Genomic DNA, 144,179 nt, shown 5'->3' with positions numbered 1-144,179 from the left:
CACCCTACTTGAACCCCACTCAGGTCCCTCTGGTCCCCCACACCATTTTGTATTCTAGTACAGTGAAGGGTGTCAATGAAAGGACTGAGATAAGGAAGAGGGAGACTCACGTAAACCGGATGCAAAATATCACTGTGATGAGGAAGATGGTGCAAGGAGAAGGCCCACTGCAGATCCAACATACATGGTACAGTTACCCAACGGGAACCTTGATCATAAAAAGGGAAGAAGAACTTATGGTCTTGTCAAGCGCCAGCCCTAGAGAAGCAGTAAACGAGATGCTAGCACGAAAGTAAAAGACCCTAAGGCTGGAAGCTGCGATGTGGAGGGTCAGAAGTATCTAGGAGGTCCTGCCACGACAGACCTGGCTGGAGGCAGAGAAGTGGGATACCAAACCGGCAAAAGCAGAAGGAGATTGCAGACGCACACAGCCAAAGGTGCACAGGAGGGTCTGGAGCTGCAGAGCCGCGGGACTAAGAACGCTGGGCACAGCAGCAAGGATGAAGGTCCACTCTAGATGCAGAAGGGACCAGAGACTGTGCCGAGACTCCGCAAGGATAGGGAAAGTGCCATGCCAGTTTGCAGATGAAAACATGAAATCAACCCGAAGAGCACAAAGGGGTAAAAAAAAGATATATGGTAACTTGGTGAAACAGATAAATCCATACCAAGGGCTACACAGAAATAACAGCAAAGGTACATATTCTGATACGAGGGATAGTACCTGGCAGGAGAGTATACCAGGTCAGTCTGGCAGGAGAGTATACCAGGTCAGTCCAAATGGAAAATAAGTAAAGTGGGAATAGAAATCCCGTTAAAGCAGAGGAACAGGGTTGGGGACCCAGATGGAAATGGGCAAGGCCCATCAGTGGAATGGGTAAAGGTCAGAGACCCATGTCAGTGCAAGAGAACTAAAAGCTGCGAACATCATGTTTAACAGGCGAGTAAACCAGACTTGATACACCATTTGGAAAGGCTACTATACGGCCTGGCATGTTAGTGAGCCAGGACTAACAAACAACAGAAAATTATTATTTTGTGTCACTGCTGGAAAGAGGATCCTGCCAGAAGATTATGAGGAACATTTGTTCATGGGAGAAAAGGAACAGGAGCCCAAGAAGAGGTTCCCTACTGGAGATAGAGCTGTGATTCCGTTGTATTCATTTGAACCTTGAGAATTGCACTATAGACATTCTTTGCAGAGGGACTGCACTTTTGGTAGTCAGCATCCAGAGTGAGAAAGAATGGCACCACCTTGTCAGCACCCTTACAAATTACAGCACACATTCTTTGTCCTCAACACAGACACACAGGAAAGCAGTCCTGGAGGGAAATCCAGATGCCGCAAAATGGTAATATAAAACATACACATTTGGCGGTCCTATTTGCAGTAGAACTTGCCTTATTCCTATGCACTTAATGACCAATTATGAATGAACTTTATATGTGAATGATTTTAAGAAATGTGCTTGCTACTGTAGATGTTGGAGGTTCGCCGTGCTTTCCAATGTCTGAGAGCAATGCAAAATGAGAGCGGGCAGGCACTACAATAACTCCAGGGCTTGCACAGCTTCTGCAAGTACAAGAAGTCCTGGTAATTGCATTTTTCCAGCTATTACTATCTTTATTTAGATTAGTGGTCTCCAAACCTGTTTATGCCAAGCCCCCCCTTGAAATTTTATTTAAGTCTGGCCCCATTGATCAGTGAGGTTGCTAGATAAGAAGAGGGCAGATTGCTACAGATCACCTCTACCAATTGTTCCAGGTTGGTAGATGTGAGCCTATAGCATGCCAGTAGCATGCCAGGTGATCAATTTACCACACACTCATGCATACCTTTCAACATTTTGAGTCTCCAATGAGAATTAAATGGGGATGGTATCATGAATTTAATATCAGGCATTTGTTTGTTTTATGGTATTCTTATTGGACCAACTATACTATCAAAAGGAGGTGCAGCTGAGCTGTTTTATTGTTTGGGTCATGAGGCTTGGGAAGAAGCCTGCTCCAGCAGATTTGCTTTCAGAGGTGTGGATGGTCAGCGCCCATTTCCCAAGCAGGAGGCATCAAAATGTTGTGGACTAAAAATGGGATTTACACTGTAGTGCAGGAACCAACTCTCTCACATTCTTGAGTCTATTCCTTACTGTTGCCATGTTGTTTTTTACCCCTTCAGTCTTGCCCTTCCTCCTTACCCAGCCCACAATGTCATTCTATCTCTGTGGTTCTCTTTTCCACCTTCACTGCTCCTGTTCTATCTCCTATCCTTTCCAGCCCTGACTGTCACTTCACCATTTCTTCTGTCCCCCTCACCCAATGTTGCACTCTTCCTTTTCATCCTGTACTTTATCTCTCCTTGTCACACACTTTCATCTCTCCACATCCTCCAGTTCTCTTTTCACTTGCCCCCACCAGCTGATTTTGCATTTCAACACTATTATATAATCATTTCTATTACTCTCCCTGTTGGATATTGTGTCCTTCACACCCATTCTTTCTCTCCCCTCTTCAGTTCTGCCTCTTTGTTTATATCCTGTTTCTGGAATGTTCTGTCTCATTCCAATTTGCAATACATCCTCACGCTTTCCCTTTAACCCTCCTTGCAGTGCTCTCTCTGTCCTGTCCCCCTCTCATTCCGTCCCCCCATTCAAGCTGTCTCTCTCCCAATTCACTTATGCTCTATCACTCCCTCCTATTCATTCTCTTGTTCTAATTGTATCCTTATGCCATCACATTTTAGCAATCCTTCTGTTTCTATCTTAAACAACCTTTCCCAAATCTGGTGTCTCTTGTTCTGTATGTGACTCTTGGTCAGTCGCACCCTCTTGTTCAGTTCTAGTCTGCCCCCCTCATTGTCTCCGATTTCTCTCCTTCGTATTCACTGCCTTGCTCTTATCCCGTCCTATTCTGTCTCTCTTCCTGTTTTGCCTCCCTCTTATTCTGTCATCTGCCCTTCAGTTTCTCCCCCAACCTAGTCTGTACTATTACTGTCCATTTCGTCTCCTCTCATCTGTCCCTGGTATTACTCCCAACTCTCTCCCTCCTATTCTTTTATTATGTCTCGTCCTCGTATGCTGTCCTAGGCAGTACTTCACATAGTCTCCTTCCCTCCTAGTCATAGTATTTCTATACCTACTCTTCCTTCCCTCCTATATTGTATTTCACCTTTTTCAATTGTATTATTTTTCTGAAGGATTATGCTAAATTAGAAACCCTAGACAGTTATGGATAGCAATAGCTATGGAAAGAAATGGGGACCTGGTCTGCAAAAAAATAAAATAAGTTCTAAGTTCACTAAAATGACATGGTCTCTTGGAACTCCAGGAATGAGACTTTGGCAGCAGTGGTGTTTACCAATTTCTCATATATAAAATTAGACTGCATACACAATTGCTATTTGAGCATTGCAGATGACCTTTTGGGCATATATGGGCAAAGTTGTTGTACAAACCTGGGGCCTGTGTCACCCAAAGCCTTGTGGATCACACCCTGTTTTAAGGACGACTACAGAATAGTTTAATCAAGCTTGTAAGTCAGCAGTTAAATAGATGTGTGTTGACTTAAACTTGTGGTCACTATTTAAATGTTTATTTCTTTGGCACTTGAATTTGGGAATCCAGTGTGATGAATCCTGCAGGGTCCTCACATAGACACTACTTATAGTCTGCTCCCAGGTGGCTAGGGGGAGGCAGATTCTTCCCGATCCTGACCCTGGAGGTGGCATCAGCTGGGAGGAGCAACTGAGAGGAGAAGGGCCCAGGGGAACAGGAGGACTCTGTTGGGTAAGAGGCTCACAAGACAAACCACAATTTCCAGAAACGCTACATTCTTATCCAATTCCATATTGTGGGATCAGCACAAAAAAGTGTGTACGAATTTCTTTAAGCAAATAGTATGTCTTCGGAATTCATTTCAAACTATTTAGGGACGTGCAACCCCTTAAATCAGTGGGCAGAGAGTTCCACAGTTTAGGTATGGTACTAACAATAGTGCAACAATTCACAACTATCAGTTAAGTGCACAGCACTGTCAACAGGTAATCATTATTGGGGCAGAGCCATCTGCGCAAAGGAAGCTAGGAAATGCTGCTAGACAGATAGCTTGGGTTGCTGCCAAACAACACTTATGTGTGATTGTCAGCGCTCACAAAGAAAGGCAAGCTTTGAAGGGTAGCCAATGTAATCCTCCTATAGCATTGGAAATGTGTTCCCTACTTCCGATTCCTTCAATTATTCACACTGCACTGTTTTGGATCACCTGGATCGTCCCGATTTCTTCCTTGCTGATTTCAAGAAGAAGAGTACTACAATAGTCTAACTTGGCCACGATAATGGCTCTAGCCTCCTAGATGCCGCTCTTTTTTGTCTCAGGAGTTTCAGATGATAAGTAGCAGCATTAACAGTATGAGTAATCTGCACCTTCATAGTGAGCTCTCAGACAAAAACCATACCAAGTGTCTTGACTTTGTTTTGAATCACTATGGAGCATCCAACTACAGAAAAACTATTGTATTGAGGGCTGAGTTTTGCCAGTCTATTACATGTGCTCACCAGCATCAGCTCCATTTTGGTGTCATTCAGGGCCATCCCATTCATCACTAACCGCTGCTGTATGAGGGCGTATACCTCATTGAAAACCATATTGTCCCTCTCATAATCACCTGAAATTGGGATGAGGCACTGCGTATTGTCTGCATAGTTGGTGTCGAATATACCTTTCTCATCCAGCAACTCAAATAAGTTAATGGTGAATATATTGTACAGTGTGGGAGGGAGGCACAGCCCCTGAGGAATGCCATAAGGAAGTTGAAACACATCTGCAGCTGCAGTGCCACCGAATACCCTAGCGGATCTGTCTGAGAGAAATTCTTTATCCAGTTTGCAGCTGATGATGAAAAGTAAGCAGAATGCCTTTATCTTTTCACTAGGATCTCATGGTCCACTCGAACTCTACCGACCGATCCAAGAAAATCAGTAGCATAATCCTGCCTTGGTCAATTGCTTGTAATCAATGCTGTGTCAGTGTCATAGTTATGTCTGAATCCTGATTGACGCTCCCCAGAATGTTATTGTTTGTTAAGTGTTCTTCTATCTGTAGATATGCTGCCCGTATAAGGATTTTTAACAAAAAAGGTACGTTTGTAATTGGCCAGTAATTGGTTATGACATTCGGGTACAGCAAAGCCTTTTTTAAGAGCGGGGAGAGCCATGATGGCTTTATTATATTGGGTACCGGACCCTCCATTAAAGGAACTATTAATGAATTTAGTGATAAATGGTATTAATGCCGTTGCGCAAGGTTTCAGCACAACCAAGGGGCCATCATGTCTGTTACCTCGAATTCCCTCATTGGCCTGATGGCAACCACTTTGTCACAATGAGGTGCCTCAGCACCCTTCACAGGCACCTTCATCACACATTCAATACCCTCAGCGGGATCGTCAATTACCACCTTACACTTTGATTGTTGTACTCTCCCTGATCCGCTCTACCTTGACTACCGGCACATCTTGAATTGCTATGCACCATGATCTATCTCTATTAAGATTATTGTCTATGGGAACAGGATTTGCAAGCTCCTTCAAGATTTAAAAGATTTCACCTAAATCTGATCTAGCATTTTGAAGACATACATCATAGGCTTTTTCTTTGCCTCAACAATGTTGTGCTTATTAGGTCTTGCTGCTATGGCATACATCTGCCTATTCTGAGGTGTCTGAGATTTTTCCCAGCTATTATGGGCCTTTTGTTTTGCTTTCGTAAGACTATGCAATTCTGCAGTATACCAGAAATTCCTTTTTTTCACATGCAATGTACGAGATTTTAATGCCACAGTTCAGTCTACTGCAATTGATAAGGAACTCTGATATAGAGTAGCCAGCTTTTCTGCTGTATCATGGTTATGCCAGTCTTGAGTCGCGTGATTAATAAAAGGCAGCATTCTGTCTGCCGTAAGCAAATGTATGTTACGTGAAACTACTGTGACCTTGCCATATTTCATATCTCAATTGCTGGGATCCTTGAACTGCAAAGTGGATAACAAAATTATCCGACCAGAGGCCGGGGATCACACTGACGTTCTTAAGATTCACATTGCAACTGGTTACCCAGTGTATGGCATTGCCGTTTTCATGAGTAGGTTCATGTACGTGCTGACTGAAGCAAGACTGTCCCAGGTAGATTCCACTGACAAGACAGTAGTATCAGCATCATCTCCAAGCCATAGGTTGAAGTCTCCACACACTATGCGTTTCACATTTCCATTCTGTAATGATAATGACATTGCAAGGAGCGGATCATGGAATTCAGCCATAGGTACTGGTGGTCTGTAAATGAGAATCAGAGTAAAAGTTGTGTTAGGGTCAGTTAGGATTGCTATGTGAATAATATCACTACTTGTGTCCCTTCTACCCCTACCTCACAAATCTTGAGGGATTTCCTACAGAGTGTTCTCACTCTGATCTGCCCACAAAAAGCCATACTATATATGTATGGCAAGAGACAGTGCTGGACCAGCAGCCCTATGCAGCCATGTCTCTATAGTGGTACAAATATCCAGATTATGTGTCACAATATAATCTGCAATTTCTGTGGGGTGTTTAACAAGTGATTGTGTATTTAATAAAACATTTTTAAAAGATAAATTATCAACCTTCCCCTCACCCAATATATCCTCTATTTCAGCTGCCTGTACTTTTGGATCTGAGGCTAGGATGCAGTTCAGACACAAATGTGGAATATCACATTGTGCCAATATATTGGCCCTCATTACGACCCTGGCGGAAAGCGACTGACCGGAGCGCCACAGCGTAAATAGCGTTTCCGCCATTGCACGAAGGAGCAAAGTGCGGCCCATTCCGACCCATCGGGCACGAGCACCACGGCATGGCGGAAGTGCAAAGTCCGCGATGGCGGAAATGACCCCAAAACGGGCCACACCGCCGCCGTACGGCGCCCCAGGTGCAATACCGCCACCCCTCTTAGCGGTCACCGCAGTGTGCGCCTACCGGAAAGTACGGTGGCCGGAAATATACGGGAACGGGAAACATCCCGGCGTACACCTATAAATACACTAAAACCACACAACCACTAAAATCACTACCCTGAAACACACCCCAACCCGTCAACCACCCTAGCGAAACCAAGAATAATGGGAAAAGCAGCAAAGAAAGCGTGCGACCGCAAGCGGCAGGTCCACTTCTCCCGTGAGGAACTCACCGTGCTAACAGAGACCCTCCAGGAGAATGCTGCCGTCGTCTTCTGCACGCAAATGACCAGGACGGCACTTGCAAACAAGAAGGCCATATGGGCTCTGGTGGCACAGCGGGTAAGTGCGGTGGGGACCGCACCCCGCACCCCACAGCAATGCCGCAAGCGATGGGACGACCTGCGGATACGCGTCCGCAGCATACTCTCTGCCAACCGCAACATTGCCACAGCCACCGTGGGAGGTCCTGAATCACCCATCAAGTTGACCCCCTGGGAAGAAATCTGTGCCTCCACCATCGGAATGGAGAGCATAGAGGGAGTCGGAGGGATGGAGAAAGGAGTGCAGACATCCGAAGATACAGGTAGGTGGGCCAGGAAAAACAATGCCAAATCCACACAGTCCATCCATGTGAAGTACCATGCGTCCACATAGTGCAACAGAAACACATGTCCAGGAGAACGTCCACACACATCGGCCTGATAGCGCACGTTAAAACCCACAATAAATACATAAATAATTAAAAACCCCTAATACACGCACTACACGTGCAGCAGGCACACCCTAACTGCAGGCTGCCAAACAACTGCACCCTCACTCCACACACAAATCAAAGCACCTCCAAGGGCCCGGCCCAAATCACCCTCAGGTACCACCCCAATGCATGTGACACAATGCAATTCCAATTCCCACAGACCCACCAATAACCCTCGCCCTCCTCTACTCCACCACAGGGTCCGATCCAAACGACGAGCTACAGGACACCCCTACCAGCACACCTGCAAAGAGGGCCAAGACCAACGGCCAGAGACCCTCCACCTCAGCTGCACGCATCAAGACACGGCAGCAGCACAAATCAGGTGGCAGCACAGAGGAGGGAACATCAACAGGCACCCCAGCAGCCAGCATGCCCACAACACCACCACCACAGGTCCCCCCAATGGATGCCACAGAAGGCACTGCCTCCGGTGGCAGCAGCACCATAGGTGACACCCCATTGATGGCAGCATGCTCTGACACAGAAAACGGGGATGCCGAAGTCAGATCCATCCATGACCTGTCCCAATCCCCCTGTCTGTCCCATCCCGTACAACATGAGGATACCACGCAGGGGCACCCACAAGACGACGACTGGCCATCCCCCACAAGCCCTGTGGCAATGCAACATGAGGACAACAGCCCCTCTGTGACACCCCCGCAAATGGCCTTGGCCCAGCAGAGGCAACAGTCCCTCGACCAGTTGATCGAACAACAGCAGCAACTGGCCACGCTCCTCAAGGACCATGCTGATGAATGTGGGGGCACGAAGGCAGACATAGAAACATCAACTGAGACACTTAGGGCACAAATCGAGAGTAGCACCGAGAGCCTGAGAGTCCAAATGGAGAGAAGCACCGAGAGCCTCAGGGGGGAACTGCATGCGACGGCCAAGGACGTATGTGCCGAACTTGCCGCAGTGCGCCGTGTGCTCACTGAGCTCTCGCAAACCCTTAGGGACATGCATGGACGTGAGCAGGCAGACACATCATCCGTTGCAAGCTCCGTCCAGGGCAGCCCCCAACGTAGATCTGGAAGGAACCTGCGCTCCACAGGCAGGGGTGCCCCTGATACCCGCAGAGGGGGCTTGCAATAGCGACAGCCCACTGACAATGAGCATCTTTGGACACTGGTGTTCGGGGGGGAGGTAGGGGGGTGGAGGGGGTGTGTTGGGCTCACTTGGGTGGCGGGTCGATAGGGTGTTCAACATGACATCACATATGCCATAAAAAGTGCACGATCAACCAATGAGATGTGTGGACATTGATCTTTGTGTACTAGGCCATCATAGGCGTACAGTCCATATTGTGCATGTCCCAGACACACGCAGTGCCACGAGTCCCGTGTCCATGTATCAGCCACCAGGCGTGAGTGCTAGAAGCATACATCAATGAGATGCTGACGAATGTCACGGGCCTCCGGTGCCTCGCAGACTCCATGAGGTGCTGCCACATCCCCACCCTCATCATGACCATCATCAGGTGCTTGCAGTTCTGCGTCAGGGGGCATGGGCACATTTCTACGTACGCACATGTTGTGGAGCATGACACATGCCATCACCATCTTTGCAACCTTCTTATGGCGGTACAGGAGTGCCCCGCCAGACCTGCTGAGGCAGCGGAAACGGCCCTTCAGTAGGCCGAATGCCTGTTCTATGACTACACGGGTACGTGAGTGGGCATGGTTGTAGTCCTCCTCATGCTGGTCCCGTGGGTTCCGGACTGGTGTGAGGAGCCATCTCTTCAGTGGATATCCAGCATCACCTGTATGTGGACGAGAAACGTATGATGTGGAATGCCATTGATACGTACGCACACCCCCCCCCCTTCCTGCCAGGTCATTGCCAATTCACATACCCCACATCATCATGCATGTAATGAGACTCACCGAGTAGCCAGGATCTGTTCCCTGCGTGTCGCTCCATGTAGCGTGGTATTGTAGAGTTCCTCAAGACCATAGAATCATGGGTTGATCCAGGGAATCGGGCACAACAATGTGTAATGATCCTGTTGGAGTCACACACCATTTGTACATTCAGGGAATGAAATTGTTTTCGGTTGCGGTACTGGGCCTCCATGGCATGTGGGACGACCAATTCCACATGGGTGCAGTCGATGGCACCAATGAAACCCGGTATGCCGCCAAGTGCATGGAATCCCACTTTCGTGTTTGTAATTTCCTGCTCCGAGCGTGGTAGGGAGATGTAGTCGTCTGCGTGCTGCAGGAGGGCATCGAGCACTTGCAATAGTGTCCATGAGAACAGTGGCTGAGAAATGCCATGCAACTGTCCGACTGTGTGCTGGTAGGTGCCTGTGGCCAGGAAGTGGAGTACAGACACCACCTTCAGTAGGGGTGGGATGGCGGTTGGGCTATCTATCATGCTGACAAGGTCAGCCTGTGTCATGTCCACAATGGCGGCTATGGTGTCCCGGTCCAAACGGTAGAGGGTGTGGATCTGCTCATCAGTGAGGTTGAACGGATGTGCTCGGAGGCGTGGGATTGCGGGCTGCCTGCGTGGTGGTAGTGGCTATGCTGGTGGGCCTTGCTGGCCCTGCCTTGCCCTCCTCCTCCTCCTGCGTCTCCTCCGTGCGGCCGGTTGTAGTTGGTGTTCGTCTTCCTCTTGGAGTTGGAGCACTTGCAGTGCTATCAGGTCCCCCAGGGCCAACATCGCGAGTCCTGCCGGTAGCATTTCGGTGTGGTTGTGGGAGGAGACTGGCTGTGCAATTCATGTGTTTTCAGGCTGTATGGCCTCCACCTGTGGTGATTCATTCCACCTGTGCAAACTGCTCTCCCCTTTGGCCGAGCACGTCACGCGCACAACGCTGCAATTCGGGGAATGGTATCTTGCTATTGCTATCATGTATTTGTACCCGATGGGCGTGTTGGATTGGTTGTTATGTTCATTCGGCTATGGTCCCATTGTTTCCCATTCTATCTGTGCAGTCGCGAACAGACTTGTGAAGGGTCAGTGGAACGTAGTACTCGAGTAACGGTGGGCCCTCATGCATCACTGTACCGAGTTGCAACGACGGGCGGGGCGTCCCATTCGTGGGTGAAGGCAGTTGCCATTTTCACACACAGCCGCACTCGATGGAATAATTAGTGATTTCAAACGGCCACAGATGCCTTTTCGACGTGATGTTGCAAATGAGGAATTCGAAGGGCGGCGCTTTCGGTTATCAGCTGGCGGCGAGGAGATGCCCACAGGTCTGACTGCAAATATAACGTTCTATTGTTCAATGTCCTTGAGACAGGGCCCATGGCGAGGGAGCAATGATTGATATGAATAGTTTGGGATGCGCATTAGCTACGTGGGCGATGAGGCCGGCCGTTCCCAAATACATGTTACTTCACAACACTGGAATTACGGGCTGGGGCACTGTGGATTTTGCAGGCTGCATAACGCACAGACTCAATGGATGTTTCTAATGTCATGTGAGTAAATATTCAGGCGTTTTGATCCCGGGATGAGGGAATGATGAATGGATGCATGGGCAGGTGATTTGATACAGAGTTTGCCATGTACAGGGCTTCTTGGGATCTATCCGCCTCCCCTACGCTATGTGATGCAGGCCTGCCATAGTGGGACCATCGTCTATCTGGCCTTGTTGAGCCCTCCCTGTCTCAAGGCGCCCTCAGACACTTGTGTCCATGCACGTTGACATTCCCATCTGATGGATTCTGTTTTGACAGACGCATGCACAGGTACACTCGTTTGTGATGGTGTTTGCACCTCGATATAGATGGTTATGAGTCGCAAGTGGTTTTGGGGTGGTGATGATCCTTTTGAGTGGGCTAGCATGCATATGGCTGTGGATTTCGTGTGATCATTGAAGTGAGTTGTTCGAATGTAGTTCTGATGGCCATTCTGTTCTTTTTCTTTTCTTTTGGTTGACAGGTATCTCCTCCCCTTTTGCCACTGCCATCTGTATGCCACTCCTGCAGATGGATTTTACTCCCGACACCTGCTGCTTCGTGTTAATCGGTGGAGCAGCATTACGATCTTATGGGACGATCGCCAATGGCCCACATGCCCTTACGCAGTACTGGTGTCTTGGAGCAACATTTCGGCCTTTCAGCTGGACTAGTGCCTCCCCATTGGGACAGCCCTGCGGTTCTGTGCGCTTCCATGTTGCCTTTTCGTACGTGAATGTGGCTCTGTGTACCATGGGGGTACAGGGCGACACACAAGTAGTGGCTGGTCATTTCTTGCGGATGCAGCCCACAATGGTGGTTAGTGTTTTGGAGTTCATGGCCTGATGGCTGTATGGGCTTGGTGTCTTTGATGTGCATAAATTGCTATTCTGATTTGGCCCGTGTAGCGTTTTTCTTTGCAAGTGATGTGGCATATGCCTATTTGGGGGGCGATGTATTGTGAGGAGATCTGCATTGGGTTCCAGCTTCGGGGTTTAGTTGCGTGGTACTGTACTGGGCGCGTTTGCCTACTAAGCCCGTGGGGTCAGGTATGGGGGCTGCCTATATGACAGTTTGAATGTTGTCATGCTCAGGGGCGGGGGATTGGGTTTTGTGTAACAGATGCCGGTCAGCCAGGTGGACTGGTGGAATGATGTGATTTTCGGAATGTTGCTGGGCACAGGTGCCTGTGTTTGCGTGCGTTTCTTGGTGGGGGACTGTGGTCATGTCCATTGGGATGGCTTCTGTATTGGTGCCATCTGTGACCTGCAGCTCCCATTGGCCCCTCTTGTGTTGCTTTTGTTCGTTGGCATGCATGGGTGCTTTGTACATTTCAATGGTTGCATTGTGACTTCATTGCACCTACCGGGAGTTGTACTTTGTGGGCAGGGAGCGGTGTACAGGCACTCAGTGGGGCCGTTTACGGTTGATTCGCGATGTCGTACTTCTCGCCATGGCGGAATGGTACATTCCGCCATGCCTGATGGCGTTAGGTACATGTCCGCTAGGGTCGGAATTGGCGTACCGTTGCACCATGGTGGTGTTTGCGGTTTGGCATGGCGCGCGCGCGCGTGCTTGGTGCAGTTAGCGTTGGCGTTCACTACGGTGTCGCAAATGGCTTCGTACTTTGCGGTGACGGGTCATAGTCGCACCGAGCGCTATTCGATGGCGGTATTGCATTTCCGCCATCGTTTTTCGATTTCCGCCAGGGTCGTAATGAGGGCCATTGACTTTTAGTGAACTTTCAGGAAGCGTATATAAAATAGGAGTATTGATATTCTCTGATTAAGCAGCATGTAAAGGGAATAGGCTGATAGATGACCAATAATTTAGTCCAGATTGCACTACGGCTGAAAATGTAAGTATGTAATCAATGCTTAAGGTTTCAATATGAACTTGTTGAGTCTCTGAATTTCCTCACTCCACACCAATTGTCGCAAAGTCTGTCTACTAGCCCCTGTCCCATGTTTTGTCATAGGAGGGCTAGTTTGGGGATGCTTGTGGTCTTGTGCAGAAGCGATGTGACATAGCAGTTTGAGCTGGACTGCTCTTTTTGGGGTGGAACCAAACCTGGTTTGCATATGGTCTTTCCCCTTCTGCAATGGCTTTGCAGGTGAAGAACGGTGGTCTCGAGGATTGCCCAGAGCAATGCCAGTGGTTAAGATTCAGTCTAAACCTTCTAGCCATCACCTCTTTGTTTTTGCTTTGTCACCCTGAGTGGGACGGGTATGCCCAGACGTGGGTCCCGTGCCTGCTGGGCCTAGAGACCCAAGCTACTCCTCACTGATGAGGCCCAACAAGGCCGAAACATGTTTGGGGATGCTTGTGGTCTCATGCAGAAGGGATGTGACCTAGAAGTTTGGACAGGACTGCCCCTTTTGGGGTGGAACCAAGCCTGATTTGCATATGGTCTTTCCCCTTCTGTAATGGCTTGGCAGGCCAAGAACGATAGTCTGGAGGGTTGCCCAGAGCAATGCCAGTGGTTAAGATTCAGTCTAAACCTTCCAGCCATCACCCCTTTCTTTTTGATAGGAAGGACAGTGCCCCGGTGGAAGGCATTCAGGCATGTTGTCCTTCCTGGCTCTAAACCATCATTGAATTTATCGGTACCCTCCGTAATGTTATGTTGTTGATACTGGCTTCCTTATGCTCCATTCTTATGAGAATTGCAGGGGGAAGTGAGAGAGCAACATGCAAGGGAAAGGTAGGGGGAAGTGCGATCAGGGCAGCATGGCTCTGAATAATTGCAGCCAGGGCAGCACAGCTCTGGGTAAGTGCAAGGAGGCAGGGGGGCTGTAGAGGGTACAGTTACACCCCCTAAGTGTGCAGTAGGCCAAGAGGCAGTGCAGGGAAGACCGGACGAGGTCCTTGGGAAACATACAAGAATCTCTAGCATTCAGTGCAACATTAAGAGGCTGGGTGAACACCACAATGATTGCCTGCCATTTTCTAAGCCCCAATACTAATACTGGCTTCCTTATGCTCCATCACCACTAGCTGCTGCTATGATAGGCATGGTAGCTGGCCTTTCCTCCCCCATGTGGTCTGTTGGCCATGAGCAATAGCTGTTCTCCAAATATGCCTTAGAGGCATCCGGTAGAGCAGGCTGGTCACCACCATCATGAAGGGGATTGGTGGGAGCAGAGAGCAGAACTGAGTCTCACTCAATTGCTGGTGCATCCCACCCCCAGGAGGTCCCTGCAGAGGATATTTCCTGGATAAAACCATACTTCCTGTTGACACTGGAAATGAAGAGGTCCAACTGAGGAGTTTCCCCAGAATAATTCCTTTTAAACTTCATACAAAATCTCTTCCTTGTTGTTCTCTGGCTCTGGTTTTGGGCTCTACAGACCAAGGTGTCAAACAGCTGCCCATTTGCAGAGGCAAGGACCGTACACTACCTTGCTTTGTCCATCAGAAACAGCACACATTTGGTGTGAGGAGAGGAAGGAAAATAGGGTTTGCCTGACCACCCTCAATTACAGGAAGTTGATTGTTTCCAAGACGCCGGGGACCACAGTCCACTCTGTCAGATCTTGCAGGTGAGCAACTCTCCCTTCAAGTAATCATTTGTGACTTAGTTGCGGCCAGGGTTGCAGAGCAACGACCCTTTGGTGGGTTGTCTCAGAACACCATATGAGGTCTTGAGACCCAAAATAGTTATGACCTGTTAATCTGCAATTGTGATCACAGAGTCGCAAGCAACACTACCTCATGCACAACTTAGCCACCAGCACTACCAAAATTCAGGAGGACACGAGGCCCAGTAAACTCAGGGAGACAGGCTTGAACCTCTTCTAGGCATTGGATAACATGAACGATCTGAAGAACGTTTGCAACTCTGTCCTCAGGTGAGAAGACCCTGCCCAGGTGAATATCAAGGACTGCACCAACCAATCTGAGACTGGGATGTCAAAAACCCTTTTGAAGTTCAGGGAATGCCCAATCTGCTACACGTTGCATGTGTGCTACATGTGTGCTGATGCCTGGGTCCGGGGAGTGGGTCAGGATTAGCCACTCATCCAGGTAGGGAACTACATGGATGCCTTCCCTCAAACACAGACAACAGTTTAGTGAAAACCCTGGGTGCTGAAGAAAGTCTGAACAGCTGGACTATGAATTGATATAAGAAGACCCCACTTCAAATCTTGGGTACTTGATGTGCTTGAGATGTTTTGGCAAATGAAAGTGGGTTTCCTAAAGATCCAAGGGAAACTAACCAGTCTTGCAGATCAAGAGCCTGAAGGATCTGGGCTAGGGTGATATTCTTTAACTTGTTTTTGCACAGATAGGTACAAATTCAACAGCCTCAGATGTGGGGTTGTACTTAGACCCCATCCATCTTTGGAACCAGAAAGTATAGAGCATACCAGCTTCTGCATCATTTGGAATGGGGCCCCAGTTGTATGGCACCCTTCCCCAGCAACTGATTACCCTCCAATAATAGGGTCCAAGGAATACTAGGGTTGGCTGGAGGGCAGTTTGGTAGGGTCCAGAGGGCATTATGATATGATACATCATGTATAATATGCCTGTACACAAGTGTTTTAGGCTCCTTCCATTGTGGAGGAGGGGGGAATAATCCCGATTCATGGCCTGCAAGGCCCAAGCGTTGGATATGGGAAAATGCCAATCCTTGCTGCACAGATCCCCCCACCCCCACTTAAGTACAGGGAACTAAGTCCCCGCTCAGCAGAGCTTTGCACCTGGGGCTGCAGAGGGGATGCCACCTCTGGGCTCCACAATCTCTAGCCTGGCCGGGTGGAAGGCATAGCTACTTTTCCCAAAGGTGCCTGCCCCTGCCATGGTGGCCATAGTTCAAGAGGAGGTGAAACCTTCTTCCTTTAGCTGTGGTCGGTTATGGCTGTTGCACTGCTAAACCCAATGACTATTGGATGACAAACATTTGTATGGAGACATTTACTTTTGACCAAAGAGTTTGTGCCCATCAAGAGGCATGTCCGGAAGCATCTTCTAGATATATGGCATGAACCCAGAGTTCCTCGTCCAGGAATGCCATCTGGCCACTGTACCCATGGCCATCGCATGAGCCACACAATTTGCTGTATTCAAGTCATGTTAAGAGTTTATATTGACACCTTCCTTATGAGTGTTCATCTCTGTTCATCTCCCTCAAGGAGATTCTCTGTTGCCTGTGAGGTAAATTTGACCAGCCCACAAGACGCATTTGCTATTGGTAGGGCCAGGCTACCAGAGGCAAACCAAACCTCTTGCTTTCCCAGTCAGGGTTGGGGGGGAGGGTGGTGGGTGGAGGTGAAAAACTAGTTTTTTAGGTTGGCTGTTGCAGCATGTACCACTAAGCTCTTGGATGCCCGGGAGTAAGGTAAGCTGGCTAAAAGGGTGCCGGACAATGCTTTCTGGCCAAGTATGTCAATTTCAGTGACTGAGGCTGATTTCTCACAGGCTTCTGAGAGGGAGTGCAGCCACCTGGTTGAAAGCAAAAAGGTCTCCCTTGGAGGACCCCGATCCAATATATCAGTGATCTCAAAATGAACTTTTTGTCTGGTGGTGGCTGACTAACCCAGTATCACCACTACCTTTGTAATCATTTTTGGAAGGTGATGTGGGGCTTTCCTTGGGTCAGTGTTGGCAGGATCTCAATATTTGGAGAAATCTAGGCCCTTCGCCTTCTATAGGTTACAGGCCAGCACAATCCAATCTACCCCTGCATAACAATTCTCTGGGAAAACCAGGATGTCAATTGGTTCCGACCTAAACTAGATCAGATCTTCCTCCTTATTTAAGACTTCAATTATCTTTGACATAATGGTACATGATATGATAAGATATTTATAATGCACCTGCACATAAGTGTTCCTAGGTGCCACAAGACCATGAAGGGGAGTGAGAGGGGCGAAAATACAAAGGATCCTACTAGGCATTGTGACATTGGGATTGTGCAAGTGCGACGAGAATTGCAGGGGGAAGTGAGAGAGCAACATGCAAGGGAAAGGTAGGGGGAAGTGCGATCAGGGCAGCATGGCTCTGAATAAGTGCAGCCAGGGCAGCACAGCTCTGGGTAAGTGCAAGGAGGCAGGGGGGCTGTAGAGGGTACAGTTACACCCCCTAAGTGCGCAGTAGGCCAAGAGGCAGTGCAGGGAAGACCGGACGAGGTCCTTGGGAAACATACAATAATCTCTAGCAGTCAGTGCAACATTAAGAAGCTGGGTGAACACCACAATGATTGCCTGCCATTTTCTAAGCCCCAAGAAAAGGAGTGCCTTTGTAGGCCCTGCGCTTGAGAAGGCATGTGATCTGCTGCACCAGTTGTAGGATGGCAAATCACAGGCTCTGCGGGGCTATTGATTATTTTATTTTTTATACATTTTGTTCTCATGATGTGTCAGTGTGTACATGTCATCCCGTACAATGAATTGCCACTTTGCGCATCCACCCCTCTGCACTTGAATTCCCTTAACCCATCCGATCTCACTCCTCCCAATATCCCTCCATCCTCCCATTGCCTATCCTCTGCTCACTCTCCCTCTATCTTTTACCACTGTCACTCCCACTTATTCCCCATCCCTCAAATGAGTAATTTTGCTCCTTCCATCTCACTCCCTCAGTTTCCCTCCCTCTCATCCCCCTTTCTCTCTCCCCACCCATTACTCATCGATCCCTCCATCATTCTTTCTTCCTTCCTTGCTCGCTCCTTCCCAGAACTGTTAACCACACACATTCTCCCCGCCCCTCCTCCCACCCCATCTCCCCAAAATTCAAGCACAGTCCCTGCCTCTTTCACTCCACATCTTTACCTACCTGCCTCCCTATCCTTCCCTCCAGATTTCCCTCTCTTCCATCACTCTCTGACAGTCTCATAGGCAGCTAAACCCTCTGTTTGCACACATCATTCCACAGCAAGTGCATTCAAACGCCAAGCTCTATCATTGGACTTTGAAGCAGTAACCTACGTTTTAAAATGTCCAATGATATGTGACCTGGTAGAGGGTGTGGGCTGACTCACTTCTTAATAGAAAGAGACAGCGAGAAGCAAAGTCATGGGGGAGAGGAGTGGGATTAAGATGATAGAGGACAAGAAAAAGGGAAGGTGTACAGGAGAGATGGATGGAAAAAAGGATTCAGAAAGAGAGTCAGTCAGGGAAGAAAGATTGGAAATAAAGTGAAATGCCAAAATTTAAAGCAAGAACACGTAAATAAATCAATGCGCAAAGTGAGAAATGACAAAAGTAGAACAAGCCCAGCTTGTCCAACTGCTTTGGGCTGTGCCTCCAATCAAGGCTGAGGTGAGGATGGGTGGCCTTCCCACTTTGAAGTGAGCAGCACTTGCTAATTTTGCAAAATGCATGCTAGCACTTCAACTCGAGCCCAGCAGGATAGGAGCCAGAAGCTCTGCCATGTCCAATGAGCGTGTAGACTGTAACAGCTTGCTTATCTTTTGACATTGCCTTCACTCAATCCAGATTTTGTGTTATTTTCGTTTTTGGCTGTGGCAGATTTAAGGCAAGGGCAAGATTGATAGAGGGCCATGGATAGGTGAAGCTTAGGGTGGGAAGAGTTAATGGCTATCACGAGTGTGACATTGCGGGCACATTTCCCATGTATGTAACCTGGAGAGACCATGCTAGGTCCCATTGTGAGAGTGAAGCTGGCTCAGTGTGCAGTTCCATTGAAATATAAAAGCCAGTACAAAACAGTGGCTTCAACATGAGGCCTAGCGAATGAGCATTAATTGGCCTCCCTCCATTTTGTACAATGTACAGGCATTCAGCCGGAAGAGCAACTTAGAACTGGAATATTGTTAACTGCGTCAAATGGATTCCAAAAGACATGGGGAAATTCAGATGCTGGCTTCGTGTAAATGCCCATTTTGACAGATTCAAAACTATAACAGTGCACATGGCAAGAATAAATACATTTGAAATACTGTGCATTGAGAAGCTAAAGGGGAGGAATGTTGCCTTACATTTGAAAAGTAAAGTCGAATGACGAATTGCCTTCACGAGGAATAAAGAGACTTCATTTCAGCACCTAAAATGACAACATTTATAAGGAAAGGCCTATTTCGTTTTTGCATAAACAAACACTGGTTTCTTATGTAACTGTGGCATATTTTGTCAAGAATACCAAGAGTGAACTTATTTCTGTTTATACAGTGTATAAAGAAAGATTATAATGTGAACAACAGGACCTGGTGCGGTATTGAATGTTACAGGTACACTGTGGGTAAATGCAACGTGAGAGTGCACGAGCGAGTGCTGGGAATCCCTCTTGCTTCATGCCAACTGTTTTTTCTTCCCGAACAAACACATATTGTCAAGCAGCTTTATACGCTGTACGTATCCCTCTGCTGGACATAAGCTTGTAGGAAAACATGTATATCACGTATTGACTGTCACTTTGTTGTTTATCTCTTAATACTAAGCAAATAATAACCCTTTCTTCTATAGCGGCTTTCAAAGCCACGCCTACCTACTCTTGACATCATAAATTGGAGACGCAATGCGCATGCGTAACGTGGGAATGTACAGGCGAGTGCTGTTTGGCTGTTCAGCTGTACAGATGATCAGCCAATCTGGCTCACTGCCACTCCCATGTACTTTCCCCGATACAACTACTCCTGTTTCGTATTCTACTCCACACTTCATTCATCTAGGCGAAGTCGCCTCACTATCGAAAAACAAGCGCTGTGGCAGGATGCTGCATTATACTTTAAAAACTGCAATGCCAATAACCGCAGCTGGAATAACTGAAAACATAAAACCTCTGCCAACTCAAAGAACCACAGCGGCAATGGCACCCCCTTTATACAAAGACTGCACAAAACCGAAAAATGTACTAAAAAGTGCAAAATCAATAACCATTGATATAAGAACCTTTTGCCAACCGAAACTACTATGTGTGACCCCCTCTCGGTATACCAAGGAATTTGCAAAGACTTCACCAAATTGACAATAATTAAAATCATTAAATTGTACTAATCAAGCCTCCATTTCTATTACTGATGTAAAACTCCTTGCCCAGCCATCTCAGCTTGGTGCTGCCACAAATGAAGCCCCCAATGCACCAAAACGCATTTGTGGCCCCACCGCATGAATCTCACTTTATCTGTAAAGTACAAATAAACAATAATGCAAGTGCTAATTATCCCGCCCTATATTCAGAAATAGTACAAAAAAATGTGATGTTAAACTTACGTACACAAGAAAGGCAAGAACATATACTAACACCCAACTCTAATGAAAAGTTTTAAATACAAGATGATATGCACTCAAATGAAGATTTGCTGTGCCCAAACAAATTCCCTGAACGGATTCCCTGAAACTCAGCTAGACCAAATTGGTCTAGGCGTAACCCATTTATCAAATTCGCCAACACTGCACCCGAACTCTCCAAATGTCTCCTCAGTTTCTTCAAATACTTCCGGGGAGTCCTTTTCCAAATCAACAGCAAGACCATCCTTTGGCTTCAATCAACACCATCCAATATCCTTGGACATGACTATACAAGCTATGAGCAATGGACTGCATATATTAACGGAAGTGTATGAAATCAGGGATAACAAAATAACAGCCAATGAAAGCACACTTTGGTTATTGAATGATAAAATAGACTGGATCGCAACTCAATGAATTACACTAACCACTATTAATACCAACATGTCGATGATGAATAATTTGGAGACCATGGATGTTATAAATCATTAAATTTTCGAGGAAATTAACATTGATCAAATCAATCAAGACATGCTGAGTCCAACCTCTAACAGTAATCTGGTTTACATCAACACATTTGACGATGCTGACCCCCCCCCCAACAATCAACATTGATTCTTCTCTATCCCAGAAGCAAGACTTTCAAGTATTTAAAACAACTAAATGAAATGGGAAGAAACATAAAGGAACCCCTATAAAGAATTTTTAAAAAATCAAAAATGAAATAAGAGGAAAAAAACAAAAAGGAGTAAAGCAAAAAGGTTCATAGAGGCTCTAACAACTCACTGCCCCCTAAACAATATGCTAATCAAATTAGCCCAAAACGAAAAGTAGACAAGCCAGAACTGAATCTTGATGTATCAGACAAAATGAACACCACAATAATTCAAGAAGAAAGCCCAATGAAAGAAATTACTAACAGGGCGTGGAAGAGGCAGAACTCATAAACCTATCAACTTATTCAAATGCGTCTCCAACTATAAACATCCAAGAAACCAATGCTATGGAACCATTGGATGAAATGATATCCGTCTCCATGCACTCAGAACTCTCTGAAAAAATCAAGAACAATTTTGAAACAATGGAACATAACAGAGCCACACTCTAGAACCACCCACAATCTGAAATAAGAAGATCCAATCCTATTATTACTAGTCAATCAAATCGTCAACCAAGTGGAAGATTCCAAAAAGACAGAACTCAAGTTCACCCCTCAAACTGGGACTTACAGGAGCACAAAAGAAGGCACAAGAAAAATGAACCTACTGTAAATAGGGACTTGACAATACCACCAGGAGCTTTGAAAAGCAAATCAGATAAAGATGAACCTCAGATTTCCATCCATCAAGACGACAATAACTATAAAAATGGAAAACAGAAAAAGGCATGATCCTTATCCGAACAGAAGGACTTTTCTAACTATGCACGCATATATACCTAATCTAAGGCAAATTGATTTGAATGATATTCAATGTGTATGAATGGAAAGATTCAGAAACATGGACACGCCACATTTAATGATACAGTCACAACTGGTCAAGCAAGCAATATGGGCTGAAAAACAAGCTTTTACCCTTTTAGGTTTGCCCTTAATGAAAAGCACAAACTCAACGACCCCAAGAAGAAAATACGATTGATCAATAACAAACATCAAAGAGGAAACTATAAATCATCATCAAAGAAACAGCTATAGCTCTACTAAAAACTCAGAAGCATTAATTATATATTGCAAAGGCTCAACAGGAAAAAATACAAGATCTGTATATTATGATAAACCAAACTCTCCGCCCACGAAAACTTCCTGGACTTTGCTTAATGAAGCAATAAAGAAAACCGCTCACATTCCAAAGGATTAATGCCAGAGAGGAAACCCGTGAAACTCAATAAACATCTCTACATGGAACACCAGAGGATTTATACATTTAATAAATCCTTTGACTAACTCTCATATCAACTTCTATGACAAAATCATTTTACAAGAAACATGGATACTAAATCAACCTGTTTGGCCAAATTACAACCTCATAACTGTCCCTGCAATCAGACACTCCAGAGGTCATCCTAGTGCAGGTCTCTTAATTGGAATCAAAATTGAGCGAAATGCTAGTCTAACATCTTGGGCAACACCAAATCGGTGCATCGAGCTTGTTCAACTAATACTACCTGATGCCCTAGATCCAAGAACTTCCCATATTGCTATTTGAATATTTATTGGAACTCTGCACTAATCGACACTGACCAATTTTTTGACCACATTATTAATATGGTAGATCTGATTGTGAGCGATCCAATAGCCAACATAGTTTTACTTGTAAGCAACCTTAATCTTGCATGCTTCAAGAAAGAAAATATACAATTACAATCCAAAGCAAAGAGATGGCTTGAATCAATGCAAGAAAAAAATGTAACCATCCTAAATGGGACATTCGCAACAGACTGCCCACCCAAATCTACATGGAAATTTCATTTACAGCAATTATCGATTACGCTTTCCTATCAATTGCAGCAACAGCTCTAGTGAATGAATTCAAGGTTATTCAATCTGAAAACAGCGACCACAATATTCTAACAATAAATTGGTCTTAAATGTCAACAACTAAGGCACAGCACTACACTCCAGTATGTGAATTGTCTGAGCGACAGAATAAAATCATGTGGTCAAAATCAAAAATAAATAAGTTACTAGACAGCTTATCCAACACATACAACTCAGGAACAATCAATGAGGATTATACAAGCACACTCAAGCTTTTACGTTCATCATCAAAAGAAATTATCAATCTACACGTTCAATCTTTCGGCATAAGTATCGATTCAACCCAACAATTAAAAAAGCTAAGTGCAAAATGAAATCAGGTTTGTAAAACATTAATTTATCATCAAGTGAAGATAAACAGACAAAGACAGCAAATATCCGAACAATATATAGACATTTTGTAAAAAAATAAAATTCATTGACTTTCAAAAATTCGAACAAACTAATGATATCATCATTAGCAACAAAAAACAGCTCAATCTGGAAATTACGGAATGAAAGGGCAAATACTGGCACACCAACTCTACTTTCAAACATAATTTCAGAACACACCTGGGTAAAACACTTTACCACCTTATTTAATGATTCTCAACTGCAACAATGTGAAATACCTCTAGATGCTAGGCCGATGATGGACCTCAATTTTGTTATCTTGATATTTTAATCCAGCTAAATTAATTAAGCATTTTGCGAGCTCTGGGCTCAGATGGGCTATCAAATGTAATCCTGAAACAAAATCCCAAAGAATGGCAGGAGTCCAGTATGAAATATTCAATCAAGTACGGAAAGCAGGGAAACTTCCAACTTCATGGAACCACTAAATATTAATTCCCATCTTTGAAAAGGGCAATCAGAGTATTCCTCCCAACTATCGACCGATTGCATTACTTGACACACCTCGGAAAATATTCTCAAGATTGCTATTGAAAGACCTGTAAAGTTGGATATCCATGACCAAACAACGTGATCCACATCAGTCTGGTTTTGTATCAGAACTATGAACATCAACTAACCTATTAATAATCACTGCGCTGCTAAAAAACAAGCATGGTCCTCCAAACAACCCCTATTGATCACATTCATAGACTTTCAACAAGCCTTTGGTTCAATATCCAGAGACATTTTGTGGGAGAAGTGTATGCAAGCAGGTTGTCCAACATATATTCTTCAAGCATTACGCCAATTCTACACAAACACCCCCATTCAGGTTCAGTTAACCCAAGGCAGCCTGTTAACAAAAAAAGCATCCCGACAACCAAAGGCTTGAAACAAGGTTGTGTTCTCGCGGCTAGCCTTTTCAATTTCTACATCAACGAAATAAACAAACATATACATGCGGTAAGAGCTTTCCTACCCAAACTTGGGACCCATTGTATATCACATCTTTTGTATGCAGATCTAATACTAATGGATATGACCCCAACTGTCCGACAAAAAAGGCAGCTTGAAGCATTAAGAATTTTTGCCCAAGAAAACGGACTATCTATTAACATAAACATTAACATCAAACGTCCTGAGAAGAATCCCGAAACGCCAACAAAAAAATCATCATCATTTGCCTGGGCAACTGGGAATCAAAAGATCAATATAATCAACAAGTACACATATCTGAGTATGAATGTCAACAACAACAAAGGAGACCTCCCATACAAATCATCTATTAAAGTTAAGGTACAACATCTAACCCTGCAAGCAAAACTAATTCAAAAGAAATACAGGGCATACTCCTCTCTTCCAATAATCAAATATTACAAATAAAAAGTGATTCCAACTCTAACTTATGGCACACATAGCAAATCACCAGATAATCACCCAGATTGGAACCAAATACAAGGAATATTTGGGCAATCATTACTACCAATACCATCAAGCTTCCCTATTCAGATATGAAAGGAATAGTGATTTGGAGTGTGATCATTCTGTTCTCCAAATGCTCTAACAAAGATCATAACCCAAACACAATGATATCAACTTTGGCTAAAATACTGAGCCCGAATCTACCATCTCCCCTATCTTCGTGAGAACAATTTTGCGGGAAAATATGCCAAAAGCTGGTATTGATACAATTCTAGTTAACACAAACCCAAACTGGGCAAAAAAAAATGCTGGCTAGCAGACTGGAATACAAATCAAGAACAATATGCCAAATACAAGATATTTAAAGATGGCCACTTCATGTTAAAAAATGCTGGTCAAATTCCCACTTATTTGTGTACATTTCCATGCCAAGAATATCTTGCATATGTTAGGTGCCTTCAATTTCACTTATGGCCTACAAATGCAGTGATATTTTCAAGATCTAAAGACAAAAAAAGTAACACATGTCATTTTTGTCAGCAGGTGAATAAACCAGAAACATTGGAACACCTTATTTTAGACTTTCAAAAACTATCCTCTCTAAGGAAAAAATATATTTTAAAAATGTTGGTGGACTTTTGAGTTTTAGCTCCACACTATTTATGGGTTATGATTGTTGGTGCAGAAAATATATCTATATTAAGAACTTGACAAGACATACTGAGTGATTCAAAAAGAAATGTCATGTCTTGTACCTAGGTTATATCGAACACTGATCAGGTCTTCTGATATGATAATATACTGGTATACTGATATACTGCTGCTACATTTAATTTTTACTGTAATGTATTTTTAAGTTCCATGTGTTTCTTATCTTTTTCTCTTTTTTCTCTCTCTATCCTCTAATACCCTAAAGAACATAAGCTTGTTTGAAAGTAAACATTCATTGTATGTCAACTAAACAACATTTTAAAAAAAGAAAGTAAATACAATATGCTAGCATTTCAGAATTGGGAACTGCAACTTACTTTGACCCCAAGACATTTGGGGCTGGGCCCACCAAAGAAACAGGTCTGGTTGTCAATTTAAATGCTAAGATATACGCTAAGATATACAACAAAGTAGATTGACATTATGGGAAATACAGATAACATGACCAACAGAAATGACCTTTCGAGTAAGGTTTCATATAATATGTGTATTAGCTCTGAACAAAGACTGTCAGAACCCATTTTAGTCCTGGGCAGTTGAACTTGTAGAGTAGCCAATGAGTTCTTCTTACCAATGTACCCCTCTATGTGACTTATAATGCTCAGAGGGATCTATTAATGAGAAGATAGGACACCACACGAACACTGTAGGCAGTAATGAAAGAGAACACCACCAGGATTGGCAGATAACACAAAGCTAATGCAGCTAATCACGTAGTCCAAGAGAGCCAACCTGTATTGAAAGTTCTCAGGAGATCTGGGAAATGAAGGTATACTTTCAGGCCTTAGGTCTTTCCCAAGCAGATGGTAATTCTGTAATACACGTACAAGAATGCTTAGACTAGAATATACAGAAAGGAAACACGTGGTACTAAACACTAGGCAACCAGGCTTACCGTGTTTCTGTTACTGAAGAAACTTGGCGAGTCGCAGTCCAAACTATCTCCAGGAGTCGTTGAAGATATGATGATGGAAAAAGAACAAAAACTGCCCCGACGGCACAAGTACGTCTAGGTCTAAGGTGGCACAAAGTCTCTAGTCCCAGATGGGCCACCTGAACCCGATGGCATGAGGACGCTTAATGACCACTGGGATGCACACTGCAGTACAGTCTCTAGTCCGTGCACAATACAGTGAGGGCAAGGAAGGGAAGGATTCCCAACGTGAAGGGCACTCCAGTAGAAAAACAGATTTGGCAACAATCGGGCAAGTATTCTGAGCAAGACATGAGGCAAATGCAGTCCAAAATAGCAGTGATCGTCGAAGAGCAAAAGCAGTCCGTAGTTCAAAGCGAGAGTTGTCAACGTAGTATCAAGCAATGAGTAAGGAGCAAGGCAAGGAAAGTCCAGGGACAAAACAAGGGTTTGGCAAGGAAAGGCACAATGATTCGATAAGAAAGAAAAACAAAACTACTGCACTCAATAAGAAGCACCGAAGTAGCAAACGAATGAGGGCTAAGTACCCACAGTCACATGAATGCGCCATACTCTCCAGCCTAGACGCACCGTGTGATGCCAAGCATGCAACAGATGCCACCGTTTCCAAAGCAACCACCACAGTTCCAGTAGCTGTGATCTGCCTGTACCGATATTCCAGTACTGACCATGTGTAAACCACGGTGAGTGCATCAGGGCGCTGTGGCGGATGTTCTTAGAATGAAGGTGCTTATGTTCTTTGCAGATATTCCTGATGTGCAGACTCCCCGATTCCTGACAGCATCCTCCCCAAAGAACCCGTGACTCTACAGGATGACCAGAAATGTTTCAGAAGACCCGGAGCGTGGAGATGCTCTGTAGGCTCCCACGTTCGGTCCTCAGGACCATAACCTTTCCAGTCTATGAGATACAAATGTACCCCCCTGCGAATCTTGATGTTGAGAATCTGATTCACCTCATATTCGTGTGAACCCCGCACAGTGATTGGACGTGGATGTAACAATAGCCGCGTGGAAGGATGAAAAGGCTTCCCTAAAGACACGTGGAAAACCAGATGAATCTTCCAGCGGACAGGGAGGACCAACCGTACGACCACTGGATTGATCAGTTTAGTGATCAGATATCGACCAGTGAATTGAGGCAGTAGGGTTTTACAGCCAGGTATACGAAGGTTCTGTGACGATAACCATTCCTTCATCCCAACTTGATAACAAGGAGCGGGGGAACGGCAAGTGTCCACCACCAACTTGGAACTGGTTTGTGCAGCAATCAAATGCTGTCTATTCCTATAGCACACCTTTGTTAAGTCCTCAACGTAAGCAGAGGCCGCAGGACTTCTCTGAGAAACCACAGGATGCAAAGGAAGTGTGCGAGGATGATGACCATAGAGGGCAAAGAATTTGAAGAACCCGTGCACGTATTGAGGGAGTTGTTGGTGGCAAACTCTGCCATAACCAAAACAGTTAGCCAGGAGTCTTGGTAGTGAAGAATGAGACAACATAGGTATTGCTCCAGTGTCACATTCAGATGTTCCGTTTGACCGTCTGGGGATGATAAGCACTAGAGTATCTCTCATCGATACCAAGAGAATGGGTAAGGGCTCTCCAAAAATGAGAGGCAAATTGGGTTCTCCCATCTGAGATGATGATATTGGGCAGGCAGAAACAAATCTGCCAGAATGGGAGCGGTTGAAAGAACCCAACATGGTATAACAATGCCATTTTTGTAAAATAATCAATCACAACTCAAATGGTATCATAACCACAAACAACAGGTAGATCAACAATGAAATCCATTGATATCATGGTCCATGGATGATCGGGAACGGGTAGCGGTTGCAGAAGACCCGCAGGTTTGGCGTGAGAAATCTTACTCTGTGCACAAACAGCACATGAGGCTATGTATTCCAGGATGTCCTTCTTTATAGAAGGACACCAACACCAACATCTTAAAAAGTCTAACATTTTCCTTTGACCTAGATGTGATGCAAACTTGGAATTAGGGCACCACTGCAAAGCTTTCTGGCATGCAGTAGTATCTGGCAAGTAAACCCGGCCCTGTACATAGGGTAAAGCCTGGACTACGTCCATGTTGTATTCTGTGAGTTCTGGAGGTTTCAACTGAACCACTTCCTGGATTGCGGACTTCAATCAAGGTTGCTACACACACCCACAGTCCACCTAGTGAGGGAGAAGGAGAGGCCCATCCACTGCCCGCTGTGTGGGGGGAACCATGGATACAAGATAAAGCATCCGCTTTCGAGTGCAAGGATCCAGGACGGTAAGTAATAACAAAGTTGAACATAGAAAAGAACACATGCTAACGGGCATGACGAGCCGTAGTGCACTTGACGGATTGCAGAGGTAACAAATTGCGATGGTCCATGTACACTTGTACAGGCATTCCGTTCCCAGAAAGTGGTGTCCCCATACTAGAAATGAGTCCTGTACTGCTAGCAATTCCCCTTCTGTGATGGTATAGTTTCTTTCATACAGTGTTAACTTACGGGAGTGGAAAGCTATGGGATGCAATTCACCAGAATCACTACATGACTGTGACAACACTGCCCCTATGGCAGCATGAGAGGCATCTCCTCGACAACAAACGGTGAGTTAGGGTCCGGATGTTGCAGGACCAGTGCGGTTGTAAACGCCTTTATAAGGATGTTGAAGGCCTATTGGGCTGTCTTACTCCATGAGAAAACCATCTTGTTGTTTGTTAGAGCAGTGAGGGGTGCTACAATCTCTGATAAGGACCTAATAAACCACCTGTAAAAATTGGCAAATTGCAGGAACGATTGTAGCACCTTCAGAGTTCTTGGAACTGGCCACTCCAATACTGCCCTCACCTTGGAGGAACTCATACGAACCCCCTGTTAGTGATGTCATACCCTAAGAACTCTGCACTTGTGTGAAGAAAGATGCATTTCTCGAGTTTAGCATAAAAATGGTTCTGACAAAGACATTGTAACACTGATGAGACATGTTGTACACGAGATTATTGAGATGGGGATGAAATCAAAATGTTGTCAAGATAAACAACAAAGTACTGGTCGAGCATGTCCCGGAAAACATCATTAATGAAATGCTGGAAAGTAGCGGGAGCATTACAAAGCCCAAATGGCATGACAATATTCATACAGGCCGTAACAGGTTTTAAATGCTGTCTTCCACTCATCACCCTGACGTATTCTGACAAGATGGTATCCTCCCAGAAGATCCAACTTGGTGAATTCCACAGAAGAACCCAACTGCTCTAGAAGCACAAAAATCAAAGGAATAGGGTACTGGGTACTGATTCCCTATTGTAACCACATTTAGGGCACGGTAATCGATGCAAGGCCTGAGGTCTCCTTCTTTCTTAGGCACAAAGAACAAACAGGATGCTTCTTGGGAATGAGAGGGATGAATGAAGCCAATGCTCAAGACCTAATCAATGTACTCCATCAAGATAGCATCCTCCTTCACAGATAAGGAGTAGACATGGCCCGAAGGTATCTTTGCCCTGGGTACAGAATTGCTAGGGCAGATGTAGGGCCTGTGTGGTGGCATTACATCTGCGTCCCTAAAAGCCTCATACTCCTTGGGTACGGGTGTGGCTGTAATCGTTCCTATAGTGGGGCGACATCAAGCAGTGAGCGACAAGTGCTGCTTTGTGTGTGGTCTGGCCACAAACAAGTAGATTCACAATAGTCTGAAAAGAAAGCCTCCTTCCCTGATTTCCAATCGATAACGTGATCTACAGAGTTAGCCAGGGTAACCCTAGAATTAGTCTAAATTGTGGTGCTGCTATCACATCAAAACATATAGTTTCTGTATGACCGGTGTCAGTTGTCATGTTCAGATCTACAGTGCGTTCAGTCACCAGTTCAGAGAGCAGGATGGTACTGTCAACAGCGTTGACAAGCTCGGAATGAGCCTTGGTAACGATAGGAATGCCCATATCTCGGGCATGTTGGGTGTCGACGTAGTTACCGGTGGCTCCCGCATCCAAAACTGCTCCTACTGTCCAAGAGGACCCAGAGGGGAGTGCAAACGTAGTGGTGACCGTAAATGGGGCAGAGCCAACAGAGTCCGTGGGTCTAAAGCTCGGCAAGTGGACTCCCTCTATTGCCAGGTTTTGGCGTTTACCATTTTCTTGGGTTTCTTTGGACAAGACCACAACAGATGTTCTGAGCAACCACAATAGAAACACAAGTTGTTCCTTTTCCGATGTTCCCGTTCGTCAGAGGACAATGGACCCCGTACTGCCCCTATTTGCATGAGCTCACCGTTCCCAGAAGCAGAACAGGGCGAGGTCAGCGATACAGGGACCTGGGCTCTTCATTCTCCCTTCCTCTCAACCTTCCTAGCATCTATCTGTAAGAAGAGGAAAGGAACGGCTGTGGAGACCACAGAGACAGTGGCTAGCATGTCTTTTAAGGACTCTGAAAGCCCCTTATAGAATAGGGAGGCTTTCTTATCATCCGGCCAACCAGTTGCAGCCACCAACTGGTTGACTTTAGCCAAGTATGATAGAAGCGTAGAGTCACCCTTTTGCAAACCTAAGAGCTCCAAATCCATTGCTTGGGTCTTGTAGCATGTGTCAAAGACCTGACTCATGGCATCAATAAATGCATCACAATCATAGAGCATGTGACTGCCTCCTTGAAACAGCGGGTTTGCACAAGCCGTGGCTGTGCCTCCTAAATGGGAAAGCATGAAGGCGGCTTTTGTCGTGGAATCGGGAAAGGAATTTGGGTGACACAAAAAATGCAGTCTGCTGTGATTCAAAAAGGTCTGAAACACCTTGGATCCCCGGGGAACCTCTCTGGTGGGGCTAGTGGGAACTGGACAGTCATGTATAGCGGACCTGGTTCCTGCCTACGTAGCTGAACACCAGAACCAGAGGCCAGAGCAGGTGGTGGTACTACCTCTCCGTCAGGGGGAATAACTGCCTGTAGCTCCTCAATGCGACGCTGTGTAGCATCATGTGCAGCTGCCATATCAGTACGCAAGTCTGCAACCAACTGCATTCTCGTTGGTGTCCATAATGGCTTCCGATTATGTCAGATCCTGTCTTATTCCTGGGCAGTTGAACTCCTAGAGTAGCCGACGAGTTCTTCTTACCAACTTACCCCTCTGTGTGACTTATAACACACAGAGCGATCTATTAATGAGAAGAGAAGACACCACACAAACACCATAGGCTGTAATGAAAGAGAACACAATCAGGATTGGCAGATAACACAAGGCTAATGCAGCTAATCACGTAGTCAAAGAGAGCTAACCTACATGGTATGTTCTCAAGAGATCTGGGAAGTGGAGGTATACTTTCAAGCCTTAGGTCTTTCCCAAGCGTATGGTAATTCTGTAATATACGTACAAGAATTCTAAGACTATAATAGACAGAAAGGAAACACGTGGTACTAAACACTAGGCAACCGGGATTACTGTGTGACTGTTACTGAAGAAACTTGGCGAATCACAGTCCAAACTCTCTCCGGAGGTCGTTGAAGAAATTATGAAGGAACAGGAACAGAAATTGGCCCAACGGCATGAGGACGCCTAGGTCTAAGATGGCGCATAGTCTTTAGTCCCAGATGGGCCACCGGAACCCGAAGGCATGCGGATGCCTAATGACCGCGGGAATGCACACTGCAGTACAGTCTCTAGTCCGTGCATGGGACAGCGAGGGCAAGGAAGGTAAGGATTCACAACGTGAAGGGCACTCCAGAAGAAATACAGGTTCGGCAACAATCAGGCAAGTGTTCTGAGCAAGACGTGATGTGATGGCAGTCCAAAATAGCTGTCCGGGTCTTGGGAGATCCAGGCAGTGATAGCCGTAGAGCAAAAGCAGTCTGTAGTTCAAAGCCGGAATCGTCAACGTAGTATCAAGCTATGAGTAAGGAGCAAGGCAAGGACAGTCCAGGGACAGAACAAGGGTTTGACAATGAAAGGCACAATGATTTGATAAGCAAGAAAATCAAAGCTACTGCACTCAATCAGAAGCACCTAAGTAGCAAACAAAAGTGGGCTAAGTACTCGTAGTCACGTGAACGTGCCATACTCTCTGCCCTAGATGCACTGTGTGACGCCAAGCGTGCAAGGGATGCCACTGTTTCCAAGGCAACCTCCATCGTTCCAATACCCGTGATCTGCCTGGAAACCGCGGTGTTGAGTTCATCAGGGCGTCACGTCAGACGTTCTTAGAATGAGGGTAGGTGATTATGTTCTTTGCAGATATTCTTGATGTGCAGACACCCTGATTCTTTACAAAGACCCTTTGAAGCTCAGGGGGAAAGGGGAGGATAAACTTTGGCTCGAGCAAATGGCTGGTCACATGCTTATGGGGAAATGGAAACTTGGAGGAGAAATGAAACTACCTCTCATAGCATCCAGTGCCATTGATTAAAAATGTAACACATTTAAAGAGCATTGTGTGTCTTATCGAGCCCACCCATGTTCATGTTAAAGGGAATAAAAAGCCAGTTGGGACCATTTTGTAAAGTACATAACTTAAGTTATGATCAAAAGTATGATTCTGGCATTTGCATAAATCTGAGGAATTGGAAATATAGATAGATTAATAGACCGTGAAATGAATGTTGGAAGTATGTAGTGTCAGAGTTGTAACTATTTCAGTGCAGCAGCAAACTGTAAAAAAAGGTGGTTGCGCCCAGGAATGGCATGCTGATATAAAATTCTTATTTTCTGACTCACCATAAGATGTAAAATCCAAAAATATATAGTTGTATGTAGTTATCAGAAAGATTAGTGCAGTTGCCATTTCAGTTGCCATTTCATTAGATTTTCAGAGCCAAAAAAGAGTAAATTCCACATGTCATTTAGAGGTGACAAATCTTTTTCCTCCCTCAGCCTACATCATACATATATCCAAACGGCTGGTCCTATCATCATCCAGTGGGCATCTTGGTGGGAGGAGAAAGGGAGAGTGCTAGCTAATCCTTACCGTGGGAACTATGACAAAGTTGGAGTGTCATCAGCCCTATAAGAAGGCATGTTTGCATCAGAACAGGGCCTTTCACTTTAATCCGCCTGCTGACGTACTCTTGCGAGGAGCAAATAGCATAGAGACCTCAATCCTTGCATTGGAGACAGTGACAGGGAAATCTAGAAGCTAGTTGGGAGAAGAGGCGTCTGAAAGATTCTGGGTGCAGGAGAAAACCCTTGAGTGAAAGCACTTGACCAGATTTGCCCTGTCATCAGAGTAGCCCTGCTGTTTTCCCTGACCAAATCCTGCCATGTAAGTAGACCAGTCTAAAAGCCATCCATTGTGTGGGGAGCTACCTGACTTATCCCTTTCCATTAGTGGGTATGGGAGGTGAAACTAGATAGGCCCTTAGCACATTGTATTAAATCCAATTCAAATTAATTCCACTAGATAAAATCATCCTCTCTATTTAAATTGCATTGTGTTGGAAACAGCCCACCTTAGTCATTTCCATTCAATTGTGGGGAGGGGGAAGCTGTGTAGATCCTTAGCGGATTGAAATTAAGTTAAATCAATTAATGCCGATATAAAAAAATCACAGGATGGGTTTTGTTAGAATTTAAACCTAACAAAGTCCATGCCCAGTGTGTTAGAGCTGGTATAGACCATAAATACTTGGGTGACTGTCCTTCTAAAACCCCTGACTCCTGTCCCGAAAGAAGGTGTCCATAATTCCATAATAAGTAATCCTAAACGCTATATTTCAAGTGACTGTATAGGGTACAAAACAAAGCTCTACATTTATTCCTCGTGATTCTAAAGTCAGAATTACAAAGCCTTACATCTCATTTGTATGTCTGTTGCAAAACAAAATTTCCCATGAATTCCAAACCAGAATTACCAAGCATTGCTTCTCATTTGAATGTGTGTTGAAAAACAATTTCCCTTTGAGTTCCTTTTCCCAAACTTGCCTTTTAAATAAAATCTGAAAAACCATTTCCCCATTTGAGCTCCTTTTCCAACTGTGCATTTCAAATGAAAGCCTAAAAAATGAAATTTCCCATTGATTCCCTTGCCTCCCAAACCAGAATCCCAAAGCACTGCCTGTCCTTTGAATGTGTGTTGCACCACAATTTTTCCATTGTATTGTGTACTGCATGTTTCAAAATGTTCCCTGTGTAGTTTTAATAACAGAAGTAATTTGGAGTTGTGATATTGGGTGTTGCCACAGCATTGGTGTCTGATATTGGCTGCTAATCTTCTTTGTCAAACCTTAGTCCAATGGTGACACAGGGTATTTATTGGGGTGGGTGCAAGACGGATTGGAGGCCCCACCAAAGTGAATCTGAAATTGTGCTTTGGTTGTGCGCCACCTTGCTGGGGGGGGTGACCACCTAACAAACTGCAACAATAATACATATGACATCCCATTTCAAATGGTGTGCTTACTAAACATGATAAAAGGATGAGATCTAAGTGGGAGGCCCCATGTAGCCCTGGTTGTTTGACTTGGAGGTGAGAAAGGGGTATCAGGTAATATTATGCCCCTCAATAATATCGCCATATATATATGCTCATTGGGAATGGCCAAAGGCAATATTATTAGTGGGGATCATTTTTGGGGTAAATTGTAGCTGCAGGTGTTGCATTGGTGTCCATGTCTCCCTTTACAATAATATGGATAATATGAGGTTCAATGGGTTAGTATTACCGCAAAAATATGGCAAACTTCTTGTATGGAGATATTTTTGCGGGGATATTAACACATGGAACTGAGAAAGGCAGAGCAGCGTGGGGAGGAATTACACTTGTGCCCTCGTTGTTCAAGGAGAATGGGGGCAAGTGCCCCCATGTACTCAGCGCATATGTCTCCAGGAGCCTGAAGTAACAAGTTCTCAGCTGACCACTCGTCCACGAGCCCTGGACACAAACCTTCTGTGCTGCCCAAGTCTTTGCTCAGAAAAGACGTCCTTTGCAAATATATGAGAGGTAAGTGATACTTACCAATACTTATCTGGATGCCGTGGAGCAGCAAACAAAGAGGCTAAAAGCAGTTCTGGAAATGGAAATTCTTAACCATGGAATCCCACCAGCAGGGGTTGGGTAGTTGGTCAACGTGAGACATTTTTTCTATGGCCTCATATATAAACATTCACATTTTAGATCAATTATCACCACCTCAAAAATAATCCAGGAGATGAGTATTTGCCATGATGCTGTAAGTAAAGCATAAAAGGTGCACACCTTTTAAACATAAAAGCTTGCTTTAATATTTTCTGCAGATTGCAATCCTGTCAAAGCGTTCACATATACCCTGACCAGATGTGCAAGTAGTCCAGTGGATAAGACTCTCGATCTTCATACTGAAGACCTTTATCCTGAAGACCTGTGTTCGCATCCCAGCTTCGGCAACAGCATCAGATTAAAACTCTAAAGGGCAGGACAGTGTCTTCCTGGATCTGAGGAGACACATTTTTCTAGATCTGGGATTCGGACAATCCAGCCCAATGACCACCAGTGGCTAACAGTAATGCTAAAGGAGCACTTTGCTTAGCACTATGGATCGAGGTGGGAGGACAGGTGAGAGCAGGAGATAATCTGGTGCATTGAGGGAAGCAGTCATTTTCTATAACCTGTTTTTTTCTTGCTGCTATGTACAAAACAAGAAAAGAGAAGTGCACTATAGAGCCTGCGTGTCATGCCCAAGAACCAATGTCACCCCAGCCCAGGCAAATAAGCTTGGCCCACAAACCATCCTCACAAATCTACAAGTGATCTTCTCCAGCATCTCAATTTGGCCATATCTTGATGCAAAATCAAAAAAACAATGCCAGCAAAAAAACGATGAGAGAAACCAAAGCACAGCAGGTAAGCCTGTTCAAGCTCTTCTCAATCATGCATGCGAAAGACCGGGCCTCTCTGAACAAAGAAAATGTATGTGCGAGATATATCGGGACTAGTTTTATCAAAATCTCCGAAGGGCCAATCAGCATACCTTGACTCCATCAATTCATGTTCCGAAGCAACATGTACCTAACTAAATGAAAAAGACACCAGGGTTTAAATAGTAATAAGCAGCCCCCTTTCATACCAGCACTACTATGGGATTTCGAATGAATCAATAATACACCATGTTCCAAATAGCACGCCAAAACGCCAAAGTACTTCATTTGGAAGAGCCTAGAATAGGTGATATTTCCGCGCCCACCTCTTCCAGTGCTCTCATTTCTACATCACAAGACTCCCGCAAAAGCGCGGCCTGGTCTATCTCTACAAGTAAAGCACGTACTGACCCAAACCCCTTACTCTTTGTTATCTCTAAACATACCAGCCCATCGTTGCACCCATTCCGACACAAACACAGAAAACTCGAAGGCGCACCCATGCACGCCTCGCAGCAGGTGTAGTGCATATTTTGCGATCTGGTAGGTGTGGCGGGGCGGGGGGCAAGCTACGATTGGCTGAGATCATGTGATGGGCGTGGTCCGGAAGATGGACTCCCTAAGCGTGCCCTGAAGGCACAGAAAGCTGCTACCTTCGGCTCGGGTTAACGATACTGCTGCCGGGTGTTGCTAAGCCTGCTCTGGAGGTCGCTGCCATGGCCTCTGCCTTCCGTTTGCTGAGCTGGGCGCTGCTCGCCACTGCACTCTCAGGTGAGTGCAGCAAGAGATGTAGTGGCCACGCCGCTCCAGGGAAAGTAAAGCTGCGCGAGTGCCTGGATACGCGCCCCTTCTCACTAGCCGTGGGTGTTACGAGGCTGAACTGAAATGTAGTTCATTACGCCTGCTAACTTTAGGATTGCTTAGCGCTGTGCGCTGAAGCTTAAGCGTCCCTCCGTCTGTACGAGACGCCCTAGTGCGTGTTCGGGTGGGACTGCCAAGTGACTTGTAGTGCACATCACATGGACGTGTCTATTTAGGGATCCAGCGAGGCAGCCAATTCATTTAGGCAAGCGTCTGCTTTGCATTTGTGGTATTTTGGCTGCGTTGGCTGTACTCAAACCCTCTGGTGCCTGGTAGTTTTTTTTTATCGGTGGATGTTGAGTGTCCTTCTTGACTGCAGTCTCGTCAAAACCGAATGCGTTTGCAAGAATCCTGAACATATTTTGTTTCTCCTAAGCTATTGTATTAGAATAGAGTACAGACAGGGAGCAGTGGCAGATGAGGAAAGACACAAAGCTTGTACGTGTGATTTGCCCACACAGTGACTGCCTACGGCCAAGCTAATCCTTCAAATGTTGTGAGAGGCACAGACTTCAGAGACGGCGGGGAGGAGCGGCATACTTTTGTGTGGGAGCATCTCACTTTTTAATGTATTCTAGTGAGACTTAATGCATTCCAATGAAACAATTTGATTGCAGCTTCAATGTTACAAGCAGTTACTCTGAAAGCACCCACTTTTGCTGTGAACACGAGTGGTCTCCTGTTCTCTCTAGACCCTACTAATCACTCTACTGTCATGCAAGCACTAGCCCACATCACAATTTCAATTGCCTAATAATGTATACCTATGAAGGCAGGTGCTAACTGTGAAATGCTTTGTTAGTATGGCAGGGCCTTTGTTAACAGTAAAACTCAGGTGCGATATTACATCTGTGTTCTGTCCACGGCCGTGTTGTAGATTATGTTGAGTCAACATAGCCCAAAGTTTCGGGATGGGAGGGGGGTTTAAGGGGTGAGTTGAAGCCCAGTCAGCTCCACATTCCTACCAAGTTTCAACCCCTCCTAGTCCAAAACACCATCTCGTGGGAACTAGCTCACTTTATTTAAGCCATACCATCAAACTCTGCACTGCAAGTGCCCAGCGATGTCATTTCACCAAAATGCAAGGGTTAACGGAAGTGACATCACACAGCCACGAGGTTTCCACCATTCCAAGATGGCCACCTGCTGAATCCGTCTACCTTCAGCACTGTTTACCCAGTGCTACTCCCATTGTGCCTGCGGATTGGCTGCTGCCTTGTTATTGTCAGCCAATCCGAACTGGGTGGCGAGAGCCGGCCCTCTCCACAAAGGCTCGACCCACAAAGGCTCCCTGTCCACAGCCTTCCTCGCCGTTCACCCAAAATCTCTGCCCGTTTTTCTGCCCACTGCATTGACCACCTCAAGTTCTACGTGCCTGAGGCAACTGATCAGCCTTGAGGCAACTGATCTGCCTTTAAAACCGTAAGAATTTCTCACACTTTTTTGAAATGCCTGCACATTGCATTGCTGCTTATTTCTACAAGAGCCACCTTCATCCCTAATTGCTACTTTTTGCGCCTGTCTCTCCCACAGATCTACTTACCGTGTTTGGCTGTTCCATGTACGACCGTGCTTAACGATCCATTTGTACGCCATTGCTCAGTCCTTAATGTGAGAGCGGCATCACCGTCTCTTAAACTGCTGATCTGCACAACATTGCCTCTCGCTACGGATTGTAATCATCCTATCCCGCGAAGCAAACGTCTTGTCCTCACACGGACTAGTCGCACTTGCTCACTGCTTTCACTGTTAGCCATTTGCTTGTAAATCCTTGTTTACTCCTGTAGCTAATTTACTGTTTGTTTTAACCTACCCTGACTTAAGTCGTGTACACGGCATGCCGATAATGCTCCACGCCTTGCCATATTGCTGATTTATGTTCCACGTGTGTATAAGCCTACTGCATTGCTGATTCTGCTTGCATGCAGCCCTTTCATGAGCCCTGCCGTATTGTTGACTTTAGTCGTATGCAGCCACTCCACGAGTGTCCAAGCTTACTGCATTGTTTCTGCTGAACCCCCTTCATGTGTGCTTATGCCCTGACGCATTGCTGTTTTTGCTTCCCCAGGCTGCCCTTAGATGGAATTAATACCTAGCCTCATCATCTGCCACTTCTGGGTGCCCAATCTACTTGATGCTGTTACCCCATCCTATACCTTTTTGACCCCAGTCAGCATACTTATTGCTGTGCTTGCTCAGAGTCCTACTCTCACCTGCCTCCAACGTGGACTCCACTTTTTAGTTCAACTGCTGGCATTGTTTGTACTACATCTACGCTGCGCTAATACTACAACCACAGTCTCTCTTCTGACACATCCTGCACTCCCATCTCTCATCTGCACAGTACTAGCATCGCCTTGTGCCTCACACAGCAGCCTCACATCATACGGCCTAACACCCACTTCTATGGCTCCAACATTTTGCCACTAAGCCTACACCTAACCAACCCTGCACGGTATCTGAGAAACTCCAGACTCCCTCATACCTCCCACCACCCCTCCATCACTAACCGACCAACCAAATCATCACTCGCTAAGCCTGCAGCCCATGACCAACAACCCACAACTATACCCACTGCTATCATTCCCACGCCGGACACCCCCTCTGCCCCAAGTACTACTACTTGCATCAAGGCTGCCCTGGTCAACACCAGATCGCTTACAGCCCATGCCCTTGATATGGCTGATTTCATTATAACTCACGACCTAGACTTTATAGCCATTACTGAAACTTGGCTTCACACTGCTTCAGGACCCCTTCTATCATTAGCCATCCCCTGAAGGTTCTACCATCATCAGAAGGGATCGCAATACCGATCAATCCAAAGGAGGTGGCGTGGCTATCAACCACAAAACCTCAATTAATCTCCGCTGCTCCCTGCCAAATCACTTCAGCTGAACAACTTACAGCCAAACTAGCTATCTCCCCTAACCAGACTGTAGCACTACACATTATATACAGACCTCCTGGCCCACTTTCCACCTTCGCCGAAGACCTTTCTCTTGTCCTCACCGACAATACCAAGTCCAAGTCCCAAATTATAGTTCTAGATGACTTCAACCTAGGTTACCTTGACTCAACGATGCCCCAGCCCTCGAAATCAATCTATTATCTAATCTAGATTTCACTCAACGTGTTACTTTCCCTACTCATTCTAAGGGCAGGGCCCTAGATTGGTTAGCTGACCTAAACTGCGACACCACCATCCACTCTAGCCAACCTTGCACGTGGACCGACCATCACCTTCAGCATTCCAACTAAAATCATCCCCACCAACATTGCGCCAGCTACTACCACAAGAAATTAGCGTAATATAACGTGCGCTAAACTACTTCCACTCATCCTTCCCGTCCTCAATGGTCTCTCCCTCTCTTGCTCTTATCCCACTGTCTTGGTAGACATTTACAGTCAGACCATGCTAAAAGCGCTTGATCTCACCGCACCATCCAAGCTATGGAAACCTAAACCTCGGGCCCACCTCAATTCCTGGTTCACCCCTCAGCTGAGAGCCCTTCGCAAGGAAAAAAGGATCCTCAAAACACGCTGGAAGAGTCACCCCACGGAAGCTAACAAAGCAAGTGTTGATCTAGTAACTCTAAATTACAAAGAAGCTATACTCTCTGCCAAAAAAAAGTCCTATAATAAATGTATTGAACTAGCCCAATCCAACACCAAGGAGCTTTTCAAAATCCTTAAGGAACTAGAATCTCCCACCAGACACCTGTCCCAAAGACAGTATCTGGGTTGCCAACATTCAAAAGGCCCTCCTGGGTAACATTGCTACACTCCAAACTAAAATTAATGAGAAAAAAAAACAGCCTGCACTCTAATCGTTCATATAACATTACCAAGGATAACCCCAAAACTAACACTGAATCTTTGCAACCATTTTGCTTTTCACCTTTCTCCGTCTTGGAAGTTGAACACATCATCAACACTCTCAAACCTTCCAACTGTCAGGGGGACCTTTGCCCTGCAACTATCATTAAGGAGGCCTCACATAACTTAGCCCCCTTCATCACTACACTTTTAAACTCATCACTACCCTTATAAACTCCTCATTCAGTTCTGGGATCGTCCCTAACAACCTCAAGGATGCTTGGGTCATTCCACTCCAAAAAAAAAAAAAAACACCTTGGACGCCAACATATCCACGAACTACCGGCCGATCACCACTGTCCCTTTTCTTATTAAAATCCTTGATCGTGCAGCACACCTCCAGATCCAAGAGTACTTGGAAACTAACAATCTCTTAGGACTAAGGCAATTTGGTTTCCGACCACGCTATGGCACTGAAACCGCCCTTCTGGACCTCAAAACCTAGGTTGAGGACTTAAAGGACAACTGCAAACTTGCCCTATTACTCCTTCTATATCTCTCTGCGGCTTTTGATTTAGTAAACCACCAAATCCTATGTCGTCATCTGAAAACTGCTGCCCACTTCTCGGACAAAGCTACTGCTTGGATCACCTCATTCCTTGACAATATATCTGAGGGTCTTCTCTCCCACTGCCAACGCTGCACCCTCTCCTTTCACTTGTGTAGTCCCCCAAGGATCAGGTGTTTCCCCAACACTCTACAATGTTTTCACAAAACCCCTCTTTGACATCTTGGATTTATTGGGCGTCGCATATATTAACTATGCTGACGATGCCCAAATACTCATTCCCATCACAGGAGACCACACAACTGACTCCCTAGCCATCAATGTCATTCAGGTCTGGATGGCTCGGCACGAATTGTGCTTAAACGACAAAAAGACCGAGCTTCTCATCCTTGGCTCACACCAAAGACTAAGTAAACTTGACCCAGCCTTTAAATCCTTCACTATTGATGGCAACACTATTAAAGTTGCTAATGACACTAAAACACTTGGCATCTACATTGACTCCACACTCTCTCTATCTAGACAAACTAATGCAGTATCCTCTGCAGCAGCTTACACATGTAAGCTCATCACATCATGCCGCCCATTCCTCTCACCAGCCAACTGCACCACACTTGCCAGGACTTTGGGCCTCTCCAAAATTGATTACTGTAATGCCCTTTATCTGGGTACCAACCAATGCAATCTAAAAAAACGTCAATTCATCCACAATAATGCAATTCGAGTGGCCCTCAACCTCCCTAGGAACCTGCAAATCTCAGATTCGAGACGGAAACTCCATTGGCTTTCAGTCTCCCAAAAAGCTTTTCTTAAAGCATTGGCACTTACACACAAAAGCCTTGCTAACCAAGCCCCTAGCTAGTTAGCCAGCAGATTTTCTCGACACACCACCTCCAGACCACTCAGAAGTGCCCAAACTAACTGCCTAGATATTCCACGTTTCAACCTCCAAAGATCCGGTGGACGTAGCTTCCCAGTCCTAACAGCCAAGCTATGGAACTCGCTACCTAACCCCCTGAGAGCTGAACCCTCCTTCCCACTCTTCAAATGCAAAGCCAAAGCCTGGCTGTCCACCCACGAACTACCTTGACCGTACTTTAGAGTCAGTAGCTACAGCATTTACTACCCACTGCTTTAAACCTGCCTAATCCACACTTGGTATATTCACTGCATTACTTGTATATATCTGTATATTTAAGTCATATGTTTATATATTTGTTGTGTGTATATATAATGCCTTTGCCATTGTTTTTATTATGCCTGTAACCAGTGATGCGCCCGGTTGCCCTTGGGCCTGGTGCGCTTTAAATAAAATAAATGCTAAATACTAACCCTTGACCCCATTTGTCATTTGATCCCACCCCAAAGTGTTATCGCCGGAATCGATGGAACATGACCTTTCACCCCTTGACAAAAGTGGAAGTGGCATAACGTAGCATTGTAGACTACGAATAAATATGGTTTCGATATCAATATAATGTGATGTGCATTTCATACAAGAATGGATCGCCTTATGTATTGTTAATATCAGTGTCTATAGGCCCATATTAACAAATAACTGTGAATGCAAGCAGACGTCCATGACCAAATGATGTGTTTTTATATAGCACTTAAGCCTAAGCGCTTTATTTAGAAAAGATATACGCCCAATATCACCCAACCTGTGTTGGTACTCATTTATCGACCTCAGAAGGATGAAAGGCAGAGTTGAGGTGTTTAAGAACAGACTAAATCAGTGACTCGGCCACTGAAATAAACCTTTAATGAGTCTAGCAATTATTGTATAGAGTTCCAGAAAGACACATTATTTGGTATTCTATTCTTTCTTATGTAGGGTCTGTGCTGAAAGAGTTAGGCTTGTTGCACTCTGTTAGGAAAGATTTCATATTCAAATGTAATTTTCCCTCCATGTGTCAACCCCCAAACTTTTTGCTGCTGTTCTACACCCTGAACTAACCTTTGCCAGAACTAACCTTTGCCAGAGAAGCGCAGCCCTCTGCCGCACTCCTGTGGGCTTTCACTCACTTCTTATTGGGAAACTGACATGCCCTTAAGACAGTCAGTACTGGGAGACTTTGTTTCCCTTTAGTCCTTTCCTCATGTTGCAGCTTTTGTGCAACATGTAACGAGTGCAATGTAAATTACTTTACCGCACCCTTGGGTCTCCAGTCATTCCAAAGGCCCTAGAAACTATTGCTGGACTTTTTTATGAACTGTGCAGATATGTCACGACAAGACTGGTGGCAGCTATCGTTACTTATGTTTTGAACCCTTTCTTGCCATGTTATCCACGCTTACCGCATTTGGCATGTATAGGTGGCCTGGCTCCAAAATGGCCATTCACGAAAAATGGAGGGCCAAAAGGGTGAGTTTACAGGGAAATGCCCTTACTCTATGAACATAATACCACAAAAAGGTAGGGCAATAGCCAACTGTGATTCTAATTTAGTTAAGACCAAACAGTGTCTGGTTTCCAACACAGGCAAACCACCTGTTTTTTGGATAAAACTACTATGGTTGAGGGCTATATTTATTTTTAGATAAACAGGCGACTGCTGTGGATTTAGCCACTAGCCGAAAAACCAGGCTGTGAGAGAGGACAGAAAGGGATAGAGTTGAATTTCTAAATATCCCTTCCTCCTACCCAAATCTGTCCCTATGTATCGCCTACAGGAGACGGGATAAGAAGGTAAACTATTGGCTTCTAGTTGTCAATTACATTCAGCCTGGTTTAAATCATGCTACTCAACCACTCTCTTCCACTATGTGTCTGTGTTGGAAGAGATAAATAGCCAGACTAACACTCAGTGGTATAGTGGTTGGGTGTATACACATCTACTGGGTTATATTAAACTTTAATGACCCAGGGATTGTGTAACAACCACACACCGAAGTTTAAAAAGAGACACAAATGATAAAAACTCAAAAGTTATGTTACAAACTAACATAAAGACGTTACACACTCCACTATGCGTTTCCCTAGGTGTTATTCTTACTGCATCTAGTGGGATGAGGTAAAAAATTGCTTGTATATAGAAAATTGCATTTGTATCTATAAACTGTAGCAATTACTGTCTACTGGTTTCAGCGACAGCATGTGTGATGTGGCCGCTTTCTTCAGGACAGTCTTTTGGTGTTCAACAAAGAGGTAGGTCTGATTTGTACATACCAGAAGTTGAATTTCAAAAAAGGAAGGCGGGAGAATTACTTTACCACCTCCTTAGTGTGTCTTTGAGGCTGGGACAGATGGGTGACCCGGTGTAATGAAAACAAAATATACACACGTCACTGTTTGGTTATTAACTGCCATTAATGGCTTGCGAATGAACTTATTAGTACTATTCAAACTCTGGGTGCATAACAAAAGGTCTAGTTGGTTCTTGCCATTTATCATAGTCCTCAATCATTTCTCTAATCCATATAATCAAGGACTATCTTCGAAACCACCCCTATTTTGCATATTTCCGCCTGCTGGTATTAATTTGTAGTATATGTGTCAGGGCACTCTGGTCCTAGGCGCAGGAGCGACGCAGTACCAACCACCCCCACTATGGTCGTGGAGCCTGCAAGTCGAAGCTTACGCAGGCTACTCGGACCAGAGCAGGGAAGGAGGGTTAGGGTCTCGTTGATTGGATAGGTTGGGGGATTTTAGGGAAACCGGATTGAGGTTTGGGTAGAGGTTGTGGATAGGACGGGGAATGGAAGGGTTGATTGTTGCACTCTTTGGATTATACTTGGTACCAAGTAGTTTTTGCACACCACCTCCACATAATCAGACTTAGGCCCCCTCACAGCTCAATAACGTACAAGTCTAAACCATGCACCTAACTCTGTCCACAACTAATTAGCATTTCTTGGCATGCAAAACTTAGCTCTGGGTTTCAGTGTCCTGTCCGTGATGAAGCCGTCAAGTCTTGTGGCAGGTCCGTAGCGTTCAGTGCTGGTCCAAGAAGCTAAAAGAAATAACACAAGTTAGGGTGTTGCCTCTGCATTCCCATAACCTTCTCATTCATTCCTCACACGCACAAACACACAACATTCTAATTGCCACCCGGGCTCAAATCGCGGGCTTTTAGAGTGTGCCAAAGTTTGCCACTCTTTGGGGCTTTTCCACTTGTTCCAGATGTGGAATGAATGCCAATGTTCCTTCCCACAGGGGGGTCTTCCTTCAGACCGCCTCGGTAACTTTTGCCCATGTGTTTTCGCCTCCCGTGTGCCGAGTTTTCCCTGGTTCCAGGAGGCGGGAACACACGGTGCGGTTCGATTCCCCACTACGAATGCTAGCGCGGGTAGAGACGCGCCTAGGACACGCCCACTTATCTTTGCTGTAGGCGCAGGGGCTAGGAGTTTTGCGGGCTAAAGCCCCCTGCGCTTCTCCCCCGATCCCTCTGATTCCCCAAGATGGGTTAAAGACTTATCTTGCAGGAGCGAGGGGCCGAACTGCTTTTCCGGCGGGGCGGGGCCCCTCGCGACTGATTCTGGAGGAGCTGGGCCTTGCACGTCCTCTCCTTCCGAAGTCTCAAGCGCAAGCCCCGTGCCTCGGGGCTTGCGCATGCGCGTTGATGTGCCACACCCTGCTGGACTCCTGATTGGCTCGTGGCGCCCCCGAGCATGTTGGGAGTTGTAGGCAGGAGACTGCTTCTGCTGGGAGCTGTAGTTTTTGAAGGCTGCTTTTCTGCAAAAGGGGCACAGCAGCCTTTTAAATGGGTACAGCTTTCTGGATCCAACTTGTACGTGCACCACAGCCCCCACCATGCCCCTCTGCACCCTTTGTCTTGGTTTGGTCTTGGCTTTGGCCCTGACAGCACTCCCCCTCCCACGGAAGGTAGGCCCTCCGGGCTTATCTGGATAATTCTTGTGGAAAGTGCGCAACAATCTTGGAGCATGAACGTGATGTGAGGGCTCCCACGAGCGCTCTTCAGGTCCATACCCCACCCAGTCCACTAAGTAATACAATTGGCCGTTCGTGCTCTTTTTGGAGTTCAGAATTGCACGTACCTCATATTCAGGTTCCCCATGAACAATTATCGGGGGTTTTTTTTTAACGGGAGTTCCATGCGGGGCAGGTTTTAGTAGGGACGTGTGGAATGTGGGATGAATTTTCATTTGGGGGGGTAATTCCAATCGAATTGCAACTGGATTCACGATCTGTACAATCGGGAATGGGCCTAAGTAGCGGGGCTGTAATTTCCGGGGACCATCCAATCGAATATTGCGGGTGGAAAGCCACACCTTGTCACCCACACGATAGGGAGGACTGGCACGGCGGTTTTTGTCTGCATAATACTTATAAGAGTTTTTTGCTCTAACGAGATTACCTTGTACCTCCTTCCAAACTTGCTCAATTTCTATCCGTTGTCCCGTTAGTGTGGGCAATTCCACTTCCAAGGATGGGACAGCTACGGGAAGAATACGTGGATGTCGTCCATAAAGACAGTAAAAGGGAGTCTTTTTGGTGGACGTGTGTAAGGCATTATTGTAGGCTAGTTCAGCTAACCAAGTATGCTGGACCCAAGTGTTTTCCCTGCTTGTAGCAAAGCAACGCAAGTATTGCTCGAGCCCTTGATTTACACGCTCAGTTTGGCCGTCAGTCTCGGGATGATACCCGGATGACAAATGGACTTCCATTCCAACGATCCTACAAAACTCACGCCAAAATCGTGAAATGAATTGTGGGCCTCTGTCGGTGATAACATGGTGTGGAAGCCCGTGTAGGCGAATGACGTTTTGCAGGAAGAGTTCTGCAATTGCACTAGCGGTTGGGACTCCCTTGCAAGGAACAAAATGGGCCATTTTTGAAAAGGTATCTACTACAACCAATATTGACGTGTAACCCTGTATCGGCGGGAGATCCACAATGAGGTCCATGGTTACAGTATGCCATGGTACGTCTGGAGTTGGTAAAGGACGCAGAAGGCCTGCAGGTCTTTGGTGACTGGCCTTATTGCGGGCACAGGTGTCACACTTCAATATGTGTTGCTGAACATCTTGTCGCCACTTCGGCCACCAGAAGTATCTAGCCACCAGCTCTTGTGTTTTTGACCTTCCCGGATGACCTACAAGGGATGAATCATGACACCAAGACATGGCCTTTTCCCGGAGTGCCGCAGTAGGCAAATACAGAGCATGAGCGTGGTAGGGAAGCCCTGCAAGAACTACATTTCGAGGGTCCTGTTTGCACCAATGGTGTAGTTCTTGCATAGAGAATTCTTTCTGAATTCCTTCAAAGAAATCTGAGGTCGCCCCAATAATATGAGCGGGAGGAATTATTGGTTGGGGCGTGGGGTTCGCCTCTTGAATTGTCGGCTCGGGATAGCGTGACAAGATGTCAGCTTTTTGGTTGCTGTTTCCGGGCCTATATGTGATGATGAAGTCGAAGTCCGCGAAATACATGGCCCAACGCAGCTGACGTGGACTCAGGGTCTTGGCGGTTTTGATAAATTGTAGGTTTCGATGGTCCGTGATTACTGTTATCGTATGACGTGCACCCATCAGATAATGCCGCCATTCGCCAAATGCTGCTTTTATTGCCAGCAGTTCTCGATCGGCGATGATATAATTCACCTCAGCTGGCAGCAGCTTTCTAGAATAATAGGCCACCGGATGTAACAAACCCGTCAGTGGATCCCTTTGGGAAAGAACGGCCCCCAAAGCATAACTGGAGGCGTCCGTTTCAACCACAAATGGTCTGGACAAGTCTGGGTGTTTTAGTACCGGAGCGTCAGTGAAGGCCTTTTTGAGCCGATTAAAACTCTGTTCGGCTGAGGCATCCCAAACAAACGGGCAACCCTTACGAAGAAGCTTCGTGATTGGAGTAACCAATGCTGAAAAGTTCTTAACAAAGCGTCTGTAAAAATTCGCAAATCCTAGAAAGGATTGTATATCCTTCACATTAGCAGGGGATGCCCAATCTAAAATTGCCTGCACCTTTTTGGTATCCATTTGAACGCCGGTTGGAGTTAGGAAATAACCTAAGAACTCCACAGTGGTACAGTGAAACTCGCACTTTTCTAGCTTTGCGTAAAGATGATGTTCTCGCAATCTTTGCAACACCGCACGTACATGTCGGACATGTTCCTGGAGACTACTGGAATAGATGAGGATGTCGTCAATGTACACAACAGCACATACATCTAAGTATTCCCGAAGTACCTCATCCAGGAAATGTTGAAAGGCGGCGGGGGCGTTACAGAGGCCGAATGGCATGACCTGATATTCATACAATCCGAACTTGGTTCGGAAGGCGGTCTTCCACTCGTCTCCTTCACGTACCCGTACCAAGTGGTATGCGCCTCGAAGGTCCAACTTGGTATAGATGACCGCATCTCTGACTTGGTCTAGAAGTACTGGGATTAGAGGGAGCGGATAACGGTTTTTAATGGTTATCCGGTTCACTCCGCGGTAATCAATACAAGTCCGGAGCTCCCCAGACTTCTTCGGTACGAAGAACAGAGGTGACGAAACCGGAGAATTAGAGTGCCGAATAAAACCACTCTTGAGGTTTGATGCTATGTATTCCCGGAGGTGGTCATTCTCAGTCTCGGTCAAAGCGTAGATGCGGCTGCATGGCAATACCGCTCCTGGCTCCAGGTCTATCCGGCAATCGAAGGGCCGGTGTGGAGGTAAAGACTCAGCGGCCTGTTTATTAAACACGTCCGCAAAGTCGGCATACTCTTGGGGCAGATCTTCAGGACGTACCTCTGGTTGACTGTTAGCAATGCAGACGGAGCGTATGTCCGGCAAAGCTTTTTTAAAGCAATGTTCTTTGCAATATGGAGAATTCAGGTCTATCGATCCTGAGGTCCATTGAATGTGAGGGTCATGCTTCTTTAACCATGGCAAACCTAGGATAAGCCCAAATTGCGGGGCGGCAATAATGTCAAAGGCAATCTTTTCTGTATGCCCATCTCCACACCGAAGGATTATAACACAGGTACTATGGGTAACAGGACCCGAACTAAGGGGGGTACCGTCAACTGCATGTACCAGTTCTGAAGCAGGTTTACATTGCACCGGAATTCCTAAAGTACCCACAAACTGGGCATCGATGAAATTACCAGTTGCACCCGAGTCGATTAGTAGTGTAACCTGTTTCCTCTTAGTCAAGAACTCTAAGCAACCCTTCTGAGTGATATAGGGGCCATGATTCGAATAGCCTGCAACTGGGGCCCTGCTAACTAGGCTCGGCCGGGTGACCCCCACTACCGACGAGCCAAGGCGTTTCCCTGGGTTTTTGGTTTGGCGGGGCATTCGCGAACGAAATGCCCAGCCTTACCGCAATACATACAGACCCCGTCTTTTCTTCTCTGCTCTTTCTCTTCTTTTGTTAGGGGGCCCCGGATAGAGCCGATTTGCATCGGCTCATCCCCCTCAGATTTGTCCACCGTCCCACGAGATCCTTTAAACTGGTCTAACCGTGGTACAGGGCGAGATTCTCCTCTTCTCTTGTCGCCTCGCCTTTCCGCCAAGCGGTGGTCAAGACGCAAGGCTAAGTTGATCATATCCGAACACTCTCTTGGCTGTGGATCAACCTGAGCTATAAGATCTTTTATCTCGTCTTTTAACCCCTGATAAAATAGAGACATCCTCTTTTCTCTGGGCCATTCGGCTTCTGCTACTAGCCGGTTGAACTGCGTGACATAAGTCACCAGTTCCCTATTTCCTTGCCTTAAACTCAGCAGTTCCCGATCCTTGCAGAGGGTGGCTGCCTGTCGGTTAAAGATCTTCTCGAATTCCCCTAGAAACTCATCCCAGTCATACAGGACAGCATCGTCCTTTTGAACCAAAGGATTCGCCCAGGAGGCGGCGTCCCCTGTAAGGTACGATATCACGAAGGCTGTACGTGCTTGAGCAGACCGAAAGGCTGATGCCTTGGTGAGAAAGTGGAGACGACATTGGGTCAAAAACGTAGAGAATCTTTGCGGGTCCCCTGCATATCTCTCTGGAGGTGCAAGGGGAACTATGGCTTCCGGGGTTACGTGTACCTGTACCGGGGTGGATGGTTGACCAGGTAAGGGCGATGCTTGGGCAGCTAGATTCCGCACCTGCGCGGACAAAGTTGCATATTCTTGCCTGGATGCGGCTAACTCCCCTTGCAAATCCTGCAAGGCTTTAGCAATCTCTTCCATGACTTGTTGTGAGGGTTGGCTGTGTCGCTCAGGCGCCTGGAAAATACGTGGGCTTGCGCTTCTGTCAGGGCACTCTGGTCCTAGGCGCAGGAGCGACGCAGTACCAACCACCCCCACTATGGTCGTGGAGCCTGCAAGTCGAAGCTTACGCAGGCTACTCGGACCAGAGCAGGGAAGGAGGGTTAGGGTCTCGTTGATTGGATAGGTTGGGGGATTTTAGGGAAACCGGATTGAGGTTTGGGTAGAGGTTGTGGATAGGACGGGGAATGGAAGGGTTGATTGTTGCACTCTTTGGATTATACTTGGTACCAAGTAGTTTTTGCACACCACCTCCACATAATCAGACTTAGGCCCCCTCACAGCTCAATAACGTACAAGTCTAAACCATGCACCTAACTCTGTCCACAACTAATTAGCATTTCTTGGCATGCAAAACTTAGCTCTGGGTTTCAGTGTCCTGTCCGTGATGAAGCCGTCAAGTCTTGTGGCAGGTCCGTAGCGTTCAGTGCTGGTCCAAGAAGCTAAAAGAAATAACACAAGTTAGGGTGTTGCCTCTGCATTCCCATAACCTTCTCATTCATTCCTCACACGCACAAACACACAACATTCTAATTGCCACCCGGGCTCAAATCGCGGGCTTTTAGAGTGTGCCAAAGTTTGCCACTCTTTGGGGCTTTTCCACTTGTTCCAGATGTGGAATGAATGCCAATGTTCCTTCCCACAGGGGGGTCTTCCTTCAGACCGCCTCGGTAACTTTTGCCCATGTGTTTTCGCCTCCCGTGTGCCGAGTTTTCCCTGGTTCCAGGAGGCGGGAACACACGGTGCGGTTCGATTCCCCACTACGAATGCTAGCGCGGGTAGAGACGCGCCTAGGACACGCCCACTTATCTTTGCTGTAGGCGCAGGGGCTAGGAGTTTTGCGGGCTAAAGCCCCCTGCGCTTCTCCCCCGATCCCTCTGATTCCCCAAGATGGGTTAAAGACTTATCTTGCAGGAGCGAGGGGCCGAACTGCTTTTCCGGCGGGGCGGGGCCCCTCGCGACTGATTCTGGAGGAGCTGGGCCTTGCACGTCCTCTCCTTCCGAAGTCTCAAGCGCAAGCCCCGTGCCTCGGGGCTTGCGCATGCGCGTTGATGTGCCACACCCTGCTGGACTCCTGATTGGCTCGTGGCGCCCCCGAGCATGTTGGGAGTTGTAGGCAGGAGACTGCTTCTGCTGGGAGCTGTAGTTTTTGAAGGCTGCTTTTCTGCAAAAGGGGCACAGCAGCCTTTTAAATGGGTACAGCTTTCTGGATCCAACTTGTACGTGCACCACAGCCCCCACCATGCCCCTCTGCACCCTTTGTCTTGGTTTGGTCTTGGCTTTGGCCCTGACAGCATGCATTCCATTTGCAATATGATGTTTAACAGTAACCCAAGTACATATCATGTAAAAATAGAGACCGCGAAAAAACACTAACCTGAATGTTAGAATTGAATAAACGTGGTTTTCTCATCTAGGATCGTGCAGTTAACTTTGTCCCCGGTTGTCAGCTATGGAATCCTGACCTAGTAGAGGAGAAAAAGGGCTAACATTCACTCTCTCTGTGTCATAGTATTTACGTTCTCAGGATTTTAGTTTTATGAACAGTACGGGGGGAGGAGATCACTCTGCCGGGACCTGGGAAGTGTGTGAAGAGAGTCACTTGCTTTGTGGCCGTGATCATCCTGTATTTGTGTATATTTTCAGCCTGTGAGTGCTTGCGCTTACCTGGTTGCTTGAAATGCCACGTCCTAAATCTCATCCGTTCACCAAGAGACGTTCGCAGCGCCCGTCTGTGTGGCCGTAGTGCAGTCCATCACGAGTCATGTGATGGCTGCCAAATGTGTCACGTTTTATTGTTTAACGTGAACACGCATTGTCCAGTCCATCACGGGTTATGTGACGGCTGCCAGGAGCGTCGTGTTTTATTGGTTCACACGAGTGCACGTTGCCCAGAAGACAGGCACCTATGTTATTCAAACACTGGTGCCTGGCTGATTCAGTCTCGGCTCGCCCTGCACTTATTATTGGAACAGGGGCATTTGAATGGTTAAGAACGAGTAGGAGTGAATACACTCACTTTTCCAAGGCAGATATCATTCCTTGCCCATATGTCATATACTGTCTTGTAACCCCGAAGTGGAATGGCTTCCATAGGGGTTTGTGGTCTTGTGGCCTGTAGATGCAAAGGTTTCACTACTTTTGGGATGTCAAACATGCAAGATGTTCTATCAACAAGCTTCCTCAATTTACATATAAATACAAGTGGCGGCATGGTTCTGCATGTGATGTATCCATGCAATTCACAACATTCATGTTGTTTAGGGGCACAGCTTGAAGATATCCCAAATCAGGGCTGTGTTGCATCTGTGCCCTGGCCCTCAGCTAATCCTAGCTAGAGTGTTCCAGGGGATGGTCTCATTCAGCCCTAATTTGTCTGATTTGAGGCGGAAGACCCATTTTTGCTCTTTTCAGGAGCAAGTTGGCCATGTCCCTGCCTCTTCTCGGACAGGTCACTTTCTCTATTATTGTCCATGTGATTTCATTGGCCTTGTGTTTGTGTAGTTTAAAGTGTTCAACCAATGGAACATTTTCCCGTTCAGTTCTTATACACGACTGATGCTCTTGTATGTGGTTGTTTTATATATAGGTCTGGTGGTCATGCCTATATTTTTTATTGCATGGGCAATTAATCATGTAAATAACATTCAAAGTATTGCAGTTGGTCAGCGACTGTTGTGTCGCCATGGGGTCATGAGACCAAGGAAGTTTGGGATCTTTTTGTTAGTGAACATACATTGCATTGGCCGCATGGAGTATGTCCAGATGCCGGTATTGTTTCCCAAAGGGTGGTCTGTTTGGGAACTGCCTGAGATAGGAGTGTATGAGAGTATCTCTCAAATTTTTCTAATGGTGAAATGTGGTAAAGGGAGGGTCACCGGGACCATGTTTAGTAATGGACAAAGTTTCACAATTTCTCTCTTGATTTGGTTCACCTTGTTGGAATAACTAAACACTACCATTGTTTTTTCACCTATTGGACGTACTTTCTGCTGTAGTAATGGCTCTAGGGATGTTCCTGGCTCTTTTCTGGCCATTTGTATGGTTTGTTTAGGGTTTCCCCATTCTGTCTGTGCTTGGATGTCATTCTTGTAAGCTCGAGCAGTTACACCTGTAGCGAAAGAATTGTCCAAAAGGTAAATTCTCACGTAAACTCCTTGGATGGAAGCTTGTATAGTCCAATGGGGCATTGCGGTCTGTGGGTTTCCTAAAGACTGTTGTGGACAGTTGTCCCTCATTTGTTTTAATTTCTTGAAATGTACTCACTGCATCTCAAAAGAGGTAATGCACTTTCTAGATGTAGAAAGGGTTTCGGGAGTTCAACCAGTCCAGGAATTCCATGAAAAAGGTTTTTGTCTGTGTAAATTGCCAAGATATCATCAATGTATCTCGTCCATAGGGATACCTGTGATCTGTAGGCGTTGGTTGGTGTGTAGATGTGTCGCTCTTCAAATTCTGCCACATAGAGATTGGCCAGGGACGGAGCAAAAGTAGCCCCCATGGCGGTCCCTGAACATTGTTGGTAAAAGGTCTCTTTGTGTAGAAAAAAGTTTCGCGTGAGTTCTAGTTCTGCCATCTGCATAATTGTTTCTATTGGCACTGCCCCCGGGGTCTCCAATTCTCGTAGCACTTTTTCCACAATTTGCAATGTGGCTGTTTGTGGAATGTTGGTATATAGTGCTTCTATGTCTAGTGTCACTAAAAATTGTGTTGCTGGATCAAAAGTGACCTTGTGAAGCGTGTTCAAGACACTCATTGTATCTTTGAAATAGGAGCCATTTTTGGGATCTCAGGTCTTAAAAAGAAGTCGTCAAATTGTGGTAAAGGCTCCAAGATGGATTCAATCCCTGCTACGATAGGTCTTCCCGGCGGGGGTGATATGCCTTTGTGCACTTTTGGTAGCGCATAGAATACCAGTAATTTTGGAAACCTGGGAGTGGGAAATGGCGCTTATGTATTCCTCACAGGCTGCTTCTTCCATGATGTTTGCAATGGCCAGCCACTAGTCGTGGGTGAGATCCCCTTTTAGGACTTTGTAGTGATTCTGGTTCTCCAGGAGTTTGGTTACCATTAGGTCATAGTCGCATAAATTCATGATAACTGTGGCCCCTCCTTTGTCGGCTTGTTTGATAATTGTTAGGCAGAAACCTGTGCAGTTCCCTCTGGGACCACTGCAGAAAATTTAAGATTACAGGTGGTTGGCAGTAAACCCAATTGTTAGCAGTCTGTACCACCCAGATTTACCTGGTAGCTGTGGCTGAGCAGTCAGACTTCTCTCAAGAAGAGTTAGGCAGTATACAGAGTATTCACAATAGGTCAAAAGAACACAGTAGAACAAGCAAACACTGACCAGCGCTTGGTGTAAAAGAGATATTTATTTAAAAACACATCTAGTAAAACACACTGGCACTAATATCAAGCAGTTAAAAAAAACGGTCACTAAAAGATATACACTCCCTTCGACGATTAGTTAGACAAGTCTTAAGTAAAGCAACATCAGACAGCGGTGAGCGCTTAACGAAGATGGCACTCTAATCAATCGGTTTAAAAGGGGGAGAAAGGCAGAGCAAAGATAGAAACGGATCCCAACACTTTCGGAATAACACAGTAGGAGGAGAAGACAGGTTAAAACTGTATCAAAGTTAACAAGGCCGGACCCACTTTAAGAGGCTCCGGTCGAAATGTGTCCAAGCTCACACGGTTCAAAGTGCCCAAAAGACTCGCAATAAATTCAGAAAGAGTTGGACCAGTTAGATGGTCAAGGCGGCCAGCCCAGTCCAGAAGGTTAAGGGATTGTTACCTTGTAGCAATCTTTAGAAAGGGAGGCCTGGCGGACACGGCACCTTAAAATGGTGAGAACGCTCCAGCGGGGGCAGTTGTTCCTGGCAGCGGGTGCAAGTCGGTGCTTTGTCGGGATGAAGAGAGGATCTTGTTGGGGAGGAAAGCAGGAGTCCGTTGCACTGCCAGGGAAGAAACCAGCCGTGGAGTTCTCAATTAAAAGGAGCGGTCCTTTTATTCGTGGCCCAGTGGTAAGTGGCTATCCGGTTGCCGGGGTGCTTGGCACGGGCAATTCGACCACAAGATGTCCTGGGATGCGAACAAAGAAGGTAAACTGGTTGTGCCCACCAGTCAGGGGAAGAAGACTCTCCAGCAGGGAGATCTCCTCTGTCGTTGGGTAAGTGGTGAGTCGATTCAGCAGGTCTCCACCGGTGGTGTCGTCGTAGCAGGTCGGCTCAGCTTCTCCCTTGTCGGATTTTCAGGTCCTGTGGCAACTTCTGAAGTTCCAGTCCCAAAAGCCCTGCTTTTATGCAGCACACCCCCATTCACTCAGCCTAGCTGTCAATGAAACATGCTAAGTGGGCCAATCACAGTGCGACTTGAGTTACCAAGGTAACTCAGTCCAGGGTGCCTAAACCCCCTCCCACACCTCCTGTGCTACCCAGACAGAGTGGCACCACTTTGGAGGGCTTCTGTGTAGAAGCCTGCCAAAAGTGGAACAAAGGGCTCGACCTTTGGTTTGGAGTTACAGAGGCAAACACAAACGCCATTTTAAAACCGAGTTGTGGCAGAAAATACCAACCGGTGAATTAATATTAAATAAATAAACCGGCGGTATGTTAGAGGCTATGTTAAAGTATTAGCCTCGAACAATGGGAAAATCCCATAGATATATTCGCGGTTGAATATAAAAAGTAGTATCCACTGCCACCAGCCAAAACTCGATAAGTGGGGACGCGACAGTGCCACCTCGAACAGACCCAGGGCAATCGAATTGCCCCTACCAGTACGTCCACAATTATGGTTTGTACTGGTTCTGTTAGTAATTTGGGACTAGTAAAGCCAATGGTGACAGTCAGTCCCAGGGTATGGAGTCTATGATCCCTGTATTTGCCCCCTGCCACGTCTGCCTCTTTGGCCACAGTATAAAAAAAGAGGCCTTTTTGTTGGTGTTTTGCCCTAACTGGTTAGTTTTGGCAATTGTCCCCGATTGGTCACGGGATCTTGAGCTGTTCCGTTAGTGTTCCCCTGAGGGTCCTGGCCTATTGTCTTCATCCGAGCTTCCACTCGGAAAACTCCATTGAGCTTTTTGGCTATTGCCCTAATTTTTCCAAAATGGCCATGCCATGAGGTTCTCTGTCCTGTCCTTTGGCCATCTTGCCCCTTCACCTTCCCCAGGTCGAGCCAACCCTGGTCTGTCCTTATTGGTCATGCACTTTCCTGCGAATCTCCAAAGGTTTCGCCGGCTGAAAACACCACTACCATGTCGATCTCCTGAGTTCACACAAACAAAGGATAAGGAGCCAAGTATCCTGCAACAAGCAGCCGAGTCGAGGAACCTCTGGTGACCTGCTGGAAGGTTTGGCACCCTGAGCCCGCTGTCGTCCTGTGAGACTCCTCTGCATCTGATCTTCCTAGAAGCTCCGCGAAGGCAATTCGACCCATTGGAATAGTGGGACCAACTATTCTCTGCACCTTCATCAAGCCTCTTTGGAAGTGTCCCTGACCCACCCAGTGGGCTGACCAGCTTACACATGATGTTTGCTCTGTCACCGCCGCGGTTTCAAGGAAGCCTGCGAAACTTGGTATACTGCTTGCTCTGTGTCCACGGCCCCCTCACATCGAATTTCGTACACTTGGCATTCCCAGGTCTGAAGTGAGACGAGTGCGCCCGGACTGGAGTAAACGCGGTTACCGTGTTGCCCTGCTGTGGCAACGACCTGTGCAAGTTCCCTGCATCTAGGTGGTCTACATATTTTGTGCTTCTTAATCAGTTAGACCCCTTGTCTTCGGTTCTTTCGTTCCAGTGGTCGACTTCTGCCTTCGAAATCCCAGAGACCTACAGTTTTTTCTCCCATTCATTCCAGCCTAGCTGTCACTCATCCAGCAGGGTGGCTGTCCTTGCCGGACAGTCAGCCAGCCAATCATATATTCAGGTCTCCTAGGAGACTAAGCACAGGGAGTTTTGGGCACCTCCCTCACATCCTGTCCACCCTAGACACTCAGGCGCCAGAGGGGAGCGTACGGAAGCCCACCAAAGGCAACCGAACAAAGGGACCAAACCTGGGTTGGCACGCAGAGACAAACGCTAGAAGAACCTTTCCAAAAAGAAATGGTGATAAAAGTCAATCGGAATCTCCAGAGGGGGTCCAGACGCCATCTTGAAAAACATGGCTCTGGTGGATTTCGGCCACTGAAACATAAAGGGTTGTGGTCGGGAAATTCATGGTAATACCACTGCCACCAGCCATTCTGAGAGGAAAGGGTAGCTTTTGAGGGCTACATGAGTTTTCTAGGCATAGGGAACACTAGGTATTCCCTCCAGCACTCTACTGTAAGGCATTGTGTGCTAGGTCTAGCTATTTAAAAAGACTAGCAAAGTGAATTGAACTTTACATTCACTGGGAGACAGTAGTCCGTCCCAGAGAAGGTATTTAAACCTAACAGTCATCCCTGTGCCACTGCACTGAGGGTGCTGTGACACACAAGAACAATGATGCCTATGGAGTTGTCTAAAACTCCATATGCAAAGAAAATAAATGGAGAAAACAAACGGAATTAAAGAGTACATGGTCCCAAGTTACAGAGAGCTGGTGGATTTGGTGGCTGAAATTTGAAATGAACGCGGGGTAAACAAAAATCTCCACCTATTCAGTTCTGCTGCGGAATTCTACCTTCGCTTTGCATGGCATTGTGGGTTTTCCATGAAATGTTGCATTTTTTTGGGTCCTGAAATACAAGAAAATAATTCCATATAATACTGGGGGGGGGGGCTTTGTGGAAGTCTTGTTGAGTGGCTGGTTTGTGTGTGGTAGTCGGGTGGAGAGAAACTGAGGGTTAGTCAAAAGGAGTGTTCATGGGATTTCCTAGTACATTCAAATTATTGGTCTTGCTGTCGGTTGTGCTACGGTCATCGATGTTTGGCTCTAGTTGTTGCATGAAAAATGCCCTGCGTTAGACAACTAAATTGCTTCTTTGGCTGTAGTTGGTGGGGGGGGGTGTGAGGGGGAACCCATACTAGTAGACTTGGGAGACTCTCATATTATCTACTGCTCTAATTTGGAGAGTCTGGAGACATGGCCTGGACCCATGGTTCTACGGTCATTCCTGAAATTACCTCTCCAGAGCTGTTCACTAGCATGAACCAATGACCGCACCCATTATTTATTTCATTACATTTGTGAAGTGCCCAAGACCTGGAGGTATCACATCGTTCGTACCAAATTACAGAGACGTTGATATCCGGATCGGAGCAACAGGTAGACCTATGTGAAATATGGGGCAGATTATAGTAGGGAATCAGTCATACTTGTTGATAAAACAGGTTTTTAAGTTTTCTGAATGTTGGTCTGAGGGCTCATTGAGTTCTGGGAGGGAATTCCAGAGAGCGGGGACAGTGACTACGAGGCTGAATGCTCCAGCTCGTTTTATTTTTTATTTTTATTGAACTGGGGAGGAAGATGAGAGTAAAGTGCATTCGGCAGCCTTTCTATAGATGCAGGTGTTGAGGTAGGCAGGGCCTTGTGTTTGCAGTGGTGGCCGGATCTTAAATTAAAAATGAGCCTTGATGGGGGTGCCTGTCGGCATCTCTTCTTGCTTGTGAGATGTGTTCAGTTTGTTTTAAACCCCAGGCAGTTCTCAGGCTGTTTTTTAAACCATTTGGTGTTTTGATTGTTTTTCAGAGAGGTGCCTGTAAGTAGCATACAGTAGTCCAGCTTGCGGTCTATGATGGCTCTGGCGAGTGTCATGCAGTTTGTTGATGACAGGAATATTCTGCTTGGATTAATGTAGGCTGAGGATGAGGCAATGGAATGCTTGTGAATGTTAACTTCAGCATCTAGGTAGACCCAGAAGGTTTTTTTGTATGCCCTGGACCGGGTCAGGGAGCCCTAAGCAGGGTCAAACCTCTTAGCTGACCATGAGTATCTCATTATCGTTGTTGAGGCAGATGATTTGCCATCCAATTCTGTATCATGCAGTTTACTTGCTTAACCATGGTGTAGTCTTGGAGAAATTTCCTGTGATATTTAGGAGGATCTTGGTGGTGTGAGAAATGGATATACGGGATGCCTTCATTGCCTGTGATCGAATAGGATTTTGGTGTAGTTTCAGAGGGTGGGGGAGATGCGTGAGCCTTCGGTGGAGAGGACACAAACAAAAGGGAACAGGGATGCGGTTGGTAGCCTTATTGTTATCTCTAGATGAGCGGTTGTTGACAGACTTTATCCAAATGGCTGCCTCTTGGGTGAACTGAAATCTAGTAGAGATGATATGATGTAGTTCACCAGGTCCATGGCAGCTGAGATGTCTGGATGGAAGGCAATGTTGCCTGAGCTACCATTTTGTTGGTTACGTTTTCAGGTGTAGGGGGGGGCTGTTGGTGGCAGTGAACCTCCAATACTTCTAGAATCACAAAAGCATGCAGTGCACAAAACAGATTGAAATAGAAAACTCGGTGCCGCCGAATTCACACATGGAAAAGTTGAATTTTTTTCTAGTTTGCAGTTTTAAATGCCAAATGCTTTTTTTCAAGAAACTGGTAAAAACGGACTCAGAATGCAGTTTTTGGGCAGATGCACAGCACAGGGAGCCTATAGAAGTGAAAGGAGGGCTATAGCTGATGAATCGAGAGGGATTTGGAAGGTAGAATTAGGTTTTTCTTTAGGAAAATAGAGCAGTTCAAAAGAGATTGGTTTTAAAAATGAGGCAAATTTTGCTTAAACTATTATTTAGATTATATTGTTAAATAAAGCCCTGGTACGTTCATAGATTGATTTGTGACATCAACCTTTTCCCGCCGGGTTCAGATCTATGTGGGAATTACTTTAAATTATTCCAAATATTAATAATGAATTACAACATGAGGTGAATGGGTGCAATTCTTTAACAATAGAAAAACAGAACAGGGTGCACAGAGAATTAAAACCGTCTAGACAAGTTATCAGGGTATGGATAGGGTTGCTTAGAGAGTGGAACAAAGACAAAAGTCAAGATGGGGTATACTATGTGTTATGGGATGTAGTATAATCACAGCCCACTCTTAAAAGTTGAAATAAGGTATGCTTGTGCCTGCACTCCTCTGCGCCAATAGTAGATAAGTAACCAAATTGAAACGGATCCGAGAGGGGCTAAAAAACAAACCAATAAAATTTCTACTTGAGCAATTTGGTTACTTATCTACTATTGGTGCAGAGTGCAGGCACAAGCATACCTTTCTTAAGGTTTACAGACAGAGTAGAGGAACTCTGTCTCCGTGGTGGCCTTCACTCATGCGACAAACAACTGTCTAACACAAGAACTCTAAATACACAAAGTACGCTTATCACAATGACTGAACTATATAAATCGCGTAGGTACAAAAATAAGGTATCAAAAAGTTTCTCAAGTACACTCTTAAATTTGGCATTGGGCACAGTCAACCGGGTTCTGGACTCCAGGGCTCGGGTCACCAGGTAGCGGCGGACTCTCCTAGAAGAACAGCTGGGCTTGTCTGGTCACTGGATAATCGAGACAGCTGGATGGCAGAGTTGCAGTGGGCATGCAGTTAGTGGTCAAAAAGCCAGGCTGGTCTCCAGGATGCTTCCCAAAAGAATACCACAGCTTTTCGCTTTTTGGTTATTGGGATTTTATTAGTGGGATTTCTGGATTGAGGCCTTGCTGGGATGGTCAGCAATGCATTGGACTTGCTGGGCTAGGATCAGCTAGGCGTTGGCCTTGCAGTGGAATCTGGAATCGGCTATGCTTTGGCTTTGCAGTGGAATCTGGCAAGATGAATGTAGAAGATCAGGAACGCAGGCAATTCAGGAAAGAGTCTGTCCAGAGTTCTGTCAGCCACCTTTTTTGTAGAGCATGGTGACATCCTAGAATTATACGATAGGGCAAGCTTAGCTAATCCTGCCTCTAAACAACTGGATTGGTCAGGGGTGATAGTTACTGCTTCCTCTCAGCTGGTTGTCTTTCAACGGCATGATGTCCGATTTATGATAGGAGTTTTGCAATGTCCCGAACCTCCAACATTTACTAGATAAAATCCAGTTTTGCCATAAACGGCTTATTTGTACAGTTGAGGTCTTTTAGCAGGGTACACATTTTATGCAGAACATTTCAGTACAACTCCCCAGTTTGTCAAACATTCTTTCGCCCTTCTGATCATTTTTAGTGTGAAATATTCTTCCTAAAATTCTATAACTTTACATGTGTATGGATTATCATTAGGCATATCCGTATTGATTTTCACATTGGCATCATATACACTTTCCATGGAATACCCAATTCTCTGCCATTTCTGTTCCCAAGGAGGCAGGGTAGGCTACAATGTCTTAAATTAAAAACCACAAAATTACATTAAAATGGTTTTACATTCCCACAAATTTCTGTTGCAAAAATAAACGTCTTCAAAGTTTAATACAAATGGGCATCCTTTGTCCTTCACTGGGACCATTTTGTTCACTTCAGCCCAGTGTGGGGATGGGGTGTTCCCAGTTTGAAGGTTTTATGGCCACTTCCACTTCATAAGCTGGTGTCCCAGAACTTCCACTAAGAGGCCTCACTCCAGACCAAAGTCTGCCAAGGTAACAATTAGCACTTGTGTGTTGTAGCATCTACTGTGAGGGGCCTTCTGTTCCTGGCAACCACAAGCAGAAACCTGTTTGGGGCTGATTTTGCCCCCATGCAGCCAATGCAATTCAATTCCTTACTTATAAAGCCTGTTGAATAAAATCTCCCCTATGTTCACAGCACAAAACCCCTTCACATTGCTAGATAAGGGCAAGGGCCTTATCCAACATACACTTTTAAACAAGTATTTTTCTTTATTTGCAAAAGTACATTTAAACATGTGGTGACTGCTGGCATTTTTCTTTCAAATTCAGTTTGTCTCTTCACTTTGAATTCCCACATTGTTTTGCAGTCCTAGTTAGTTTCTTGTAGGCGGCAATTTGTTTAAAATCCATATGCACTGAAATTGACACAGACCCAGAAAGCCAGGGCCTTTTTGACGCATTGATCTTTGACATTTTGTAGTCCAAAAGTAAAGCATTTCCTGTGTAGCTGAAGTAACAGCCTGTCATTCAGGGATACTGCTCTTGTCTGCTGGAGCACAATGGGAATGTGCATGGGCATGGCAGGGTCTCATCAATAAAAGTAGTGTGATGAGGAATCTGAGGAAAATAGCATCAGAGCAGCACATTTTTTAAATGTAATTATTTCCCTTTTTCAAATGGGAACTTTGGGCTTGCAGCACTGCTTTTTCACTCCCCTATTTTTGTACATGTAAGAAATACACTGGCAGACTTTCTCAGTTGACCCCTTTGTTCCATCCTGTCCAATATGTGCTTGGAAAGATGGTGCAGCCATCTTTTTGTAGTTGCAACACGCAGTTTTGCCGTAAGGCAGTAGTGCTCAAAGGAGCCAGCGCAGCCATTTTGCTGCTTCTGCTGAAGTGCAGCTTGGTTATTGATGGGAGTACTGCTGACTGGGGAAATATATCCTACACACACACACACACACACACGTATGTGCACGAGTAAACATTCTGGGGAGTACAGCATAATATAATAATAATGATGGAAGGGGAGGGGAATGCAGCATCACATTCGAACACAACTGTTGCACCTGCAAGCTCTATCCGCTTCCAGCGTCTAATCATAGGTTGGTCCAAGAACGTCCAAGGTGTGTGTATTTCTCATCTCTTGAGTGCCATGCCATCCATATAAATTGCCTGCAGACCATCATTTTAAAACCTGTAGTTCTACAATTTACTAGGCAAAGAAATGGTTGACTGTTAAATCCACTTCCCTCTTCTTCTCCCTTGCCTTCCATGAGTCTGCCTCAGCCTGCCTCCATAGCTCAGGCCACTCCTCAAAGGAGGTGGAATCCCAGTCGTATCCCCCATTTCCAGCATTACCCGTGCCCACTATCCACTTGGACGATGTGAAAGCTGGCTAGACTGGTGATTCACTGAAATGTGGTCCAGATTCAGTGATCCCATTTCAGCTCTGTTTACACGTGGGTCCTGTGCAGCTGGGCTTGCAAACCGGACATGGCTCTAGTGCAACAGTCTGCAACCTGCAACTCTGTAGAAATGAATCCCATACCATTATTCTGGCTGGCCCTGTTGGTAGTTGTAGTCCAAAACATCTGGAGAGACAGATTGGCCATGACATCCACACTGGACAAAGGATGTTGCAGGCGAACTACATCGAAGCATACAGTACGTATTACTTTTAAGCACGTTTTGGACACAGGCCGCAGGCACGGCCATATATCCGTGCACCATAGAATGCAGCTATGACTATGCCCATCCGTCTAGCAGCACGCATAAGCGCCCACTCTAACACCTGACATACCTCAACACCTCTGCCACTAGCATACAGCTACTACCAACGAAAAGAAAATTCACTATAGCTGGGCACACATTGAATCTTCAACAATAGCAGTGTATCGGAAACCACCAACAGCGCCCACCCATGTGCCTGACCTTTGGGCTGCTTAGTGGAGCCTAGCCAGCCACCTAAAGTCCTAAACTGGCGAAAATGCACACAAGCATCTCTCAATTAAAAACTTGGAACCTCCACCACATTGACTACGGTCACCGAGGGCATTCCAATCACAAAGCGCATTGAGGCCATACAAATGGGGGGGGGGGGAGCATATATAAATAACCCAATACAATATCCCTGCTGTAGTGACAGAACTTGCCAAAAGGCACCCTTATGGTTAAAAATTCTCAATGCCAAAGAAGATTTGAGGCTGGTGCCAAGTTACTTTCTTACTGGCAAGCAATCCTCAATGCACATTTGTAGGCTTCTAAGGCCTACCACCAAGTTATGCTAAGGGGTGGATCCTAACGCGTTCGCAAGTGCTGAGAGTTTAAAATGGAAACAAATCATTAAGTGGTAGCCATTGTTCCAAATATAGTCCTTGCTTTCCCTTCTTCACAGCTGGTTGAGACGCCTGCATTCGCAGGAGGGTCAGAAAAAATGGACTCAAAGATAGCTGCTCCTTTAAGAACTTTAGAGTGATGGGACTGAATCGCACTCATGTGTCCCACCATGTATAAACCCCTACATCACCAACCTCCCACGCTCTGCTTCCTTCAGTTGTGATCTGATTTGGCCTTCTAGGGCTTGTAAGTAGGTATATGCTTTTACTTCCTCTATCAACCCAGCTAGGTGCGTGCTTGCCTTGCAATTATATTTTTACTGCTTCACCATGACTCGTAAGCCACGCTCTGCAGCGCTGCTATTTGAAATCCAAAGATTTCAAAGAGGAAGATCGTTCAGGTATCAGCTGAGCAATCCTGAGGCGGCCAAGTACACTCCTTCCCCCGCCACCCCCACCACCACCACCCCCTGTCTCAGCCCAAAATGATTGGCTCCTTCGCACCCAAATGCTTCTAATGCTGACGAATGGAGAGACGTAACTCCCCTGATCAGCCCTTGGTGAACGCAACTGACAACACCTCTTTGCTGAAGTTGGTGGTAAAATTAAAACTTGCTTCCCTGGGTGGCAAACACGTGCTATTTGAGCATACCTGCGAGGACTATGTCATTACATAGATGTGTCCAACTTGGCAGCCTTTGCTTCCTTTTCGGGGTCCAGAAACGGCTATGGCTACAGCTGTGTAAGCGATGCACCCATTTTCAATGAAGCAGATTGCCTGAGTTCAATTCAATTTAAAACTAATGTCCACGAAATTGCTTGGGAAATTGAAGCGCAGATCCTTCTCAGACTCTATAGTGAGCAGCAACGAGAAGCCAAAATAGTCATGACTCAAGTACTGGAAGTAGTCTCCAACCTGGCTATGAAAGAGACAAACCTACCTATACGGCACAAACCAAACATTTGCAAAAACAGATGGTGAGTATGCAAGCATTTCCAGAAATGGAGCTATGCAAACAAACCCACTTTGCACCCTTGGGGTAAATCTACAATAGCCGCTGTTAGGGAGAATTCTCCAGAATGGCCAATTTCCCTTACCTACTGAGTCCCTCAGCAGCTTTGCTGGACTTCTGGGATTTATTTATTTTCACCTGGTAAGAGTGTGAGCCTTTTTTCCTACTCTTACATGTGTTTTGCTGTGTGGGTTTAAAATGTTCTTGTGTTCATAGACGTGGAGCCTTACCTACTCCACAGGTATCATCTTTTTACTGTTACACAGCACCTTCAGTGCAGTGACAGGGTTGTCTTTTAGACTTCCCAACTCAGACTCCATTTTCTGGCACTGACTACTGTCTCCCAGAACATATAAAGTTGCCATTAACTTTATTAGCCTCTGTAAAACCACAGACCCAGTACACCCTATCTTATAGAGTACTTGAAAGGGTTAATACTTATCCCTTTTTTTCTGTTTCTCTTGGAGCTTTGTTTCACTCCCTTTTCATCAAGACTTGGCTGGTGGCAGTGGTAACTACCCTATTTCTCCTACCGCGGTTATCTTAAATAACCTTGGTATTGTTTTAGGCTATCTTGGTAGCTTCAAACTTAAACCCGCTAGACCATATATGTTTTATTTCAGTCCCGGATGGGTTTATTCGCCATTTCCTTTTGAAAATGTCTTTCTCGTGTTTTACTCTGCACGCCAAACCAGGTTTGGTTCCTTCGTACCCGTCTTTTTGCATGTTTCTACGCAGAAGCCCTCTTAGGTGCCTGTATGTCTAGAGGGGGACAGGATGTGAGGGAGGGGTAAAGGACCCCCTGCACAGGGTCTCCTCGAGACCTATGTCACACTCTGAACTGATTGGCTGTGGTGATTGTCCCTTAGGGACAGCCACCTTGCTGTGTGATTGACAGCCAGGCTGTGTGAATGGGTGGGGGGGAACCTGCATAAAAAGCAGGCCTCTTGGTCTGGAAAGGCTGAGTCACCACTGGAACGAAAGAACCGACGAGGAAGAGGACCCATACTACGACTGAACCTGTCCCGTGAAGCCCTATTGCAAGTCTGAATTTTCTTACCCTGAGCTGGTGGGACCAACCAGTTCGCCCAAACTGCAAGCCAGGAATCCCTCCTCTGGTTGAATTCGCTATACAGAGCTAGAGTGGGCCGGATAGCCATGAAGGTCGGACCCTGCTTGTGTTTTAAGGAGCGCACCTTTTATTTGTTGCTTTGCTCTGCTGCTGGTTTCTTCCCTGGGCAGTGCAGGACCCTCCAGTCTTACTACTTCATGTCAGTCCGACAGTCACTTCAGGAACCGTGAGCCTGCAGGAACTGCCAGGAACGTCCGCCTCAGCTACATCTTCTCCATTTAAAGGTACTGTGCAAATCTGGTTGTTAGTTTCGTTCAGCCACGGTGAAAGTGTGAATCTTTCTCCAATCCGAGGGCTTGTCTTCTGCTGACCAACTTCGTCCAGCACTCTTTGCAAAGACTTTACCACGAACTACCCTGAGCTGTGTGATCTTGAGCACAAGTCTTTTGTCCTATTGACTTTGGCCCTAAGCCTTTTTAGATTTGTTTCCATCACTGTAGTTCCTCTTTCTAGATTGCCCTGTTTACTTATCTGTTGGTGCTGTTCAATTTCTGTCTAACTTTGTCTTTCCCTCCCTTTTAATTTCTCGAGTGCCATTTTGCTCCCACAAACACGAAAAGGAGGAAAAAGGGAAGGAATCCCGTAATTGACTCAAAAAGGTTGACAACCTTTAATAATTAACGAGATCAAACGGGCATCTTGTTTGTTTTCCACATAGGTAACCATAGGATCAACCAAGTGGTTGTGAACTACCCAATTTCATTAAATTAGCAGGTAGTTATTAGAAAAAATATAAATACTTTTTATTGATAAGAAGAAAGCCCATCATAAAAATATCTATGCGCAAAGACCATCAACAATGAAAACATTCTTTACAAAAAGAATCAGTGCAGCAACATGGAGAAAACGACCAATAAGTCTAAGGTGTAGGGGGGCAGGGCAACTGTTTTGTACTCAAGTGTCTTAGTGCAGGTGCAAAATATGCAATAATTTTAGCAAAACAAGGTTTATCTCAAACAAAATGATATTCTATCATTCAACAGTTTACACATACACCCTTCTCAACATACATTCATCCAACATGTTTCATTCCATCAATCACACCACAAAAGGGACGGGGTGAACAGTCAAGGGAAATTAGTCAGGTAACTGTTGCGTCAATATCTACAAATGGTGCACTGTATAGCGTCTCGAGGCGCTAGTTAAGTTAAAACACAAAGGCCAACACATTAAATGGGTCTCTAATATTTCAGCTCTAAATACACAGAAATATACAAAATGGCGTGAACTCAATATGCCACTTTTAGCATTTCAAAAGGAATATGCATCCAACAAACAACCATTAAGTTGAATCCACTTGGTACCATCCATTGGATGGTCCAGAGAGTCCACAAGGCCAAATCACCAATTTTGCTCAACTTGCAAGATGGTACAGGGTGTTAAAATCCTCGCCGCCGGCTAATGTTTTGCCCGAGCCGCATGTGGGTAGCGAAGGTTTTATTTCTCAAAATGACAATATATTATTGAATGTACATGGATTGCCTCCGTGCGGGGTCCGACGTTTAGACGGGAATCCCTGGGGCCCAAGGCTGCTTCTCTCCTCGTGTTTCTAACTTTCACGGTCTCCCGTGCGCAGAGATCTTAATGCCATTTTGCTCCCACTTCATTTGTGAGCTTAACTTGTCTCACACCTATTATGGTGTGATGTATTAAGAGGTTTTTTAAAAAAATTTTGTTTATTTTTAACTGATTTACTTTAGTGAAATGTTTTATAACTGACGGTGTAAATAAATGTATATTCTTTTACTCAGAAACCTTGAGTCAGTGTTAGTTTGAATCATAGTAATTGCTGTCCTTTGTGTACTATTGATACTGCTCACTTGCTCTTGAGATAAGTCTGGCTGCTCAGCCATCGCTACTACTTTTACTGTGTGGTACAGGCTTGTACCAAAGGTGAATTTGTACTGGCACTTGTAGTCTTAATTGTGTGTGGTGTTCACAAACGGTACTGCATATAATTCTGCCTAACGGCTGCATCTGAGGTGTCGGACACCGAGGAAATCCATATTCCACCCCTCACTGAACACAAAGTCTTGAACTCTAAAGATAAAGGGCAACCTCGGGCTCCTGTTATATTGTTTGAGCCAAAAGGAAGACGAGAGCCGTGGGACCAAAGCAATTAGGCTTTCATCTCCCTACTACGGAGAGCTTTCTGAAATACTCTGGTGGAAAATGCCTGATGGTACAACTCGGCAGGCATTTCAACTTGGATGGACCAAGAATGGTGGAAAAAGACTAGGAGGATCTGTCACAGTGGTGGGTCACAAATCAAGAAAGTAGACAATAAGCTACTTGCACAGCTCTGTTTGAACATGTCCTTAAATACTAGGCCCACTACAAATTCACAACAATCTGAGGAAAAATTGCAAACTGTGAACTTGACAGGCCATATGCTCATAGAACTACCGATCATTGCTCCATGTGCTGATCATTGATCCATGTGGTCTCAAAGAGCTGGAAAACTGGATCATCGTTGAGGAGACTCATCTCACTTCGACTAGCCCATTTCTGAATAGGGTTCACCGTCTGGTTGTCTTTCAGCAATTGTCATATTTTGATCTAATACAATCATCAGATATATTTGAACTACCACCGAGTAGAATAGCTCCACAAATTGGGCATTGGCGGAATTTGCATCTCCTCTCATGTCGTCCTTCTAAAAGCACATGACTCATTCATCCATTTGGGCCTCTCTCTGATTATGCAGACAGTCTAGTATCGAAGAGAATTGGGAGATTAAACAGCCACCCAGACTCCCAAACTACAGAGAGGCCCTCTGATCCCTTCAAGCCCAGTGCCAGAGCCAGTGAGACCCTGCCTGACTTGGAATACTGGATGCCCGAACGCCCTTTAAACAGGGCAAATTGACCAATTGCAATCACAAAACATAATTGGATTTCTCAGGGTTCTCGTTCATTCTTGGGAAATACAGAGGGCAAAGACCTACTAGAGGTGTCAGATATTTTTGTTCTGCAAGAAAACTTGTGAACCAAACCTATTGACAGCTTTCACAAATAGCAACTCTATCAGTGGTTTGGCAATTGGGGCCAGATCTAATTTTGACCCATTTTACTGACCATACGTGTTGGTAGGTGTTTTACACTAATCTACTACTGAATCCGTTAAAAAAACGTATAATTTATGTTCTTTGACACACTTGCTGCGCCCCCACCCAATCCGTCCCCCCCCCCCCCAATCCCTAGGGTATCTTCTGACGAAAATGATTCAAGAGATTATGGAAAGCTCAATCTACAAATGGTGGTTTGCAATGTCCCTTTCTGGACAAGTAGTGATCGCCAGGGGGACTTTAATAAAGAGATCTGCACTTAGTCATTAATCACTTGCTTCTAGCTTTTGGCACAAACTAATGCACTATTTTTAAAAAAAAAAAAAAATTTTCACTGTCTACAACAGAGTAATAATACTTGGTCTAAGGTATCGTCAGATCACACTTTGATTATCTTTTAACCTTCTCTGATCTGAAGAGACCAGATGCAGCTTTATCAAGTTAACATGTAATAGTTTTGAGTTACCATGCAGTTCTTGACTGGTCTGTGGATGCGATAATCCAGTCTAAGCACATTTTCAGACCAACTTTCAAGGTAATCTACATTGGTCGGCCAGAAACATTCAATTTATGACCACATCAATCTTGGTAGAAGCCTTGAGCTTGGTATTGGGGTCTTGGTAAAATGGTAATTACAAAAACAGTTTTTGCCAATAAAGAACTGGAAAAGGAATAATAATATTCTTAAATAGCGCTCCCTTATAGAAAGGATAAGCTGCTATCGGAGCCAATCCGTGTTTTTACCCAGAAAAACAGTCTTACATTTGACATCAAAATCTAGCAACTGGCTCAAACGACATGTCCTCTATTCGTCATTCAAATTGGCTAAAACTGTTCCAGTGGCTAAAAACGCATAATGAGCCAATTCAGGTCACAATACAAATTCTTGTTGCAATACAAAGATTTCAAGCGCTATCTCCTATCGAAATTAACCCTATATATCAGGACGTATGGTATAAATTTATACAGGAGTTATATCACACCCCAAACAAATCTGAACTAGATGCCTTGAATGACGGGCACTGCACAATACTGACAAAAGTAAACATGGCTATATTTTCAAGGGGAAAACCTTTTCAGACAAATAGGTAAAACTAAAGCCTCTTGGGCTCCTGGCCCAGACAGCCGTCCTGATAGTCTCCAAAGAACAGTCAGAGTTATGGGCAAAGATACTGACAGTGCATTTATAAACCCAGAGCAGACTTGCACTATTCTGGAAAGTTGGAAAAAAAATCAGTACTGATCCAAATATTTAAAAAAAGGCAATAGACTAGAGCCATCAAACATTTACTGGCAATGATGGATTCAAGCCAAAAGATATCTGACAATTTCCTTGAAAAACTTCCTGTCTGGCTTGAAGACAGTAAACTCCTTAGTGCTATCCAGGTTTCAGGAAATCTTTTTGTACGATTACACATCAGTACACTCCAATCATTGCACAATATGAAACTAAGAAGGGCTCTAACTTTTTCTGCTGCCTTGTGGACTTTACTAAGGCCTTTGACTTTGTCACTAGACCTACATTTTGTAGCAATGGGGAATAGATGGTACGCTGCTACATTACATCCAGCATCTTTAAAACCTCTACAAAAGTTACCATTTTGAATATTATCAAACAAACCGGTGCCTGAAGCAGGGATGCCTGTCGGGGGCTGTACTGTATAATGCCTAAACTGCTGATTTTAGAGCTTAACTTGCATCAGTTGCAAAACTTACACCAACTAACGATATGAAGCTTGTCAGTTTGTCGTACGCAATAGTGCTCTTTGGTCAAACATTGATTGGCTTACAACGCTCAATCTCAGTGCTAGTGACATAGGCAAAGGAAAACCACATGATTAACAAACTAAATGCAAAGATGTGCTTTGAGACCCCAGGAACTAGAGAAGCCTTTAAATGTAGTATTGATAAAACCGTATTGGAAAACACACAGGAATGTATGTATTTGTGAACCTACCCATCTTCCTCTTACTACGATCCCGTAAAGGAGAATCTTGAAAAAATGGCTTGTCGTAAAGAACTAGCCTCAAGGGCCAATAATATTGAGGGGTTCGTTGAGATCTAAATAACAAGCATTATTACTACGATAATGTATGCATTGGAAGTCCTTCGTAGAATGCAAGTGGTTTGGCTAAGTAAGCTTGAGACAAAAAATGTGCGCTCTATTAAATCTCCCCAAGGCTGTTTGTTTTAGTTGGGGCATTAAGGATGGAATAGGGCCTTCCATCACTAACTCTTTGTGGAGCACAGAAAGAGCTTTATGCCAACTGTGAAAGCTCGATAGCTGAAACGCTCAATTTCAGCTCTTGTGAGAAAGATTGGATGAAGAGCGAATTCATTCATAGAGGACTTGCTAATCTGGGAATTGAACCTGCCATTTTTGATGATTATCCTAACTAAGAAAGGATAATTACTGGTACACTGGCTTGATTATTAACAAATCTATGCAGCTATAAAAGGTAAAGGCACTATTCTTACCAGGGCTTTGCAGGTAACCGAGTAGCTACCTAACTAAAATGTGCAACATTGAATAGCTTCATTTTGTATCTCCGATTTTAATAACCTCCCTCGTGGCACTCTTCCATAACACAAGATACTCTTTGTAGACTGTCAAACGGCCATTGAAAAAAGTCATCCTGTTCTTACCGCCTGTCCAGCTATGAAAGAATGTTATCTGAGGGGTTATGGAGGGTACGTCGGCTGTATTGATAAAATACATGGCAACCAATTCTGGTCAACACTGTTTGGGGCCCAATCTGTAGTGATTATTGCTGCCGCTTTTGCAATTATGGAACCTAGCATTAAAGAAAATTGAGGGTATAATGCTAGTTTAATAACGGTCATATGGTGATTGTAGAATGAATTACTGTAAATGTTAATTTTGTGGGATATATTGACCCATTCAACAGTATTTCCCCACATCCCCAAGCTGCATTTCTGCAGAAGCAGCAAAATAGCTGTGCTGGCTCCTATAAGCACCATGGTCTCAAAACTGGGTTTTGCAGCAACAAAAAGATGGCTGCACCATCTTGCCAAGCACACATTGAGCAGGATGGAGCAAGGGGGGCACACTACAGGAGCTTGTCAGTGTGTTTTTCACTTTAAAAAAAAAAAATGGTGCTCTGACGCAATTTCCATCTGTTCTTCCTTAAATCACTGTGATTAATAAGGCCCTGCCATGATCAGTATCTCATTGTGCTTCAGCAAAACCAAGCATGATGTCTAAATGAAGGGCCCTGTCAAACAACTCTGATAAAAAATCAACAAGGAGCTTCACTTTTCCTGCACAGGAAAAGGCATTAATTTCTTTGCAAATGTATCAAAGCTCAGTGGTTCAAAGTAACTCCAGCTATCTGAGCCATGTCAGTTTCAATGCATCTGTGCTTCAAACAAAACTCCTGCATTCAAGAAAATAACTACAGCTGCAAGACAGTGTGGGAATCTGAGGGAGATGCATAACCGAATTTAAAATGAAATGCCTGCTTTTCACCACACATGTATAAAAATGGGTTTTGCAAACTGAAGGAGAAAAATGCCTGTTTAAAAGTAAACTGTTGAATAAAGGCTTGCCTTATTTAGCAATGTGAAGGGGCTTTGTTGCTGGTGATAATACACAGATGGGCGATTTTATTCCACAGGTTTGTTTAATTCAGGAACCCAAATAAGGTTTTAAACCACCTTGGCTGGAGTTTGCAAGTTCTAGAAAAAACAGGTTATATCAGATGGCAGAGCCAAGAGTTCCCCCCCCCCCCCCAGAGGAAGCGTACCACCATAAAAACTCTCAGCATATGCTAACACCCTGATGATAATTACCAGGTTGGATAGAATCTAGTCTCGGCTGAATGGACCTCCCAGGGCAAGGAAGTTTGAAGTTGGGAAGTGGCAATAAACCTTCAATCAAGTTGGAAAACCCCCACCTTGCTCTGAAGGAAATTACAGTTGGTGGCAGCAGAAGAGAAAAAAAAAATGGTCCAGTGATTGACAAAGGATTGCCGTTAGCTTCCAAAGACTAACTTTAAAGACTTTTATCTCTGCAGCAAGACTTTGTAGAAAGTGTCAGTTTAAAAGTGATGTTGTGTTTTATAATTTGAGTCCTTGTAGAATTGGGAATAGAAATGGCAAAGTATTGCGGATTATAAAGTATCCATGTTGCCAATGACTTGCGTGTATAAGTTATAGAATTTTAGGCCAAATCTTTCATACTCAAAATGATGGGGCAAAACGATGTCTCACAGATTTCAGGATTGGACGGATGTGCTCTACATAAAATATGTGAACTGATTATGTAATTTATTAATATGCCACAAATGTGTAAATTCTGTTATGACTGATTTTTGGCAAAAGGGTCTGTGACAAGTCCTTTTAAATCATAAAATGCAACCTCCTAAACTGAGTACCTCCTAGGGGAGGCAGCCAACATTGATTGTCCAATCCAGTTGTTTAGAGGTGTGCTTAGCTAAGCTGCTGACCCAGCCATATAGTTGATGTCACTATGCAATATATAAAGATTCCCTGACGGGACTCTAGAGGACACATTTCCTGTACTGGCATTCCTGACCTGTTCCATTCATCCTGCTGATTGCAGATTTTCACTGCAACTACAATGCCTAACTGCTGCCCACTAACAGCAAGGCCCCAATTCTAAAAATCCCAATACCCTAAGGGAGAAGCTGTGGTTTTTGGGATTCATCTCGATACCCACTCATTGCTGCTCACTGACTGCATCCAGTGGTACCTTTTTGCATCCTGGAACCAGACCGGCTTGTCCACTACCTGCATGCCCGCTGACCTTTTAGTATCCAGCGACCAGAATTGCCCAGCTGTCCTCGCTATCCGATGACCAGTGCCATGTGGTGACCAGAACCTGTTGATGGTCCAAAAATCCCAAACTAGAAGTGGACTGTAAGTATAATCCCTACCCCATAGAAATCCATAGCCTACCTTGTCTTGCATTTGTCCTTATCCCACTCTCCAACCCACCTTATCCTTATCCTGGTAACTTGTTAAAACTGTCAGAATTATCCATGCATGCAAACCTGCCCTTGATTTCTTGTGCTAGCTCCATCTCTTTAGTATTTTTGTCTTGTATAAATCCTAAGCCATTAGTCATAGTTCGTGTTCAGACTGGTTTCCGCCATGATTGGGTGCTGGGATAACCGGCTTGAAGTCGCAAATCAACCCTGATTGTCCCTCTTTGGTGGTCTAGTCTCAATACTCTAGGTTAAAGTAACTGTTTGTCACAACTGATTTCCTATTTCACAGCTTCATTTTACTCAAAGCGCACCTTATTATATCTTGCATAACTCGCCTTGTTTCATAGCTAGAGACCTATTTTCACTTCTAAAATATCCCTGTGAGCTATACCTATCCCACAACACAATAACCACAGTCCAAATCAGAGCATTTCACCCGTTTTTCAAAAACAGTTTTTGACATTTTAAACGGGAATTTGGTAAAATGCAACTTTTATACATGTCATTTTGCTGCAGTTTTAAACTTTCCACTTGTTTTTAAATTGTATGCTCTTGGTAATTCATTCCTTGTGATTGTTAGGGTATATGCATTGTAGCTTTAGTGAGAAATTGTATTGTTTTAATGGCACATTCTTTATTTGTCGATTCCTGGAGTGTCATTTCATAACATTGCAAGGGGTTTAAAATCAGTTTTCCACTCTTATTTGAGGAGGGAAGGTCTGATTTTTTTTTTTTTTTTTTTATTTCGTGTTCTGCCTCTTATTCCCGATTACCTGCTGTCTGTCTATCCATTCAGAATTCAATCATTTGTGGGTTGAGGGAACATTGCCGGGGGAAATCTTTCCTAAAGCAAAAATGCTCTTCTTCCCAGGTGTATTGTATATGTTCCACTAGACGGTTAAATCAAGTGCATTGCTTACTTTCTCATTGTAAATATCACCCCATTGGTGAATGCTGCCCATATTAAAAATGGTATTTTTTTTTCACCAACTGTCTGGTTTATGGTCCATTATGACGCGGGATACTTGAAAAAGGGGTGTGATAAGTTGTGCACCATCTCAAATTGAATCTGCATACAATAAGGAGAAAAGCATTTCAGTTGTGCACTACATACTAGGCTGAGATTAAAATGTGCACCACCTGATTTAACACATTTTGTTTAAAGATTTGATCTCCAGCATTTTTACTAATTTTTTATGATAATACATTCTTAAAACTACTTTTACTGGGGATGGGTGGATGGCTTGCTGGGTGTTGTGAAGGAGAAAGAGTAAGGACTAGGACAACATGAATTGCCATAAGGGTATTTTTTTCTTTTCTCTTATGGCTTGCTCTCCCTCCTTCCCAACTTGTTGGGACCAGACTAAAAAGCTTTGGTAATAGTAAGAGTAGAGGAGACAGTATATGAGATCCAAGCAAATAAATAGCGAAGCACCTCTTGGCCAAACCTAGCATCTTTCCTGGAAGATGGTGTCCAAAGTGTAATGCTTGCAAAAGTAGACCAAGTAGTAGCCCTGCACATTTGTCCAATAAAGGCTACTGAAGTGGATTTGTCTCCTGTGGAGTGAGCCCAAAGCCACCTTGCATCATTCGCTTTTGTTCTACATGAGACAACTTCCTTGGCAATTGAAGCAACTTCATTACCAAGAGAAATACCACCATAAGTGACAAAAAACATGGTCTGTTTTTCTGAATGGTTTGGTCCAGATTATGGAAAACCTCCTCGAACGGTGGTGAATATGGTCTGGATGGAACATCTCTTGGTTCAGAAGACATGCCAATGCCACGTAAGTGAGGGTACAGTGCGAAGGACTAACTAATCCTTATGAAATATCAGATATGGTTCCTTTGACAGACCCTGCAGTGCTCCTAATATCCTTGCTGATGTAAAGGCTACCAAAAAACTGTCTTCCAAGTTAGAGCACTCTTGCAAGAGTGCATAGGTTCCAATTGTTTGTGCATTCATGTGGACAAAACCAAATTTAGATCCCGCTGAGGTGGAGAATCGCAAAAAGGTGGGTGTTGAAGGCCTTCAATGCCTCCTTTCTGATAAGGAAAAGGATTTCTGTTCTTGATTGAAATGCTCATATTGCCGGCAAATGTTTTCAAATCGACTCCTGTTAATACCAGAAACCTTTTTTTTATTTTAAAAAAAAAAAAACATTGTCGACTGAAGCTTTCAAGGCATTTAAGCTTCCAACCAAAGCCTAATGGCAAAACCGCAACTTTTTGCTTCCTTGTGGAAGCTGTTCTGATCTTAAGGTTCTATTCAGATATACATGCACGAAGGTCCGTTCTTCAGGATCCATGTCTTCAAGTTCACGGATTGTGGGGAGGGTAGAAGCACCTGCCCCTTCTGCTGAGTCAGAAGATCGTCCGTCACTGTTATATCTACACTCGTTGTTTCTGCTAGATCAAGCAGATCTACAAACCAAATCTGATTGTCACCTTAACTGGACTGCGTGGATCATTGTAGATATCTGAATTACTTTGATGAAGTGCAAAGTCTTGTGTATGAGGCAGAGGAAGAAACTCGTACTGCATCTTGTTCGACCAGTCCAACTGAAGGGCACCTCCCAAAGAATGACATTGTCCTTACCTCACACCCTCTTGAAGCAAACGGGGGGGGGGGGGGGTGAGGGGTGGGGGCTGGGCATAACGCCTTGTACTGGCTTTCACAAAGGTCCACCATCAGATGACCCCACTTTTGGAAGAGAATCCTCGCAACCAATGCTTTTAGTTCCATTCATAGATGTTGTTCTTTTCTTATTATGGAGATTTGGAAAGCAATGTGTATTTGAAAAGGTTCTTCTTCGCAAATGGGTCACTTGTGTCACATTTCCCAAAATCATTAACTTTCCTATCGGATAGATATTTTAGTTTGGGACCCAGAGGTATCCAAGATGGTCTTTACTGCTTTTTTTGTTTTTTAAATGTGTTCCCTATTTGTGTCAAAACAATTATGGAAAAACTGCATATGTGATGCCCAAATATCAATCGCAAACAAAGGGGACCCTATTGGCCTATGCTAACCCTATTTATTTGAACCCAACTTTGTCTAGAAAAACATTTTGAGGAGGATTTTGTTCAGAGTGCATGTGATGCTTGCACCTCAAAGAGGGGCTTGGCTCGGGCCTATAATTCTGACCTGGGTATATACCTGAACTTGTCATATCCATCAAGGATTGTGGCTTAAATGCATGTAGAATCTGTACTCTTGAAGGAGATTTGACAACCAATGTATCTTTTTGATAAGTGAATTCTTGGCAAATGGGTCATAAATGTGGTAAATTCTCCTGTCCATGCTAATTTTTGTGTTCCTGTTGGCATTAGTACATCTCACAACCCACCGGTGGTGTAGATGGAGCATCCCCAATCATCCTTTTTGATAAATGTATTCTGCTCTGAAAGGGGCATGTGGAGGCACCACCATGCACTTTTGGGGGGCGGTATGGGGAGGCCCCAGACCCTGCACTTACTCACTTGCCACCTGTACCCCCCCCCCCATTTACTTCTGCCAGCCCAGGTCCCCTAGCGAGAGGCGACCTACACCACCAGCTGGCACCTAGAACCAAGAAGTGGGGGAAAAACACTGTCTATTGGACCGCCACCTGCCTGAGGGATCAGGAACTACCAGCCTGGGGCACTCACTCCCCCAAATCTCAATCGGTACTTATGATGGGCAAGAAATTGTAACATTAGTTGTTACCTGCTCTGATGGGTGCACACCGTTGCAATGAACATATGCTGTGCCTCTCTACAGTCCGTTCACCACAATACTGAATCCCCTGTGTTGGGATGCTCACCTGGTAGTCCATGGTTTAATTTCTGGGCAGGAAGTTCAAGGGACGTGCTAGCTCACTCAGCCCCTCCATAATCTGTGGGATGATTTGTGACCAGACAATCTCTGCATGAAGGCAGAACTTGCCCATCCACTAAGAGACCAGATTTACTGCAAATCTTTTCAAGGGAACCGGGACTAATATTCCAACATTTCTTCAGGTGCAGGCCCCCCAACACCAATCCACCGCTGAGATGTTGGGACCTTTCAACATAGCTGGTTTCTCTTGGCCCATTTGCGCCTTCCTCCTGATGAGTGACGGATAATCCATGCCACTTGCCTTGGCATCATCCTCTAAAGTGATGGAAACAAACCTTGAGGTGCTCCAAGATTGGCTTCACAATAAGCCACTGGAAACCATTTTTTTATTGAATTGTTTGAAGCGCGGACCTAGCTCGAGAGCAGCAGGCACTGTACAGTGTTGGTAGCGGCATTTGGTGTGGCCTCTAACAGTAGTGCAGTACTGTTATGTATGTGTGTTCCAATGGAATTAGTCCTTGTAGGTAACCATGAGGCAAAATGGAAAACACACCCACACACCACTCTACCCGCACCCCCACCCCCAACACCCCTACCCCACCGGAATCAGATGACTCTGAATGTAACCCTTGAACATGTTTGATTTTGATCTCCCCAGTTTTACAATTGCACTAGGTCTAAAACAAAACCAGCTGCCATGGTGTCTGCCCCTATACTGAAGGAGTGAGGGGCAACAACCGACCCATGTCCTGCCCCTGCAAATTACCTCTTGAAGACCTTCGGGATTTAGAGCGGGAGCCATCCTGCTGTAAAATTAATGGACCCATGCAATTGCCCTCCACACCCCCCCCCCCCCGCCCCCTCTTTGCCGATGCTTGCACGGGACATAACCACATTCTATGTATGTACCTAAACAATAGCTTTGCTCCCCACCCCTCCTCCTTTCTGATCAGTCTTGGACCGACTGGGTCACAGGTGTACCATCTTTCTAATGCAGACTTCAATTTTGCAGTTTACGAGACCACCACACCTGTCATGAATGGATGCCCCTACTAATTCACCAATGTGGGAGGCCCAGAAAAAAAAGGCAGGAACACATGCTTTCCTGAAGAGTGAGTATTTGTGCCTGCAAATGCCTTCTAAGGCCTATGATAACCCACAAATAAATTGGGTCCAAAGGCCTCCTACCATCCCTCTGTGGCCTCTCACAAATAGTCTGCTGTGTGGTTGTGCACCCCCCTGCAGACCCGCAAAGAAGGCACTGCAGCTATGTGTCTCTGTGCTAGAGCACTGGACATCACCCCCTCCTCCCCCACTCCCCAACTATGCAGGTACCCTATGACATGCAGAAAGCTCTCACCTCTTTAAATGCCTTGTTTTTGATGCCAATGAACCCGCTATCAATGGGAAGGGAGCTGGACACCAAGCCTCCAGAGAATCTCTAGGAATGAAGACCTTCTCCTGTGTTTCGAGTGCCATCGTCGGAACTCCTGGATCTTGACACAAACCGAAGCATCCGCTGCATTATTAACACCAAGGACATGTACTGCGCGAAAACCTATGTTGTACATAAGACCCAACAAGACCAGCATTTATAGTAATCTCAGGACTTTGGGACATGCCACCCGCTGATTGGTGATGGCCTGTACTATGGACATACGCTTAACTGCACTCTTTTTAGCACTCTTTTTAGCAACACCCCTCTCAGATTGCCAATGACATGACAATTGGAAACAGTATCAAAAATATCACTCTATACCAAACTGCTCTGTGTCTGTATACAATCCCAGCTGCCCATTTGATACCTCTCTAACCCTTTCCAGACAAGTAGCACCATTAAATTCTCAGCAGTTTACGCAACCAAGTCCTCAACGCAGCCAAACCCTTCGCCCGGGCAGTCATTGGTTCGAAGACAATTGTACCATCCTCTTTACAGGCACCACCTCCTGGAAATATTAAATTGCAAATTAAAGCCTTTAGTGCCTCCCTGAATATCCCAAAACGAGAACACAACTCCAATACCATAATGGAAGCTCACTGGCTCCCCAACCAGGAACGTATCCACTTCAACACATTGCTCAAAAGTGCCTCCCTAATAAAGCACCTCCTGACCTCGCACAAAGAATCAACACGCCCACTCCGAGTTTGATGCGGGAAATACATTGGAGTAACAGGGCCTCCTTGTCCTGTACTTTTATCATCTGTGTTCTGCACTGGAGTCCATGTGGGACTCCTGGTAGTGCAGCACTCTTTTTGGTTATGGTGAATAGACCCTTGGGGGACCCATGAATGGGATTAGAACCCTGTACAACTGTGTATGTTTTTGGGCACCTGTGTGGCCCACAGAGCAGGGTATGGGCTGGTGGCAGCTCCATGCTGAATTTGACAGGTGCCGAGTATCCTCAATTTGGGGATACCAAGGCCCTGCCATGGGAATCGGTTGATTCCTGATAGGATATAAGATGGCCTCTTGCTTTCTATTGCCTGTTACCTTGTTTTACCAAGTCCTGGGAAGCCCTGACTCTGTCCCTCCCCCTGAATAGCTGTTGGATGGGTGTTCCATATATGGTATTTTGGGGGAAGTACAGGCCAGACTGGCGGGAGCCTTCAAAGTGACTGTATGTTGTGGGTATCCCCTTGGGGCGGGACTTGAGTGAATGGAGCATGTGACCAATACACATTTCATGTTTCGGGTGTGTGACACAATGAATGAGACAGCCCTGCCTGAAACTGGTATGAATGCAGTATGGAGTGCTGAATGGCTGGGTGCTTGTCCCAATCCACATTCCTTGTTGTGAGTATCTGGATGGATAACATTGGTCTGAATGCACCGTGAGCCTGATTGCCTGCCTGCTGAATGCCCTTCTGAATGGTTGGCTGCCTGATCCTGACACATCAGTGTGAATGGGAGACCGAACAGTATATCTGGGGACATCTCACTTAGTGGAATTGTTCAGAAGTTGAAATTTGATGATTACACTCAAAGCCGAGCCAGAAAAATAAATTCTGCTGCTTTCCTTTGACACAATCTGAAAGCTGTTGTGCATTCGAGGACTGATCCGAGAGAGGACCTGGCTAGGAGACCTCTTCCCGAGCTACGAGGGAACCCTGTGCACCGGTTAACCTTCACCATTGCTCCCTGCAAGTCAGCAATTGAAAGGCTGCTGACCGGATATTGGGATTGCTGAGGAATCTGAAGCAAAGCGCCAGGACATTGAGGCCATCGACGACTGCCACCGTTGACGGATAACCTTGTTGACCGTAGCCGCAACACTCCATTTCCTAAAACACTTTGAAATCAAGGGATCCCATGCTGATCACTGTCGACCGCTTTGTGCCGCCGGAGAAAGTCAAGGTTGCCGTTGGGTTTCCTGCCACCTGAAGTCCACAAATATGCCAACAAAGATCCAGAAGCCAGCCATGGTGAGTCCTGATCGGCGACAACCTGACTCCCATGCTTGGCCTACATTCTTCATTGATTCTTTGCGGCAACATGTCAATGAGGGGCACCACATGCCTCATCGTCGCATGACGTCCATGACTGATCGTCGACAAACACCAAAAGGACCGAAGCTGCTGGCTCAAAGACATTGGTCTCCTTTTCTTCAAGGAATCTCGACCATCCATGGCAAGGGGAGTTCACTCAAAAGGATCTGATGAATTCTGCTAAACCAGGTACATTGGGGTAGTAGAACCTTTAAATGTATGGACTGGGCTTGTTGATGCACTTCACTTACAGATCGCCTATGTGGGGGGCATCCCCACACAGAACTGTATCAAGTGGTAGGGACCCAGTATTCTGCCAGTTTTTTAACCCAACTTGTCTTCCCTCTTATGTCTATCGTTGATTCACTTGACTATTAGATTTGTATGCCATTGAGACTGTCGGCGTTGTAATGGAATCAAGAGTAACTGTGGTACCACATAGATATTGTACACATTTATCAATAAAGTATTGCCTGAGCACAAAGTGGTGTGTGTGTGTGTGGCTATTCCTCTGTAGGTGCTTGGGACTACACTGTACTAAAAAGCAGCCTGCATCACCTCCTGAGAGCTTAAACCTTGATTGCTCGTCCAAATTTACCATCTTTGAATCTTGGCTGTGGTGCTCTGCTTCTAATTTATTTGTATTTTATTTATTTGTATAGCGCACCATGGGCAACCGGGCGCATCACTTAGTTACAACATAGGAAAAACAGACAGAACCATAATTAAAAAGTTTACAAGTATAATACAGAATTTACAGGTATGATAATAGCAATGCGAGGACAAGCAGATTATATATATACATGTACAAATTAAGCAGAGCACCCAGAGCTAAATGTCCTGGGCGGCCAGCCAGGTTGTCGTAAGGTGTTTGAATCTCAGGAATGAGGGTCCTGCTCTAAGCTCATTAGGAAGCGTGTTCCAGAGTTTAGTTGCCAAGATAGGGAAGCTAATTCCACCTGATCCTTGGAGATTGAAACGTGGAACCTCAAGGCAGTTTATGAGCCATTCTGCGGGGTCTAATGGAGTTGTGGAGGGCAAATCGGTTAGCCAGGTAGCAGGGCCCTTGGTTATGAAGGCATTTGTGGGTAAGAGCCAGGGTTTTCAGGGAGATACAGTGTGGGACTGAGAGCCAGCGAATATTGCGTCTGGTGTCGGATATGTGTTGGCGCCTGGGAATGTTGAGGGCAGCTCTAATGGCATTGTTTTGGACAATTTGCAACTTGTTTACGTTGCAGCAATTGGTGCCTAGGTACAGTGCATTGCAGTAATCAATCTTGGATAATACAAGAGTTCTAGCCAGGGTGACACAATTGGTTGCGGAGAGGAAAGGGTGACTGGCTGTAATATGCTTGCAGGTATATGCCGCTGCGGAAGAGACTGAGTTAGTTTGTCTGGTCAGGGATAGGGTCGAGTCAATTTAGATCCCTAGGGTTTTTGTGTCCTTGGCGGTTGGGATAATAATACCATCGATGATGAAGGACTTGAACGCAGGGTCGAGTTTGGTAAGTTTTTGTGGCGAACCAAGAATAAGGAGCTCTGTCTTCATCATTAAGACAGAGTCTGTGTTGAGCCATCCATGCCTGGATGACCTGGTAGATGACATTGATAGCGAGGGAGTCAGCCGTGTAGTCACCTGAGATAGGGATTAGTATCTGGGTGTCGTTGGTGTAAGTGACACCCAGATAGTCCAAGATATTGAAGAGCGGTTTGGTGAATACGTTATACAACGTGGGTGAAAAACACGATCCTTGTGGCATGCCACAGGAGACAGGTGGGGCGGCTGCTAGTGGAGAGAACACGCGCATAGATCCTTTTTGTCTAAAAAGGAGCTAATCCAGGTTGTAGCTTTATCGGAGAGGTGTGCAGCTGATTTAAGGTGGTGGCTGAGGATTTCATGATTGACGAGATCAAAGGCCGCCGAAAGGAGTAAGAGCAAGTTTGCCTTTGTCTTTTAGATCTTCAATCTGTATTTTTAAATCTATGAGGGCAGTTTCAGTGCAGTGACCTGGCCGGAATCCAGATTGCCTAGAGTTTGTTAGATGCGAGGTAATCTTGAATTTGTAGATATGCTGCACGGTTTATTTATTTATTTATTTATTTTTTTTTAGTGAAAACGGGACCGTGGTGATTGGCCTGTAGTTTGTGGGTATACTAGCGTCCAGGGTAGGTTTTTTTTCAATAGGGGGATGACCCACGCGTCCTTTAGATTGTCAGGTACGATCCCAGAGCTAAAGGAAGAGGTGATGAGCGTAGTAATGAATGGCGCTAGGTCATGAGCTGCTTCCTTGATTATAGCTGCCGGGCAGAGGTCGCCTTGGCAATTGGTCAGTTTAAGGCTGGTGATGATCTTTTACACTCGGAAATGGAGAGTGGAGAGAAGCTAAAAGGAGTCAGTCTGGGATGGGGTGGTTTAGGGTTGGGTTCTGGGTTGGATTGTAGGCTTGATTGTTTGTTGATTTTAATTTGGAGGGTGGCAATCTTGCCGAGGAGAGCCTCTTGGATTTTGGTACACCAAGTGCTATCTTTGATGCAAGTGTCTGGTGCAGTGACAGGGGTTTCAAGTTCTTTTAGGATTCTAAACAATTCTTTGGTGTTCGATTTGGCTTGTTTGATACGTTTATTGTCTTTTTTAGCCTGGAATATGGCTTCCTTGTAGTTAAGAGTGGACAGGAGGAGGCACGATTTGTTGGCTGCGGATTGGTTGCTTTTCCAATGTGATTCCGCAATTCGTTTTTCTTTGCGCAGGGTTCTGAGCTGGGGTGTGAACCAAGAGTTCAGGTGGGCTCGAGGTTTGGGTTTTCTCAATTTGGATGGGGCAATGACATCTAAGGCTTTTTGCATAACGAGGTTAAAGGTGTCAACCATAGCCGTGGGGTCGGAGCATGAGCGAACCTGGTCATTGAGAGCCGGGAGGAGGAGGGGGAGGAGTCTGTCGCAAGTGATGTCACATTTATTGCGGGTGGCAGTAGCCGGTGCGATGGTAGGAGAGGGGCTGGCAGGTATGGACTGAATGTTAAATGTAATTGAGTTGTGGTTGGTCCATGCATACTGTTGGCTAGAGATGATATGGATAGGACAATTGTGGGAGGCTAGCCAGTCGAGGGTTCTGCCCTTAACGTGGGTAGGTTGGTTGATGATCTGTATCAATCCTGCATCCATAAGCATATTATCAATAGTCATGGCAGCAGTGTCATTGGGATCAGTGAGGCCCAGGTTAAAGTCCCCTAATATCGAGGCTTGGGATTTGGTTTTGGTGTTATGAGTGATGATGTTGGAGAGGTCCTCAGCGAAGGTGGATAGCGGCCCAGGTGGCCGGTAAAGTAGATGGAAGGCGATAGAGTGGTAAGGAGTGACGGCTAGTTTGGCTGTCAGTGCTTCCATAGAGGAAAAGTGATGCACAGAGGAGAGGTGGAAGTTTAGAGCATTCTTATGGATGATGGGAATGCCACCACCTTTGGACTGGTTAGAGATATGATCGTGTCTGATAATGTTGTAACCTGGAGGGATGGCAAGGGAGAGTAGTGGGCCAGAGGCTGTATGAAGCCAAGTTTCGGTGATAGCCATAAAGTCGAGGTCATGGGTAAGAATAAGGTCAGCCACTTCTAGAGCGTGAGTGATCTGACATTGATTAATGCACCCTTAATATTGCTAGTGTTAGGGAAGTTGGGGTGAGGTGATGATGGGTTTTTCAAGTGTGTGGATGCGGTGGAGGTCAGAGGCTGTTAAGATGCACAGAGTGATGGGAGGCGTACGTGAGTCACGAGCAAAGGCTGGCATTTCTCAGTGTCATGGAACATGGTATGTTTGGTGAAGGTCTGGAAGCAAAGTGTTGGAGCCATAAGGCTGGGTTGTTGAGGTAAAGGTTGGTGTGGTGAGCAGTGGACGGCATAGTCATGGTGTTCTAAAGATTGGGGTAGTGGAGGCAGGCGGTGGTGTAATTGGGTGTTGTCCCACCGGTGTGCCGTGTGAGGTAGAGTAGGGTGGGCAGTATTCTTGCAAACCGAGTAGTGAGTGTGGAGGGCATGTAGGCATAATAGTCTAAAAGCAGATGCCTGCCAGATCTACAAAAGGGGTGGTTGAGGTAGAGGTGCTGTTGTAGGAAATTGCACACAATGTTAAACAATAATAACAGTGACCACCGTAGATGCAGTGGCGTGCACAGAAAGTAAGGCAGCAATAACCGCGATAGCCGTGTATTAGAGTACAGATACTTAGATCCCTAGATTCGATTTTAGCAGAGGGAGCCAAAAAGGCAGTTGATTAAGATGCAGAAAGGCACAAGTTCAAATGAATTAGTAAGGAACACATAAATGTGATTTGTCTATGAGGAGAGTGGATAGTAGAGAGGTCTACCAGAATGTAGAGTACATAGGTCCGACTAAAGGTGGCGTAATGTTTTAAGCAACCTTATCGTCCAATGCAATGGCTGGGACACATAGCAGATGCCGGTAAGGTAATAAAGGGAGCAGATTGAGTGGACAAGGTAAGGGGCGCAGGTGGGGTAGGTAAGACAAATATGGATTACTCGCAACCTCATAAGAAACGAGCAGGGGGTATGGCCCTGGGCTCTGGTCAGCTCAGGACAGTCTCTGGACAGTTGTTGGCCTTGCCCTCAGGGCCTTTCCCGGAAGGGCCAGCTTGCGCCTCTCGGCGACTGATGGGTGGAGAAGTAGGGTGGGAGCGCCAATCATCAGCCTTCTCGGGTCAGGTGAAGGAAGCACAGAGGAGGGGAGGTTTCAGAAGGCAGGGGCGGCCATCTTGGAATGGATTCAGCCTCGTGTGCTGTAATGGTGGTCGAGTGGTTGAGACTCAGTCAGGACGGCCACAACTTTACAAAATTTTGCAATGTGCAGCAAACGCAAGCTTTTGAATTGTAGTGCACAAACTAACCAAGAATCCATTTTTAAATGGTTACTGCGCAAAGAATAACCCAGGGAGTCACAATTGCTAGGGCTAGGTGACATACCTTGGTGCAGTCCAGCACAAGGTGCAGCAGCATGGGTCACTGCTCCAGCAGTGGCTAGGAGCTCCTGCTCCAGCACAGACACAGATGCCCATGCTCCTTTTCGTCTGAAACCCATCTGGACCCCTTAGTCGGACAGACTCCTTGTGCCTAAAGTGAGTAGATGTAAAGCGGGTGGCTGCGGGGGGCACGCTCTAGCTTACTATACTACACCAACAAACTCTGCAATTACCCCCTTTCTTGAGGGCTGAGAAATCATTCTGTCTTTCGCGAAACCTCTCCTAACTCCCCTCCCTGACAACTTAGTCAGCTACTCTGGTGACCTCTTACCGCTGTATGCTCAGCATGACCGTATGCAACACTGCCACTTTGTAACCAATGTAACCTTACCTATGTTCCCTGTCTTTCCACTGATGCCATGTCTGACCCTACCTGTACCGGACTTGTACATGCAACAGCACCTCGATGCATCTCGGTTGTAGGTGCACTTTACAAATGAAATAAATAACTAGTTAATGCTGCACCTGAGACCAGCACTCGAAAGGGCCTGCTCCTTTCCCCACCAGAATACCCGCCGCAGCACCGCCACAACCTCACCCCTTGTTGCCATAAATCCTACTGTTCATCCTGCATCCTTACGCCACTGCCGGTCCTGTGTCATCTCTAAAATCTGATTACTATTGCCTTTTGAGCATCGGTACAAAAAGTTCCAGATTAATCCAACCAGTGCCCAAGGCAGGAGCCAACTTTGATCTGCTTGCGCACTCCTGTCTGACTGCAGCGCTGCCCTACACCTCCTTGGTCTTCCGGGCAGAGCCGTAGCCAGGATTTTTTAACAAGTGGGGCCTGAAGCAATGTAATTGGGCACAGAGCAGTGACATCAACATCTGTAAATGCACACACGGCACTGCTGAGTGGTCCTTGCCTGCTCAGGCCCTACCCTGTCTATGCTTCCGCCTCCCGTGGATATACATCTCCCTGACACCACACAACCACAATGCATACTGCGACCAATTGACCTCAGTGTAGACTCTCCACAGGGATGCTTGCTCTTGACCTTGTGTAAGATATATTAATAGCATCCGACAGGCCCAGATTCGATGAGTAGCATGTTTTATAGCACAGTTTAGTAGAATACTAACCTAAAGTATTCATTGAATTTGGTGGTTCCCCTTCTATCCACCTTGGGAGACTGAGGCATTGGTCCTGTTTACTTTGACCTATAGGCTACATTGATTTCTGCACTAGGTATGTGCACATTGTGAACGGCCCTGTGTGCTTAATCTCTTTAATGAACTGGCATTATCAACTCAGCTGAACACGACTACAATACTACTGCATCCCGGTGCTAACCAAAAGCAGTAATTGCATTAAGGGTGGCTTAACAATGGTTCTCTAGTTCATTGGCAATATATTAATCAGCTGCTCCTGTACCCAGTTCTTTTTGGACAAAATACTTGGGTCATCCATTGGTTGGCATAGCGAACATTTTCTGCTGTCAATATGCTGGTGTTAAGTGAAACCCAGCACTGTTGTCAATCCCTTGCGCATTGTCATGCCTTCATGTAAGAATTGACAATAGCTTGTGTAGTTTCAGAACTATAAAGGAGTATAGGCTGCTGGGCAGACTGTAGGCCTAGTAATAAGATACTTGTTTGTCGGGTGCTGCCTCCCTGTGCCTGCTTCACCAGGATTCTAGAGGACCGAAGAATACAGACCAGTGTCTTTCTGAACATATCTGCAACTGTAACGTAACCCCCCCCCGACCCCCCCTTCATGGGACAATCGTCTAGGACTACTACTTTAGTGTAGGGGTGTGTGCATGAGTTGGAGTTTTCTGAAGTCAATGGGATGAGTGTATACGGACAGAGGATATGTATATTTCTGCATTGTACACTGATGAGGTCTTCATTGAGCTCATTGTGAGGTGGTCTCTTTGTATTGGTGTACTAATGGGCCACGCAAGTTGGGGTAGAAGTGCATTGTGACATCTCTGTATCTGAGATAGGAATATATGATTCAAAGCAAGATGAATGCGAGCCTTTTTAGTAACCTGATTTCATGAGACCTGCATAGTGGCGTTTGAGGCTAGCAGTGCATTGTGTGGGACCTGTCTTTCTCCTGGGATAAGTAAAATTGGAGGAGCATTACAAGGTTTTCCGATGTTAGACATTGTAATGGCTGGTACCATGAGGGATTCCACAAAATACCCAAAACGCAGACAAATATCTAATTACTGTACTAATAATTTGTACTGAAATTATACATTGCCTGCAATGGTAAATTCATAGTTGTATATCGGCTCTTTCTTTTTGCAATGCAAGCTCCATTTATCATGTATCTTAAGGCTGTCTATCAAACTTCCTGACAATTGAAACCACTTAGTCCACTGAGCCTCCTTCAGAGTCCATACAAGGAAGTCTGCTCGTTGTTCCTTCCTGATTGCCATGATCAATAAACTTGTGGATTAAAAGAGGATCTTGAAGGATGGACTGATGTTTAGTTCAATGAAATTTTAAAAAACTAGGTTCTTCCTGAGACCTAAACAACATCGATAATTGTCCCAATTTTTTTAAAAAGGGTGACGGGTCGGATCCTGCAAACTATAGACCTGTTGCTCTTTTGGATGCTATGGGAAAGATTTTTGGAGCTTTAATCTTACAGAACTAAACATATGGCGTAAAACGGGCCATTTCAATAAATGGCAATCTGGATTGCGTTAAATCTTTTCATTTATCAATTACATCAAGGGAACGACAAAAGCCCTATCTGTAACTCTCACCTGGCTCCCACGGAGGCGCTGGTCTGGGTTGCTGTGGCCTCTTCAAGCGTGATGCGCAGAATTCGGACCACCGATTGAACTGGACCCCCAAATCTTGCCTGTCTGGCCCGTAGGAATATCCTTCTGAAGATGAGCAAGGGGATTAACTGTCTGCTGAATAATGTGCTTGCTCTCCCCTTTTCCCCCTTCGTTCTCCTGACTTCCTCCAAAACCCCCGGTTTAAGCTCACCTTATGGTTTGGAAGGATGAACTCTCCATCCTGCTTCTGGTGCAGGGGCGCGCGTTCGTCCAGTTACTTCACTGGTTTTAGAATGGCGTTGGCAAATCCACTTGACTTTACTGAGCGATACGCCGTAAGTATGAAGATGCAAAAGTTCAAGTGTGAGCCTCATTTTATGTTGTCTTTTTCTGTCCTTTATTTCAGGTGCAGAACAAAGGCGATGAGTTGAGGGTTTAAATTGCCGGGGTAAATCAGGTGAGTCAGTGATGAGGGCGACCCCTCTAGATGTCTTTATAATTCCCCAGTAACGTCTTTTGTCCTTTCCCCATAGGGGCCGGGGTGCAGTACCTGCCAGAGATGTGGCGCCGAACCGAGATGTGGAATGGTTCACCAAGAATAGCCGGTAAGTAATATGGCTGAAAATCCGGCTTTCCACTTGTGTTCCCTTGCTCACCTTTTGTCTCTTCTTCTCTCCCTTAGGTGCGGTGCAGGGATGTGATGACCGGCACTGAGAGCCGCGATGGAGCCGGGCGGCGTCTCGGGAACAGGTGAGTGAAGCACGGCGCTGCAGCGAGCAACGCGGTGCTTTTAAATGGAAGTCTTCCTTCAGGAATGCTGGCGTGAAGATTCCGGATGCAGGTAAGAAGGTTGAAATAGTTCTTGGTTTTCACCTTTCTCTTCTCTTATTCCCTTACAGGTGTTCCAGGTTTGAGGCGGGCGTGGCTGGAGTCCAGATGCAGGAGCTGACACGGTGAGCGTTCAGCTGCTGGGATGCAGAACAACGCGAAGCACGTGTGGCTGTCTGGGTGTGGCTTAAATAGCCTTGGAAGAAGTTCCAGATGAGTTTTCTTCCACAGCCCCACCCAAGTAACAAAATAGTTCCTTCAGAAAAATAGTCCCTCCTAAGCCTCATTTGGCTTGGTTCTTCATGCAGCATGATCTGCATCAGGTGAGTGTGCAGCATGGTCTGCTTCAGATAAGTGCACCAAACACTTCCCTTTATGAGCCTGGCGCCAGGACTGATGTCCAACATGAGCCTGGCGCCAACGGCGCCAGGACAGAGTCCAAAGAGCCCCTATAAAGGGCCGCTGGGCTTTTACCCGGGGGCGTGATGCCTGCTCCCGGGGGTGCTGGGCCTGGCCTGGTGCTCCGGGGGTAGGCATCATGACACTATCAGGAAGTAGGGTATACTTGGCATCAATTGATCTAGCAAAGCCATTTGACCTTATTGAAAGATCTAAGCTGTGGGAAAAATTAACACTGAAGTGCCCTCATGATCTAAGAAGTCCTGATGGCACTCATACATATACCAGTATAAAAGTAAAGTTAGATAAGTCTTCTTACTAATCCAATTAAAACTACGATGGGCCTTAAACAAGGTTGTACACTGGCACCAACGATGTTTAACCAGTTCTCAGATATTCTAGATGTTTACCAACATTAGAATATTCCCCCGAGAATTGCAGGGAAAGCAGTGGGTCGTCTATTGTATGCCGACGATTTAATATTGCTGGACTAGCCAATCGGGCTGCAAAAACAATTGGACGCCACCTCAAAATATCTTGGAGACAATGGATTGGTTGCCAATGCATCGAAATCAAAAATACTAACATTGGATGGGAAGATCGCCAATAAACTTTCAACAAAGTATGGTATTTGAACAAGGGGAAAAAAAATCCCAGGAGTGTTCAACTTGCTTTACCTGGGGGTTAGCATTAATAACGGCATCATTGAAGGACCCCTTATTGAGGCTAACAGTGAAAATGAGAAACCTAGCTTCCCAGAAGAAATCCTGGTTAAAAAAAATACTGTACGTTTATGCTCCAGCCAATAATTAGACTTTTACAGAATGAAAGCAGTTTTGGTATCGCCTATGGTTCAGAATCTACATTTCTTATCTCTGAAGATCTGTGGCCAAAACTGGAAGGGTTGTTTTGGAGATTGACACTGAATTTGCCAACAGCACTACCAATTTGCATTAATAAGATGACTTCCTGTGAGTGGTTCAATGGAAGGTAGTGGCCTTCTACCGAAAATGCCTCCTAGGAAACTGATGGAGGATTTAAGGCACTAAATGAATCTCTGCTAGATAATTCAAATTCTGTTTTGATAAAGTTGAAGAGATGCTTAAGGATACTAGAAGAGGCTGGAGCGGGTGAAGTCCACCTTCTGAATTATCCTGGAAGAATGAAAAGTGACATTTTTGATCGGGACTGGATATCAACTAGAGAAAAGTGTGAGAACTGAAGTTGTATGGTCAAAGATCTTGTGCCCAAAGCATGAGATGAATTAGCTAAAGATTTCCATGCAACTGACACTGAATTGCTTTTATGAGTCCGCCTGAATTTGATGCCTACAAAAGAGATATTCGAAGTAAGAAGACCATTGGCAGTTAGAAACTATTCCTGTCAACTCTGCAAAAGCGAGAAGTAGGAAGGAGATGGATGTAAAATATTATTCCAAATTTACGACGAGGACAATTGAGGAATGGTATTGCAAGAATTGTTATGAACAATAACATCACAGAAATCACTATTTTCTAAATGCTTATAGCTTGGAAGGTATATTGTAAAATGACACGGCGTTGAATTCTTTTTTTTTTTTCCAAGTTTAACTGAATGATTGAAATACATGTAAATAGCTTAAGGTTTATAATTCTTTTAACCAAATGCAAATAAAAAAAAAATTAAAACAAAAAAAATATCCTTTTTATTGCTAATTTACAATGGGAGGTTGCGGCTTATAAATGTCCCAAATATATTTTTGAACAGAAAAGCATGTAGAATCTTGGTCCTGAGCCTGCATCCTAAATCTTGATTCCTCTATACTAGTGTATTCTTACATTTAATACTTGGAAGTTAAACCAGCTTGGGATTATCCTATTGATGATCTAAAGAGCAGGTGATGATGTGTGGTGACATTGAACCAACAAGGAAAAGCGTAGTCTAGACACTGGTCAAAGTACCGCATTCCTTTCTTGGGAATGGATTTTCTAAGCTCCTGAACTTGATGACATGTGGTCAAGTCGCATGATTGTTTAAGCAGTACGGGTAAGGATGCAGAAGGAGGAGACTGATATACAGGTGTCATAGTTTTGGTTATAGAATTTTGAATGGAAGAAACCTTCCTATTCTTGCTTCTATGCATGGTTTTCTAAGGGTCCCGTCAGAATGTCCACAGTACTGTCAAAATACAAGACCCACTTGAAATGGCTTGGTCGAAGAGAATGACTCCCCTCTCTTGGACATAGGATCAATGTTCTGTTCTCACCATGCACCCTTCCCCCTGGTTGCAGAATTCGTGATTTGCATGTGGTATCCCCAAGAGAATTACTCCCTTCCCTTGGCTTTGGCTTCTCACTAGCCTGGGGAAATGGCCCTTCCACAGGCTTCAAGATTTCCAAAAGACTGATGCAGAGTGTTACAAGATTTTCACTCCAGGGGGAATGGCTCCCTGGCCTTGGCCTTTGATTTGATTGTTCCTTCCTGGATCAATCTCGAGACTTCCTTCTCTTGCATCTTAGACTTCATAGTTCTGTACAACACCAGTGGGAGGGGGTGGAAATTACTCCCTTCCCTCGGTTTCAGCTTTTGGGTTTTCAATCTCAAAGTTCACATAATTGGGGTCCTAGACTCTAACCTCCTGTTATGACCAACTTGGTTCACAAGCATGCCAAGTACTGACCAAGGGATAATTCCCCTCCCCCCCACCACTCCAACACCCCTTTGGTAGTTGCGGTCCCAGACCGGTTTCCCAGTGGTGAGTGGGCAGACTTGGTTTACTTGCCTGCCAAGTACTGCCACGAAGAAAACTTTCTCCTGCTTTTCTTCACTTGGGAATCCTTTTCCTTTAGGGTTTCCAATGTCTCTATCGGGAGGTTTCCTCCTACTACCGGTACTTGGATTCTGTAATTTGGTATTAGAGCCAATATCCTCTCGTATCCCCACCAACTGGCCTGTAGCTTCCTGTTCCTTCTGTGATCTATCTCTTGGGCTCCGGTCACTCCTAGGGTTCGAGTTTTGGGTCGCTCATGGCTTTGTCTGTTCTTGGCACTACAGCAACCCAGGAGGAGTTAGCTCCTTGTGGCCTGCTTGCCTGGGTTGGACCATGTGGTTCATCGCATTCCTTTGATTGGGTTATTGCCTCGCCAGCTTACTTCTCGTTCATGCAACGTCAGACCTTGCCGAGACACTGCTCGTCCTTGCACAGCATCCCAGTCACCAGCCGTTCATCTACCCTGCTCGCAGTTTGTCCTGGGACAGCTTGCCAACAAGGTGTTATCTGGTTTTATGTAGTTCTGAATAAAAACCCTCCTTCACAGGACTAAAATGCTCAAAATTGCTGGCCTAGCACTCCTGTCCCTGCACCTCCTTCATCACAGTATTTGATAAGTATGCCTCCCTTCCTTGTGTCCGTCTCAAATTGACTTGCACAGGTACATTGGAGTAGAGGGGTAGTAGGATATCGAGGTTTCAAGGGTATTGGGTGGTGTGGATCTTAGGAAAGATTGGCCAGTGTGGAAGGGCTTTGTGGGTCTTGACTAGGCCATACCCTAGGTGGTTGACTCACTTCACCCCAGGGGCGCAGGGGGAGGGTTTAGGGGGGGGGGGGAAGTCCCTCCCCATGCAATCCTTCTACTGTTAACCACTGCAGGGGGGAATATCTGGGAGCGGTCTGGCCTCATGGGAAGGGGCTCCCTCTCAGGGAGAAATGATGACACCCAGTGCTTTGTCACATAGGGCTGTTGGTTGAACAAGGAAACCTTGCCCAAAACTTCATCGCAATTCACTCTGGGGGTACAGAGGTCCGTTATTTGCAAGTCTGTGATGAAGTGGCAGATGAAACCTGTTTCTGAATCTTAGTGTGTGCATGTTAAGCAAAGCAATAGACCCAAACCCTTGAATATGGCTCATTGCATTTTCTACCACCCCACTCAAGCTTTTTCTTTCTCCCCTTGATTTCTTTTTCTCCAGATAAACCACCACCCCAACTTGCGAGTCCAATGTTGGTGGCGAACAACCCAACTCTTACCACAGTTGCTCTACAAAAACCTGTCTGTGTCTTTAGTGCAGCAGTTGGTGGCATCCCCTTGGTTAGTCTATATGGCGTGAGGGACTCTGGTAAGTACTACTGCTGCTCATATACATATTGACCATATATCCTTTTATGAACATTTTACTGTCTTTCTCTGGGAACCTTGCTGAGTTTCAAATTAAGGGATTGTATTTTAACGTCTGGCAGATTGTGAATAGAACTCCACTAAGAAGGTGATGTCCAATTGCACCAAATACATCGCAAACAAACTCTATCGACATGCCATTTGTAAATCTGTAAAATATTTACATCCGTGTATCATGCTTGCACAAACTAATCCTGTGAGTAGCTAAATTGCTCCAGCCACCTATGTCTTGGGATGTTCTCCATGTCCCAGCATGGTGCTGTCACATCCATGTCACAGCATATTCCTCCATGTTGCTAGAGTACTGATGCTTTCATCCTAGGAGGATCCAGAACCAGAGCATGGAGTATCGCTAGTCTGACGCTGCTGATAATAGGCTGTGGTCCTCTCTCAAACACTTATCACCTCCAGGCAGGTAATTGTGGTTTAGGTCCCAGTGATTTCAGGGCCATTTTGAAAGGTTGCTGCGCCGTGTATGTGCTTGCCTTAGGGGTATCCAGCATTTTTACTGTAACCTTATCTTTGAGAAGAGTAGCAAATATAGGGGAACAGCTATTATGTATGTGTGGGAGAAATATTGATTTGTTGGGACATTGCTCTTCGTTATCCCGTTTCATGCTATAAAGGGGGAAAACTGATTAAAATTCTGTACCAATTGCATACATGAATGTTTGGTGTTAGTAATACATTCGCCTAATCTTTGTAATGACAGTTTAGTGTTCTACAAAGTAAATACACCCCCATAGTTCACTCCACAGATTTAGTTCCGTTAACCAAATGGCGAGTGAAAAGTAGGAAATTAAATCCATGCAGTCTTCATATGAACCGAAATTTAAGTGACAAAAGTAGAAGACATTGACATTATGGTTACTCGGTCAAAAACTCTACTTAACGTTTTGTTTTTTCGCAAACCTGTGTAGCCCTTCTGTCATTATTCAGCTCTATTTTATTTATTGGAAATTGACCAACAATGGCTGGGGAACAAATGGTAAAGCTTATGCTCCCTAGATCTGTGGGAGGTCTTGCTTATTGCTTGACTGGTGCTGAACTGTGGTGAGCATGAAATGGAAAATTGCAGTATAGTATCCACACGAGGACTGTCTCGGATTAGCGGCTAGTAGCGAAGTGACGATGACTGCAGCCAATGACTGAGAGCCTTGAATCGAGGGACGCTGGAGCTTTCTATGGGGTGCAAGTGAGTGCTGAAAGGATGCCCCTTTCTTCAGGTGAGTGGTATTCCAGAGTCCCAGACTGGTAGGGTCCCCAGATATCCTTGGTTTCGCCACTCCCCTATTAGGGAGAAGTTATGGCAGCAAAACTGGCATTGTGGATCGATGCATGGTAGACGAGGTCCCTTGAGGGTCTAACCTGTGCATCTTGGCAAGATGTGAGGCCCCCAGGAAAGAAACACTATGCTTTAAAGACAGAACATTTTACATCTCGATTCTAGAATAGCAATGGGCCATACACCCCAATTTGGGAAGGGACTGCTAGCTGTCAACTTGTATCTGACTGGCTAGTGGCTGTGACATTGGGGCGGAGAACTTTTTATAAATCCGACTCCAGAGAGTGACTTGCTGCCCAAGATTAGGATGCTGTGTCAGTAGCGGTGCTTTATGTGAAGGATTAGGTGCCTAGAGACCGTTAACAAGTTCCCTGGGTGATTAGCATGTTGGCAACCCCAGAACTGGACTACAGCTGCCTTTGTGGGTCAAGGAGAGGCTAGGTAGAGCTCTCACAGGGAATTGGTAGGTCCCATGGGTACTATTCGCTGATTCCCAATCTTGGGTAAGTTGAATAGGGTCCAAGATTGGTCCACATCCAGTGTGGGACGGGGGGTGGGGCGGTGCAGCTTTACTGAAGGACTGTTTACTGTTGAAGGACTGAATCCAAAGTGCATGTACATATGTTACTGCTAGCACCCCTGCATTATTTGTCTCCTAATGTTTCTATGTTGCAAAAACAAACTCCTTAGTGTGCTTGAATCTTTTTTCGGTCACTAAGTGGAGGCACTAACTTGAAGCACCTGAAGTCAATGTCCATAAAAGCCTCCATATCTGCATGAAACTGAACTTCATTGGAAGGAGCCTGCAACCCGCTCTGCCTTCCTGGCAGACAAAACTGCAGCCAAATTAAGCAGTCCTGTATGCTCAAAGGGCTTCTTGATAAAGGATTCCGGACTCAACACTGAAGTTGACTGAGTAGGTCTGATGGAAATGAAGGTGAAGCAGGTGAATGACTTCATCCTGTAAGGGGGCTACATCAGCCGACAGATAATGTCATTAATCCAGCGTATTGCATTGGCATCAACTCATTCAATGGATTAAAACTGAGACCCTGACCAGCGCAATCGCTTTGTTTCACCTTGTGTGATCCTTCCTGGCTGTACATGTTTGCATGTTGTGCCCTTAAAATTCCTTGAGCGCAAACTAGATTCTCTGGAGGAAAGCTCTCAAGCAGTGAGCTGATGAGCAAGGTTTGAGAATAAATCGCCTTCTCTTGAGACCAAAGGCCTTTCTTAAAGGGAACGTCCAAGAAATTAGTATTTTTAAGTTAAAAAAAAAATATATATCGTGCACAGTGTTCATACTTCATTCATGGCCAACTGCACGCCTCAAGTTCTTGGAAAATCCTAAGGCGAGCATGGAGAAACTTGCTTGGCCTCTCTAGCAACAAGGTGTCCGTGTACCCATCCAAGGATACTTGCATTTTGTCTTTGTTTCTGTGTAAACTGCACTGCCAACTAATGTTCTGAACTACATCGTAACGGAGTTTCCACTTGTGGGGGGCACTGGCAATTCAGGATAAAGACTGTCTGCTTTGTATTAATCTTTGAACATGCACAGCCACTCGAAAGATGCGTTCACAAGTGACCAGTACAACTGCCTCCTGCTTGCTAACGTGAAACGTCAAAGAGTTGGTTTGTGAGAACCTTGCGCATTAGCAGAAAAGTCCTTCTGCCCAAAAAAGATGGATTTCAGCTTCAGCACATTCATGTGGTGATCAAGGATCCTGCACCTGGTGAACTGCAGTGGGCCCTATCCAAATCTTGCTGCATCTGTCTGAACCATCTGAAGGCCACGACTCTGCAAAGCGGCTTGAAGAATGATGGTTTCTTGAGTATACTCAAAAGCTTGGAATACCGCTGGGCAGAATCTCTACAGTTTGTACTAATGATCTCTGGACGCTTTGTCTGTGCCGTTTAAAGGGCACTATGTGTCTGACTCTCGCACAGGCCAAAGGGACTCCATCTTTTCAACTCGGATTGGTCACAATAATTGCATTGAATGTCCACCTTCCACTGTGGAGGCCTTTCACCTCTTGGCGGGAAGTGTTGAACATTGTCCTTGCATCCTCTGCAATGCAGGCAGGTTGGATTTCTTGTTTGTGGAAAGGTTGAACACTTTTGCACACTGCTGGCTAGCTTTGGAAGGGGATCTGATCAATCGTCCATGCAAGGGGTCAAAATAATCTAAACCAGATTTGCACAGCCACTGCAGCTAGGACCTTGATGAACACCGTTTGGGGCTTTGTTAAATGAAAGGCATTTGTACTAAATGTTGACCTCCTATTATGAACCTAAACTTTGTTTTTTGTTGTTTTTGGGGATGGGATGTGAAAAAAAGCAATGCGAGGAAAGAGCAACACTCTTGAGGCTCTAAGATGTTCTGACCATTTAGCAGTTGATCCTGCACTGTGCATGACATTGAGTTGGAAGAAATGAGAAGCTGCTCCTGGTGCCCTTTTTAGTTTATTCTTTACGGTACCAGTCAATCTTTAGTACCATGCGTCATGGCATGCCTTCTCTTCCCTTTTACAGTGCCAGTTTAACCTTAAAGCCTACTAGAAGAAATTGTGCATAAGGCTAGAGTCCTCTTGACTCGGTTTTTATCTGGGGGCATTAAGCCAGAGCCTTGTCAAACAATGGGTGGGTAAGCCTTGTACATGAACTGTGGTCCTAATGGCCCCTTCAGGTTGTTTGATGTTGCAGAAGGAGGCAGCAGTGTCCAATACAGGATGGGTTGGTTGCAGTTGCACCATGCCCTGTAAGCCTAGAGTCCCTGTGTGCATGAAGTTCCAGAATAAAAGCCCTGATTGGTCTTCGAAGTCCATTAATTAGAATGCACCTTTCTGCCTGGCAGAAATGTATTGTCCAGCAACCCTGAGCCCCGTTTGGTAATCTCATTACATTTGAAACATTTTAGTTACTTGGACCGATGTATACAATACGAGTTTTCTATGCCTGTAAGGAAGGCCCAAGACTAAGCCATCTGTAGGTGGGATGGGCAAGGGATTTGGAGTCTGTGCTCAAGGACGCATACCACTTGTTCCTATTTGAAGTTGGCAACATGCAACCATAGGAGTACAATAAAGGTGGTATTAAACTTTCTGTGTATGTGTGTATGTGTATATATATTTTCCTTCCCATAATGTTGAGACTACTCTTGAAATGCAACAATCTAAGGGGACTCATAATAGTTAAACTCTCCCATCAATAATAAAGTAATGCAAGAGCAGGTCACAGCATGCTATGTGTGGAGAAAAGAAAAAAAAACTTGTGGCTTGGAAGGCATAAGCTCTAGAAGGCACTGGTGTGTACCTTGGCACGTGGAGGAAGACTTGCTTACTAGGGTATTACAATTTATAGCTGCAGAATGCAGCTGACCTGCTGCAGCACAGTGTACCCATCAAGTTGTGATGGAGGAGCAGCATCTGGACCAGAGGGAAACCAGTAAAATGTTTTCCAAATTCATACCCAAGAAACCTACTTTTATTTGTACAATAGTAGTAGAGCAGTAAACCCTTTGACTTAGCAGGCATGTACACTTCAACAATGTCAGTTTGAATAGTACGGTAAATATGAGTGCACGGTTTCCCTTTGACCTTACGAATTTAGAAACATTAATATTTAAACCAGTCTATAATTGCATGAATGTTAAACACAATTTTAGTTCTGTAAAGATGGGCCAATTTGCTGCAGTAGTAAACCCATACTGAATGGAGTACTGTGCAACCCAGCTTTATTCAAGGCATTGATCCTCGGTAGAGACAGCATACAATCTGCTCATATGAATGCAGTTCATTGATTAGCATCGCAAACTGCATATATAGGTGTTTGTTCTATGATGGGTTTGTTTTGTGATTGGGTTAAATGTATCTGACTCTTCCTGGGCAGAACCTACATCGGATAATCCTTTCAATACATCACATTGATTGTTGTTGTTCATTAAAGGCTGTGTGACCCAAGGGCTTTCTATTGGTTGTCAATTTGCTCAACAACCTTTTACATCCTGACAGATGTCAAGACAAGAGTGAGACTTGGGGTGGGAGAGAGAAGTTGATGTACTGCTATAATTCCAATTAAAAGTAACTCCTCTTTATTTACCATGCGCTGAGGCCTTCCCTTCTCTTTGTACATGACCAGGGATGATATCTTGCGTCTGTGTGCTGGGGAGTTTGGCAGGTGTCCTTTCTATACTTGTTTTGTTTTAATATCCAGTGTCTTGTCACTTTAACACATGCACATGTTGCAATGTCTTCCTATTTATTGAACGTCAGCAAATTCTAATGTGCATGTTGTGCTCTTTGTAACCACGTAAGACACTTGTCTTGTCTGTTCTCTGTAGAATCTTTTGACAAAGCACCTGGACATCAATGGCTGGCTATGTTCTTAATAATGTAATTAACTGGAGGGGCGGGGAGCGGGGTTGGGGGGAGATGGGATGGGGTGAGCGGGGAGCACTCCTTCACATCCTGGAAACCTTTCCTCACGCCCTACTCCTTCCTGGTGTCCTGAACTTGGCTTTCACTGTGACTGTCTGGGAAGCGTCTAAAATAGATTTGTTTTTGTGAATGAAGCATTATGGAATCTAATGCTTTGCCAATTCTTTAGCCTCCATGTTAGGAAAATGGCAGTACTTTTGCCTTTTCGCCTCCATGTTAGTGACTTAGATTCACGTCTGTGTTGCAATTCACCTTGTACATCAGTTTCCTTGCCTCTGTATGTTGCACACTTATCTGCCCTTCCATGTGGCGAGTTCCTCTCTTGGTATGCCGGAACCTTTGCTACTTACAGCACACTACTTGTACATTCTACAGCCTAGATCAAGTCCCTGCTTGTGTCGCTCAGCCTAACTATGCTTTATAGCCGATGTTTTTATGGTTTCCGCCTTGGCTTGTAGTTTAGCTTTACCCATAGGGCCATGTGGCAGCAGCACCTGTTTATATACTACACTCGCCTCATAATAACAAGTAGGAGCAGGGGTATTAGTTGATACTGGTACATTTATCTCCACCATAACAAACATACATTTTGCATTCATATGCCTTGTTTGAAGATGTATCAGGGTTGTTCTTGTTTGCTATTGTCCTGTTTCGAAGGGTGTTACTGCCCTCCAGATGTCACCACCTCAATTTCTCCCTCTAGGGATGCATATTTTCTGCCAACCCCTTTCCCACCTCCCCTTATGGATACTTTTGTTTCATGCTTCGTTAAACGTTTCTGCTATTAGTTTTCCTTGAACTCCTGCACCTGCCTTTACTTGTATGGCTTTGTCCTGCTTATTTTCTCTGAATTTGGATTTAAACCTTCCACCTCAGTGTTTTCCCATGTATCTCAGCTTCTACCACGACTCTAGGAAATGGCACTTTTCGGACCACCAATGGAGGTGCAACTGGGCCATATGGGATTGCAACATTTCCTGTTCCAAAGTGCACGCTGGAGGCTCCTGACCCCTCCCAGCCTTCCTTCCTGGTCCAATACATCATAAGAGTTGGTGATGATGTGACCTGCTTGAATGACCCAAACTTCAGAGGAATCTGCAACCCACCTCTGTCTAGTGGGACAGCCTACAGGTATTGTGCTTATGAGCTCAAGACTTAACCGCAGCAAAAGAGCACAAATGTGAAAGGACACAAAGATAACTGATAGTAATTGGTAACTGATGGTAAAAATACACACTAATGCTGACGATGTCCGATAAAACGCATGCACACATGTTCTACTCAACTAGTCACTTTTTAGAACCAAGTTTATTCTAACAACTGAAGGCATGGTTGTTTTTTTTTTTTTTCGCTCCATCTCCTGTGATAAAGGATATTTATACTGTGCACCATTAACTGTTCCCTGGGAGCGTCTGAAAAGCAAGAGATTAAGATAAGTTAGTCTGACTGAGCGGGGGAAAAAGTGCAAGAGGGCTGTGCTGGCAGCTTACTGTTCGCTGAGCTTACATGTGAGTTTCGGTCGGTAGTTGTTATGTGAGGCTGTGTAGTTTCGTTTGTTGCAGTGTAGTAAGTGCATGTTTGTTGTGCTATATAGGTATGGTTGTGTTTTTGTTAAGAGTGAGGTGTAAGCAGAGGGATGAGTTTTTCGGTTTATTCATTTTAGGTTTGGTTAGTGGTGGTGCTTCATCGTACCCCACTTAGTTTTGGCCACCTGTGCAACATATCATGGCCATTGTGTGCACTGTGGTGAGGTAGGGGGCTCCCTCCTATATTCTGTGCAGAGTTGTGGTTTGTTGGGTTGTTAGCAGAGGAGGGGGACCTTTTATGTGCCCTTGAGTTTCCTGGGCTCTATGGTTTTATCTGTTTGGGGGGCGATACTCTTTCCCCATCAATTCAAATGCCCTCTCTCTGTGGTTCAACTTAAGACATTTATATCTATCTCCTTACGAACAAGTGTTTGTTCGTTCTTTGGGATGTGGATGTTCATTTTTTTTTATCCAGTTTTGAGCTGAAGAGCCAGGCTTTTAGGATGGCCCTTCATGTTTTATATTTCTCTCGGGAGCGATTCAAATGTTAGTGGCTAGGTGAAAGAATGCTGATCCACCTCGTTTTCCTGGTGTATGGTTTAGGTTCCAGCCGAACGTCGTTGTTGGATAGGAGTGGTCTGGTCAGCTGGTAAATGGTATTCTTTTGTAAGAATTCTGCTCCTTGGCCATGAATTGCTCTGTTTGTTATGCACATTGTTTTTTTTTTACTGACATCTTTAGCGTGGGAGTGATGTGGTCCCTTTGTGAGTTTGAGGAGAGGTCTGGCTGCTGTGCCTTTGTATACTCTGCATTTACTTGTGATTCTAGGGTAAGCTCGTTGTCAATTAGGATTCCAATGATTGTGACCCTTAAGTAGTTTGATGTACACAGGTTTGAAAGCCTGCTGTACTCTCCTTGTTGAGCGATTGAAGTGTTTTGTGTGGAATTCCAATGGTGTGCCTTGTGTGAAGATTGATTGATTTATAGATGTCTGGTGGGCTTGGGTGCATTGGGGAGACTTCTTTTGTTTTTATCTTTCACCAGCTTGAGTAATCTCTTCTGATATTTGCTTTAAACTTTGCAGATTATTCTGTGGTTCCAGGATGGGTGGGGACATGTTGCATGGTCTGGTTGGTTGTGTATGAGCCGCTATGTCAGTGAAGTGGTCTGCAAGATTATCCCATTTTGTGAGTGTACCGGATTGCATCCAGGTGAATCTCATTTATTGTGTTGAATATTTTTATAGTTGTTGGTGGCTTTTGGTTCTCATAGTATTTCATTTTGGCTTTGAGAATGTCCTTTTTGTATGCTCAGATTTTTTTCTTTTTGACCGGTTGTAGTTTTTCCTCCTAGTTCAAGTCTCTGGTTTGTATTTTTCCTTGTATTGAGGTGGGGTGTAAACAATCTTGCAACTGCCTTATGTGATGAGATGAAGGGGTTTTTCAGGGATATACTGTCACATTTCAGCTATCCATTTCTGGCTTGGGTCTGCTTTTTCCTCTAGGTTGGTCCGTCCAGGTTTGCGGTTGGTTTAGAGTTTTCCAGTTTTTTCAAGTTACTACTTTTGATGGTATTAAATTTTCTTTTCCAGTTTGTGGGGAGCTTTTGGGACTGTTTAGTTGGATCACTAAGATCATTAATGGTGTGATGAGGTGATCGCTCCATACTGTTTTTTATTTTTTTTGCATTCGTGGTGCAGCTAAGATCAATTCTTTAGTTGCCTCAGATTGCGTCTAAGAGTGCATCATGCTGTATGTATTGCTCCTTTAACCATCTGACATAGTTTCATTTTCTCAAGCTGCTAGATTAGTGATTTTTGGCAGTTTGTGTTCTCTTCTTCAAACCATATGGAAGTCCCTGGGGATTCGCTAATGATCATTGTTTGATGGCAAGGTTTGTGATGGCTTCTATGAAGGTGTCCACAAAGGTTGCATCGGTGGTCTACAGAGGCAAATGAATGTGAGGTTTGTTTGAGAGTTTGTGGTCAGGTGAAGGATGAGGGATTTGCAGTTTCTGTTCAGCAGGTCTGTGTTTATTTTCCGGTGTGCAAGCCCTCCTCCCTTGTTTTGTTTTTGGGTAGACTGTTAGCTAGCAAAGTTTCTGTGAGCAATAAGATTTGTACTCTGCTACCGTAGATTGTGTATCTCTCTAGCATGTTTGAACATTGATCTTGCGTTGATATTGCAGTGTATTTAAACCATGCTTTTTTTTCCTTGGTTTTGTCTTATGGTTTCCTTGTTATCCTCAGGATGTGAGGTGTGTTCTGTAGGGTCTGATTCATCATTGATTAGATTGCTATGTTTCGTTTTTGGGTACCTGATTTCTTCTGGTTCCTCTTCTGTATCTTGTTGCAGGTGCCCTAGAGTTTTGGTGATGTATGGAGTGAGGGTTTAGTTTTCTTTCGTGTTCCGGATTTTTCTGGTCTTTTCCTGTGTGGTCCTGGTATCTTGCTGGAGTGTCTCATCATTGTTGGTGGTCATGAATTGTTCTGGTGGGTGGTCCATCGCAAGGTATAGAGTTGGCTTTAAAGATGTTTCCCTTCTGTCATGCTTATGGGTGTGTGCTCTGTCGTGTCCGTTTGTTGCTGTGGTTCCACCATTCTCCTAGTTTTCACTCCCCATCATTGTGTTCTGTGTCGTGGCATATTTGTTCCTTTAGGAGTCTTCTAGTTGAATGTTTGTGTTATTGGGGTTGGGTCGCAGGTACTCCTCCCCCACCGGCAAAGCCTTTTCTGAGTTTTGTTAGGTTTGTAGTTGTCCTTTGGCTTCTTTGTGGTTTTTGGTGGCCTTTTGATTCTGGATCGGGGGGGGGGAGGTGTGGCGTTTTACGGTCTGAGAGGTAAGAAATTGGTTATAGAGGGGATTTTAGGGCAGAGGTGGATGGTGCTTACTGTGTGCGCACCCGGGGTGTCCTTATCCTTTGATGCTGTCTGTGAAGTCTACATTCCGTGGTTAATCCATAACCGATTAAGTGGTTTCTCGCTACTGTAATTCAGTAGCCACATTTACAAACCCCATGATTTCCTTGACTTGTCCACTAACCAACTTCCAGATGTATGTAATTGGCTGCTCTTGCAATGTGAACTATGAGTTATGACCACATGACTGACTAGATGTTCATTACAAACCTCTTTCAGCACACCTTATTTTGTATTTATGTATCAAATGGACTATCCATGCCATATGCAATATAGGGCACAATTTTGAGACTTGGCACAATTTTGGGACTAAGTGCGAAAGGGACCACTGAGATGAACCACACGGGTCAGTATGTCTGCAGCACCCCACAGTTTATTGCTTTTGGGCGAAGGACCAATGGTCAGCCTTGAACCATAATGGAGTAGGTTCTATGGAGCCTAGAACACACACTTGCATGCACTCTCCCAACAGGTACAACTATGCTACACCACCACTCCAACAAAAATGGAAATGTTAACCACAAATGTAATCCTCAAACCTTTTGGGGGTAACATTATTTTGACCCTACTAAAGCAATTCCCCCCCCCCCCATCCCCTTGACACACAGCCATTTGCACTCCCAACCCCTGAGATCCTCGCACCCACAACATCCAAAATCTGTGCTTGCAGTCACTGGAATCGCCAACCTACACCTTATCGGCCCCCTCCGAAACCACAATTTTCACACCACTTCCACCATCTCTACATCGCGTCAGACTGACCTCCAATGGTTTGACCCATCCTTAAGGCACCCTGCCTCGCAGGATTCGCCATCCATCCACATACCAGAGGCATCATGAGCAGCAAACCCCCTTGTTCCAAACAATGCTGTCACTCAGCTTGACATATCCCCGCCCCACTTCCACCACCTTCAAAGGCACCAGTAACTCTGATAAACCCTTCCTTGTTAACGAGGACTCTTCACCTTTGCAACGTCACCCACCTGGACCTGAACTTCCCGATCACATTTTTCTTGGTATGCCTCTCTGACAACACTGTCCATTGCTGCATTCACCATGTCCCCATACTCGATTGTGTACTGCACTCCACCACAAAGCTATCTTGGCCTGAGCTTGCTACTCTGCTTCCTGTCCCTCATGAGCTCAAATGGTGCACACCCATACACCTTGACTGCACCAGTTAACTCCACACTCCCAATTCAAAACATTTGCTGACTGTATCGCCTCTTTAAACTTGTTGGCGTGCTCAACGATTAGCACTGGGGTTATAAAACACTGTCCTGTGGACCGTGTTGATGCAAACTCAATCTAACTTCAGGTTTAGTCTCAATAACAAAATGTACCAACACCTCAAACGGTCTCAGAACATACTCCACCACAAAATTGTAATCCACCATCCACACCCATTTTGCTATTCTGGGTGACCCACATATTCTGGATAACACTGATCCTAGGTCCTTGTTGGCTACAACATGAACCAGCAGTTTACGATCCATACTCGACACATAAGGCTAAAGTTAACCCCCACAGTGTGCGAAAATGCTTGGGACGCCCAGCATACAGCCAATGCCTCCCTCTCAATCATGGCATACCTAAACTAAGGGTCTTGCAAAACACTTGATGCAAATGTTATGTTTGTAGTCCCCGTCCACATTCCTCCTCACTGTATCAAATTTCCTTGACAATTCTCTACTTGAAACCACATTCCTTTTGAGTATTTTTTTCTTCTGCATAACTGGGGGAAAAACGTAATGCACATCGATCTTTAGGAATGAACACCACTGTTCCTTCGATTCAGACACCCCATATAGGTTTGAACCTGGTCCTTGAGATTCCAATTGTGTGGCCCTGTATGCCCTGCTAAAGTGCACAGCAATTGGTGTCCCAGCATGGATTAGCTATGCTGTCTCTCATAATGACAGAGTGAGGCTGCAATACCAATAATACACATTACATTTCTCATATCATACAAATGCCTCATCTGAACATGTCTTGAGTCCTCTCACCACATTAAGTAAAATACTTCAATGTTTGGTATTAAATCTGATGTCAGTCGTTGGCATTAAGTATCTTTCAACTCTTTAGATCGTTCAATTTAGCTAAAGCTGGATGTATTGTGAGGATTCATCCACTCCAGTTAGGCGTCCTGCGTTTTCTCTGTCACAGGCACCATTCTGTTTGGACTATTTATGTATGCACGTCACACAAGGTCACCGCCCCCCACCCACATTTTGTGAGTAATAGCTGTTAGAAATGTACATGAGTCGGGACTCTAGGATGCTTCACCAGTCAACATTAGCTTGTTGCAGCTCCTTCTGAAGAATATTGCATTGGCTTCCTACAGAGACAAAATGTGCTTCAATGACTGCTCCACCCACACGTGCTGCAACTGGGCTTTGCTCTTCCACCCTGCCCCATGTGTCCCTCTCCCCCGTTTCTATTTAACTATGGCCTCCTCCCCTGTTTGTCGGGTGCACTGCTGCAATGCCAAAATGCATGTCCTTGTGTGCCACTTGGATGCTCTTGGCTGATTCTTATGTTGCCCTAGCCAGATAGTGTCTTTTCCAAATAAACAGATACATTCACAGTCTTTACCTGATCGTGACATTGCATGTGCCCATTATCCAATCTCTAATGTACTCTTCTATCATACCAGTAAAGTTGCATGTGGTGATGAGCATCCTCAATGCTGTGATCCAGCTGGCCATGTATTCATCTGCCCATTGCAATTTGGAGAAGAATCCATAGCCGTTGTTATCAAAAGCTGTCCTGGGCATTAGTCTTAGCAGTGCATAGTGGTGGTGAGATTTATGGATGCTTAGCTTACCATAAATGGCAAATTTCTGGGTTTTTCTATTTGACTTTGAACCATAAGGTCCCTTTACAGTTTTTGTTTTTTCTTTACTGAACTTCACAGGATTTTACCATTAATTTGCTACATCTTCCTAATTTCGTACTCGCCTCAATAAAGTAGCATTTCGGGCTGATATAGGAAGTTTCAGCTTATGCCATTCCCCAACGTCCCAGCCACATTCTGAACACTTCTATGAGCTGAATATTCTAACTTTTTCTTCTTTATTGTCTACGTTCACAAATTGACATAATTGCTGACTTTCTGGACAGTCTCGTGACCCCTGTGCCGTGATGTGTTGGCGAATGGGTCTGTGTATAGCAGACATTTTGAAACTGCATTGTCAGCCAATCTTGGACAATTCAAGCTGAGAGTTTACCCTTGCACCGCTCCTAGACCTATTCTTACTGATTTTCCATCTGCAATCCAGGCTAGAGCACCTGCTTGGAAGAGTTTTAGCACACCTGCTATTAACTTCAAAAATGGCATCAGCCATGGCTATCCCTCCTGCCCAGAGGCCAACACCAGCAGCAGCTGGAGGGCCTGGACAAAGTTCAAAAGCACAATGATGCAGAGGAGGGTCAAGCGGACCAAGGAGCTGAGATGAAGGAAATCCCTACCTCCAGCACCCAAAGGTAATCCTGGGGTGGCAATATCTTTACACCATACGAGGGGGTAACAAAAACTTGGGCTACCCATGTTGAATGCATTGAGTGGAATCCTACTTGGTCACGGACAGTACACTTTTGGTATCACCTCCATGTGCTGCCACACCCACTCATACCACCCAGGTGTTCTGAGAAAGGCTGTTCCTTTCTCAGGAAGTAGTAGGCTGTCTTCCTCTCATCTGCAACCGCTACTGCCACCACACGGGATACTCCTGTAAGGCAGATTATCCCACCCGCTACCTTGCACGCCATAAAAGAGGCTATGCTCCATATCTTTACAAGACACCCGTACTGTAATCTATTTTTTTTTTTTTTTGGTCCATGCACAAGGTGTAGGGAGAAATGCTTTGCTGTGGTTGCAAGGTGAACTGTAAAATCGCTTGAGCTGTGTTGTCCCCCTAGGTGCAGACTTTTATCCTTTTAGTGCTTTGGATGCTGTTGATCATTGTGCGCGGATTCAGAAATGCAATAATAATGCAAAAATGTATATATAATTCCTGCCAGTGTACTTGTACTAGCCCCCATTTCCAGTGTCACCAACCCTACCTCCTTCACTCCTGGTGCACTGAAGTGACTTGTGCATATCATATGTTGTAAAACTGCAAATAACCTTGCATGCACGTTTGTGTATTAGAACGCCTTGCAAACCTGAGAGCTGTCAGTGTTATTAAAGCTGTTAATGATGACTCTGCTTTCTTTAGGTTCCTCTATGCACTGATTGGCAATGGGGCAGTTGTCGACAGAACCTTGTGGTCTGATCCAATCACTACCAAAACAAGTACGAATGTAACTTTGGATGTCAACTAGCATTCATTTTAAGATATGCAAGCGCTTGTCCAGTTTAAATCTAAGCAAAGGAATAGACCCTTTGCTGAAGGGTTGTTGAGTCCTACTCTTGGATTGTGTAGTACCCTAAATGTAATCTCCATGCCATACCACTTCTGGTTACAAGACATTATTTTGTTCTGCAAGGTGATTGGCACTCTATCATACGTACTAGCACCCTGGTTCTGCTGCACCTGAAATATAAGCATTTGGTCAGGACTGGTTTATTACCTTGTGATATGGTCTGTATGGAATTTGCATTTTTTGGTAGTTCAATGGGCCCTCCTTGTATTTGATGCAATGTTTGTTCTACGTTCTTCAAGAGCTGAGTGTGGGTACATTTGATGGCAGCTCCCAAAACCATTGATATCGTATCTGGTGTTTTGCTGCTATAGAAGTAATGGGGGACAGTGGGCACTGTGGTGTCTGGTGTAGAATCAGAACTTACTTATTCTGTGAATATCTTGACCAAACTGTTAGTGAATGTATTAACATACTGTGTTTTTCCCGAAAGTGAAAAGTACGGACACCCTTGATACTTGGCCGGGACGACGAAGTGGCGGGATGATCGTTATCACTTCAATCCTGAGTGTTCTTCTGTTCTTCTTGCTGGCCGGTTTTATTACAGCTGTAGTGGCTAATGTACTGTAAGTAGACGGGACTCGTCATGTGACGTACCTAATATGAACTAGTTTCACCGGTTGAGTCGCTGGCTAAGATGGTGCTGCATCAGAGTGAAACGTCCGTGTGTGTAATGGTGTTCAACTGACCTGTTCTCTTCTACAGGAGTGGAGGACAACCTGGCATTGAAACTAGTAGACATGAAACTCGGACCACTCAGCAAGCGATGCCGAAAGCTCAGGCCAGCACAGAACCACCCTATTCATCTGTAAACACAGTTTCAACCGAGAGGGAACGCTATGCTGCAAAGCCCCAGGCATGAGGTAACCATGTTGTGTGGTTTACTAAATTAGTGTTGTGGGGTCTGCCAGGCGTTTAAGTAGGAGATGTTGGAACCGTTCCTTCATTAGTCTACAAAACATACATTTGTAATCATTTGAGAGAGCAACGGTTTGTAAACTTAAGAGAGTTCACATAGGTTTGGCATTTCCCTCTGTGCTGCTGCCCCTCCCATCCTGTGAGTGGGATTGGAGGGTGAAAATGTATAAAGCCTGTATTACAGTAGTGAATTGAATGTGGACCCATTGCAAAGCACTGGAAGTCTTCAGTTCCTGCCATTTTGAAACTGTCAGATAAAGAACCAACATTGGGGCACTGATAGTTCAGAATTTCTAACATGAACCGGCAAGTGGAGGAAGCACAACTGTGCTGTTTTCAAATCCTTTAGCTGTGTGGGTTGGAAAACATTTAATATTCGCACATGTGGCAGGTGGGATCTGTGAACAAAAGCACTGCAAAATCCCATATGCCTGGATTTTTCTAATGAGTGGCATTTTAACATGAATGGGGAGTAGGATGAGGGAGCTTGTTCAAATTTAGGATGGAGGGATACTGGATGTCCTTGTGTGAAGGCTTATGGTTCTTAGGCTGTGGCGGGTGGACACCTTCTGTGGCAGGATGAATTGGCGTGGTTGATAACTGGGTGAAATTGTGAATGCCTGAATGGATATCCATCTATATTAAGTGTGATTTAGATTCATTTTATGTAGATCAATGTGAATGACTGTTTGTTAAAATGTAAATTGAGGTAACCCCAAATGATGGGTCTGAAGGGAGTCTGGAGATGATCTGGGTCAAGCAACCCAATGGGAAAGGTCCTCCAATTCCTAAATGGAATAAACCATGCAGGACACCAACCTCTTAGCATTAGTAGCACGATAAATGGTTGTGGCAGGAAGAGAAGTGAATGTGCAATGCACTTGGCCTCCAGATTAGTAATTGTGTAAAATGTACACATTTGTGTGTGCATATATTGACCACCCACTTCACTTTGCATTACATGAATCCACACCAGCCTGAGCTAAAAGCAGGGAGAATACATAGGTACCCACTGTAAATGAGTTCTGCAAGGATGTTATACTGATTGAAATACCTTGTGCACTTCATAGTGCAAATGATGAAAATTGCACTGAGGGCCTTCTTTGCGCATGTGAAAAAGTAACCAGACCCAAGTACGCACTTATCCTTTTCAAGAAATGTACCTCCAATGTGAACTCTCATAAAGGGAAGGGATTGTATAGCAATGAACCCTTCCACCGGCAGAAGCACACATGAGTTGCCTATAGATAATGTTGTTCCTACCACTAATTGCAACAAACCGCTAAATCAAAACGGGAGATGGGACAGGGAAAAGGGTCCAGGTTCTGCTCCCTGCACCAAGCTGAGCATTTACAGCATCTGCGGGCATAAACGGATTTAATGACTGGCCTTCAAGCTGAAAGGAGTGCATCACACTACTTGTATCTCAGACTCTCGGGAGTCCAGCATGTAGGTTCAGACTACAGTGGTTCGGGTGGAGCACCTGCCACTCTGACAGAGAAGGTCCACCCTCAATGAGAGACGCACGAGAGCAAATGGACCTGTCCACAAGCTCCAGGCCCAGTCCATAGTGATCATAATCAAGGTGGACCCAAGCCAGTAGTCTCCATTGTAAGAAGGTGATTGGTGGGAACACAGAGCAGAACAGAGTCTCATTCAGTTGTTGGTGCGTCCCACCACCCAAAGCTCCCGGCAGAGGAAAGTTCCAGTCAGATATCTGCCATGCTGTTCTGACTATGGGATATGCTGACCAATGTGTCCGGCAGGCTCCTTGCTTCTTTAGAGGCAAGGATCCTACACTAATTTGCTTGTTGGAGTGATGCTTTGGCCACCGCCTTGTCCATCGGGACTAGCACACATTTGGTTCAAGGAGAGGAAGGCAAACGTGACCAACACATGTTATGACTTGTTAATCTGCAATTGTAACCACTGACACAACATTGTGTGCAACTGAGCCACCAGCACTAACAAAATTCATGAGGCCAAGTAAATGCAGGGAGACTGTCTGGAACCTTTTTTTGGCATTGGATGATCTGAGCTATCTGAAGAAAGTTTGCAATTCTGTCCTCTGGTGCGAGGGCCCTGCCCAGGTTAATATCCAGGACCACACTGACCAACCTGAGAATGTGATGTGTGAGACTGTGCTGTCAAAAACCCTTTTGAAGTTCAGGCAATTGCATGAAACTTCAACCGACTGCATGTGTGGTACAGGTGTGCTGATCCCTGAGTTTGGGGAGTGAGTCAGGGTTAGCGAGTCATACAGGTAGGGAAATAGATGGATGCCTTCCCTCAACCAGAGCCAACAGTTTAGTGAACATTCAGGGTGCAGAAGAAAATTTGGTCCGCAGAACTCTGAATTGATAGTAGGAGGGCCCCACTGCGAATCCCTGGTACTTATGCTTCTGATGTAATGGCACATGAAGTAGGTGTCTAAAGATCCAAGGGACACAAACCAGCCCTGCGGATCAAGAGCCAGAACGATCTGGGCTAGGGTGACGCTCCTCCAACTCGTTCTTGCATGGGTACTAGTTCAGCAGCTTTGGATGGGGGGGGGTGATGCATGGACCCCATCTTTTTTTGGAGCCAGGAGTATAGAGCATACCAACTTCAGCACCATTTGGAATGGTGCACCAGTTGTATGGCACCCTCCCCCATAAACTCATGACCCTCCAATAAGGGGGTCCAGAACCATACTGGGGCTGCCTAGAAGAGGGGGGTGGGGGTCCAGAGGGCATTGTGGAGGGGCCATAATCCTGATTCATGACCTGCAAATGCCAAGCATCGGACACGGTATAATGCCAATCCTTGCTGCACAGATTACCCCACCCTCAGCCCTCCTTTGGAGTAGAGGGAGAAAAGTCCCCCCTCAGTGGGGCTTTGCACCTGGGACTGCAGAGGGGACTACAGTGAAGTAATGTGACCTCCTGAGCTCCACAACCTCTAATCTGACTTGGGAATTCCACAATAAGGTGCCTTACCCTGCCATTGTAGCCGTAGGTTAAGCAGAGTTGAAACTACCTTCTAGCTGTGGTCATTTATGGCTTCATCCAATTACTCCAGTGTCCTTGGGTGACGCACCTTTGTAGGCATTTGCTTTTGTCCAGAAGCTTTTTCTAGATTATAATTGTTCTTTTATAACATGCTTAATACCAGAGATTGGTTTCAAACGCAGGATCAGAACCTGTGTTGCGCTGTTGTCTTGCTTCCAAAACAAACTCGTTACCCCTGAGCTATTGCCCATGAACCCAGTTCTTCATCCAGCAATGCCACTGTACCCGTTGCAATTACATGAGCTACACAATGCAGTTTTTTGGCCAGATTTGTCTTGACACCGTCCTTTTCAAGTGTTCAACTTTGTCTGCGACACCGTCCGAAAGGAAATTTGGGCAGTGCACAAAATGCATTTTCTACCGATGGGGACCATCTAACAAGCCAAACCCATCCTCTTGCTTTCCTCGTCGGGGCCAAATGGAGGCTGGTGGGTGGAGGTGAAAGACTAGCTTTTTAAGTTTGGTGTTGCCTGTACCACTAAGCTCTTTGAGCAAATGTACCTTTCCGCTCATGCTTCCAAGGGTGCCAGGCAATGCTTTCTGGCAGTATGTCAACTTTAGGTACAGAGGCTGATTTCTCAGAGGCTTCCAAGAGGCGGGGGTGAGATCAGCTTCCTAGTTGAAAGGCAACAAGATCTCCCTTGGAGCTACCTCATCCATAATAGCAGTCTTCTCAAATTGAGCTTTTGGTTTGTGGTGGCTGACTGGCCCAGTATCTCAATTAACTTCATAATCCTTTTTTGGAAGGAGCTGGGGGGCTTTCAGTTGGTGTTGAAAGGATCTCAATCTTGGGAGGAATCTAGGCCACTGGTCTAACCAATCTACCCAAAATTCCTTTGGGAAAATCAGTATGTCTGGTTCCAACCCAAACTGTATTGGATCACCCTTCTCATTGAAGACTTCAGTTCTTTGACATAACCATGCCCAACTGGAACGGGACATAACCTAGAGGGGCTGGTGACTGGGGCTTGAGATCCAATGGCGGAGCTGCTCAGTGCTGGGACAAATAGACTACCTTGTGAGCTTGTGCTGAGCCGGCAGGTGTAGGGTTGCGGTCCTTGCAGCTCATCCTAGTGTAGGTCGGCCTGTTGGTGAGACCAGTCCCGAACCCAGAAACATTGGTGCTGGGGTCCTTGGCATACATGTCTAGAACCTTGAGCTGGAATGGTTTCTATTCCTAGAGTGGAGGATTGAGGCGCACAGTATCCATAATGTTCCCATTGTGGCGGCCCTTTTCGTTCTGGGTTGGGAATTTAATGTCCTAAGCCTGTGTCAGTCACCGCATCTTCAAAGAGGTCCTTTTTGTTACAGACAAAAAAAGGAAAAAAATTGTCAAATGATTTTTCACTCAAATCTTCATGGTGCATGTTTCAGATAATCCTTAGTCCTACGATTGTGCTCCTTGCCATTCGGTAAAAACCTGATACTGTGGATAATTGAGTTCGATGACTGTCTCCTACAATCTGCACGTCTTGAAGTTCGAGGTCTTACTGGTGTGTAACATGGCGCAGGTTTTTTTTATAATTTAGAAAGAAATGGTGTTCCAGAAGCATGAGGTGGGGGCACGTCTGGTGAGGGGCACTGTTGTCGTGTACAAGTCCAGATGTCCTATCAGCGCATAGAGGTGTTGAGCACAGATGCTCCCCGCCCACCCGGTGATAAGTTTCAAAGGACTGGACAGATCTTGTAAATGAGAAATCAGTGGGAGGAAGGAATCCATTCAGTTTTGTGGAGACTAACCCAGTACTCCATATGAAGGCCCTAGAACAGAGAAGCCGTAGTACTGACACAGTAGTGTAACGCTAGAAACTATGGTGTCCTAAATGGCTGTGTTCCTGCCTACTCTATGCAATGTAGCAGCAATGAAATTATGAGATTGTTTACTGTTAACACTACTTTGTGGGCAAAAGTTGCCATGAGTGCCTTGTAGCCCTGGTATAAATATAGCATTTGTGGAGCAGGACCTTCATTGCTCGTGGTATTGTCTTGGGGTTCTTGGTGTGCATTCCCCTGAGGGGCACTGGACACACTGCCTGGCTAACTTCTAGGATTGCAACAATTGTTCACATCCTGGATCTCCACCCCAATGAGAATCTGCACTGCGCAACTTCGTTGGATGCCCTTTACTCCTTGTCTTCCATGGAATGGTGTTTCAGCAAAACTGATTGGTCCAAATCCCACAAAAGGGAAATGCACATTCCACAAAATAAATGATAGCCCTAGATGGCTTTGCTGAATGGTGTGTTAACAAATTAAATGTCATGAATACCAAAACCCCTCTAATGTAGTTAGTCTTGCAGAAAGCAAAGTATGCTCTAAAAGTATTGCTTTCACTGCTTACGCCAGTGAATCTTGTGCTCTGTAGTACTCGGAGGACTGTTCCGTTCTTTGGTAAGCTTTACCCACAACCAACACCATTCAAATCAGTCTTGACTTTCACTTGACAAGGAACTGTCAGCCCTTTCCATTTTGTGTTTATAAGGTGAGTGGTATGTCCTGACGCGGTCACTTAAACCACTTGACTAGGTTACTTGAGGTAGACCCCAAACACTGTGGAAAAACCGGTCTAAATGTGCTTGTGGATCCCTTCAGACAAAACCTATCCTAGGAGTTGGTGTTGGTGTTGGTGCTGGACTGGTTTCTTTGGGGCTTGTGTATTGCTGGACAAAGATATGTTGAACAAATGAAAGGGCACACTCTTGAGTAACTTCCTACAAGCTTTGAGGTCTCTTGTAGACCTTTTAGGTAAACCATTTTCTAGCCTCATTTTCTGCTTCATTCTTGAAGTCCACCTGAAGCCAGAAGTTCTTGAAAACACAACACACACCTGTATGTGCATCCCTTCTATTCTAAGCATGTCCATTCAGGATGAAACCTCAAACCTAGTTCAAGGCTACTGTCTCCGATTTAAATGGTTGTGCGCTTCAAATGTAAAGGGTGTCTTGGTCACTCTGCACAGCAATACCTCATTGGGCCTTTTATTTTTGGTAGGCTAGGGAAGGGCTGGTAGCCTAGTGAAGCAATGACCAAGATAAATACATGGATGTCTAGTGTATGATGGGCTATGCTGGCAGTCTTACTGTGTGGATAGTGGTGATGTAAAGACGCCTGGTACACAAGTGTTCAGAAACGTTACTTAAAAATTGATATGCACATAAGGGCTGTTGCTGGGTTAACAATTCAGTCGAGTAGTTGGAAAGTGTTTCTCCTCCCTGCCCCCCATTTATTGTGGGCAGGCATTACATCCTTCACTGTCTCCTGGGGTGGCTGTACCTCCTGCAGCCTCCCCTTGAACTATAGTGTCCCTCAGGGATCTGTGCTAGTACCCTTACATTTCTCTCTACACCTCCCTTCTCTCACCAGTAATCTCCTCTTTCGGCATTTCCCACCACTTCAACGCTGATGACACCCAACTCTTTCTTACCTTCTCCTCCTTTACACCTGACCTCCACCACACTTTCCTCCTGCCTCACAGCCATAAAAAAACTGGATGTCATCCCACTTTCTCTCAATATTGACAAGCCTGAGGTGCTATTCTTCCTTCCCAACACTCTCTCCCCCCTTCACCCCCTCCCTTCATCCACTTTCCACCTTCTAACGTCCCCATAGCTACCCTTGCCTGCAACATTGGCCTCCATCTTGACTCCCCTCTCTCTCCTTCTCCACCCACATCTCTCTAACCTCCAGAACCTGTCGTCACCACCTCTTCAAGATCCGCTCCTCTCTCACATTCCACGGCTCCAAACTCCTAATCTCCTCTATTTTTTTATTTTTTTTCGCCCGCCTCTTCTATTGCGCCTCTCTTCTTTGGACTCCTTGTCTCTCGCCTAACTCCCATAAAATCCATCTACCACTCCTCTATTCGTACCCTGTCTCCTTGGCTCTCAAGACTCAATTTCTCCCTCTCTCACCTCGACTGGCTTCCCTTCCTCTCACCTGAAATTTTCATTTCCTCTGCCTTGTCTACAAAACTCTCCATGACCTGCCCCCACCTTTCTTCCCTCTTTTTATTTACCCTCCTGCTATCTCCGATCTGCTGACCTCTACCTCCTCTCTTTACCCCCACCTCCATGTACCTCCTTGCGCTTCCGCTTCTTCCAACTCTAAACACGTGATTGTGCAGAGTAAACCAGGCAGACCAAGTCTTCAGAGTTTCAATGATACTCGTGTTGTCCTTTAATGTGTCAGCAATGTATAAGATCACTTTTTGTATATAGCAAGGTGTGTATGCATGTATTGCATTGTTTTTACAGAAAATATAATATGGTTAACGACTTTGATTTGACCCATATTGGCTAGTAACTTGGCAGCATATTATTTATGCACATGTCTGTATTTGGTGCATCACTTGCTTAAAATTAAAATGTTTATTCAGACTCAAACTGTGGGCATTAATTCGGATGTGAACGCTTGCTTTGCCTGCTTGACATTAAGCACGCTTTTATTTTCATTTGTTATCGCTTCAGTGTATGGACCAGGCGTTTCAGGATGACCACCTCAGCTGATTTGCTTAACAAAGCAATGTTGGTCTTCAGTCCTTGCTGGCCTTCCAAAGACTCTGTCCATGCTTTTATGATGAAAGTATTCACTTTAAAATGTTGTGCTGATTCTTAAACTGGTATTCTTTTTAGGATGTTTGATCATTTCCATGCTATTAAGAGCATGACTCGTATTTAGCTTGCACTAAGTCTGTATTTATATTTGAATTAATAAAGATTTCATATTTGTGATGCTGTCCTTTTTTGGTATTAAAAGTAGTATGCAAGAAGCTAGCTTGGTGTCGCTAGCCTAACACTTTTCTCTGAAGGGACATACAGTAACTCAATAGTACTGGACAGCTCAGCTCTATCAAGGAGTTTCTCCCATTTAATGGTTGCCCCTCAAATTGGGTAATGTTGCTATTCTGCTATATTTTCCACCTCTTCATATAGTCTGACTATCCTCCCCAAATGATGGGACTTGTAAATGTATCCTTAAAGAACATCATGATAGTGGCCAGTCTACTTACTTTTTGTCTTTTGTTTATTGGTTTCACAAATTAAAACCTGTCACATATTTGACATCTGCTCCTCAGAGGAGATTCCAATCCATTCTGAACATGCAAAATAATTGGTATACACAATTTCCAACAAAGAATACTTTTTTTTTGTTTAGCAGAAACATAATATCAATTGGATGATGTGCCCCATACATGGCACATCAGCTACCCTTCCTAAATTTCCCCCTATGCTTAGGACAATTTCAAGAAACTTTGTGGCTGCCAATACCAGACTAGTGCTCTCACCCAAGAGAACCCATTCCCACCTTGTTCAGCCGATAGTTTTGGAGATAGTTTGGGAGTGGGTGACATGACACCCTTAAAGCATTCCAGCGAACAAGTTCTCATTAAGTGCAATAAAGTTTCCATCCTCCCCACACGACAATATCTACAGTGTGAATTTAACAATTCTGTTAGTTCAGAAACGACCCTATAGTATGTATATTATGTTGGCCTGAAATCGCATCATGCACGATAACATTGCCAGCACAGAATCATCAACGTATTGAGAATAACCGGAGGGTGTCCATTTTGTGAAATATCCACAATTAGCTTTTTCTTTCCTGTAAAACTGCTTTGTAAAATGTATTCTATACTTCGAGCTCATGCACGTTGCGAGGCCACAGCCTGAATGCTGAAAGACACAGACAGGAATGTCAAACAATACAGAAATACTTTGTTTTTCTCACTCACGACGTCCTTGGAGGCGAACAGAAAACTGCATTTAATCAGCGGCCCTGGTGCCGGCCTGTCTTGCAAACTCTGTAGCAATAGGTAGTGAAAGCATGAATTATATTCTTTCTAGTAGTACTCCTTCGCGGAGAATGGTGATTTTCTTCCTCCACGGTCTTACCCATGATGCATGAATAGAAATGCACAGATAACGTGCTAAAGAATGTCATTCTCCTACAAACGCGATATCCTTGCTGTACTAAGAGCTCTACGTTCTCCATAACAAAACTGTCTCTGCTACTGTTTCTAGAAGATGTATATTTAGATACATTATGGGTGGTTTGTATTGCCTTCTAAAGATTGCATGTCATGTATAAATATTGCTGCTTGAGTGTTGCTCGCTCTCTTGCGTCTCACAAGGTCTGGGTACACACGTTGCGAGATGTTAGACCCCAGTCGGCCGACTGAGAATACTTTGAAGTAAAACCAGACTTGTTTGGAAAAGCGAACCTCGTGTCTGTCGTGTCACTAGCATATGGTGATTGTGCCTTAGTTCCCATATGAGGTCTTTACGGCCTGGCAATTTAACTATCAATTTTCTTCCTTGAGAGTTGGCCCTCTCAAGTGTCCATAATATTCAATCTGCATCATAGAAGATCTCTATAGTTGGGCAAGGGAAACCTTTACAAATAGAGTGGGAACTTATTCAAACTTTTGTGCTCCCTACTCTGGTTTGGTTTCAGACTGTCCGCATCTCTCCTCTCCAACTTTGCTATCAAGTCCATATCCTGAACCTTTCTTAACGCTTTTTTTTTTCTCATGCTTGCTGGGTTGGCCACCCAGTCCTCCAACTTAATATTTCAACTCACTAGTGGCCTCCATTTCCCCCATCTCCTTGGGCAGCTGTCGTGGCCACATCTCGCCATTTTAGAATTGCTGTTGAGGACTGCTAGGTTATAAAAGATCAAGATCTTCCATAGCACTATTGAGGTTCATATTTTGGATAGTGGCCATTGAGAGGGAGGATGGTAACCTCAGGATCCTTCGCCAGAAGAACCATTCCAATACTGCCTAAGTTTCCCAAGAGATTCAGCATTACTTCCTCACTATCGGTCACGATTTGCACGATCTTTTGTCGGTAGAAGGTTGAGCGGAATTGGATTGAGCGGAATTGGGAGGATCTCCCATATTTAAAAGCTGCACCCTGAGTTTTTCTTTTTTTTTTTTACTTTCTCCCTCAACAAGAGGTAATAGTCCTGCTGATTTATAATGACCACACCAAGCTAGGTGATGGGGTCGACTAACTCCAATTCGATGTTCTAATCCTTCCACACAAACCTCTGCGCCAACGATGATGCCAAGATCTTCGATTTTGGCTATCAGGTAGTCATTGAAGGCTTAGATTTGCCTTTGTTGGCCAGTAGGTGGTTGATCCATGAAGAGAATGTTGTTGGCGTCCACGGTATCGCATTTATCCTCGGTGGGAATGCTTGCACCCACTTCTGCGTACCCTAATGGGTATCAATTTTCCTCCAAAGTTGACCCTTTGCTGTTCATCTAATTAGGATGTATGTGTTTGTACAAGGTCCTCATGACCCCGAGCAAATCTTAGGGGTAGTTCCAATTCCACAACTTTGTCCATAGGTGCGCCCTATTTACCCCATCAAAGGCCTGCTCCAGGTCCATGAAGGCCACATATACACAGGCTTTTGACTCTATAGCATTTTGCTTCAGGAACACATTCAAGGAATTCCACACTCCTTTCACAAATACGGTTTGCTGGGGGTCTAGCCTTCCCGTGTCTGTGGCCCATGTGGTAAGATCTCGCAGCAACAACGCAAACCGTTTCCCCATGGAATCCAAAAGGGCGATCAGGCGATCATTTCTTGGATCGCCACGGTCACCATTTATAAAAAATGGGGACTATAATGGCCTCTTGCCATGTTATTGGAGCTGGTAAACGTAATCTGTTTAAAGATCGAATGAACCATTCCCCCATGCCTCGCTATTCTCCTTTTGCATCTGATTTGACATCCCATCTCGGCCTGCTGCTCTCAAAGCACCCGGCCTGTGTATTAATCTATTCTCTTGTGCGTCACATATAAATCCATGTCCCACCACTAGCTGCCTTCATTTTGCACCCTATGGCTTGCATTTTAGCAAACATGAGGGTCTACTGGGACACCCGTTTTGCTTCACTAACTTGGCCCATCATGTAGGTGGACCTAAATGAGCCCCAATTGTTGAGGTCCCATAGGTCTGTGTGTGTGTGTGTGTGTGTGTGTGTGTGTGTGTGTGTGTATTTATTTATTTATTTATTTCTTTAAACCTTTTTGGAGCATCTTTTCGGAGTACTTTATTCTTGGAGCCATAGATGAGCGGAGCCATTTCTGTTTACAAAGGCGAATCAAAGGCGAATCAACTCAAAGGTACTCGAGCACATACTCCTTTAGAGCCTTCATATATCCCTTCACATCTGCCTCCTCGCTACCACTAATGTGTAATCGTAAGCATGTTTGTGGCCTCACTTTTGTTACTATTGGGCTTAGAATCCTTAAACTCTGAGAATCCAAAGGTATTCTAGCTCCAACTTGTTCCGTTCATTGATATCTTCATATTGCTCAGCCATTCTTGCAATGGCCTGACCTTTTATCCTCCTGTTATTTTGCCCCTCCCTCCCCAGGTGATCTCAACTGATGCCATAAGATTCATAGTACGGAGTGGGCTGGTGTCAAGGAGGGTGATGGCCAAGAGATCATGGTCACTATGAAGTTGCTTGATTTCAAATATAACCACACATAATATCTGGTGTCTAGACTATTGTTTTGTGTCCAAACATGATCTCTGTACACCCTACCCCATGTGCATGCTCCAGGTTGATGCCCATTAATTTGAGCATGTAACGTGGAGTGATCTCTAGCCTTTGTCTATAGTACCACTTCGTCTGTGTTCAAAGTGAGAAAAGGGGAACAGAATTTAGTAGATCAAATACAGTGGGTTTATGTAAAAAGGGAAAAAAACCTATTATGGAACCAATTAAAATTACTGCACCCTAGGTAAACGAGAGAAGAGACGATTGAGGTGTTGAATGATGGCGCAGAAATACCCTTAAGCAACAGCTCTATGGTGGATAATAATTCACTGCATAACAGTTTAATTAGACTGCAATCTTTAGGGGTTACATCCGTGCCTGTGGATGTATTGGACATGGAGGTTCTAGATAACGGGACAAGAATATTGGATCTAATCTATCAAGAACGACAGATTTGGAAAAACTTAATGATAATAATAGTCCATGGGAAACATGCAATGAGGAACAATCAACACTGTGAACAAATTGGAGGCTATTGCAGTGACTTTGGATGCAGTATTTGGACTATGCACCTCCCTTATGAAGGAACACCGGGAACTGAATATGGTAGTAGCTAAAATTGTTGATATTGTGCTGCATAAGTCAATGTGTAGATAGCCGGATGGTGGCAAACGAGGCTAATGAAAGGCAAAATGGGGACACTTCAGTGATCTATGTGCTGTTTCAGCAGATGATTTGAGGAATGTGCATGAAATTATGGTGAACAAATATCTGGCAGTTCACAGAACCTGATCATTAACTCTGTAGGTGAGAAAGCGCTCTGTTGGCAGCGTAATAAAAAATGGGCAAGTAAAGTGTGACCATGGTACCGCTGCTTATTTGAAACCCCCACCCCTAAAAAGAACTGCGCCTCATTGGCTGAGATGCAAAAGAAGGAAGTTGTATGTGTAAAGGTAATGGGTTTGATTTAAAGATTAAATCCAATGAAATGTAAAAACCTGCAGACACCAGATAATAATGGTGGACCGACTGATAAATGGTTGAAGGGCACAGAGAAGGATAACAGGAATGTTAGAATACCAGTGAAACATACAGTACACCAGTTAGAGAATCGGCATCGGGAAGACCCGCAAGTTATTTACTAATACTTTCAGCCGATTGGCTTTGTATATACAACATTACACAGGTTACAGTTAGACATTAAAACAATTAGTTACAAATGCAATGGCCACCAAGTACAATTATTCTTCTGGAAAAGTACTGATGGCATTGAATATACCACAACCTATGCATAATGTTAAAAACCCTTAAAACATGTGTTTGATATTTGTGTGTTCAATCAAGGATGGTCCTAATTTTCAACCAGACAAGATATTGTCAAGCGAACCAGACAGTAATATTCGAACCAATAAGTAAAGATAGTACACTGAATGCCAATGAACTGGATCTCCTAGCTAAAGGACTTTCGTTTGTCCAGTAGCCACATCTGATGCATTTTAATGTGAAATGGAACCACATCGTTTTTTTCGTAACATCACATTGAAACACTTTTTTGAAGTCTATGTAGCCAGTTAGAATTAAGAAAGGACTGGTATCACTGAAGATTGAGGACATTAAGATGATTACAGGATTTAAAACTAAATCCCATTTCAATCCACCACCACACACATCTCCCCCCCCCCCCCCCTTTGAGGTATTAGCTTTTGAAAACATTGTGATAAAGCAAATGCATCAAGCTATTAAGCAAAGCAATTAGCAGGACAACTTTAGTAAGGCAGAAGGAGTGAGCCTCAAAAAATGTGTGATAAACATGAACTGTTAAGTCTACAGACAAAGGGGTGGCATTGTTGGTATGGAAACCAAAATATGAAAGAGAATGCTCACGGCTTCTGTCTGAACTATCCTACAAAAAATTGGACCATGACCCCACTTTTAGATTACAGGAGCAGATCACAAGCCTGATGAGTCATGCGAGGAATGGTGCTTTTTGTGCAAAATTCACCCAAAGGTGCACAAAAAAGTAGACCATCCTCCTGTGAGACCTATAGTTTGTTATAGATTCCATCCTGGAGCCACTTTCTGTTTATACAGAATTTTTCTTAAAACTGTTTGTGCTGAAAATGCCAGCATATGTCAAAGTTACAAGTGACATGATACGAAACATTAGGGACATCCAAATTCAACCAAGCGATATTCTAGTGACCATGGACGTTGAGTCGCTATACGTGTTAGACCTCGCTCATCACAACACGATAACTATGGCACCGCCTCTCCCAACTAGAAGCAAAAAAGACATTGCAGCAGATAAGATACTCTGACTGCTTCTTCCGGCCATTAATAACCCATCTAGTAAGTCAGACCCAATTACACTAGTAAAAGTCTTCAATGAGGCTATGACCAAGGCTCTGGATGCTACGGCACTGATCACACTTCGGAAAGGTAGACAGAAATCCCACATTAATGACTGGTTCACACCCCAACTCAAAGAACTTGGACTACAAAAAAGAAAGTTCCACTCAATCTGGCGTCACTCGCCCACTGACGAGAACAAGGCCAAACTCGCCAACCTCTATAAGAGTGAAATAATCAATTCTAAAAAGAAAAATACCTTTTAATGACAGAATATCCAAGGTGAAGTCAGACATCAAAGAACTATTTTCCATCCTCTGGGAAATGGAATCACCAATACCACAGGTTGACAACACTCCTAAGGACAAACCCTGGTGTACTGGCATACAAAACGCGCTTTCAAATAAAATCTCTTCACTCCAACTTAAAATGGCCAATAAGAAAGTGTCACTGGCCACCCCGGAGCACATACCTCCCCCCCTATAATCTCACCAGACAGTCTCACCTCACCCTTTAGTTTTAGGAAAATTTCCATTATTGAGACTGAAGAAGTCATACTCTCACTAAAACCATCTAATTGCAAAGGAGACCATTGCTCAGCCCAAATTCTAAAAGTAGCAGCTAGAGATTTGGCTCCCTTCACCTCCAAGCTCATCAATGCATCATTCAAGCAGAACCTAGTCCCCAACAACCTTAAAGAATCTTGGCTACTCCCACTGCTTAAAAGACATACCCTAGACCCATCCATCCCTACCAACTACAGACCCATCACCACAGTCCCCTTTTTACTTAAAATTATTTCAAATACAGGACTACCTAGAAACCAAATGCCTACTAGGATCACGTCAGTCTGGCTTCCGCCCCCTCCACGGCACAGAAACAGCCTTAATAGACCTTAAGACCCGAATTGAAGGACAATGGGAAATCAACTTTGCTACTCCTACTTGACCCTTCTGCAGCCTTTGACCTGGTGGATCATGCAGTCTTGTGCAACCACTTCAAGTTGGCTGCCTATTTTTCAAGTGATGCCATAACCTGGATCCAGTCCTTCCTTGCCAACCGTACAATGAGTCTTCTCCCCGTCAGCAGCTGCTGATCCCATACAACTCTCCTGTGGTGTACCTCAGGGTTCATGTGTCTCCCCTACCCTGTATAACATCTTTACTAAGCCCTTGTTTGACAAGCTAGACAGACTGGGTGTCACCTACACCAACTATGCAGATGACACCCATATCCTCATTCCCCTTTCGGGTGACCTCTTGGAGGACTCTGCCTTAGTAAACAAGATATACCTCCTCATTCAGGCATGGATGGCATCTGCTTGAACAAAGACAAAACGGAGCTACTGATCCTAGGTTCAGAGACGGCTATTAAAAAACTCAACCCTAGCTATGCATCCTTCAACATTGATAACAACATTATCAAAGTGATGCCAGTATTCAAAACTCTAGGCTTTTACCTTGACTCGGCTCTTATCCTTAAGAAGCAAATCAACTCACTAGCATCTTCAACAGCTTTCACTTGTATCTGATCCGAGTATGCAGAACATTTCTCTATGAAACGAGCTGCATCACACTGGCCCATGCACTTATATTATCCAAACTAGATTACTGCAATGCTTTATACGCAGGATCTAATAAATATATCACCGACAAACTTCAAAGATCCCAAAACAATGCTCTTAGGGCTGCCTTAAACATCCCTAAAAGAGAGCACATCTCCAGTTACAGAAGAAATGTCCACTGGCTTCAGATTAACGATGGGATCCTCCTTAAAACACTCTCTCACGTCCAAATGCCTAAACAACATAGCTTCACCTTATCTGGCTGAAAGAATTAATAGCAGATCAAGGGACAACTAGTGATTCTCCTAACAATAACACCCTCGTAGTCCCTAGATTTAAATGATCCACAGCGGGCGGCTCTAGCTTCCCAGTCATAGCTGCCCAAACATGGAATACTCTCCTCCACAATCTCAGAACTGACCAACCATGCTTAAGCTTTAGATGAAAAACCTTAACATAGATCCGGACCAACGACTCCCACACCCTTCCATAATTGCCTCTCCTCTCGCTACCTAGACCCCTTCCTCTTGCCACTTGATAAATACCAGGCCACTGCTTGCACTGTACCTGCCACCTCCTATCCAATATCTCATACATGTTATTGACTACTCTAATGATTTTATAAATGTATGTGACCACCAACCTCACTGTAGCTAGGCGGCTGCTAATCGCCTTGTACACCAGGCATGTATGTTCTTCACTGTAAGATGTAATGTAATTTATTTTCTGTAACTAAGCTATAAATATACTTGTAATGCTCGCGCCCAGCTACCTAAGGGTCTTTGTTGCGCTATATTAAATAAACAAGCAAACAAACATCATTTCCACAAATGGAATGTTTAGAGGTATTGGCGAACTATCGAACAGTGTGAGTTGCCACAAATTTCACCGAATGGTTTCATCTTAGAATGTGAACGATTGGCAATGACTGAGAACTTTTTCCTCTTTAACAGCAATTTTTCAAACGATTAAAGGGAGTATGTATGGGCACCATATTTGGCCCTGATATGATGAACCTGTACATGGTGAATTTTGAAGACATGTTCATATTGGGCTACGACAATGTTTTAAAAAGATTGGCATATAGGGACCAACTGGTGATGTGGAAACAATACATCAATTATGTGTTTTTAATCTGGAGAGGAACGACATTCTTCGATTGGGTCAACAAATGTGACACCCATCAACTTCACAATTGGATGGAGCAAGTCAATTTTTGTGATTGAACAATCTGTAAATCGGAAGGAGCTTTAGGAAACTCGCTGAAAAACATTTCTTGTTGCATTTTTCAAGTTTTCCTCCAGACAGCCTTAAATTAAATTTGCCATACTGGCAGTTATTAAGGAACTGTAGAAATTATACTAAAAAAGAGGAATTTGTAGTGTGTGCCACTTAATTAAAAGAAAGATTGATGCAAAGGGGGTACCCCAGAAAGATGGTCAAAGAAAATTACAAAAGAGCAGGAAACGCACGCAGGGATGTGTGTCTTACCCCCTGGGTCAAGTCAATGAATGATAGACTGATTTGTGTAAACACTTACAATCCAAAACGTAATATGATCAAGAAAAGTATCAATAAGAACTGGCATTTGGTCAAACACCCGGGGAGCCTAGCGAAGAAATCAATTTTTGTGTTTAAGCGGAACAGTAATGTCAGACAAAAACTAGTCCATACGCAGAGAGGCACCGCTAGAAACCAAACAGTGCTGAATCAGTGGAGATTACCCCTAGTAACTAGATATAAATGTGGTAGCTGCAGCATGCCCATTCACAGAAACCAGGCAGCAGTTCTATCACGGTGCAGTGAGGTGACAACTCGGACAACATACAAACTGCCTCACGAAGAATGCAATCTACATTATTCTATTCCCTTGTAATTTGATTTATGTGGGCACAACCATCAGACAGGTCTGCCAGAGGATATCCGAGCATAGATCCTGTTTTAGAAATAAAGTGCCAGATAAACCCTGGGGGAGCACTATGAAAGGGCTGGACACACCGATCAAGACGTGATCTGTTTTACCAAACCTTAAAAGCACAAGCACGAGGAGACCTAGGCACCCTGCTTCACAAGATGGAACAAAAATGGATATATTCGCTGGACACAGTAAGCCAAGGGCTAAATGTTTCGGTTGAGTGCAACAAGCTGATATGTGAGCATCGCGTATAATAGCACATCCCCATAATACCGATTTTAGAGTGGGTTTATGATTGAGGTGGACTTCGATCTGAGATACTGATAACATATGCGCTCAAACAGCCCGAGAACTGTCCCTGCAGTTCACACATACCAAATGATCTGGCTGGGCTATGTGAAACGAGGTTCGTAATGAGTCGAGCTTTTCAGGTTTTAGATGAAAATATGGGACTGCAACAACCATCATACACTAGCAGGAAGGAGGTATGGCCGGCGAGATCCCGGGAAGCCGGTGTAAATGCACCATTAAAATGCTGAATGTGTATAGCGATGTGTACATTTACAAAATCTAGGCTTTCCATTGGGTGTTAATAACACTGATGTGAGGGATATGTAATTAAATCCCCATGCGTGTTACAGGTACAGGGCGGTGATAGTCCTGCTTCTATACCCATGCAAGGTTTGGGGCTACGCACTACCGGACATCCTGAACGAGATGGATGCATCCACTGTGATACTGCAGGTAAGGCAAAGAGATGTAGATTGTATTTAGTGGGACTCTAGCAACGATGACTGTTCTGCCTTAGGAGTAGGTGCAGGTCCTAGCGCATAAATGGATGTACGCGGGCGAGCCGGATCGATTTTAACAAATGACCAAGCAGCGTCGGACGCATGTGGTACAATAACGTGGAGCTGCAAAGGCTTACAAGTCTGGACAATTAACAAAGGCATGTACTATTTCACTGGAGTTTCATTTCATAGGATAACAAATTGAGAAAGAAACAGGATGTTGCATTGCTCTCCCACACAATGGACCTGCAATGGCTGATCCATCCCTTTGTGGTTTGTTTGCATGCTCTCTCGCAGTGAAGAACAGCCGAACACAAGCAGAACTGTATCTGGTAGAGAACATTTCTGAAGGTAGAAGCGATATGCAATCACTCATTGGCAGGGGCGTTGCTAGGGGGGTGGGCTAAGGGGGCGATAGCCCCTGATCTTTTGGTTGTAGCCCCGGATAGAATCTCAGGAGCTACAGCCAAAAGACTAGCTAGCCCCCAGTCCCAACAGTTCCGACATCAGCTTAGCCCCGGGTCTTTTCCAGACCTACCAACTCCCCTGCTCATTGGGCAACAATGCCATAGATTGAAGACACTGGCAACTGACAACTGTTAAATTCAAACTTGCTATTTTGTAATAAAATTAATAGTTTGTATACGAATAGTTAAACTAGCCTCTTTCCAGCCTCGCAGCTATGGTCCAATTTTGTTTGTTTTTCTGACTCTTACCTGGAGGACGAGTAGCGTTAGAGGTACCCTTATATGTTCTATAGATGGCAGTCACTGCTAGCTGGACAATGGGTTTACTGTGGTGCCCACCGCATGCTGTCGCTTTGCTGCCCCTGCAGCCATTGGTCCACTCTGGAGATGTGGTGTTCGGGCTCCATTTAATCCAGAAACGACAGAAGATGGTAAACTATGTGAGCGATGGCAGGCCAGGCATTAGTGTTAATTGAGCGTAATGATTTTGGACTTCATGAGCAAATAGGCATAACGTAAACTGAATCTTACATAAAGTGAGCGTAATGCAAATGAGCAGTGGTCTGCTATATTGGTATTCTGTAAACCCGTTTGATGTATCAACTGGACATAACAAACAGGGAGAAACTAATTAGTGGCCATTCCATCTTTAACTGAGCTTCGTGCAAACTGATGTGCCAAATGGGTGAGCTGCAAAGTGTCTGATATATGTAAAGTAGGCATAAAGAAAACTAGCAATGAGCTGGGTTTAAATATGCATGCATTAAAACATCCAGGAAAATGATTTAGCCCTATATATTGGCATTGCACTTTAATATAGAGCCAGCAACTGCAGGAACATACAGTTTGGAGGTGCAGTCACCTTAGCATCACTAATTACTTAATATACCACACATTTCAAAAAGTTTATGACCAGGGATAACTCTGCTCTCTCCCACGGCTCAGGCCTACCCTCCCAAGCGCCAACCCCAACACAACAGACGGAAGCACTGTGCTGTCAATGCGCTGTCCTTCAGGTTAACTTCACTTGTCAGCGTTAACTTCACTTGTCAGCGTTCTACTAGGTTTGTAAATGTCCTGTCTATTTGAGAGTTAGGGGTAGCATTCTAAATACTAAAGCCACGGAGAAGAGAAATGTAACGTGTGATCTGATCAGCAGGACCCCTGTAATGCACCGTGATAGAATGTGCGTGCATGTCTTAAGTCATTTGGAGAAGTGAGAGCAGTATACGAACCGCCCTACGCTTGGGCCACTGGCCCTGGCTGAAACTGAATCTGGGGAAGTTTCCCGCCAGATGTCAAGGGTGCGGAACGTTGGCTTTGACTACAAATATCTCTCCGGCCACTTGCCCCTTTGCACGGCTGCTGTCAAAAAGACGAAGAGCTGAAGGCTCAAAGACTAGATAATCCAGGACCCCCTCACTAGCAGTTCTCATGTGCCTTGAAGCCTGACTCAGGTGGGTTACTCTTTGGGTTTTCCCAGTTTGAAAAGGTGTGGGGGGTGGGGGGGGTCGGGTCACTCGCTCTCCTCACGTGGCTCGCATATGTTAAGCTAAAGGAGGCTCATTTAGTGAACAAGGCACGCCTGGCACAGAAGACTCGCTCACTGTGCTGCATTAACACATAGAGCTGGAAGAGTCCCGATTGGCTTTAAATGCTGGAGGCTGATGTGTATGTGGCAGTACACTGGGGCTTGGGCACAAGTGTTCTGAACATTGAAGGGACATATTCTTCGGCTGCATCCAGAATATCTGGATTGTTCTAGAAATGGTCCAACATAGTTTGGCCACAACAAGGTCTGGATATTTTTACATGGATTCCCTCGCCCTCTTGGTGCGTTATTTGCTGCTGTTGCAGATCAAGGCTTTTGAGGGAATTAATGATTGGATGGCATTGTATGGTGTATTGTGCAGGTGCTTCTGTGGGAGCAAAGGAATTCGGAAAAGGTGAACTTGAGGTGATCGTTTCTGAATTTGATCCACAGGTTTGTAGTTGGTCTGGTTCAAGGGAGGCACAGGTGTTCTCAGAATTGGCAGGTTGGATTAGTAGAGCGCATAGAAGCCTGCAGGATTCTGTTGGTGGCTGAGGTTTGTGTGCAGAAATAAAAAATAATTAAAAAAAAATCCAGAAGAGACTAGAGTGTCCCTTGTGTGCATGTTTGTATGGGATGTATAAAGCCTGCACCTAGCTGGAAAGCAACGGAGCACCATATATAAGGAATGCAGACAAGAGGGGGTCGTGGGGGTTACAAGTAAGATTGCAGGGGTAGCAGAGAGGCAGTGATGGACGGGTAGCTTGGGGAGTGTAGTTGTCCAAAGGTACAGATCGGGTTGAGTGGATAGATCAGCAATTGGCAAGATCCTCATTAAAGAATAAGGTTTTCTGGTTATGGAAGTGTCGAATTAGGGTGGTCTCATGGGACATGCTGATTTTTTCGGCCGAATTCTTCCCAAGCTGATTTACCTAAGAAGCTGCATGACTGTCTGGAGAAAGTGGGTTCCTGGTAGGGGGCCAACTAGCTACAGCTAAATGGAAACAAGACTGAGGTTCTGGTTGTGGGGCTTCAGGGAAAGGTAGTCACAAAAACAGAGGGGAACTGAAAAAAACAGTGTACAGGGTATTGCCCTAACAGGTACATTATTTATCACAAAAAGAAGGCAAACACAACTGTGTATGATGATTCTTACAATGCAGTAAGTCTTCCCTATACCAAAAGGATCTCCAAGCTAGTGGCCTGGGAGTTGCAAGGTTATTATGGAAGACAGAAGGATAGATCGAGTTACTCACTATCACCAGTCACTAGTATCCTAATGGGTAAGTGTGGGCAAAATAGTATTAAAAAATGGTTAACACCTAAGGCAAAGGGTCAGCCTTCCACTTTGGGTACGTAGTAGTTTAATATCCCATAGACAGGCTGAGTAGTCCTAGGGTAACTCAGGTTAAGAACTAGTAGTTCAAAGAACAGAGGGTAAGCCACAAAGATACAAGGGTGACTGGCACTACCTATCTGGATGAGCTTCTAAAACGAAGACAAACATATAACGACCCATATCAACCGCCTATTGGATGTTTGATACTAGACAGAGTATGGGAAAGTTAAAAAGAACGTTGTTCAGCGTGTGGGTAGGTACATTTTTGCCTCCACCGTGTAACGACTGTCTACTGGTTTCAGTGGTACGGATATAGGTATAACCACTTTATTCAGGACAGTCTTCTAAAGAATTGGTAAATTCAAGCAGTAAATCACCAACATTGCCAAGGGGAGTATACTTTACCCCACTTTTTGTCGCCATAGACAAGGAAGTTCAAGCGAGGAACCTACGGACAAACAAAGATAATCCATGGTCACTCCTCAATTACTGCTGCAAGCTAGGTTGCTTATAGAGTATAGAGTGTTTATCATGTATCTCTACATAGAACAGTGTGTGTGCAAGACATCAGTATAGTACACATTACGCTCCAATGGTAAAAGAAAGCAAGGCTGTTAAATGCATATTCTTGCGTGTCATGTATTAGAAACAAAGGTATTGCAAGCACAAAAAAGATGTAACTATGTACTGACCTTCCATATGTCGTTGGTCAAAATAGATGGACATGTCTAGTGTGGAATCTGACTGTTGGCCATTTGTGTTCAATGACAACCTCAGGGTGTTCTTACTGTGGAAACAAATTGAATCACTACAGAGGTGGCATGGGTAGATGGAAGTACCCCTGAGCCTTCCCTATTTATTTTATGTCCAAAAGGTGGGGGTGCTCAAGAAAAAGTATGTGTATACGTTGGCTTATATTTATGTCTCCTATGCATGTAACTTCCATATACCATATGCCATTTTAATATCTGTAATTAACACATGCCCATTGTGGTCCTTAATATAATCCTATATCCAGGTGGAATGGATTACAGGATAAACCATGTCGGAGAGCTAGACATGTGAATCGGCCATAACACATGTAGCCACAACACCAGAGCCACTATAGGGAAAGGACCACCTTTGGAATTTCAAATATTGGCCTGAATCTTTGAGCCATTTCTCTGTTCATCGGTTAAGAGCCGTGCAGTGAAACTCCTTCCCAATCGATCACGGAAGCCCAGATGTTCTCTGTTTGTGGTGCTGGCTTTTCAGAAAATTGAAAGCTCTGAGGAAAATTCTTCCCTTGCTTCCTCTGGTAAATCATATCACATTGGTCACATCCACCATAATGGGCTCCTTAGACTATTGCAATGGGATCTGCTTGGGGCAACTGAAGTATCAGATTCAGCGCCTGCAGGTCCTTCAAAATGGTGGTGTGCGTCTGGCTCTCAAAGCCTCTGACTCCCTTTGTTGCTCTTCTCCACTGTCTGCATTGCGTCCCGATTGGAGCATGGATCGAGTTCAAGATTCTGTGTACTGGTCATTGGGCCCTCCACAATGTTGGCCCCCATTATTTGTGAAGGAAACTGGAAAGGTAATGCCCTGCACGTAGCCTTCGTTCTGAAGTGCACATGCTACTTAAAATTGCAAAACTTCATCGTAAGCGCCGGGTTGGCTGCTCTTTTTCTGTGCTGGCCCACAGTCTGTGGAACGCTCTCCCACTCTATTTGAGAGCAATAGCTGAATACTTTCTATTCAGGAGGGCTCTAAAGACTCACCTTTTCAGTTTGCCCTTTGCCGCTTAGTATACTTGGGGCATGAGTCTTTGTTGTGAGCTGCCTTTCCCCCCTCTCAGCGCCTAGATGCCTTCGGGTCTTAGTCTGCACTTTATGCATTTTATAATAATAAGCAGAGGGCTTTGTAGGTGATGCATTTTTGACTAAGTCGGCGGGACATTTTGGGATTTGGGAAATGAAGTTTAAGGCTTCAGATTACTTATGCGCTGTGGTTTTGATGCTTAGGCTGGTTCAGTTAACCAACATTGTAGTAGGTGGGGCTGCGTGTACTGCCTCCTCCTGTGGTTTTCAAGAGTTTAATTGGTGGTTAGTTCCAAGCAGAGGTGCTCCTATACTTTTTATATTTCAGTTTCACTGTTCCTATACTTTTATTTTAGAAAGAAACCGTTCTGGAACAGTTTAGTTTTAAAATAAAAGTGTAGGAAGAAGTTGAAGCTTGCACTTCAGTGCACTGCACTGCACATTCCCATAAATAGCAGGTGTGTTTGTTTGGGGGTGTGGATTGTGTTTGGGAGGGGGCACAGGGAGGTGGTTCTTGGGGAGCGGGGCTGACCAGCAGGGAACATAGCTCCACTACTTCTTTTCGTACACTTCGACCACTGGTTCCAAGTAAATAGGTGTTATTGATAGGTTGTACTCGCCACAGAGTTTCTTCACATGGACACTTTACGTTGACCGTGCCTCTAGGAATTCCACCAGTGCTTTCGTGGTTGACCTTGGATGGCTGGAGAGGTTGTGGGTAATTTTGTAAGTGGGCAGTTTTGTGAATGAAGAAGACTGAAGAATAGTGGTGTTTTGGAGTAGTTTAGCTTAAAACAATTCCTCTTTGACTCGACCTCTGTTTTACAGTTTTACATATTACCTTTCTGCACATGAACTCTTGAATCACTTCAATGTTGTTGACGTGCGTTTTGAATAGGGTTTTTTTACTGTGTATTGTCTTTTTTTTTTTTTTTTTTTTCTGAATATGATTTATTTTTGTAATTCGTTTTTTTGTTTGTTTCTCCCTAGCTGAACTGGTTGTGCTGGTCCTTGATGTCGCAGATATGATATGGCATTTATAACGCGCCTATACACAAGTGTTTCAAAGCGTGACAAGGCAAGGGAGGGGGAACAGAGGGAAAACGGACCTCGATCCTCCTAGGCCAGGTGACATTGAGATTGCGCAAGTGCAGTTGAGGGGGGGAGGGAAAATGTGCGGGGGGAACGGGAAGGGGCAGTGCAGTACATGGGATAACAGTAAAATAAATAAAGACAATAAATAGAAGTGTGGCCCGCTGATGGCAAGTGCAAAGACAAGTGCATACATCAGTTGTCAAGTGCTAGTAGGGGCTGTAGAGATACAGAAACAGTCTCCAAGTGCAAGGATAGCCTGAAGGGCAGTGCAAGGTGTGCAACTGGAGGGGCGGGTACCCTGGCCCGAGATCAGAGGGTAGCCAGGTAACCAGTGCAGTTTCTGATTCATCCAGGAGATCATCAGGGGAGAGAAATCAGAAGCAAATAGGAAGGTCTTGAGGTGCTTCTGGAACCAGAGATTGTTCTCAAGTTTCGGAGAGGCAGGGAGGCTGTTCCAGAGAGATGCCCCAGCAGAAGAGATCTATCACCAACTCACTGCTTGGAGAAGCGACTGAACCTGAAGGGAGTTGGAGGTGGATGAGTCAAGAGCTCAAGAAGGAAGATATTTAGGAAGAGAGTTGAAGGTGTTGAGGTCCCAGGCCCCAGAAGGCCTTGTGGAAAATGCAGAGGGTTTTGAACTTGATCCTTGCCGCCAGTGTTGAGATTTCAGTCCTGGAGAGATGCAATCCCTGGGCTTGAGTTCAAGGACAAGTCTTGCAGTCCTGTTTTCGATGAGTTGCAGATGGTGAAGAGTATAGAGGCAGGCAGATTTAGAAAGAGGCTGCTGCAGTATTCCAGCCTAGAGAGAACCAGAGCTCTGGATACAGTGAGCGTCGGGGGGGGGGGGGAGGAGAGGAAAGGAAGAATACCTATGAGGAGGTGTATCTGGTAGTGTGACTTCTTAGAAACGTCAGAGATGTGAGGAGAGATGTGGAGTCTAAGATGACCCTGAGGTCGTTAGCCTCACAGCTGTGAGCAGGATGAGGGCCAAGAGAGGCAGGCCAGAGAGTGGCGGGCAGTTTTTTTGTCTCACAGGTGGGAGCCGGAAGATATGAAGAGTCTGAACGTTGGCACAGTGAGGGCCTCACCAAGGGCCCCTGCCAGCATGACCAGATTCCCCTGTGCACAGAAAACTTCACAGACCCTCTGATTCTACCCTGCCTGCACACATTCTGCATGGCTTGAATCTGGCAGCATGAGCCCTTGCCCCTTATCGGATTTTGAGGTGGTGTGGACCAGGCGTCTAGCCCCTGAGAAAATAATATGCCAAGTGTGTTCTTTGCACCTAAAAACACCAGGTTCCCTGATTTCTTTGATGTGGGACCTATACATTATATGGAAACTCCCATCCTAAACCTCCAGCAGCTCAAGTGTTTCTCGTCTAATGTCTGCTCTCTTCCTTCCCACTGCACTGAATGTTATGAATTATTACATGGTCATCGGCCTGATTTGGCTTTCATAGCAGAAACATGGCTGAATAATTAATCCGGCCCAAATATTGTCCAAACTCTTCCGATTTAACTATAACATTGTTTGTGAGGCTATTGATGACTTAGCAGTAATTTTTTTTTTTTCTTTTCTTTCAGTCTTCTCTTACATGTGTGACAGTGCCTTTTGGAAACTCTCAATATGGAGGCCATATCAGCCTCACAAACTCTTCATGTGCTTATAGTCTTTAGTCCTCTGACTTGTTCCCCCTGCTTGTACTGAGCTTTCAGCTAATTTACAATTACGGTTTGCTAATTTCTCCATTGTTTGCAGACTTTCATTTACTATTTTTTTTTAGTGCCACCATGACCCGGATGTTCAGGCCAACTCAAGGTCTGCCTGGGTGCAAATGGCATTTGAATGTTCTTCTGCAATATCTGCTCAGATTGTTGATGCTGCTTGTCACTGGTTGACGTGGACTTTGAAGACCTATCAGAAATGTTCAGTGATGAAAAATGTAGCCCCTGTGTGGCCCGCCCGTCTGTGTGCTCATCCTGCTGATCCCTAGTTTACTCCATTGCTGGCTGAGCTTAGACTCCATGTAGGCAGGCAGAATGGAAATGGAGGGCCAGAAATCTCACTGATCGGAGAAACACCTTTCATAGTGCACTGCCCCTATATATCGTAAAGTGATTTTTGAGGCTAGACATTCTCATTTCACAACGAGAGTTTAAGCTGCTCTGAATCATCCCAACAAGCTCTTTCAGATTTAGATCTTTGTTCTCTTCGGCCATTGAGGATACACCTTGGTTCCACATTCACAAGGTGTGTGACTTTCTTTCTATTTTTCTGATAAAATTGTGAATATACACCAGAAGATGTTTGCTGCCATTATGCTTTATCCTATTCAGGCAGATCTTTTTGAACTTTCTAGTGGTGATGTGTTGTCCTGGAGGTCCGTTTTTCCTCACTGGATATAATAAGTGATACTCGGATGTCTGCCTTGCCTTTGGATTCTATTCCTTTATCCCTCGTGAAGACTATCATTGCGATCATTGCTCCTTTTGTGACTGGGGCAGTTAATCTTTCCTCTCTGCTTCTAGCCAAGCTACTCTGAAACATGTTCTGGTGACCCGTCTTCCAAAAAAATAAAAACATTCCTTGTATCCTTCTCTTTCTGCCAACTATCATTTTATTTCTCAACATCCTGTTCTTATGAAACTCTTGGCATCACTGGTTTCTCTTCTACTCTGCCTTTTTGGAAAATTCCTTTTTCTTTGATCCTTTTCAGGCTGGGTTCACGCTGGGGCGAGGTACTGAATCAGTACTCTGCTCAGTTGTGTATGACTTTACTTGTTTGCCTGATCATGGTGGGTTGGGAGTGATGATCTTCTTGGATCTCTCAGATGCCTTTGAAACTGTTGATCAATGTAAAGGATTTTATGACACGGCACACTCCAGCCAGAGACTTCTTCACTGACACTGAAGGTGGCGCACAATAAAACACACCTTTTTATTTTTATTTGAACCCTAGATTCTTTCTTGAAGAGGCCCTCTACCCATCTCGCACCCTCCTTAACAAACAACCCGTGTCGCAATGGACCATAAACCAGGCCGGTGTGTAACAAAGAAATATTTATTTATGTTTAAAATTCAAATGAAAATCGGAGCAAAACAAAATTTAGGGCAGCAATCACCAGTGTGGAGACAATATAATGCAAAATGTCATAATACAATAAATTCAACTTTCTGACATCTGTGTTAGGGAGAATTCTCCAGAATGGCTAATTTCCCTTACCTACGGAGTCCCTCAACTAGGATTTTTTTTTTTTCACCTGGTAAGAGTGTAAGCCTTTTTTTCCCCCAATCTTACATGTGTTTTGCTGTGTGTTTTACATGTTTGTGTTAATAAACTGTGGAGCCCCACCTACTCCATAGGCATCATCTTTTTACTGTGTCGCACAGCACCTTTAGTGCAGTGACACAGGGTTGTCTTTTTTTAGACTTCCCAACTCAGACTTCATTTTCTGGGACTGACTACTGTCTCCCGGAACATGTAAAGTTGCTATTTACTTTATTAGTCTCTTTAAAAATTACAGACCCAGTACAAACTATCTTGCATAGAGTTATGTAAAGGGTTAAGAGTTATGCCTTTTTGTCTGTTTCTCATGGAACATTATTTTGTTCCCTTTACATTAAGATTTGGCTGGTGGCAGTGGTAACTACCCTATTTTTTGCCCAAGCCTCTTGATTTGATAACCTCACTGTAGTTCCTTTTTGTAGATTGCCCTGCTTACTTACGTGTTGCTGCTCAACCTTTGTTTAACTGTCTTTCCCTCCCTTTTAATTACTGGAGTGCCATTTTGCTCACACTTCATTTTGAGCTCAATGTGTGATTTTGCAACTGCTTGATAATAGTGAAATGTTTTATAACTGATGTGTAAATAAATGTATATTATTTTACTCAGAAACATTGAATCCGTGTTTGTTTGAACCAGAGTAACTGTTGTCCTTTGTGTAACTATTAGTACTGCTCACTTTACACTTGAGATAAATCTGGCTGCTCAGACATCGCTACCACTTTACTGTGTAGCTCAGGCTTGTACCAAAGGTGAATTTGTACTGTCACTTGTAGTCTTAATTGTGTGTGGTGTTCCCAAAGGATACTGCATATGATTCTGCCTAACAATCTACATAAATCTTAAATAGAAATGGAAATAAAATCACTTTTCTTCTCAAGCGTAGATGGTACCTAGGTTAGGCACTCCCCCTGCAGCACTTCCCCCAAACATCTGTGTGGATGGAAATTAGTGGCATGGAGTCAGAAAGAAGAGGGAAACATTGTTTAAATTCAACCCACCATCCCAGAATGGGAGGCCAAAAACCAAAAAAGAAAACAAGCAAAATAGTTTTATCGGATTGCACTTGTTAGTTATAGATCAGTTACAGTTGCGGTAGGATAGTTGGAACAGAAATGTGTGTGGCTCCACTAAAGGGACAGGGAAGCTTACAGACTTCTGAGCAGGGTAGTAAAGCAACATGAATACAGGTGAGAATATCGATTTTAGGAGGAAAACAATGCAACAAAATTCACAAGCGGCAGAATTGCAATTTCTTATTTCACACTGGCTTTAAATTGGGAAACATATGAAAATGGGCTTCCACCCCCACAATCCAAATTGTCTCCCCTGGATCAGCTTGCACAAGGGTTTCCATGACTCTCCTTTGAAGTCCTCCAGTGGAAACTGGGGATGAATGCAGAGGAAATCACACCTCTGAGGCAAAACACAGGGCTTCACCCCATCCGTTGTCCTTTGGAGCAGTTCCCGCTGGCAGTCTGGGAAAACCTGTAATTATCACACTGTCGGGTCCATAAGAACAGGTCACATGCAGCGTTAGTCACTGGTAGGTGAGGAATTAGCCTTGCTGCCAAACTGGTTTGATAGAAATTTCTTGGCCTCAGCCAGGATGATTTGTCTTTTGGGTGAAAAACGGAGCACAATATACATATCTTTGCAACCCCTCTCCCCACATGTACAATTGTTTCTTTGTGAGGTACAGTATTTCACATTTAGTTTTCCCAATGTTATTTCCTGCTTTGCAAAACCAGATTTACCCATGTTTCTTTTTCTCTCAAATACATTTCACAAAAATGTTTTTTTTTCCTGCACACAGCTTCCTTTGCATTTATTTTCTGAAAGGCTTTATATAGATCTGGTCATTTTCTGGACACTATGGTTTCTTTGTAATTAACACAAGGCAAGAGAGACTGCATATTTCCTTTTGGAAGTACTTTGCGTGTTGGTTTATTTTAAAAAGTAAATCCAAGCCGTGTGGACTTGAAGCAGAATTCTTTTGCTTTTTATGGATTTTAATGATGAAACAATGCCATTCTGCAAGGGATGACCTTATTTGATGGTGTTCAAAATGAAATACATGGACAGGGCTGTGTTTTAATAGAACAAAACTGTGTGATGTTAAAAATGAAAGTAGCAGCAGTGTGATGCCGTTTTAAATGCAGGTCATTTTCATGTGCAGCCTGGAATGTTTAAATAACAGAACAGCATTGCACAGCCATTCTGAATTTGAGTTATTTTCTCTGGATTCACATGAATGGCAACAAAATGCAGCTATTCTTTGGGTGGCTGTGTTCAGCTCTCGCCCCATATGTGCTCAGCAGACAAAAGCGCAGCCATTTTTGGGTGACTCCTGAAATGCAGTTGTTGTAGGGGGATTCTGCCTTAGGACTTAAATGTACCCCACATCACACCACCCAGCTCCATCATTTAATCAAGTGGTGGTATCTCTGGCTTGTTCCTATTCTGATTTGAATCCTTTTTTGGAAAATCGTTGAGTCTCAATCTTTGTCCCTTTCAATCTGATCCTATTCATATCACTTGTGAGGTTCCTCAGCGGTCTGCTCTTTCTCCTGTTGTTTAATGTCTATGTTCAGCCTTTGGCCAGACTCGTCCAGTCTCAGGGTTTCCTTTGCTATTCCTATGCCGCCATACTCAAATTGTCATGCATCTGGATCTGGCAGCAGCGGACACGGCTGTTCACTTGCGGCACTGCTTGGAGGCTCTGGGTAGCTGGATGAGCAAAAACTGCTGAAACTGAATACTAACAAATCAGAAGTTCTGAGGTTGGGCCCCCCCTCTTCTACTTCCTGCTGGACACAGGCTTGTTGCCTTCCTCTTTGGGTCCTCTTCCGATCCCTGTAGTGGTGGTGAAGGACCTGGGCTGTAAAATCTGTCTCTCTCTGCAGAAGCCCAGGTCAGCATGGTTTGCAGAAATGGTTATTTCAGACATAGAATCCTTTGGAAAGGCGTCCCTTTTCTGCCGGTGTTTTTGTGCCTTTGTGATAACATCCTCCATTTTTGGTATGCTAGACTATTGCAGCTCTTTGTATTTAGCCCAACCGCTCTACCTTTTAAATAGGGTTCAGGTGCTTCAGGGCTGCGACCGGTACCCCTCTGCGTGCTTCCATTTCACCAGCTCTCTGTTAGCTGCATTGGCTGCTGGTAGCTTGTCAGATTGAGTTTTAGGCCCTCTGCATTGTCCACCATGCTTTTTATGGAGTGGGTGCTGAGTTCCTTCAGAAGAAATTGTTGCCCTACATACCCGCTTCTGAGCATGCTTATCAACACTTGAAACACTTGTGTATAGGCGCGTTACAAATGCCATATCATATCATACTCTGGTGCTGAGGTTTAAGTGATTGCAGATGGGAGGCTGGGCTTTTTGCGGTGGCTGCTGCCATCTGGACAAATGAGATCCTGCTGAAGAGCTTGCAGAGGGACGGCGTGGAGCTGGTGTGTGATCTGTGAAACAAGGGCAGTCCTGAGAAGAGGTGCAGCATCTGCAGAACCCACATTTGCGAGTTCTGCCAGGCCCACAGTTAAGTGCCTTTACAATCCTTAACCAGCACTAGGCTTCACAGGCCACAGAGGGGCAGGTATGAGGGAGTTGTGGCAAGCCCATCAAAACACCAAGCATCAGACGTAGCGTTTTAGTGTGAATTGGGCCCTTCGGAGGAAACCATGCTATGCCCTCCCAAGCAGATGCAATTCATGATGCGGCTCGTGTGGGGACTGGTTGATGGGGTTATCTCTTAGCCAGGTTGACCACTCATAGCTCTCACTTACTACTTAGAGAATCCACTGGTCCATGTTCACTAATTAAAGCAGTTTATTGGGCAAGCCACTTCCTGAGTCGAAAGGGGATACCAGATCAACCCACTAGCAATAGAGAGGCAACGGTTAGCCCAGGGGCCACCTCTGGAAAAGTGCCCCCCCCCCAACTGTGCCATAGTGAAGCTCAATATGACCCCCCTCCCCCAAAACCTGTTCCTCTGTGGTTTCAAAGGTCATTCAATCTTCCTGATGCCCACCAGTTGGCTTTCATGCAATTTTCAAGCAAGCATCACTGCTGTACCCAATTGTTTTGGATGTGCACAGGCACAGATACAAATGGGCGCTACCAATCATTTCAGAAGTGGGTTCAAACAATAACCGTCTCTCTCTTCCTTAACTTTGAAACAGTACTGATGGAGGCGGTTGCAGCTCAGGTGGTGGGTGTGAAAGGCCTTATGGGGGTTGGTTCACAGGCCAGCAGGTACCGGAGCCTGTGGACCACCTTTGGGCAAGAGGAGGTTGGAAAGCTCCCAGGTGGGCACTGCTGCTTGGCAACTCCTGGACTTTGAAGGTAAGCATTCCATCAGCTACTCTTAGATTTCATCAGTAGGATGCCCCTCACTAGAGGTGGCAAACTTGGTCAGCACTCATTTTTGACTCGCTTATAAACACTACTTTGAACCAAGGCTGGCCATACAATTGGCACTTAAAGCCACCTGTTAGAAAACTGGGGCTGGTGAATTGACCACTTGAATGCCCTAGTGGGGTAGTTGGGTTCTCAAATCGTGAATTTTCTGAAAAGAGTTGGTCCTCTTTGCAGGTCCACTCTTGGGTCGGTCCAGATAACAAAATAAGTTCCATGATGGACTTTCTATCTGGCAGTGTTCTGTTGATTGCAACTGGCAGAGTGTGAGGGGGAAGTATGGGATGGCAGTGTGATGTGATGGCACCCCCAATCATTTCCGCGGCTCCATAGAAGCCCACCGTCCAGATATTGATTTATGCAAACCTTCAAAAGAGGATAGAAGATCGGCACTAGAGTAGTTCCTATTAATAAGCTTTCGCACTATAAGAAACTTAAGTGTCTTGTTAATGGGAAACTCCTGCGACAGATCAACCAGTAGTTTTGTAAGCCATCTTATAAGATGTGTTACCGTTAACATGCAAATGCAGCTTGCATAATTAAGAGAAATTGCATGCATTACATCTTCCTGTCACGGCAGTTTACTGCTTCATAAGTAGGTTAATTATGGGATGGACTTTAGTTGCTGTCTTTCTGGTGTCTAAAACTCTATACCCAAAGTAGCCCAGTGTGCTAATGCACCTGCTGCTTAGGGCTCTGGTAAACGTGCTTCTTCTAATAGCAGGCAACTTTGCACTTGCACCGGTAAGAAGTTTCTATAATCTGGCCCATGATGTGCTGCATTCAGTAGTGCATATGGCTACCAGGTCAGGGGCACTGTCTAAGCACCTTGTTTTGGTCCCAGGTTGACTATCAGCTAGAAAGTGTGTTGCGGAGACGGCTGGTTGCAGCTGTTATATAGTATTGGCCACACCTGGGTTGTTGCAACTGTATCACATTCACATCCAAAAGCACCCATGTGAAAGCAACTGAGGGACTAATCCATTTTTTTTTTTAAATCCCTCATCGTGGCCATTTCGTTTTGGACTTTGCCTGTATGTGTCTGGGTCACTAGACTTGGCCAAAATTGCAGTTTTTGCTGATATTGTGATCCCTCAAAGATAGCCATTAGTGCAGTTTAATTTCGTGTTACTCATTCAGAGTCCTCCAGACTTCATAGTCTGCATCCACTGTGGGAGTGCCTGTGTGTTTGGTTATTTTCAGAGGCAGCCCGATTCGGTAGTGCATTATCAGAGGAAGCCCCAGTGCATTCCTCAGATCCGGACCTTAACTCATGCAAGACTGCTGATGAATATGGGCTGCCCGTTGGGGACCCTGGCATCTCCATACGGGCTGTACACTGGATCCTTTGCCTTTTCTCTGTGCTCCTTGCCTGCTGACGGAATCCAATACAGTGCTTTACTTTGGCTTCCTGCCATCGTTTTAC

At 44.9% G+C, this 144,179-nt stretch overlaps 1 protein-coding gene across 1 annotated transcript; it reads left to right on the top strand.

The window, feature by feature from the left end:
• Positions 1–36,772: 36,772 nt before the first annotated feature.
• On the top strand, positions 36,773–118,405 carry LOC138526572 (uroplakin-3a-like). The gene is made up of 7 exons (XM_069637354.1): positions 36,773–36,915; positions 94,912–95,058; positions 101,738–101,972; positions 109,505–109,581; positions 110,143–110,275; positions 110,415–110,572; positions 118,144–118,405. The coding sequence occupies exons 1-6, from the start codon at positions 36,861–36,863 to the stop codon at positions 110,569–110,571; spliced, it is 804 nt and encodes a 267-aa protein (XP_069493455.1). The 5' UTR covers positions 36,773–36,860; the 3' UTR covers position 110,572; positions 118,144–118,405.
• The last annotated feature ends 25,774 nt before the right edge of the window (positions 118,406–144,179 follow it).

Source organism: Ambystoma mexicanum, chromosome 7p (genome assembly GCF_040938575.1).
Source record: "Ambystoma mexicanum isolate Mex_15411 chromosome 7p, UKY_AmexF1_1, whole genome shotgun sequence".
Taxonomy (NCBI): Eukaryota; Metazoa; Chordata; class Amphibia; order Caudata; family Ambystomatidae; genus Ambystoma; species Ambystoma mexicanum.
The sequence above is the reverse complement of the archived record's forward strand: the minus strand, read 5'-3'. Positions and strand labels throughout refer to the sequence as shown.

Bases quoted from the DNA above. Each gene is read 5' to 3' on its own strand.
- LOC138526572 (XM_069637354.1), top strand. From the start codon at position 36,861: ATGGCCTCTGCCTTCCGTTTGCTGAGCTGGGCGCTGCTCGCCACTGCA. The intron at 101,973-109,504 runs GTATTGTGCTTA...TGCTTTCTTTAG, and splicing joins TCTAGTGGGACAGCCTACAG to GTTCCTCTATGCACTGATTG. The intron at 109,582-110,142 runs GTACGAATGTAA...TTTTCCCGAAAG, and splicing joins TCCAATCACTACCAAAACAA to TGAAAAGTACGGACACCCTT.